Source organism: Chaetodon trifascialis, chromosome 19, assembly GCF_039877785.1.
Source record: "Chaetodon trifascialis isolate fChaTrf1 chromosome 19, fChaTrf1.hap1, whole genome shotgun sequence".
In the NCBI taxonomy this organism is placed as follows: domain Eukaryota; kingdom Metazoa; phylum Chordata; class Actinopteri; order Chaetodontiformes; family Chaetodontidae; genus Chaetodon; species Chaetodon trifascialis.
This window is the reverse complement of record NC_092074.1, coordinates 17,029,994-17,173,068: the sequence shown is the minus strand read 5'-3', so window position 1 is coordinate 17,173,068 and position 143,075 is coordinate 17,029,994. Positions and strand designations below refer to the sequence as shown.

Below are 143,075 nucleotides of genomic sequence, written 5' to 3'. Positions count from 1 at the left end.
GAAGGCAGTCTTCAAAGTCTGCTGTGGTCTTCGCTGTGGCAGCCGACAACTGCAGGATTAAGTCAGTTATCAGCTTTTAACAATGTGCTCTCACCCAAAAACACTCAGGAAAAGGAGTCATTTACTCTTTATAATAGTTCAGTAGCTCCCAGACTAAGACTCAGGCTAAAAAGACTCAACATAAAATCCGGACATGCATCCGAGCGGATGGAGGCTCGACATTCTGTCTTCAGCCTCCATGTTTTAGAGCCACAGCAGCAGTTGAAGGTGCGGCTCAATACTGGTGAAACTGTTATTTGTTTTATTTAGAAGATGTTTGTTGAGCACCTGAACGGGCTTTGTACCACTACACTGGCTCACATCTGGAAGCTTACAGGGTCGGCAGCAGTTCACAGCTGGCTGTCAGGTTCGGTCTGCTTGGGGTTAAAGGATTTGCTCGAATATTAAAATCAAATAAGAGCGTCACACAGGATATCAGTGCATCAAGATGCAGATCAGCGCTGTTCAGGAAATGCGTAAAAGAAAATATCGCCGTGTTTGCTGTTTTATTTCCATGACTGTAAAGTGACTAAAACACAAAAATCCTGCGACGCGCTAAAACTCTACTCGAATACAGTAATTACACGTGTTGTGAGAGGTCGCTCTCCACCTACACATCCGCTGGACTGAGTTTGTTTTCGTCTGCCACCTTCATGTTAGCGTCACAATACGTCTGTGTTTGTTTTCCAGACGTGGTTTACACTGGAATTTAACTTGGTATAATTAGCCTACAAGGCTGCTGACCTCTCTAAAAACAAACAAAAAAAAAAAAACAGGCCTGTGAGTCAAGAGAAGTAAAGTATTCCACAAATGGCCTTCAGCAGGAAAAGAGGGCAAAGTGTGCTGGAAATAGACCGTTTACTCACCTGCAAATGTCTCCAAATCCAACCCAACCAGCCGCTTTCGTAGAAATCCCTCATTTGCACTTCAGGGTATGAGTGGTTGTTTTAGCGCATTTCACATATTTCCAAGCGGCCTAATCATGGCACCGAGTGTTTGACGTCTTATTATTGGCAGAAGAAGTTTGAATAAAGGTCTGTTTTTTGAATGGTTCCCTGCACATCTTATTTGTATCCAGGAATGTCTCCAAATACATTAATGAATGTCAGTCTGCGGTTGTAAACTGGTTTAAAGGGAAATGACAGCGAGCACCAAAGACTGGTTGACTGATACCAGCCTGTCGATGTGCATCTACTCTGTCCAGGCGATCTTCATTGGCTACGGTCCAGGATTCAAAGATAACACTGTTGTGCCTCCGTTTGAGAACATTGAGCTGTACAACCTCATGTGTGGTAAGTGGTGCTCTCTTCTGTCCTGCCGCTGGAACTGCTTCTTTTTCTTTCACTATTTAAAAGAATGGTTCAGCATGTTGGGAGATGAGCTTGCTGACTTTCGTAGATGAGAAGGACCGCTCTCATGCGGTCTGCAAAGAAACAGTTCTGCACATATCGACTGTGTTATACATGGTGGACGCAGCCATCATGAGGTCACCCTTTGGTTTGTGGAGTATTGTTTTGAAGAATTTAGTTTGGCATTATGACCATCACCATCTGGGTTTCTTGGAGCCAGAAGTGACCAGATTTAGTTGAGAGGGAGGACTGGGGGAGTATACGCATCGCTGTGCCTCCATCCTGATTGGATACCCTGGTTTATCATCTATGTTGCTGTAAATGGGACCATAATTTACAAAATGCTGTAGTGAAGAAGACTTGAAACTGGTGATTAAGACCGTAAATTCATTAGGAAACTGTTTATTGAAGTTGACTCAGTTTCTCATGAGCTTACATACAATCTGACTTCTATCTGCAACCAGTGGAGCCATTAGAAAGAATACAGGTGTAACTCACTTCTGCTTTGGCTTCACTTTTCAGACCCTGAAGCTCCGTCCACTGTTTATTGAACAGCCTGTGCCTTCACATAAACCCTTTGTACACCTGTTTACACTTTAACCAAACAAGTGTGAGTGATGATTAATGAGTTTTACGAGGTGTTGGTGGGCAGACTTTTGTACCTATGCTAGCTGTTTCCCTGTTTTCAGTCTTTATGCTTTTAAATGTTAAATATTGTCATATTGTTGTGAGTAAGCTCATCACCAAATCATGTCACAACGACAAGTGTAAAAGATAACAGTTAACACAGTTCAGAGGAGGAAACAGGTGCACTTCTGTGTTTAGTTTCAGCTTGCTGCCTGGTGTCCAAAAACAGAACCACAGGAAATAAAAGGCGGCCACATCAACCAGATTACATAAAAAAAAGAGCAACCAACACAAGTAATCAGATGAACACACACGTCGTGAAAAAGTCCCCAGTTTAAGCCGTCCATGTAATCCAAAGCATTTGGAAGTGAGAACAAAGAGAAACGCAAAGTATGGAGAGCATGAACCTCTTCATCTGCTCACAGACAGCAGTGAGTGCCGCTACTCATTTTCTCCTGGCTGGTAGCAAACGAAAGGATTTGAAGGAACCTAATATGAAGGTGAAGTTGTCTGTGTCCTCTTTAAATATAGCAGATTGAAACCTGTGTGATCCCTTATTATGCTTGCCCCAGCTACAACACTGTAGTCCTTGTGTCTGCACTGTGTGATTACCCCAGTGAGTAAGATGTTATTATAACTGTCAGCGATGATGGCCAAATTCACAAAATAAAGGTTGTTAGAAACCAGGATTTTATTCTCGAATCAAATGTGCTGACATGCTGTGTGATGTTCAGTGTGTGTGATACAAATTCACTCTTCTCTGGAGTGCTGAAATATGCTTCCTGCCCTCTGTTTTTCTTTCCTCCTCCTCCAGATCTCCTCGGGATTCGACCCGCTCCGAACAACGGGACTCACGGCAGCCTGAACCACCTCCTGAAGAGTCCCGTACACCTGCCCGTTCACCCAGCGCAGCTCTCACACGACAGCCCCTGCGAGGCCAGTGGCCCCGTCCCCGCCGACGATCTGCAGTGCACATGTGGATCCCAAACCAAAGCAATGGTAGGTGCTGATAGGTTGCTGAGGTCATGTATTTGTTTTTAGCCATGCCAGCAGTATGACTCAAGTGATTGCAGTGTTTGTCTGTCAGTCCAGCTCGGTTCAGTGGGCGGATTCAAAGATCTAGACCCAGACAAGGTTGGTCCACCACTTTGGTCTGGACTGAAGTACCTCAACAATTTTATGCAAACATTCATGTTCCCAGAGGATGGATCCCCTGACTTTTCATCTATCTCCGCCATGAGGTTGATGTTTTTGTTTTAGTGAAATGGCTTTACAGCTCTTTGGTGTATTTCCATGGTCACTGCCATCCTACTCACTCTCACACTGATCCGGTGACTTTTATTGCGCTGCTTCCAGCAAGTCAAAGTGTTCACTAGTCCAGTGTAAATATCTCAAGACATTCATGGTTCCCAGACTTTTGCTTTAGCGTCTCAACAACTTTTGAATGGATTGCCGTATAATTTGGTAAAAACATTCAGGTTCCTTTGAGGATGACCTTTAAAAATGTTGGTGATCCTTTAACTTTTCATCTAGTGCCATCATAACATAAAATCTGATTCAGTTTAGAACAAATACCTGCAAAGCTAACGACTTTCCCATCAGCCTCAGCTATGCTTTGCGATTAGCAAATGTTAGCATGCTAACATGCTACACAAAGATGGCAAGCTTTCTCAACATCAGCATGTGAGCGTTGTCATTTTGAGTATGTTAGCATGCTGATATTAGCATTTAGCTCAAAGCCCCTCCTGTGAAGAGGTGCAGCCTCACAGCCTGCTAAAAACGCTGTGCACTCTTAGTTTTGTTGCATATCCAGCTGAGCATGTTGAGCTAAGCTGCTTGACAGTTAGCCATTTTCTGATGCAGATAAAATACTTAAAGTTAGTACAGTTGCATATCCTCAAATTGACAGAAATCTGATCTTTTCTGTACAATAAGTGCAAAACTCTTTCGCACCAGTGCAAATTCTTTGAAACTTCACAGGCTTCTTATACTGTCATGCATGGTAAAGATACACGGCAGATTTTAACATCTTTAAGCAAACTAAGAAGAAGTGTGAATTTCCTTTCAGGAGACAGACCTGAACAGACGAGTCATGGCAACTAATTCCAGTGAGTATCGTTTCGTTTTTCTTTGCATGTTTAATGTTTTTTAGACAAAAGCTTTGTGTGACATTTCTACATTTCCCCTCTAGCTGTCAAAGACAGGTTACGTCGCCTCCATCATCCCTTCGGCACCCCTCGAGTGGTCCAACCAGACGCCACCTTTTGTCTTCTCCACCACTCCAGCTACCTCAACGGGTACAGCAAAGACCGCCTCATGCCCCTCTGGGTGTCGTACACTGTCCAGCCTCTGGTGAGTCCGTTTGGAGCTGTCTTTTATCTCTAAACATAGCCTGTACAGTGGAGTTGTCCCAGCTATATTTCTTCTGTGGTTAGGGTTTGGCAGGCGATTGTAAGAGGTTGTTTAGTATCTGAATCCCTTCTCTACACAGCTGTTACTCATCTTCTCTGCTCATGTTGGCTCAAACAGTTCTTGTCTTTCTCATTATGTGGTTGAGTTTAGTGTAAATCATGACCTCAGGCAGAGTGTTGCATTCCCCAGAGAGTTTGCACTGTTGTGCTATACTGTCTGAATGATGGAGCAAGTGAGAATGTATTTATTCGAGCTTCATTCAAATACATTACAAGCTACACATGGTTTGCTCTGTACTCTGTGTGGTTTTGATTTTTTTTTATCTGTATCATAGCAGAACATACAGTGTTATGATCAACCCACTTGGAAACCCACACAAAACTTCAATTTCACGGCCTGTCAAAGTTAACAGCTATATCTAAAGCTAGCTGCAAGCTAGTTTGCGCGCTAGAAAATTGATTAATTGATGAAAAGCTGAGATGCTGATGAGCAAAATTACATTTCTGTTCTTGTACACACAAAATGTTTAAAAGTATGCTTTTGATGCTTCATGTTTCTGCCTGTAATCAGGGACGGAAAATTCAGTTCATTTTACCGGTCTGTACTTTCCTAAAAATATAATGATTTTTTTTACCAAGAACCAAGAACTATGGAATGGATTGCCATGAAATGTGGTGCAGATGTTAACTGCCCTCTTAGCATAAAGTCTTAGAACTGTGGTGAGACCCTGAATTTTCATTTCTCTCCACCAGCTCGTCACAATCTTTTAGTTTGTCCAGTACTTTGGATTCAGGACAAATATCTGCAAAAGTAATGACATGTCCTTCAGCCGTAGCTGTACTTCATGTTTCCTGCTGTCTAGCACGTGTTAGCATGTTAGCATTCTAGATTAAGATGTGAAACACATGTACAGCTGATCAGCATTTTAGCATTTTAATAGCAAGCATGCTAGCATGCTGATGTTAGCATTTAGCTACTATTTAGTCCAGCCTCACAAGCCACGAGTATGACTGTGAAGTTAATAGTTTTTGGCAGGCAGTTATTTGGAAATGACTAATTAAAAATTTGAATGTTATATTCAAAAATCTATTTTGAAAATCTGTAGTTTTCTTTTATGACAGGGCAGGAGAGTGAGGTAAGATTATTGTTTTAAGAGAGCTCTGCAAACGGAAACAGTGCAGCGCCCTCACTGACCCACACACGCAAAACCAAGCCAGAGATCTTACACAACACTCAGAGTCCTGGCCTGGAGTCCACGCTGTCCACCACTGACCGATCCTCTCTCTCAGACCAGAGTCCAGCCCCTGAGCCCGGAGTCGGAGGCGTGCGTTCGTGCGGACGTCCGCATCCCACCGGCCGCCAGCCAGCTGTGTCTGCGCTACAGAGACGACCCCGCTCTGTCCTACGGCCTGCTGCATCCCCCCAGTGAGTGTGTGTGTTAGTGAGTGTGTATGTATGCGGTGGAGGGGGTCACAACAGGCCGTCCCCAGCCGAGTGTTGAATTCAAGTTGACGTGTTTCAGAGCCACATTCTCATGTAAAAATGCACCCATGCTCGCGGTGTGCAACAGGGAAGCGTGTCCCCCCCTCACTGTATTTTTAATGAAATTCAGGTTTCAGGTAGTCCCACAAAAGGAAGCGACAGACTGAAAGAGTGAAGTAACAAATCCACAGCAGGTGGAAGTCAGACTCACCAAAATTTATTTTTCTCATTTCTCTGGTAGAAAGTGATCCCAGACTGTGATTTGTGGAGTTTAATGACTTAATAGCAGCAATGGTTAGTTGATTAATCAATCAGCATTAATCATTTAGTGGTTTTTCACTTTTCAACTTTTTGTTTAGCTCCTCCAACGTGTGAAGATTAGTGTCAGCCAGTCAGTTTTAATCAGACTTTTTACAACATGCAGATTGTGTTTCCCAAATTGCAAACGCATTCAATCATTCCTCGTGTCTCTTTTCCTCTCTATAGATCTGGATGCCAACGGACCTGAAACAGACTCTCTAATCACAAGCAACATGGCACCAATGTTCCCCATGTTTAAAGGTGAGTCAGGCCTGCAAATATTTATTGGTTTCTGGTTTTCTAGCTGCACCCATAGACAGAACTAAGAAGAGATGTCAGCAGGGTTCATTTGTTGACTGAATGTGCTTCTGAGCTGAATGCGAGCTGAACAATTTATTTAGTGTACTGAAGAGATGCTACATCCGAACAAGACATTATGTCACGTTTTGTTAAGTCGTTCCACACTCAGGTTTTCCGAGTGCAGCCATTGTGGTTTGCCAGTTCTCTTCGCCCATTTTTATTCAGTATTCTACTTTTCAAAGCTGATTTTCTGAAAACAGGCTATACTTTTTGTTCTTAAATATACATAATAGGAGAACAAAGATCCAACCGCTGTGATTATACGGGTATAGTGCACTTTAATTTAGCGAAGTTCTTTTGTAAAGCACAATTAAAGGTTTAGGCAGAGGAACTTTTCCAGACTTAATCCTGCTGCCATCCTACTGTAGTCACCGCATGTCTTCACAATAAGATTCACTTTTAAGGTGGTTTGTAATGACTGATTCACCAGACGGTCCTGACAGACACAGTGGATGATCAAAGTCAAACATGAATTGGAATGAATGTTCGTTCACTCCCTTCATTTTTGCTCCTTTGCTCATGCAGACGAGTTGCTTAATTCTGTTGTAAATCCCATGATGCATTACGTATGAACCTGCAATCGCAGCATTACGCGGCATTACACAATCATGTGTGAGAGCATGTGGGTGTATGATTTGGTGAGTTATTGCAGGGCTTTTGTTGAAACTTGTTATGTGTCGGGAGCTTAATGTATTGAAAAGTTGATTGTTTCAGACAACACCGCGCTGGTTGGGCTTCCTCTTGGACCACCCGTACTGTAAATGGAAACTCTCACTCTACTATGTGGTCCCACTGGAAGAAAAACCCTCTTTGAAACACTGCTGCTTGTGTACCCTGGAAGCCTCCAAACTAACCGGCTGACAGATGCTGCTCCCTGGTGGCACCGCACTGTGCTTACACTGTGTGAGCCTCTGAGAGAGGAGGCAGGAACTGCATGAACATTACTGAATATCACACTACAAACATGTCAGATAACAAACTATATTCCACATGTAATACAATTCAATCACCACACAAATAACACATGGAAACGTTGTTGAGCGTTTGCTCACAAACCACATAAAATAACAGAATAATACATTTTGGGGAAGGTCTCTTTCTTGTGCTGAGTTACCACTCCCATGTTTGTATGTTAAAGTTCCTCTACAGGTACTGATTAAACCCCTAAAACCTAATCTCTGCTCATTAAAATGACACATTTACCAAAAAAATCCCATCATGCCTCACATTGACTTAGAGGTAACTCTGTACCTTATAATGTGTTAATCAGTGAGTTTTAATGGTCTATCAGGAAGATTTTGTTACCTTCAGACAGAGCCAGGCTAGCTGTTTCCCCCTGTTTCCAGTCTTTGTGCTAAGCTAAGCTAGCCATCTCCTGGCTGTAGCTTCACATGGACACACATGAGAGCTGTATCTCCCATAAAGTCAAATGATTCCTTCCAGGTTTAACTTGTAATCACTGCCTCCTTCCTACAGACCACATCATCAGTTGATGTATTGTTGGAGAACTGAGAGGTTTTTGTGTCTGTTCCCTGCAGATGTCTGGACTCATGTCCACAATGTGCTGCTTCCAAAATATTCACAACAGCTGAACGGAGTCAACGTCATGAGCGGGCCGATATTCGACAGAGACTATGATGGAAGCGTTGATGCGCTCAAAGCGAACTCAGGGTAACTCAGCGACACACACTCCAGACAGCCGATCAGGGCTGCACTCAACTTTGATTTACATGATCCGTTAATCTGCCTGTTATTTTCTACAATATATCAGGGAATCTGAAAAAAATGCCTTTTAATATCTCCCCTGACATATTGAGATGACTTGATTTGTCCAAATTTATGACCAAAACCCAAAGATTTTCAGTTAACTGTCATGTGGCAGAGAAAAGCTGCAAATCCTCACATTTGAGGACCTTGAAATGGTGAGTTTTGGGCATTTTTTGCTTGAAAAGCACGTTATATTTAAATCTGCACACCCCACACTGACTGATTTCACACTCCTGTGATACCGCAGAGACCCTTAAAATGTATTTTCTCAGTCAGCTTCTTATTGTGGATGATGAGTCTCTACATGAACACACTGTAGTTTTTGTTCTTCTCTGGGTTTTTCTCAGCTTGTTGACAGCTTCTATTAATATGCATCTTGGGTGAAATGATGTGGACAGCTGTCAATACAGGTGTGAATACACCCAAGACACATGGAGGACGCATTGAGATCTTATCTCACAGACCACATTCGGAGGTGGTGTGGGACTCATATGGCCACATTTAGTTGTTTTTTCTGCACAGATCATGAGTTAAAGTGAGAGCTTTCTAGAAAGGAGGCAGCAGTTTGTTGACCCCTGCGATCCCGTCCTTCTCCAGGAATGAGGCGCCCATCCCGACGCACTTCTTCATGATCCTGACCAGCTGTGGGAACTCAACCTTCAGCCCTGTTAACTGCAGAGGTCCCCTGCAGGCCACGTCCTTCATCCTGCCCCACAGACCTGACTTCTCAGAGACCTGTGCTGTGAGTAACACCACCGACTCCTCTCCTACTCGTTTCATCACATCAGCCTGCTTCTGTGGAAACCTGCTGACAGATGCCACAGTGGAAAAAATGACCACAGCTCAGAGTTTTAAACAGAAACGTTTTCATTCGCTCTCTATTTTTCTTCAGGACGGCTCGGACTTGATGTGGGTGGAGGATTGGCTGCAGTTTCACAAGGCGCGAGTCCGAGACGTCGAGCTCCTGGCCGGACTCAGCTTCTACCACGACAGGTTATCGGTGGAGGAGACGCTACAGCTCAAGACGCTGCTACAGACTGCTTAAAATCAGAGACATCATCGAGTGAAGCTTTAATGTCCAAAGGAAGCCATACTGGTCTGCACAACAGGCCTCTGTCCACGTGGACCCAGTTAACTGCCTATCAGTGGGCGTAACAGGCGCCTCACTAATAAAAGTTTCCTGTGGTCAAACCAAATTGATCCCAGTTCCATCCAGGTTTTAGTGATGCGTCTGATTCACATTTTTTTTTACTAATGATTCAATGTGTGAAAAGCTTATAAAGATATATATATATATATTTGTTTTGGATCAAGTTTTTATAAATGATTTTATAGAGAAGAGTCAGAGGGCATTTTTCATAATGAGGCTCCGGATCTCTGAACCAAAGATGCCGTCACATCTGCTGAGTGGCTCCAAAGCATTTCCTGAAATGGGCAAGTTTGGCAGGAACAAAATAAAAGGGAAAAGAAACATTTATTGATGGAAGGAGAATCTTATTTATACTGCAATTGTTTTTATTGGCGGGGCGCTTCAAGAAACACATAATCTGGAAACAGTCTGCTGCCACACATCTGGAGAGCTGGCTGCAGCAGCCGGAAAAACACCCAACAACAGGCGGATGGAAAAGTTTTATCTGCCAGATGTTCTCACTGTATGTTCATGGTTTTTATTTTTGTGTTTTAACTACAGCACCAATGTTGTTTTTAGTATTTTGTAAATTTTTGTTTTGGTTCATGAGATAATTATTCAGTTCTTGTGTGTGTGTGTGTGTGTGTGTGTGCGTGCGTGCGTGCGTGCGTGCGTGCGTGCGTGTGTGTGTGTGTGTGCGCGACTGCGGGTGACAAAACAGGCAAAATGAGCACAAACAACACAATATGTGTGTGTGTGTCTTTGTGGTCATTGTGCATGTTTTTATGATTGTTTTGTGACTCTTTATAGTCATTTTTCATCCAGTTGTGCTTGTCTTTGAACTTCTTTCGCACCTCCTTGCATCTCTCGACACTCATTTCTAGGTCTATTGTGTCTCTTTGTGGTTTGATTTTTGCTTCTTTGTGGTCGTATTGTGTATCGTGTCTTTTACATCTTTTGCATCTTTATGCATCACTTTGCATCTGTCATCTTTGTCATTTTGTGTCTGTCTTTGATGTAATTTCCTGTCTGTTTGTGTTCGTTTTGTGTCTTTTTATAGTCATTCTGTGTCTCTTTGTTGTCATTTTGTCTATTTGTGGTTATTTTGTGTCTCTGTTATCATTTTGTGCTATTTGTGGTCAATTTCTGTCTCTTCATAGCCATTTTGTTTCTCCTTGTCGTCATTTTGTGCCTCTTTGTAGTTGTTTTGCGTCTGTTTGTAGTCATTTTGCATCTCTAGTCAGCTTGTGTCTCTTCCAGTGGCATCGTGCAGGTGAATCTGAACTCTGTGCTGCTGCTGCTGTGCGTGCTGGAGATGAAAATGGCCTGTTCAGCACTCCATCCATGACTCTTTGTGTAAATGTGAGTGTGAGTGTGTGTCTCTGTTCAGTGTTTTTATCTTTGCTCTTCACAGCGACTGTCTGGACGCTGAGGCCATTTGTTGGAAAACAAGAAAAGTTCAGTACAGATTTATCCATTTCCATTATGTGTTGTGACTTTTTTCAGTTTTGTCAGAAATGACAGCCAGGGTCAAATACACAGTTTCATAAAAAAAAAACTCTTCTACACTGACCTTGTGACTTGTTTTCTTTATTCCTTACATATAACACCTAGATTACGGCTGCACAGAAACACTTTCTGCACTCAGTATTACGCCCATTACAAAGCAAAGCAAACCCAACCAGCAGTTGCTCTGTTGGCTGTCTCCAGATTGCAACAACATGTGTGACTGCAAAAAGGAAGGAAACTGAGTGCTGCTCTGTACATTTCCCTCTGTCGTATAAAATCTGCCACTTCCTCAGGCTGACCACTCCGGCTGTGCAGTGAGCCTGAAGGTAAGAACTTGCAGCTCTGCAGTGACACAGTTCTCATGTCACAAACCCGAGCTTGCTTTCCTTTTGATGTTCTTGATGTCTCATTACTTTCTCTGCGGGGTCAAAGTGAGCAGCTCGGTTGAGATCTAGCAGCGAAGTGTGCTGAGTAAATGTTTTGCAATCACAGTGCACATTTTACTCATCATCGAAGAGAAAAACCACAGTATCGCTGCTGCAAGGCATCCACTAGGTCTGCGAATGCTCTGTTTAAGTGGGGCTTTCCTTCTCTCTGTGCACTTCAGCATTGTCTGCACGGTTCTCCTGGTGTTGTGATGGCTGCATGAGGTGTGCTGACATTCTGTACATTCACAAGAAGACTTGTTTCATAACTTCACTTTTGGTTCATCTGTTTCAGGTGTAACACGCTTGAATCATTATTTCCCTTTTCACTCAAGTCTTGCATGAACGTTTGCAAAAGCTGGTGCAACTCCGGAGCACTGCATGTACCTCTCAGAGCGGTACAGTGAAAATGAAATCCAGAAAGTGGGCTTCCTGTTTATTTTTAACATGAAAGTCATCACTGTAAATAACTGCATGAAGACGAGCTGCTGAAAACCGCTCGAAAACCCACTGCGTGGTTTTAAAAATACACGGATGTCAACACCATGCAGATAAATTCCTGCAAAGTATTTTGAGATTCTTTCAGCTCATAGCAGGGTTTGCGTGACCTCGTCATGTTTCGGAAGAGCAGGTCATTCTTTCTGAAATGAAAGGCCCACAGTTTGTGTGTCAGAGCTTGTGGTTCGCGACAGTCGAAGGGCTTTTATTTGGAATTTACTTGTGGTGATCAGTCCGGCCGTAAGCGCAGACATGCTGCCAGCTAGGCGGGCTTGAGTTATGCAGTCGCTCACACGGGTCTTCCAGGAAACTCTGCTCTGGGTGGGAAACATGTCAGAGGCCATGTGATCAGTCTTTCTCACGGCATTCAGACTCCATATTGGGTTCTGGTCGGTCAGGTGTCGTTGACTGTGACTGCTGTGGTGGGCTGATATGGGCTCCCACCATCACTTCTCGGATGTTAAGTCACCGCTAAACCACAGACAGCCTGAATCATCATGAGCCTTTACATAGTAGTGTGAGATGAGTGTATCAGAGGTGATGAGGATTGTGTAGACGTTTCCTCAGGTTTGACATGCAGCATTTTGACCACTGGTAAGCAAGCTTTGACTCTGCTCGCGTGATCTCGTGTGATCTCGTGTGATCTTGTGAATCCAGCTGTTCAATGTGCAGACTGAATGAATGGAGCCCGTGTACACGTTGACCCTTAATGGTGTCACACTCAAATTTGTCCCAACAGCTTTACTTTGCTGACCAGCGCTGTCTGGAAATATACCAAAGGACGGCATGCTTGCACTGTGAAAATACACTAAGCAGCAGAATAAGTGCTCTATTCTAGAAGCGTTTCATGTAAGTCGTTACTCCAACACTGCAAACGTTTATGAAGAAATGTCCGCTGCATCACAACCTTCCTCAGTAACATACTTCACATCTTGCCTCACTGATATTTACAACTCCAGAGAATACCTTCAGGCGGTGCACGTCAGCAGTGGACAGATAACAGCGTGTCCCTCTGTGAGGCACAAGGCCTAATTACAGCTGACAGTGATTGTTTTCTCCGGCCTCCTGGCAGCTCTGGGCAATAACAAGGACAGGCTCTTATCTACCAACACAGGCTGACATCCAGCTATTCAGCAGGCCGCTTCCTCTCCTCTCCCCATGCTTCACTAGTCTCCTACTGAAGAGGAAAATGCTCTTATTCCACACTGAGATGTGCACTGTTTGATAATGAGACCCTTTAATGAGATGAATGAGAGCTTGAAGGAGTAGTTTACTCACTTACCTGCCAAGAGTGAGATGAGAGTATTCATAACGCTCTCATGTCTGTATGGTAAATATGAAGCTTAGCATAGCTTAGCACAAAGACTGGAAACAAGGGGAAACGGCTAGCCTGGCTCTGTCTGAAGGTAACACATCTGTTAGCACCTCTCAGTCAGTTCAGTCAAAGTCAATGGAAAGACATGCAAGCTCACCTGAGGATGCTGCAAGCTGAGGCAAATTCCATCTGTTTTCACTTATCGAATCAATGTACAAAAGCAAGGAGAGAGACTGGAGGGGAATAACAGACAGAACAAGCACGAGCGGTCCGCCATGGACGTCAGCTAACATCTGAACTGTTGACACAATGACTGCTTGGAGTCAACATGGAATCACGTGGTCAAAACTTTGTAAGTGTCACAAAGTGAAAATTTGCTTTACATTCTGTCTGAACACATCCTAAAAATTTTTGTAGAGATTAGACAAACCAGAAGTTTTTAGAGAACTTTAGAGGTGCTGGAAGTCAGATTTTGTTCAGGCTTATAGAACTAGGCTCGCTCTATCTTCTTCTTCTCTGGATTGGTGGTATAGACGCAGCCATTCCGTACTGTCGCCCCCCTCAGTCATTGAAATCAAAACATACGCTGTTCCAAACCAGGTATTGTAGTCTCTGTAAGGTCAGATCTGCCAGGTCTCGGTTCAGTTTCTTCCTTTGCGTAGGTTAAATTGTGCTCTGCAGAAGAACATGTCTCTCTCTCATGACACTTCTCATCAGGATGGTTTTTCATCAGGTCCACTCTTCAGCCCACTAACCCGAGTCTCACTACTTCAACTCGACTCTTCCTCCCCCAGAGGTTGTGACGATGACTTGCTCCATAAGACCTGGCCATTTCTGGGTTTGATGACAGAATACATTTCCAGTGTATCTTATGCAAGAGATATTTCTAGCTGTTTCCTTCCTGCTTCTTTATGCTACGCTAAGCTAATCAGCTGTTGACTCTCATTGTATATTTACCAAACAGACGTAAGAGTGGCTTCATCTCACTTTGGGCCATAAAAGAAAATGACCCAATTTCCCAAAAACTGTACTCTACAATAAAGCCTTTAAGTCTGTCGTTACAGATTTCTAATGTTTATCCAGCTTCCAGTGATGGCTTTCTTTTTGGAAGTGCATGTTTTGCTTGTCGAATAAGATATGATTAAACCCACTGACCTGAATAAAACAGAAAAAAGACATGAGAGCGCAGATGCAACGTCAGCCATCAATAATGCAGAGGTTGGCATTTGGTTTGTTTTGCAGCCCTGCCATCAGTGAGGCTTCACTGCTCTTCCTGCAGCTGAGGAAGCGGTGGCGCTTTGCCCGCAGAGTGGCTGAATGCTGGGGGGGTGGGGGCCTTGAGATACTGATATAGGAGGGGAAGATGAGGACGTGAGCAGTCTGAGAAAAGCTGAGGGGGGGCGAGGATGTGCTGCTTAAAATATTGCTCAAATCTAATCGTGGGTTTCAGTTTCAGATCGCATCAGATCCTGTATCGCTCGGAGGTCACTCCAGCTGAGTAGTAATCTGCGTCATCGCTTGCCTTCAGAGTAAAGAATATTAAAAGAGGGTTTCCCCACAGTTGTTGGGTTCACAGCGAAGTTTAATCATCCAAGTGGAAACGCTACAACTAGCTGTATCTGCCTCTGACGTGGATGGAGACACAGAGGAGATGAAAATCAGGAGAAGGGGGATCTGAGCAGAATAACCTTTACTATGTCACAGTTTTCTTTTTTTAAACTCTCTCAGCTGCTCCAGGAGACTAAAGAGGAGGTCTGAGTCCTGTAAAGGGGAGGGTTAAAGAGGAGGGGAGGAGGAAACAGGAAGATAAAGAAGAAGCGCAGAGGAGGACAGGCAGAGAGAAGAGGACCAGTGAGAGAGACAGATGATCAGAGACTCTTCTTTAAAGATGGATTTAAGTTTGCTTCAAGCTCTGGAGAGAGACAGAGTCCTGGAGGTCCTTCGGAGAGACAAACAGCTGCGTATCATTGAAGAGGACAGGATACGGTGAGTCATTTTGACCACTTTCACAGATATATTTATTACTGATCCTGAAAGGTACCAGCAACAAACAAGACTAGCAGAGAGTAAATAATGTTTTCTATTCTGTTACCAACAGCTAGTTCATTCTGGTTCCTACAGTGCTGTTCAGGATCATTTATAATCTGGAGAAATCAAATTATAAAGAAAATTATTTTATCATCCAGTTTAACACTGACAGGAGAGAAGTATTCTTTGTGGGGAAGGGTGCAAAGATGTTTGTCATTCCCTCCATCTTCCCCTCAGGAGGATGAAGTATGAGCTCCAGGAGCTTCGCAGGAGAGGTGCAAAGAGTTACACCCGGCAGTACGGCGAGCGGACCTGCGCCCGCTGCCAGAGGCCGCTGGGAAAGTTCTGGAACTCGGGCGCCGTCTGCCACGGCTGCAGCCACCGGATCTGCAGAAGGTGCCGTGTGGGCGTGGGAGCGGTGGACTGGAAGTGCACGGTCTGTCACGCCTACAGGTGCGGTGCAGAGATAACGCAGCGAACAGCGAGATATTTGACTCAGTGCTGCACAAGTCAAAGCAGAAAATGACTGTACATGTGATCAATTAACTCACTGCCTGGCTGATGAGGCCTTCAGTGACAACTCATGTCTTGCCCCTTTAAAGTTTCTTTAAAGCAGCTATAATAACTCTCAGAGAGTGATATCACCTGAACCCGCAGCTCTCTTCAGCTTTACGGAGCTTTATAAAGAGTTTCAGCTCAGCCTTTAGCTGTCTCGCCCTGACTTTCATGTTTTGTTTCAGTCTAACCGCTCTCATAGTGTCACTTTCGGTCACTGCAGACAGCTGAGCTAAAAAAAACAGAGTAAAAAGAGGGTGAATATTTAGTTAAATGTGATCAGACTGAGCTCCAAATGAATGATAATGTTGTTTTGTGTCTTCTTGATGTGTAAATAAGCAGCTGTTTGCCAGCACTTTCGCTGTAGCAACTTAAAAGGAGATGATATATCAATTTTGTGCTTACAGCTTGTTTCTGCTGCCCTCAAGTGGCCAAAATAAACAAAACAAATGTTATTGCAGGTTTAATTTATAGAATATACTAGTCATTGAAATATCTATAATCAAAACTGAATCTCAAGCTAAAGTAACATAAAAACAATGATGCGGCTTTTTCAGTATGAATGCTCAAATGTAATTTCTGCTCATTCCGGTGTTTTTCTTCCTCACAGGGAGGTGAAGATCAGGTCTGGAGAGTGGTTCTTTGAGGAGAGGGCACACAAATTTTCAGTCATCACAGGTTTGTTTCCAACACTCATACTGCACAAAGTCACTGTGATGTCTTTTAAATTTATTGTTGTTGGTATTAATTATTGATACTCCCTGGATATCATCCAGTTTGACTACGCTGAGTAATAAAACATGGATGATCTGAGTTCAGCTGTTTATATGGGCTTTAAAAGTTACTGTATTATTCAGTATTGTGGTAAAGTGTTGTCTTAAGAGGTTGAATGGTGATATTCAAGCGTGTGTGTGTTTTGAAAAGCTGTTAGCGTTTCATGCTTGTGCTGTGTCACTCATAATATTTATGTATTTACAGATAAATATGAGACAGTTGGGGAGAAACTGTTGAAGACGTATAATGTGCTGAGGTACGAGGAATATTAACATCTTATCATTTTGAACATTTGCAGCTGCATTAATGCATTAAATGAAATAACTGGAATATAAAACACAAAGTAAAGTCTTATTTTCTCATATTTTCTCACAGCCATATATCAGTTGTACCTCCAACTCCTCCACCCCACTTGGATTACCAGTTTCTGAGCAGATCAGGGGTAAAATACTGGCACATTTCCAGCCTTATTTCACAGTAAAAGTGTAATCTATGAACTGAGCACCAATTACTGTTGTGTTTTCACCTGTAGGATTTAAAACACTCAAAGCCTTTCACCAAATCTATGGAAGATCTGATGGTTTCCTTCACCAGTCACATAAGAAGTAAGTTCATTTATCATTAAAACATGTTCTCTTATCAGTTTTATGGTCCACATTCACTCAACAACACACAATTTAACACATCATCAAATGTCTTATTGATACAACCTGACTTTCATTCATTCCCTCGTGGAGGCTTCTGTGGATCCATACAGAGTGAAAATTGTCAGCGAGCATCTGATCAGAATCAGAAGCGTCACTTCCTCAGGACATAATCTGATGAGCAGAATACGTGCAGTAATAACCACACAGGAAACGTGCCTGGAATGATACGAAGCAGCAAACTCCCCTCTTACCTCAGCATCCTAACTGCATCAACAGATGTTGCACAAGATGATGAGCACAGATAGCAGCAATGTGTTGCATGCATTGTAAAGAAAAACATTCTGATATCACACAACGTCTTCAGATGATTAGAAAGTGGACATTCTCCTCTTACTCTAAGTAAACGTGGACTTACTTCTTTTTTCTGAGATTTGAAGCGTCTGACTTCTCTTTTCTCAACGCAGAGATTTCCAGCTCTCAGAATGACGTGCAAGGAGACCTGCTGCGAGTCGACAACAGCCCGAGAGGGCCGTGCTTCATATACAGCACCCAGAAGAGCCTGTCTGACACCGAAATCAACAAATCTGGCAAAGTAAGTCAGCTGCTTCAGTGCAGCGACAACTGCCATTGAGATCATGATACAAAACTAAAAAACTAGACCTACTGGCCAACTAGTCTTGCCAAGGTTGAGCTGTTGCAACAAATGCTGCCCAAATCAATTTTCACAGTCCAAATTGGCTCCTGAGACCTCTGAGCAAGGGGCTTCAAGTAAGACCTTTACTGGTCCCTACTGGTGACAAGAAGGAACAACAATCAGTCTGTAAAAGCACTAATCTGCTTTCTTCCTGCAGCTCTTTAAAGGGCCCAGTCTTCCAAACCTGTTCAAGAAGAGCAAAGACAGCGATCAGGACGGCTCCTCCACGGGGGCGGAAGAGGAAACGTCCTTCGGTTCTGAGTACTCTGGAGGAAAGAGAGTAAGTCTGATAATCAGAGAAAAAAAGTGACATCCTGTGACGGTTGAAATAGCGCACATGATTGTTATCATTTCAGCCTCCCAGCACATTCTGGGTTCCTGTTAAAATCACCGAAAATGCTCTAGAGTCTTTCTCTCCTTTTACTCCCTTTTTACCTGTATTTTACCCACCAGGGCAGTAACAGCAGCATCAGCACAGAGTGTGGCCTCTTCGAGAGCGTCAGCGCGTCAGGAGAGCTGGAGCTGGCTCTGGCCTACAACACCGACGCCTCCTGTCTGGAGATCACAGTGGGCGCCTGCAGGAATCTCGCCTATGGAGACACCAAGAAGAAGAAGTGTCACCCGTGAGGATCTAACACTTTGCATCACGCACAGTACGACCTCATTTTGTTGGTTGATTCTCCTTCACAACCCTCCGTGTGTCTCTTCTTTGTGTAGATACGTCAAACTCTACGTGCTGCCGGAGAAGAACAGTAAAATGAAGACGGCGGTCAAGAAAAACACGACTGATCCGGTTTATAATGAAGTTTTAAAGGTAAAGAGAAAACTGGTTTTACTTCAGCAGTTGCTGCTGTCAGTTTGGTGTCCCAGCAGCTAATTAAGTGAGGTTCTCTGTCTTGTCAGTATCACATAGAGCGCCACCTGCTGTTTGGAAAGAGGCTGCAGGCCTCCGTGTGGCATTCAGGAACCCTGACAAGGAAGGTGTTTCTGGGCGAGGTCCTCATCCCGCTGGATGGCTGGAGGTTTGAGGACAAGACCTCCAAGAGCTTCAACTGGTACCCACTTTGTCCAAAGGTAAACCAGAGCAGAGGAGCTTCAGACATCCAGATCTCCCAAAGTGTTCTGTATTAAACCAGTTTTTAGACTTGCTGGCCAGCACAAACATATTCGAGCATGTAACCCCTCATAAAACCACAAATTGTAGTTCTGTAGATTTTTATGAATGAAGCAAAGAAGACTTGATGTGTTGATTAGATTATGAGGTTTAGTAGTTTCAGAGGTGTTGGTGGTATTTTGTTATCTTTGGACAAAGCCAGGCTAGCTGTTTCCCCCTGTTTCCAGTCTTTATGCTAAGCTAAGCTAACTGGTTGCTGGCTGTGTTGGGTTGAAGCATGAAAGCAGATCTTCACTGTTCATTCAGAAAAATTTTAAAAATTTAAATAATAAAGAGCAAACTGTAATTAACTGAAAAGAAGCAAAATGAAATAGCATTTAATCACACTGAAGCAGTTTTGAAAAAAAAAAAAGGATTTCTTTGTAATTCCATTGGTTGTTGTGTATGTATGTATGTATGTATGTATGTATGTATTTATGTATGAACTTATTTCCACTCTCCTTTCTTGTATTTCCGTGTGAACCAGGCTGAGTGTCCAGAGGGGGGCGCTGTTGAACTGGACTGAAGAGAACTGCTGCTCAGAGTCAAGTTCAGCTCCTATAACCAAGGTGAGTTCCTGCAGATAAGCTCCCTGCAAGGAAAAGGCACAAGACTGTCTGTTCGCCACATAATTCAATATTAACAAATCGTTTTAATAGTTTAATGAAAGCATTTTCACCCCATCATCCTTAAATCTGAGTCTTGAATAGGATGATATTGCAGTTGTCAGTATGCACAAAAACATAAGGTCAGATTTTTTGGAAAGAAATGAAAGCAGCCTTGTCTTTAACCTGCTTCTTTATTTATTTATTTATTTATTAATTAATTATTTATTTATTTATTGATTTATTTCTAATTAGTGTTCAAACTGAATTAAACACACTACATTCCTCGGCCAGCAGGTCTGGGTTCTGGTTTTACAGCACTAGGGGTCAGAAGAGCGTCTCTTTTGGACACTTCCATGACGCTCACAAGGTTAATGTTGTGCCACATGGCAAGGATCGACTAACCGTCCTTATCAAAGGTGCCAAACACCTTCCCATTAATGCAAACACTGGTCTGAACACCTGCGTCAGAGTGTAAATACGCCTCATTGTGGCCTTGCGTGTCTCTTTGTATGTGCATTTCAGTGTGTGCAGGCCTGCGAGGTGTGTTATGTGTGTTCTGGTGTGTGTTTATGAATGCATTAAAGAGTGTAAGTGTTTAATAGGTTGAAGGGTGTGTTTTTATAGCTATTTGTGTGTGTGTGTGTTGTGTTTAGGTGTCTGACTCTGGGAGCAGGCAGACAGCTCATCCAGACAACGTCATTTCTGAGATTGAGACCGGGTTGTTTGACAGAGCCTCCAGGACACCTCTCAACCCCCCACCCCCCAAGAGGTGTTCAAATACACCCACCTATGTCACATTAATAAGTATGGAAACAATTAAGAAATGGTTTATAACATGCTATAACTCAGTTGTCAGCAAATGTAAAGACATTTTTTAAATGATTATCAATATATTTGTCAACAACAACCCCTCCTGTGAAGCACTTGTATCAAACACAGTTGTAATCATAACATTATTATTTTACTATGAGCATGACAAGTAATGTATTTATTTATTTAATTTTCATTGTAATCATTATTTATTAATAAAGTATTTATTTATACCTCCTTGCCTCTCCCTGATGACTCCATCTGCTAATGAAGGTTATGACACGCTGCCGAAAGCTCTGGGAAAGATCTAGTTAGCCAATCTGTGAGTTAAGAATTAGTTTAATAATATCTACGAACTTTTCTGGCCACTTGGGGGCAGCAGAAATGACGGCAAACACTGATATCACAAGCTAACACAGCGGACGGGTCAGCTAACAGTCACCTATTTACCAATCCTTAAAGGAATAGTTTTTCACTTTGACAAATACACCCATTCGCCTTCTTTCATCTTTATGCTAAACCAAATTTAAAAATTGAGTCAAGTAAAACTACAAGAGAATCAAAATATACTTAAAGTTCTAAAAGCAGAGATACTAATTTTGCAGTATTAATTTTAAAATAATAAATAATATATATATTACTATATATTATTGGATTATGATTATTCATGCTTTCATGTGTACATGGCTAATTTTAATTTATTTCTATATATTTTAGATATATTTCTTTATGTACTGCTGGATAGCTTGTGAAGTACCCACTGAGAATCAATAGACTTATTAATAATATCTTCTTTTTTTTTTGGCTCATATTTTGTGTCATTAATCTGAATCTGGGAAGTAACTGGTAACTAAGTCATTAAATAAATGTAGCAGAGTAAAAGTACAATATGTCCCTCTGAACTGTACTGAAGCAGAAACGTGGAGTAGCAAAAAAAACAAACAACTCAAAGTACAAGTACCTTGAAATTATAGCCTACTTAAACAATAAACAATAAACAAATTATTAAGCGTCGAAGTCAAGTGGGGTTTAAGTGTGACACTAAAGCTACTCTTCAGCATTCAGGGCATCTTTCTAATTGAATTTCCTCCTGAAAGCGATGATCTGTCAGGGGAATCAAGCAGCTGAACATCCGTGCAAATTAAATCAGTGGAAAAGACACAGGGACGATACTTGTGGATCTGGAGCCGTCCAGCAGTCACCGCACAGGAAGCGGTCCGCTCTCCTCAGTGTTTCCTGCAGTACAATGACGCCTTTCTAGTCTGAGCAGCGTGTCAAAGACCTGCTCAGTCTCTGCGCCACGAAGAAGAAAAGAAAAAAAAAAAACACCGGGCCTGGGGACGGAGGGCTGACGTCACCGACCTGGAATCCTCTGTTAACCCCGTCCCCGTGTTCTCCACGGTCACCAGGACAACCGGCGTTCCATGCCCAACTACAAGCGGCGTGACGTCACCGTGCCCCTTCCCGCCAACGTCCGACATGACGCCCACTGACAGACAGAGCGCTGTGACCACAAGGTGCTGTGTTTGCAAAGCAGTGTTTGTATTGTAGTCACTGGAGGCTCGTCGTTAACACAGATTCACCACGCGGCCAAAAGTATGTGGACACCCAAAAATTACCCTAATTTGTGGACTATTCCATTCCACAAGTTTATAGCCGCTAGCAGCTCTGTAAGGCTTTACTTTGACGATTAGAGCTAAATGCTAACATCAATAGGCTAACATGCTCACAGTGACTATACTAACAGTAACATGCTTATGATTAGCAGGTATGGTTTACCATGCTGGCCATCTTAGCTTAGCATGCAAACACTGGCTAATTAGTGCTAAATTCAAAGTACAGCTGAGGCTTAGTTTATCAGGTTATGTTGTCGTAAAAGTTTTGAACAAATCCAAAATTTGGTCTTGGATGAAAACTTTAAGCATCATCAAGGATCTTACAATTCATCCAGATGTCAACATGAATATGTGCACCAAATTTCAGAATTTGTCAAGACATTTCACTCAAAAAACCACAAATGTCAGCAGGTCATACAGAGTACAAAGTAAAACACGCCGATTTGTAATCATAGATTTTTCTTTATTGCCAATAAGTTGAACACCTCATTATAAAATCCTGCTCATATACAAAGGCCAGCAGAGCTGTGTTTCCATTATAATGTCAGTAGATGCTACTCTAGTCCACGTCCAGAGAGAGGAGAGTGAGATGTTGGTGTTACATTGTCTGGGTCAGTCCACAGTGACCAAGCTGCAAAATGAAAACAAAGTTCACCTCAACCCTCGTTTTAACCTCAGTGGAGGTCTAACACTAAAAGAAGTAAATGTTTTCAAAGTAATGTCCATTTTTTTTGTTTTTGTTTTTTTGCACTATGCACCTTGGCTAAGAAGTGAGGACCAACCATCTTGGCCTGAACCCTGCAGAGGGACAGCCAGAGAGAAAGGCCACATAGGAGGGTAAAAGCACACAAACACATGCTCATCTCTCACCCAACAGCGACATGACACAGAACAGAGAAATAAAATATATTAAACCTAAGTGTCCCAGTCAACACAGTGCTCTGAGGGTGAAGACATTCCTCAGCATGCTGTGAACTGCACAGCAAAAAAAAAAAAAAACTAATCAAAAGTACCAAGAACGAGAGCAATCTCCTTCACTGATTTAATGGTATGCAGCTGGATATTTCCTACAGTAAAAAATAATAATAATTTACAATTAAATCTCTTTAATTTAGTGATCTAAAGGAAAACGTATTGGAACATAAGACTGCTATTATTTTGGTCAATATATAAAACCTTTGAAACATATTAAATGTTTTCGTTATCATTAGTAGATAGCAAAATAGCAAAAATATACAAACCAAGATGAAATACCCTTTTTAATGTCCCATATACAGTATAAATATCAAACTAGGCATGATTTTAAACTACTGTATAGCAGTATTAAACATAAATGGAAGTGTTCAAATATAATGTAAAACAAAAACAAAACATACACTTTCCTGCTTACACTGTTTCCCCCTTTCTGAGTGGTCGCTATAAACGACAAACTGTCCTTTTCTTCCAACACAACAAATGACAGACATCAAAAAGAAGCGAGGCTTTGATTACGTATTGTATGTGCGCATCATGAAATAATAATAAAACTTCTGCTAGTCCCACTACTTCATCACACCTCTGGATAAAAACAATAATGATTTGGTCTGAATTGATCAAATTACACACATTCAAAAACACAAATAAGATCTGAGACACTAAGAAGAGAAAGGTTTTGGCACTAAGTTTTCTTCAAAGTATTTGCAAAGCCCTGCATACCGTCAGTCTCTCTGTGAGTGATGCTTCTGCTGTGCTTATACTGCTCCAGTTTAGTCTGCAAACTGCTGTGTGTTAAACATGAGTTTGTGTGTGTCGATGTGTGTCAGCCGAGGAGCGAGATGTAGTGACCATTCAGAAAGGGCGAGTGGCTGAGAGCCAGAGGATTTTTTATAAGGCCTCGAACTCGTCGATCCTCTGCTTGGTGTTGCCCTGCCTGATCTGTCGCAGGGTCTTGTATTTGTCTCGGCCGGCCCGGACGTTCTCGCTGTGAAGAATGTCGTTCTGGGTGTTCTTGGATTCATCACGCGCCTGAGCCAGCTCTGAGGTCAAGGCCTGAGGGCAGAGGAGGAGAGGAGGCGTGAGACACAGGTCTAGCATAGAATCAGTGGAACAGCAAGAATGGCCGACTGCTGGTTTGTATGTGCTTGGTTAGCGCTGCTAGGTCTAAAACAAGTTAACAACTTCAGGTTGTTAACAAGGTGAACAAATTGGTGTTCACTAGCTGTAAATAATCAGCTGTTATTGTTTGTGTTTTTAAAGGAAATTAAGCTACACATGCTCAGGATGTTCTCTTCTGGTGTTTGACTTGATCGCCACCTGCTGGCCCGACACACTTGTTTGAATGTTTGTAATCGTTTTCGTCTTCTCGTCTGTCAGGAGATATTTTGCAGAACAAAGGTCATGTGGACAGAATTTGATACACAGATATGATGAGGGGATCATTTCATGGGAAACTTAACGGTTAAAATGAAGCATTTCCCAAAGTTTCAAGACTTTTTCCAAACCCTGAGTGAGGCTCAGTAACGTAACCAAACTAGAGGCGGGAAAAGGCTTGTATTAAGCTAAACCGTCGTAGATATTTGTCATATTACATGAGATCAATGTAATAAAGCATCTGTGTGTTGGGCATGATTGACTGTCGAGGTTTTTCCGTCCTCACCTTCAGCTGCTTCTGGACGCGCTCGTTCTTCTCGGCCTCGGTGAGACGGTCCTCCTCGTTGCGGTGGTCGTTGATGCCTTCAGTCTGCAGGTCAGCGCTGTGCGTGCTGGTGTTCTCCTCGCTGTCGCTGTTGTCGTCCAGGTGGTCGTACACTGGTGGAGGGGGAGGGGGCGGGGGCGCCGTCATCACCATGTGCAGCTCCTCCTTGGTCTTCATCAGATCATCCTGGGCCTCTTTGGCCTGGTGACAGCAGAAGGATCAGGAACACAGCAGGCCAGTGAGTTTTCTGTTTATCTCTGGACTGTGATTCGCTCCTCTCTGTCCTGCACATTTCTTTCCTTTTTTCGTTTGTTTTAGGTTCAAAATTACAAGCAACCAGACATCTTTAACAAAAACAGACTTTAACAGAAACAACTATCTTGTTTACTGGACAGTTTTGGCAGGTTGGAGGATTTGTAATAGCAGAGAGAGTCTAAACTAATCTGATTCCGGTCTTTGTAAGTATACTGCGGTATATACTGTACACTGCAGTTCGGCCTCAGTTAAAGCTCTCACCCTGAGCTGCCATTGGTTGGCCTCCTCCTCCTTGCGTCTCTTGGCCTCCTCCAGCAGGCAGATCTTGCTTGTGTGCTCGGCCAGCTCTGCAGCCTGATACAAAACAACAGGAGAGACACTAAAGAGTCCAGGTTTGTCTAGCCCAGATGAAGATATTGCTCTCATAAATCACACAAGCGGAAATGATGACATTGCACGAGACAGATTGATTTTCATTCTTTGCGGAACAGCTGTCTGTATTGTTTGTTTGTTTAAAGCATATTACATCTGCAGCAGATTTTCAGTCTCAAACGCCTCCGTCAGCAGCTGAGTGACATCTGAATTATGCAGAAACAGGACTGATAGCATGTGAGAGTTAATTCAATTAGCAAATAGTTTATAACTCATCTAATAGAGAGTATCAGGAAGACTTTGACAGGTCAAGTCGAAGAAACAAATGTAAATTACACTTTTCTCTGTGCAAATTTTTAAAAAATGTATTGAAAATGCTGTTGTGTATTAAACAGTACACCTGCTTTAGCTGTTTGGTGTGCGAGCTGAAGGCGCTGAACACACTCCGGTCCACAGTGGACCGCTTGGCAATAAATTATTATGTTAAAGGTGTTCAACTGGAAAACTGGTCACTTAGTGAAAACACAGGGACACAGTGTACTATCATCAATGAGTTACGTGCTTTCAAACATTTAAAATATGTTGGTAAATGACTCCCACTGTCTTTTTCTGTCAGTCAGAGGAAGCTGCTCGGAGACTTAAGCGTCTTAATAGGGTTTAAGTATAAAAGGGTGTCACAGCAGGTGTCTGTCCGATAAAACTGTGCTGGTGTATCTGGCTGAATGTGGAACCATGGCTTTACTGTCCAGGCTGTTAAAGTGAAGGAGGGAGCAGTCCGCAGTCCTGTGGGTGGTCCACAGCCCAGCGGCTCGGGGTGAGGGGGCGGGTAGTCTGAAGTAACGGGGTGTGGTCCAGCTGGATGCTACAAAGTGGTTCTGTTGGGAGCTATAGTGGCCAGGCACTACTGAAAAACACCACCCTGCACTGTGCCTGGTACAGACCAGGACAAGTAACAGCTGAGTGTAGTGAGATCCTGGAGAAAAGGTCTGAATTTATCAAACAAGGTGCAAACTTTTGAGAGTTCATTGATGGTCCTGCTGGACTTTTCTTCTCGTTTAAAGAGCGAGTGATCAGATGTTGCTGTGCCACTGCTGAAGACTCTTTTATGTTGCTTTAAATTAATATGTACAGTCACAGCAGTTGGTAAATTTGTGGATGTTGGAAACCTGGTTTAAACAACTGCACACTAACCAGCTGCTCCTGACCCTTCTTCTGGTCCTCAGCCTGGCGGGCCAGCTCCTCTTTAGCCAGCAGGGCAGCCTGGCGTTCGGCCTCCAGGCGAGCTGCCTCCTCCTCGGCTCTCCTCCGCTCCTGCTCCAGTGTCATGGCTCTCTGGAGTTGGTCCTGCAGATCTAAAATAAAGACAGGAGGGAGAGGACAGGAGATATGAGACAAATGCTGTGCGACTGAAAAACACAAAAATATATCCCACTTTTTTTATCCTCACAAGTAAAGGAACTAAAATTATAATATGCAAAAAGTTAATTAAAAAAATGCTAAATATGTCCAATGTCATGCTTCTATCAATGAGTATTTCCAGTGATAAGAGAGATACTGGAGTGAGACAGAGGAGAGAGACAAAGATCTAATTAGATGTAAGTACTGAAAGTCCTGGGCAAAGAAATTCGTTCCATGACACTGGCCAAATAACACTGCAGATCATTTGGCACTAATTTATGAGCAGGGAACATGATAATGATTGCTAGAGAGGAAGCCCCAGAGTCCCTTAATGATCAGTCTTATCAACCTAATAGCTCACTGTATGTTCTGTCAGCAATAAGAGCTTCCTGAGGTTGAGAAAAATACACTGCTGGTTTCTCTTTTTCTTTCACTGCTGCTTGTAGATTTTACAGGTGAAACTGGACGTAAAGAGTCACAGATGTGCTTTAGATTTGGGCACTGAAGCAAACAGAATCAACTTTTAGAAAATTACTAATCATAAGGCGTCACGGATGAATACACAGATCACATCACTGCTCAAGTGGACGCTTAACTGCTCTGGCTTACTTTCAAAACCACCGCAGTATTTATCATCCATGTTGTTTACAAAACAAGAAACCTGCACGCATAACCCGTGTTCATCTACCCACATAATCACATGTACACACACCCGCCAACTATTTGAACACACTCACACTTTCATTCTCATGGTTAGTATGAGCCACTTAAAGGCCCCGAGGGCCCTCAGCACAGTGCCCCCTGCCCCCCGCCTCACCTTTCTCTGCCTTCTTGGTCTTCTCCTCAAACTGGTAGAGCCTCATCATCAGATCCTGCTTCTCTCGCTCCATCTGCTCCTTCTCTTTCTCAATGGCCTCCCTCTTCTTCTTCTCGTTCTCCAGCTGGGCCCTGCAGATAAGACACAGCTGTCGTGAGCCAACAAAGAGAGACGGCGTGCTTGATGAAGAGTCATGGCTGTCAAACAACAGTCGGTGAGCCCCCGCACACACACGCACACACACACAAGTCTGGATTGAGCACATGGATGTACAAACTACTCGATTAGCACTGTTCAAAATCTTAAAGCATCTCCGTATCTGTCATGAACACACAGTTTACTAACTCTGATGGAAATCTCACATGATGACTATCTACAGGCGAGGCCTCGCAGCTAACATTTACAAGCATTTGGCAACAAAAGTCCCTTAAAGTGTTTGAATAAAAGTCAAACGAGGCATAAAAAGATTTTTAACCTACTGTACATTAGGGCTGCATCTGTCAATTATGTTTCCAATGAACTGTTTAGTATTTAAATTGATTAGAGCTGCAATGATCGATTATTCATGTGCTGTTCAATTAGCCTTGTATTTATAGCTTGGGTATAAGTTAGAGTGTCTGTGGCTCAGGGGGCCATAGTCCATAGACCTTTGTCAGGGGCAGGTTGTACATTTCCTTACATTATTCTATTACTTTAGCTGCACCGACAGCCTGATGTCTCCCTCAGGGTTTAATTAAGTCTAAATTAACCACCTTAAGTGACTCATCATAAATCACCTTGTGACTGTTTTGGACACCAGCCAGCCCTCTCTCACGGATGCCGACCGCTCTGAGCTACTGTGTGTGAACCCTAACTGTGCCTGCTGGGGCCTGGTGATCTACCGCCTCTCCCACTGGTATTTACTGTGTTGTCTGCTCGGCGTTACATCACCGTGTTTGAACAGCTGTACGGAGCAGACAGCGGGCCGACAGCTGTAGCTGAGACCGGGGTCAACATCCATTCGCTTTCAGTTCAGCCAATTCAGGAAGCAGATTTCCCGTACTTCAGAAGGAATGCTGCATTATTACCCAGTGAATGGTTTCACTTTACATGCATGAACTGAAGGTGGCAGAGATCAGTATCTGCCATTAGGAAAGCTGGTTCACACAGCAGAGGCAGAGGTGGAACTATTCACAAATACTCTGCTGGGCTAAATCCACTTAATGGAGAACTGTCTCCTTCAAATAAATGTGAGGATTGCAACGATTAGTCGATTAACTGATTAGTCAAACGATGGCTGCAAACATCTGTAGCTTCTCAAATGTCAGGATTGGTTTTTTTTGTTTTAGATGACTTTAAACTGAATATCTTCCAGTTCTGGACTGTTTGCTGGCCAAGACGAGACATTTGGAGACAGCAAATTGGGGGATACTGACAGGCTTCACTGACTCTTTACAGACCGAACGGTGAATCGATTTATCAAGAAACAATATCACCAAATGAATCGATAACCACCATAGTCACAGCGTACCTCTCCATCTGTTTCTGCTGCTTCTCCTCTCGGGCCTGGGCCTTCATCTGCTGCACCTCAATCGTGTCTGGCTTGCGGCGACGCATGTACAGCTCGTGGTTGCCCATGCACAGCTGCAGGATGCGCTTGTTTATGCGCAGTCTCGGTGCATAAAACACAAAGTCCTGAAAAGTGGAGAGGAAACAGATAGGAGGAGTGAGAAAGGGGAGGAAAAGTGCACAAACACCGGGCTCAATTAAGTGCTTGGCTGCCTGTTCATTGTGCTTTGCTGATAAAGGACAAAGACTCCAGTAATGGCTGTGAGCAGCTGCAGGGAAACTTTTAATACAGATTACCGCTTCAAACGGAGCCTGCTCCACTTACAGTGAAAGGTAAAGAAGCCTGGCCTACACTGATACAGTATATGCTTGAGTGAGTGTTTGGGGTCCACCGCTAACAGCATTGCCTGTAAAGCAGCCCTGTCTGTTCTGCACGCCCGTCCACACAGAGGATATGTCTAATGGTTTTCTCTCCACTACAGAGAAACATGATGCCACAGGTAAAACGGAAGCAGACAGCTGAAGTATGGACACACGCTGCAACTTAATGCTCTGAGAACTTTCATTAAGGAAAGGAAAGGGAGGCTTTGTTTTAGAGGAGTGAGTATTTTCAGGTTTAGGAACGTCACTGCTGATGCTGCTGAGGTATTACTCACCGGAGACTTTTTGTCGATGGGCTTGATGATGAACTTCTTATCGTTGAAGGAAATGTTTCTGATCTCACTCCAGGGGAAACCAATCTTTGGGGTCAATCTGAGGAAGTGAGCACACGAACATGTTACACTGTGATACTAAACTATAACAAATTGCAAATTGTCACCTTTTGATGCATTTTGACCCCCCAAAAAACCCTGGACATTGTTTGCAGTGGCTATGCAATCAGCCAAATGATACGGCATAATTTAAATGGTCATAGTTATGTAGATGACTCAAAACAGCACATATCACTTGTGCCAGTTTAAATCATTTAACAGACTGCCCCAGAAATATTAGAGTTTGGATGTGCAACAACTATTTGAAATTACACGATGAGGACAAACCAAAATTATGGCTGCTGGTGCCGATTCGCAGCAAAACAGATTAAATCTGAGGCAAAACGCTTGCCTCATCGATAAGTGTTGGATCACATCTCTCTCAAATGGTTTTTATCTCTATGCACTTCTGCGTTGCTTTGAATTATCCAAAAATCAGTTAACAGACTTCAGCTTGAACAAAATGCAGCTCAAGTCAAAGAGAGCCATGACATCCATTTTCTCATCTCTGCATTGGCTTCCTGTCTCTTTCAGAATTGATTTTGAAATTGTGTTATGACTTAACAAGCCTCTAAATGGTTTAACACCTTCACACTGTCTCTCCCTCTGTACTCTGTAACATGTCAGGAGTGAAGAACCAGCAGTTAACAGTTAAGATTGCTTGAGGAGAAACTAAAGATTTACCTTTTGAGTCTTGCTATTGAGGCAATCTGTATCCTTGCTTTTAGTAATCTTACTGACGCCACCATTTAATTTTAATGTTTTTAATACACTTTGATTTAAAGCACGTTGGTCTGCATGGTATGTTGGAAATATGCTATACTAATAAAGTTTATTATTACTTATTATTAGAGCTGCAATGACTAGTTGGCTAATCTCACACCAGAAAAATAATCTGCATCTATTCTGATAATCGATTAAACTTTTCAGTTATTTTTCATGCAAAAATGCCAAATATTCTCTGGTTTCAGCTTGTCAAATCAAAGGATTTGCTGCTGTTCTTTTACATATATGACAGTAAATTCAATATCTTTGGCTTTTTGACCAACAGATTGAAGACATCACCATGGGCTGAGAAATTATGAATGGCACTTTTTAAACATTTTATTAACTAAACGAGTCGATTCATTACAAAAATACTCATCAGACCAGTTGCTAATGAAAATAATCATTACTTGCAGCTCTATTCTATTATAGTAATACAGATGACAAGTCATTCCTTTCAGTCAATCGAGGAGAGTTAGAATAAAGCTGTCTCAGGCTGACTGAACATGGATTTCTGTATCCACTGTACGAGGGATGAATCCGGGGTGTGGCTCGCTATTCTATTGTGCCAGACAAACTGAACGGATGCCAGTCTCATTCAGCACAATACAAAGTAGCACTGTAAACATTGACAAGCTGATAGTGTTATAATCTAGAAAGGCAGCCATCCACCTCACAGCGAAACTCTGCTGTGACACCATACTGACTGAACTGGAATTTCACTCAATTACTGACCCTGACACATGCTTGAGGAATTGGGAAAACAATGTGGAAGTTATCTCAGCCATTGAACATTTCTATCAGAGCCTTGTGGTTTATTGAGCTGTGCTTTATCAATGGATTCATGTTTGTACAAACGACAGACCCGGGTTGTAAAACTCTGCTGACAGCTTGCAGTGATTTAGAAAAGGAAAGACACCGTGGCTGCTGAAAATGTAGCTGGACTTCATTAGTAAGTCGGACTCTCAGTGACAAATATTACTAATGTATGAGAATAAACTTATGAACGTTGGGAATATTAGCATTTGGTAGCAATGGCTAGTGGAACCAGTGAGTCAAAAACATGTTATTTTTCAGGTTACTGTTGCAGTCAACACAAATAAGTGTAATTCTGAAAAACAAAATATTTATTGCTGATATTTCAAATACGGGTTAATATACTGATTGTTTTCTAAATGAACCAATTAATTGTTTGGTCCACAAAATGTCAAAATATTGACGTACTTAAGCCCAACATGAAGTCTTCAAATTGTTTTGTTTGACTAACTGTTAAAAACCCAAATACATTCAGTTAACTACCACAGAAGACAAATAAAAACTGTCTATGCTCACATTTGACAAGCTGACAGCTGTGAATGTTTGGCATTTCTGCTAGAACAAACCGACTTAAACAATTAATCAATAGCTGCCTGTGTGTCAAAAGACATGAGTCAAACATGTTCTGGGGTTCAGAGACTGTTGCAGCCTAGATGCCAAAGTTTAAACTAAGCTGGTGTTCAGTATTTTTTTGTTTGGTAAGAAAAAGTAAGACACATGCTGATATGTTGCATCTTAACAACAGAATGTTACTGTTGCAGATTTTGGTAATTTGCAAATTTTTTAAGAGGCTCTAACTGGTTCTACTGCATGTCAGTGTTTGACTGGGATGGTCGCTGAGACAAAACCTTGGCTGAAGACTCACTAAAACGAGCAGTGCTGTGGTTGAACAGAGCAGCAGAGCGTAAGGAGTTAAACCAGCACCACAATCGGTGAAGCCTCGGCTGCACTGCTGCATTGTGGGCCGGCTGCCCTCATTGGAGAAGCAGTGTTGTAGGTTCGCCTTGCATTCTTAAGTGCCGCGCAGCTTGAAAAACCAGTCAGCGTAGCCATGGTTACAGCAGAGGGCACCGCGGAGGAGAGGCATTTCTTTGCTGATCCCAGTAAGCACAATGAGAGACGGACTCACACATTCACCCGGTATATCCTTTAACAGTGTGTTTCTCCCTCTTGTTGGAGGTGTAACACCACAGTTAAGAGACAATGAGGGTAATGAGAGCCTGGGTCAACTTTAACACAATAGCAGTTACAGTAATTAAACAACTTATACTTGAGAAGGCACTCTTGAGATGATACAAGACGAGGAATTAGCCAGTAAAGGTTCAATTAGAGGCCTCGAGGGCCAGCTGACTTGCTAAACTGTCATTACCCCATCACCGACTTTGCTGTATTCATTTCTTCCACTGAGGCAGACAAAGAAGACCGCGCTGCTTTCAATAGACGCTGGCATTAAAGCTGACACGCTGCAGCCAAGAGCTACAATCTGGCAGTGAAAAACAAAACCCAGCCGGAGGAGTGTACGGCTGGAGGGTCAGTGACTGAAAGGCAAGTCACCTGGGATGAAATGCTCCTTTAGCACCGTGCACTTCACTCCAGTGACCCCGCAGACGAGGCCACCAGCCACAGGAGCTCTCAGAGCTCATTTCACCGAGCAGAGGGTGATTACCTCCCAAAGTGTCCTGCCCTAGAAACAAAGTGGCAATCACAAGCAAGGCGAGGCTGCATTCTGGCAGCAGCCTTCCACAGACCTCAAAAAGGAGGTTTCCTTTGAAGCACAATGCCAAATAGATGAAAAAGATAATAATCAAAACAACCTACAGCAGGGATTTTATGTAAACCATCTTTAGTATAAATGTCACACAAATGAGCTTCGTGCTTCAGGGGGTAGCTCTCATCATGCAGCAGTATGCAGAGTAGTAATTGTATCTCGAAGGTGTGAACAAAAGCAGTCCTGTGTGTCCTATATATCCATGACAGACTCACTCAAAGCAGGTACAAGTATGTGCAACACAGACACAAATTCTAAGTCATATTATGCGATAAACTAATGTTAATGCACAAAGTCCTGGGTCTATCTTTGAGGACATTCCTGCAAAAGACTGCATCCATTTGGCCTTCATTGTTATTCCTGTCATACTGTCTGCACAGGAACAGGAGCAGTGATTAAGCATTGACATGGACCCGGCCCAGCCAGTTTAGCTCTGTGTCACAGCGCTGTAGGAGCAGGGACAAGTGCAGAGCCAGAACAGACACTAACAGCAGGGCTGTTTGCATCAATGCTTACTTGTCGTCCTTCTCATAAATGTTGAGTCCCAGGGCGTCCACTCCCAGCCACAGCTCTGTTCCCTTCTTATTCTTGATGTCAAAGTAGTTGACTCCGTACATTTCCAGGTCCTGGGCGATCTTCAGGTACTCTAGCATAGCATCCTCCCTGCAAAAACGGACAGAGGACAGCAAGAAGTTATGATTTAACAGTGTTCTTAAGGCACATTGACTTAATGAGTGACACGTTAAATAAAACTCACTCACTTTAACATCCCACGGTGCTCCTCGTGCCACACCTGAATCCTCTCCTCCCATTGTTCTCTGGATAACTTGTGCTGCTCCAGGACTCTACAGAAAGAGAGAAGAAAGTAGGCAAGATCAGCTTCATGCGGACCAGGTCATCTGACGTGTGGCTTTGCTTTGATAAATAACACCATGGGCTCCATTTTCATACAAGCACTGCATTGTGCACCCCTTCCTAAAGACATGTGAATTAGCGTGAAGAGTCTTCCTCGTGTCTTTGGGAGCATGATTGAGCTGCTAGTCTTTCGCACATAGAAATCAATGCATTGCTCCTGACTTATTCAGGGGGTGAGAGCAGCCGGTACAATTGTACGTGATTGTCTCCAGTCCCTGGCACACCCACATAAATTGTACCTCATTATTAGCTTAGCTAAAGGTGCGCCGCCTGTTTTCAAACGTGAAAATACCAAAAGCATGCCGCCACTTTCTTGGCACACTGTTCTTGGTGACTTTACTCCAAGGCATGCGCCATGATTAATGATGTAATAAGGCTTTGATCTTCCTCTTGAATGCTCAGGTGAAACTGAAGGCCCGCTCCGTTATCTTTATTTTCAGCCTTTTTAAATTACAACACGTGTTTGTACTGTATGTATGAATACCTTGAAAGCCGAAATGTCAACTTTATACACAGACAAAGACAGCACACAAACACCCACACAAATGATTCAAATGTTTTTGAGACATCATTATCCAGCCGGCGTGATTGTTAACACAAATCATCCCTGTCTTTTGTTTCTTTGGATTCCAGGGTGGAGAAGATTTTCTTTGCGGCAGGTTCAACCAGTGCTGACGAGTGCAGCTGTTGCTCGCTGCTTGAAGTGAGCATGATGTCCTGCACCGCCCCCAGCGTTTTCACGTGAGCTTTCTTTGCTGATTTGGTTGCAACTGTGAGATTTTCATGGTACAATAACCATCTCAGAAAATATCACAGTATGTAGTATTAAACAATTATTGCATGGTACAAGGTGAAACTGGAATACTGCTGCAACCGTAGAGCCTAGCGACCTAGCGACACGTTAACACAACGAAGCTTGATTCTGATGTTCTGAGTCTACTGGCTCATCTCACCTGTGTGGCAGCAGGCGTTCAGACACAAGGTATCCAGGCCGGTGGACTTCTTTGTTGTAGTCTCCAAACTTGGCCTGAACAGAGTAGGAGGCCAGCAGCACGGCCGTCTCTGGTGGACAGTAAACCTCGTCGCTCAGGATTCCCTCCTTCACCTGCAGGAAGAAGAGCTTCTGGGTGATGTCCTGGATCAGCTCCTCCGAAACATCCTCCGGGAAGAACTTGGCCCGAAATTTGAACTGCAGCGGGTTCTCCTTCTTCACTTCCTGGGACGACACCTGAAGAGGAATTACAGCGTAGTTAAGGAACACTAGTAGTTAAGGTGAGAAGACTGATGCAGATTTAGTTGTTCAATGTCCACTGTGTTACAGAAAATAAAAGTGTGTGTCCTCATAGTTCAGTACTAAAAACCCAGCGCACCAGGCTCTCTCCTGTCTGCTAACAGCGCTGTCAGACGAACCGTCCATCACATTGGACGTCAGACGAGGAGGTTGTACCGCCGTCTGCTTCAAAAGCTGCTTGGCTGACTTCACTGACAGTCAGCAGAGAGCGTCGAAGCGGCCAACAGACTGGAGTCACGCTGCCCTCCATTTTTATCACCCTTCTCTGCTTCCATCACTGTTAGTTTTATGGTTTGTGGTCATTTTGAGACTCGCTTTGTAAAGTTTACAGCCTGCTATGCTGTTGCGCCTGCAGTGCTCTGTTTTTAATGATGCAGATTAAAGAAACAACGGTACATTGATTCGACTGACAAAATGTGAGTTGACTCGGGGTCTTCTTGACTGATGACTTGAACTATCGACTTAGGGGACAGCCCTAGTTGTATACAGTATGGGGTATAAATCATTACTTTGTTCATGTCAAATCTTAGATGAAAAGATCATCTGGGAATGTTTAATATCAGCATATAGTTTTTCAGTGAAAGGTATAAATCATCTCTAAATCTCTAAACTGTTATTTGCTGCAAAAGAATCAACACCAGTAACATTCATAAATACTCTGTCAGTGTATTGTTAGAAAACGGCTTACAGTTCCGCTGTTTCATGGGGGCATTGCCCTTACCCAAAAGGGGATCTACCGCTGCCATTTTGTGGAAACACACTTTAATAACTCCGAGCTACAGTGTGTGTTTGCACAGCATGCCTCTTCCTCTAATTTCAAAACAGGAACCGAGCGGTCTTGATGGAGAGAATGGGGCTGGGAATATTCCAGTTTGAGCGAGGCATTGTGCTGATGAGCTGCAGCGCAGCGTCAGCACACTGTGTACAGTTTACTGCTGCTGACTGAGGCAAGCATAACCCTTTCTCTCTCTGTGACCTCTGTTTATGACTATAAAGTGCAAAGAGGCAACTTTCTCTGGACAGATTAGCTCGGTTTCCTATATTTGTTTCAGTCAGGAAGGCATTCATCAGAAAAAAGCTCTTTAATCCCATTCAAAGGAAACAAACAGTCTTAATCTCTCCACTATATGTTTTACAGTTTATGCTTAATGCTGCAGTATTAAGCAGGAAAGAGTCCTTCACAAATTTAACTTTGCACTTCCATAACATTTTCAGACTCAGGATGCACAGTTAAAAACATATATATCAAAACTGATGCCACGGAACCAGAGAAATCACGTTTTATTTCATGCATTCGTCTTTGTTGTCAAAACCAGGATCCTGCATTAACCACAATGCAATTCTACAACATTTCTTGGTAGTAGGAGTGCATTGTGGCTAACACAGGCTAATGTAGCCACAAGCAGAGATGAGGAGTGGGTTGCAGAGGTCTGGTAAGCTCACTTCTTTCTAACGTCATTTTCAAACTTGTAGTCTTTAGATCCAAACAACACTGACTCAAGTGACATCATTTGGGGCAATTTATCAGACTTACGTCGTGCAGCTCCCTCTGAAGCCGCAACATGTGTTATGCAGCTTTTTTTCCACATGTGAAGTAGCACTTCTGGAGACTTGTAAATGGAGATTTTTAATGCAGAACCACCTGGTCTAAAGAGCTGCGGAGGTTGGTATCATATGGAAACAATCTTGAACATCTGGATGTCTGTCGATACGGACTTCATTCCTCTGGCTGATTGGCTTTTCGCATGACAGATTAGACCAGTTATACTGTGAGCAGCTAGTTAGTGAAGGTAAAGGAACCTGTGTTTACTCGGGGACAACAGAGAAGGACTGAGGAAACTCTGGTTCACAAAGAGTTCACGCTCAAATAATCCATGTCCAGATGATTACATCCCCTCCAGCACACAGAGAAACCAGATAAAATTAGCTGCCATGTCGGAAGTATATACATAGTATACATACTGTAATATAAATACAGTGGCTACTGATTGACTGAAAGGCAAACACTGGAGCTCTGATTGTATCACCCCTCCAAAGAATGCATTCTTTCTCCATTGTTTATAGAATTTCACTCCATAGGGGGAGGTGGGCAGTTGGGACATACTTGAGAAACAGAGTGAAATCACCATGTAGGTATGTAGGTGATAGGTATCGTGATATGTAACAATAGAGGAATTTCAGTCTATTGAAAGGAAAATGACATCATGACCTTCACCATGACCGTATAAGACCATATCAGTATAGGATTAGGCCAAATCAAATGACCTAATAATTTAAATAATCTGAGCATTTAAACGATATGAGGATTATTATGAGACAAAATCAAACATAAATATGTATTTTCGAAGCTGGATCTTACCTTTTTGTCCAGTTTTAGCCAAGTGTAGTAACCTTTGCCATCCATATATTGAAGTCCGAAGTACCAGACCTCACGTAAACCGATGGTTTTCACCACCTGTGCAGAGAAAAGGATTTACTGAGTCTTAAAACACAATAGGGGCACATTCGACAAGATTATTTTCGTTGTCAGTTTAAATTCTGCTGTTTCTACGATTTATCCATCAGTCGTTTGGTCTACGAAATTTAAAAAATAGTGAAGAAATGCTAATCACATACAGAAGCAGCAACTCTTGAAAATTTGAGAAGCTGGAACTTGACAAGTTTAAGGATTTTCTCTTCTATTGTAATTATCTTTGCTTGATAAATGACTGAAATGATTCATCGAAGCCTCAGTTTCCACATTATCTGGATGCAAAGATGACTCAGTCACCATTCTCCAGGTAATATTACCATTAACATGTTCACTGATTGAAGGCAAGAGCCTTGTAATGGGAAAACAGTCCCACTTTGTGACGGCAGACACATGACTTGGTTTATGTGACAGTGATATAATCAATTTAAAAACCAAAAGCTGGAATTTCACTAAATTTGACAGCATTACTGTAAAGAATTCACCACCTGCTCTTCAATTAACAGATGATGACATAAATACAGTAGTGAATAGAAAGAGATCATGCCTTTACACTTCAAAAATCAATAATTTTTCCAACAAAGGTAAATGAATCACGGATGGTTTGCAAGGAGTGGTGAAAAGGCCTTTGAAGGCTCTAAAGATGCTGGCAAGGCCTGAAGAATCTAATCTTAAGGTGACATACTCAGGTACCACACTAATCTGAAGAACAACCCTCACAGTGTTACACAATCCCAGGCCTGAGTATGGACTTGGCTCAGGTAATGATACACACCACAATCGACTACTGTCAGGACAAATAAACGCACAATCTGAAACACGACGTTTGTTATGTGAAGAACAGGAAGATGATAGCATTGATGTTCTGAGACCTTTTTCTGGGACTTGGGCAACTCATGATTATTTTCTTTATCAATTTTCATTGTCAATAACACAAATAAAGAGTGTTTTCTCTGCTTGCGTTTCAAGTAACACACATCTCTCAGTAGTAAACGTTTGCAATGTGCCACAGCACACAAGAGCATGATGGGGGCTGATCTTTAACAAAGTGGTCCGATTGTTTGACCAGAGAGGAGTGACGCTGTATAATGAGGGCGTGCTGCATGACCAGTATCCTGTCTCCCACTCCAAGAACAGACTGTGAAGCCTGGAGCGAGGAGGCGGGCGGGGGAGGAGGGTCTGCTCCAACTTACAAGGCAGTTGCTTTCTGGCAAAACTGCAGCAGCCCAAAACTCCTCATTATTAACGTCCAAAAGGCAGATTATGAAGCCAGTTTTAATTTCAACCACACTGGAAACACTTTTTCAGATCAGCAGTTCGTTTTTTTCTGACTGCGCAGCTGAGGCAGAAAGTGAAAACCCAGTTATAGATCTGGAATAATCACTTGTGCTGCAGGAGGAGCTACCACTTTCCACTGGCTTCTGAGCAAAAACCTCAACGACCAGAAGCTCTTTATGGCCTTCGGAGAGGCAGAGCAATTTTCCAACAGCACCGTGCAGGAATTCATGTTTTTGTGTGTGTGTTTTTTGCTGTTAACTGGGGCAACCTCTGCGCCGGGCCCTTTTTGTGTGCATCGCTGCCAAATTCCCCACCCAGTCACCAGGTGAGGTGTTAAGTTGCCTGGGTGAAGTCTGAATCAACATGCTGGCACTCCAGCCAAGCCCGTTCTGAATGATAAACTCAAGCCAAGGTTAAAATTAAAATCAAACTTCCCTTTTTACCGGATGACACAAAATACAGGGCAGGCCGACCGGTGGGAGTAAAAATGAATGGCTTTGATTCAGGGACCTCTGATGGATTGCATTTAGTGAGACAACAACAAGCGCTAGAAGGGGCCTGAAATGAGAGAGTACTAAACCGTAACCCTGCGTCTCACCTGTAATGAAACTCACAAGGCCTCACAAAACAAGCAGCCCTTTCATGGTGCTTTGGAGTCCACAGAGCGAGAGACAGAAACAGAGTGGGCTGCAGATACCTGAGCAATTTTCTCAGGAGATAAGCTGCGGTGGAGAGGCTTGGTGCAACCTCTGCGCAGTCAGGGAGGAAACAACTCTCCTGAACAAGCCTATCAACCTTTAACAACATTGTATTCACTTGACAAATGGATAATAAACTACCTTCAATAACATGCTGTACATGTTATGAAAACCTGCTGCCAAAGAATACTGGAAATAACGCTGTTCATTAGAGGAGGATTAATCTGAATCCGGGGACACAGGTTTGTTAAACTGACATCACAGCAGGTTCGTTTGGCGGGCTGCCTTGACTTTAATGGGTTGCTAGGTCACTCCAGTGAACGTCAAGAGCTCCTTACACCTCAGATATTCGTTCTAAGTAAGATTACTGAAGACGGAACAGTCCAATGCAAGACTCTGGGTTTCTGCAGGGTTCACCAAGTTAAATCTAAGCCTTTTTAACATCCTTTCAAACATCATATAGAATGCAATTTATTACCGTAGATTCATAATCATGTAAGAGTATGTTGGAAAACCGGTAGGGAACCTTGTGGTCTGTATTATTCATTATTATATCACTCTTTTCAGTACCTTCCTAATGACAAAATTAATTACATTTACAGACCTGGACCCAGATAAGCATCAGAAAATGGATGAATGGATTAACTGATTGAAAATGGTTAAATTCATTTACATTTATTTGGTTTTTGTTATAATTGACCCATTATGAGCCCATGAGTCCAAGCTACCGCAGCTCAGTGCAGAGATGGTTATTGCTGCAAACCTAATGGTGCTCACTGCGACCACACAAAGAAGGATTTCAGAGCCTCCTGTGTGCACTGTCAAAACAATGGCACCTTTAGTTTATAGTTTTATAACATCTCCTGACAGCCAGCAACCACATAAAAACAGTTCTAACTTATCTTTCTGTTTACAGCAGGCAAGAGAGAATATCTAAGATTCTTTGTGATTTCAATTTAAGACCTTCTAAGCCCTTTTTCAAGACCTGCTGATACCCTGCATAGGTATGAATAAATTCTAGGGTCCAAACTCCTTTTTGCAAGCTCTTATAAGCAGAAGAAGTCTACTTCATTCTGACAATGATTAAAAAACTGGAAAGTCAGTGAAGCATTTGCAGTCAGGTCAAAGAGGCTCAAACTTTCTGTCAAATTCAGTGCGACCAGCGACGCCACCCACTTCAAACTCGCATTAGGTTGAAGGAGCAAAAGCTGCAGTGCCACATCGGAACAGTGAGCATGACTTCCGTCTGCAGCCTCGTCTTACAGCCATCTGACAGAGAGCGAAAGTTTCTCTGGCTGGTTTATGGGAGCTCGGGCCCTGTGGTGAGAGAGAGGAATGCCACTGGGCTGAAACAGCATTACGCATTGCATCTCCTGGGCTGAATAACGAGGCTGAAGTCCTCCAGCGACTGAGGAGGGAAAGGGAGGGGTCCACCCAGTCGGGCCCCAAACAGGGACCAGCACAAAGACTGTGATTCGTGCTGGGGAGTGGCGGGGCAGGGGCAGCGGGTACTACTGGCCCACAGGAAATGGGTCTGCTACTATCAGACCACATTAATTTTAACAAACGAGCAAGGGAAGTTTTACAAAGCCAGTGTATTTAAGTTTGATATCTATGAATAGTTGGTAGAAAACTACAGCAAAGAAGAACAGCCATCATGCAACACATTCCCTCTCTCAACAGCTTTGCAGTAAATTCTGCTTTGACATGTGGTTTGGGTGTGTAAGTGAACTAGTTTCATATTTTGACACCTGTCAGACAGATTATTCAGACTTGGAACCAGTTCAAAACACTGATGAATTGTTTAAAATGTTGCCATGTTTTCAGGTCCTTCACATCAATCTCCCCTCTGCTTTCAACCGATCCAAGCCAGTTCTCAAGGGCTGAAGCTGCAGCTGAAAGCCCTTTGAGACCACATTAATACTGGGGAGAGCATTTGGAGATGGAGGTGACGGGGTCTGAACGTGGCAAACACACTGAGGACAGACATCTAACTAACCACTACACCTATTGTAAACTGCGATAAATTACAGCTCGAGGCAAAATGAAAGAAGCAGCCGTGTGCAGTCATATGGAAGTGAAACTGTACATGGGCGTGTAGGGGAGTGGCAGAAGTTTCTAAGAGCAGCATGACAGGGACGAAGGCTATGATCAGCGCTGACCACACGGGCCACACCAGGCCTCACACTCACCCTGGAAATGAGCTCACTGGTGTTACTCAGCATTTCCACCGAACCTATTTAACACTCTGCAACCGTACTTGTGTGTCTTTACAGCGAATCATTGCCAAAGCACCCGCTTAAAACTAAATCAGGCTGCTGACAGACTTCAGGGACACGACCACTGAAGCTAAATGTCAGCCAAACTCTGAGAACGGCTGCTCAGGCTTCAAACAAGGTGTGAATTTCTGTAGGCCGTTTCCCATGCTCAAATTAGTCAATTGTATCTTTGCACTAAAATAGAGCACTGAACTGTCTCTGACACTATCATGGGGAGAGAGTGATTATCTGTGGCACACCCCACTGAGAGCCATTTCACCAACACTTATAAATAGAGAGATGTCAAAGGCGAACAGGCTCTACTTTAACAAAACCACATGTTGAGAGCTTTGCAGCAGTAGCCACGCTGCTGTAATAAGTGCTGACTCGGTCAAAAGGCACCCATACACAAGCAGTGACTTCAACATCACACAAAATATACCAGTTTCTGGATATGGCAGTTATTCTACTTGATTTTTAGTGATAATGTGCTTAAAATGACGATGTTTCTGGACTAAAACACTCCCCACAGTGCTGCTGACATGAAGGGTGAATCCCCTGACACACAGTTGGCTACACTTGCTATTGAAAAACGAGTTATACAGGAAGTGGCTAAAACAATGCCCTTCCTCCCTCGTTTGCTGTCACAGAGCCTCAGAGGAGCTCACGCTAATGACATGTCATCCACATTTGGATTTTAGGTACCGGGCTTCACAATGGCATTTTACAGCGACAGGAAAAGTGCAGTTTCAAAGAAAAGTCCCCGCTTAACAACACTGCAAACGACCAGTGATAGGAACCACAAAGGTCACAAACAAAACCCCATGCCACACAGTACCACTTCTAGTCATTACATAACCACATCCGCTGTATTCAGCAAACATGAATACATTCACAAGACAAATCAATGAGGTCAAATGATAGTGGCATTCATTTATTTGCTGTTTAATTATTTCTTTATTTAAAGTGTGAAGCTTTGTTCTGCAACTTTTCAACACACGAAATCATTTCTAATAATCCCTGAACCTCACCGGGAAGACAAACACTCATGAGGACACTTGAAAGTCAAAAGCTCCTGTAATCTCGTCTCGTAGGAGTTAACTTTCAGACCTGATGTAATGAATGGAAAGAGCTTTGGAGAGATGATAATGAGGGCAGACACTTTCTCCTAACAGGGACGTCAATCCAGTTAGCTGACATGACGACGAAGGTTGTGGCGGTTTGTAATAAGTTTCAGAAACACGTTATTTGACAAAGGTCTTGCAGAAAATCTTACAGACAGCTACAGTAAGTCGTACAGTAAGCATTAAATAGTCAGCTGGAGCCAGCAGTTGGTTTAGCTTAGCTTAGTATAAAGACTGGAAACAGTGGGAAACAGCTAGCCTGGCTCTGTCCAAAGGTATCAACATCCACTGACCAGCACCTGTTAAACTCACTCATTAACATTTTAATGTATCTTGCTTGTTTAATCTGTAGAAAAAGCAATGTATTCAACTTTTATTTTATGGAAAATTATGTGCCAGACTATTTCTTGGCAGGGAGAAGAAGAGGACTCTCCACTGATTAGCAAATGGTTTTGGGTGAGAAATACTCCAGCACATTACTCTCATAAAACCACAACATGCCATTGTTCCACTTAGGTTTTTATACGGATTAAACAAAGATGATGTATTAGTTTGCAAGTTTTAGAGGCGCTGGTAAACAGATATATTTACCTTTGGATGGAGCCATGCTAGCTATTCTCCCCCAGTTTCCAGTCTTTGAGCTAAGCTAAAGCTAAAAGGCCTCTGTACTCTGCAGACATGAGAGCATCTACCGTCTCATTTGAATGTCGTGCTGTTCCTTTAATTCTACAAATGACTCATTGCGTATGTATTGTATATCAATATATGTTTTAATCAATACCACAGACTACGATTGGCTGGCTTGTATTTATCTTTTCTATAAAAAAGACCATTTAAAAACAATTATCTAATTGTTCTGCTTCCAAAAACTGTTAAAAGTGATATCGATGACACATTTCTAGGTCGTAACACTGATGCTACGGGTCAATACAGAACTGATATGCACTGTACCTGGTCAAAGAGCTGCTTGCCGGTGGTGCTGGGCTGGATGGCAAACTCCAGCTCAGCGTCCATGGTGGTGACGCGAACATTGACCTGCGGGAAAACATGAGAAAACAGGAGTTCAAAGGCTGACCCGGAGCGACAGAGAGGTTCTCACAAGTAAGGACCAATATGCAGCAAAGCATGCTAAACTGCAGAGCACTGTTGTGTGTGTGTGTGAGAGAGTGTGTGTGTTTGGTAAAGGGGTGTATTTGCAGAGTAAACACATGGGGCTCTGTGTTTATCTCTGCTTTCTCAGAGCCAGACAGACTGATTGAAGGGAACTCTGCTGCAAAGCCTGGCTTGTTTTCGGTAAGAAGAGTCAGTGACAGCTCTGACTTTTGATAGAGTGTCAAGGCGTGCAATATCTAAAGCTAATTCCACTAATTCCCCAAGGTAAACAGAGGCGCCTTGGATGTTATTCTGAACTGACAGACTGAAGAGAGGAGCACTCAAATATGACAGCGTCTTCAGTCATTCACTCCCATTCACAGAAAAAAGGCATGTCCTTCAGATCTCTGGTTAATGATTGATCAGAATGGCCTGCTCACACAAAAAGAGGTGGTCCATCTAACTGAAGCCTGCTTCAGTTCACAAGCAGCAAATTTAATGTCCACTTAGGAGGATCCACCCCAGTGATTAATGTGCGATTTCAAAACCATTAGAAATAGCATGACTGGTGAGCTGCAGAGCATAATGAGAGCTGACGTCAGCCATGTCCCATAATGGACAGACACAATATTCTGTATTGTACGTTTGGTTAGTAATCAGCAAACGGCATCTGAATTTCACACAAAGGCCATGCAACAAAGCACAAATATTTACAATAGCTGCTTTGAGTTAATGCATAGACTGACTCTCTTTCCTGGTGATTTAATGTCAAGTCTCTCTGGTATTTGCGGGGGTTATGAAAAGACCCTCAAAGTATTGACTGAACTTATTAATACTCAGTGAAAGCGACACAAAGAGCTTAGTGGACACAGAGTCAGGACAGAGAATGCCTGCTAACAGAGTCCTTCAGTGACATCTTTCATCTCCAGACCATTGTGAGCCTCAGCAGTGAGCAAATTCAATGACGCCCACTGGAAAAGGGACGTCTGGGCTGCAGCAGTGACTATCTGGTGACTCAGAGCTTCATTGATTCTGATGAAGCTACACAGACTGAGCAACTCACTGACAGGCTTAAATCCCGACAGAGGAGGCAAATCCAATCACAGCGCTGGATGGAAAGCACCTCTGCGCTGTGCTGTCCAGGATATCGTAAGAACACATTAGTCTAGACAGAGGATATTCAAGGATGACCCACTTTATTCATCCATGCGTCTGCTGCTTTCAAGGGAGTTGACTCAGGATGTGCAGCAAGGCAAAACTTCGCTTTACCAAAAGAACTGAGAGGAGCCTGTAGCTCTGTCCCATAACGCCACATGTGCAAACAATTTGAAACTTTCGGAGTCAACCGTCCAACAGGGCAACTTCTACCAGCATCAAGTCGCAGCTGTAAAGCAGGGGAAGGAGGGAGACCCTGCATTTACTCTGCAAAGCAAAACAAAGCTCCCCTTTCAGCTGCAGTGCCCCAGCAGCCCCTCGCTATCATCATCTACACTCTACTGCAGCCAGATTCCCAAAAACAAGCACAAAAAACTGCAGCAGAAGTGATCAGAAACTGCTCTAACAAGGGATATTTTGAGACTTCCCTTGTTTAAAAGTGATTGTATGATTTGGTAGTGGCAGTTCTGACAGACACGAGATGCTTCTACAGCAGTTACAGATGAGACACCTAGAAAAACGCCCAAACCAGCAGTGAACGGAATATCTGAATGCGTGTGGAGCAGACGAGCCAACAGAAACCACTGAGTGAGTGATATCTGATCTCCAAGTAAGTCCTCCAACGGTAACTCACAATAAACTGAGACCATTCAGAGCGGTAAAGAAAACATGACACATATGCTAAAAATATACCGGGCAAAGACCCAGAGTTCCACAATGAGCAACTTCAGTCAGAGGAAAGTACAGGCGTTCACATTAACCATATAAAGGCCTGCATCACAAGTCATAAACGTAATGACTGACTAGGTCACACGGCTGCAGGAGCACTGGTTCCCAAATCCTGCCATAATGACACAGAGCACATACACATTTTCACACTTGGTGGAAGGTGCAAAATGTTGGTAACCAAGAAACAATAACAACAAGTAACATGAGCCGTATGGTTACGCAGCCATGTAGTAGAAACGGCTGATTACAGTACTGAGATCTGAAACACTGAGTGAAGCACTGAATGAAGTACTTTTTGTTACAGTCATCAGTTTTGTTGAAAATAAACATTTCAAGGTATCGTCTGACATTTTGATCTTATTCACTTTCTCGCCAGGAGTCAGATGAGAAGATTGAAACCACACATTGACACCACAGCTACAGCCAGCAACCAATTAGCTTAGCATATAGACTGGATAAAGCTAGCTGGCTCTGGTAAAAGGTAACAAGCATCTACATACTTACACCTCTAACGCTCACTGGTTATATCTCAATTGCTTGATCTGTACAAGAAGATGACAATTTGTTGTTTTACATGGGATTTTATATCATGATTTATATTAATGATCTTTGGAAGTGTGAGCTAATTTCAGACAGAGCTAGGCTGCTTCCCCATTTCCAGCCTTTACGCTAAAGCTAAGCTAACAGTCTTCCTGCTCTAGCTACATATTTTCCGACCAGATGTGAGCATGTTATCGAAAGACCATATCACAGTATTCCAGGCAAAAGACATAAACTTTATCACGTTAACCCTTTTTTTCCATAATCATAAGGGTCCCAAATATAAATGGACAACTATGAGGAAAAAGAGATAAAGCCACAAGAAAGAAACAAGTTAAGCAAAGACTAGTAACCTCTGGCAATCACTCTAATATATCCAACGCCTACTGCCCTGAGATAATAATCCACAGAGGTTACTGGTTACTTTATAGCTTGAGCTCAGGTGATTGATAGATTCAACAATTAGTCACTTGGCAGAAAGGCTGCTATTCAGAAAATCAATCAATCAAGCCATTCTTCAAGAATGCCAAATATTTCCTCGCCCCAACCCCTAAAGTATAACGACACACCGCCCGTCCCTGTGTGATATAATCACGGACCGGATATCTTTCCTTTAATGGTGAGGTTAAGGAGCTGCTCCGGGTCAAGTTAAAGAAGTGAGGTGGTCATCACCTCAGTAGTTAAACTGTGAATAGGCTGCGCTGCATTCTTCAGTGAGGACCATTCAATATTTAACCCTCGGCACTGTTTGCGTGGCTTTACAAGAGTCTTTTGCAATGGGAGTCGCCATGGGGATTCCACTGAAATGGGCTGAGAGTAATACGGCCATAAACGACCGGCACTATTTGAGTGTATTTTCTCAGGCTCTAACACGCGTAATACACGTAACTGAAGAATGAGACCTGAATGACCTGTAAACATTTTTGATTTGTGAATCAGGCCTCTGGGGTGTTCCACGCACGATTGAGATATCAATTATTTAAAGGAACTAACAATGGCGCTGGACATGTAAAGGAAACACCCATCCATGTCGATCGTGGCCACGCCTTGCATGGTTTGTGCCACGGCGCTGAGGAGGAAACAGGATTCTGGGAGAGCTGAGGAGGACTATCGTTTACTTCTGACAATGTCTCATTCAGATAAATGAAACATGAGTCACGCAAGAGCCAATACAGGAGCCTTGACTGCTCCTCAAATCTGGTCCAACGATCCGCCGCTGGGCGTCTCTGTCCTCTGTAAAGAAAAAATGAGTTTCTCCTTTCCAAACTCACGATGCTGGAATGTTTGACGTGATGCCAAGTATCTGAGCTGAAATAATTCAGGCTGTCTGTAGGTTTCTGTGCCAGTTAGCATCCGCTTTGATCTGTGCTTTTCAGGGACCAGACTTACTTTATGAATAAAATTCATGAATTAATTTCTAAATGTGTCCATAACTCTAAGTAAGGTTTTCATGAATGCTCAACCTCATCTGATGTCAGACAGCCTTTAAATGTGTTATTATGATTCTGTTTTAAGGAGGCCATTTTTGATTTGTAGTGCATAACAACAGTGAAGAAAGGGGTCAGGAGAAAGAGGGGCCAGACCTGGGGTCACATCATTCGCTTTGCAGATACAGTACATTCATTTTTGAGGTGTTTATCCACATTACTCTTGCATGTTGTGCAAGTTCTCTTTTTGCTTTTTTTGGCATTATTTATGGCTCAGTTAACTAAAAGGTGTCTGGTCTCAGGTGCCATCAATACTGAACATTACCATTGTGAGTGCAGGCAAACTGAGACTGCTGAGGGAGTTCTGGGTAATTTCTGCAGAGAAACAAGCTGAGAATAACTGGTTTGCAAGGTAAAACTTGAATTCATGTATTTAATAACTACTCCAACTTATATATCAAGCTTTAACATGACGCTACGCTAATATGTAAAAATGCCAAATAATTAGTCTGGTTTTGGCATCTTGGATGCGAGAATTTTCAACATCTTTGGGTTTTGGATAGTAGGTTGGACAAAAAAGTAAAGTGAAGGCTCCACAGTGTGTTTTAACACTGTATAGACTAAACAATTAATGGATTGAAGAAGTCATCAGGTACAAAATTCAAGAAAATAATCTGCAGATTCATTGATAATGAAAATAATCTTTACTGTGCTTGTATGTAACACAAGGCTTCTTTTTAACTGTAGCTTTGGGTGTTGTTCCTTTCATCTCACCAACCCCTGCCTCCCCCACTTGTAATGTATTTCTGACACTCTTCAAACCAGTAATCTAATTACACACTTTTCAGGGAACTCAAAATATAAACCCTTATTTACACATCTGACCAATGCTAAAAGTACATTCAGCATTTGCAGGATTAATATGAGAGTACGAAACTCTCTGGAGGAAGCAGCATCAAAGGGAAAACTTCATTAAAACAGACTTAGTGTCCTTTTGACACGTTTCCTGCTGTGTTGCAGATGCCGGGTCAATCATGAGGCCATGTATTAAACAGTCAGCAAATCAGAGGATAAAATTAAAATCAACGTTTGCGTTCTTTTCTAGATAACATGGAAAAGAAAACATTCTGACGTCATCCTCCAAAAAGGCCGTTTTGTGGCAGCTGCCTTCTGCTATCAGACAGGCGTGATGTCATTTCCACCGCGATGCTCATGACAACCATGAGGCCGCTCGAAACAAACCGACAACACACTTTATGACACCGCCTTTAGTCACCCTCATCACAATGTGCTGACTGTTCAGCCTCAACCTGTCTCTGTGGTGATCTGAGCAGCGTTTCTGCAGGCCTTTCTGTGTCAGTTTGTCCTTTTTTTTTACTAAAATCTTCCCACTTTTGACCCTTTTTTACATGCTATTCATTACAATCTCGTCACTGTGAGTTTTAGGCATCTCTGAACATTTTATTCTACTTTTTAAATAAAGAACAGAGAATAGAGGAACGTTTTATTCAAAGGACATGTGTTTTACTCATATGCATGCCTACCGATTTTCCATTTTTCTTAAAACTGTAAAACACACAGAGGCTGTTGTACTAGAAATTTCCAAACAGTGCGCTGAGGGAGGGACATGCGCCATGTGCGACTGTACAATATGTAATAGCTGGGGTGGGGCAAAGCCAGCGAAGACAAATTGAAGGCAAAAACCTGTTCAAATATTTAGGACAGCTTCATCAAATAATGCCCCTTTTTTGTCTTTTGTTTGGTTTTTCCGCTGATGAAAAGTCACTGATACTGTAACTACTGCAAGTCATCGTTTCACATTACCAAACTCCAAAATGACTACGGGAACCAAACATTAAGAGGGGAGCAACCCCCAAATTTCAGCCTAGAAAACAGCCTTCAAAAGCCGAGGACAGAAGCATGTATTCATCACAAACTCCTGAGGAAATAAACAAGGACATTTTCCACCCCCCATTGTTTACGATGCTGCACAAGTGTACAGCATTACAGAGAGTGAGTTCAAAGATTCTGCGACTGTGTACACCCATTGACACATATGGGACACCCCCAGGACATGGACAAGAGCATGTGATTTGAGTGGCACTCCCCTTTAACACAGACCCTACTGGTATTTTAAAGCCCTATGACATAATTACATATAGTCCAGTGAAAATCAGTACTGCTGTGATTGTGATCCAGTCTACAAATGCACCTCTGTTTAGTGTAAATCCTCATATCCTGTTTCTGATTCATTCAGTCAGATTTCAACATAAAATGTCATTCAATGGAAATGTCAGATGTGTCAGTGATCACTCAGCTTGGAGGGTGAGGAAACTCTGATTAGCATCTGGCAATCTGTCACTCCCATGAAGTGATTTTAAGATTATTTTTTTCTTCTTCAAATTAGCAACACAAAAGTCACATCATTCACAGCCAAACAGTAACTATCACCTCTCAAATCTAAACAAATCAAATTTGAATTAAATAGTCGAAGTAGATATAATATTCTTATAAAGTGCTAGCGTTAGCATCAGTGTCGGTGTGCTAACATTCACTGTACCGCACATTTAACACTTTACCTAAATCTGAATGCTGTTAATTAAAGTTAGCGAGATAACTGTCCAAAAAAAGATGAAAAACACACTGAATTTAGGAAGCTTAGTCCTCCATTAACGTAACCTGTCCTGTTTGAGTGAAGTCTGACAACCTATAAAGCAGAGACACAACAAACAGTGACTGAAAATATCAATAAACCGACGGGCTACTCACCGCTTTCGGCATTTTTTTGTCCTTTTCCTTGCTCTGCGCGAGGAGCCGTTAGATTAAATTAAAAAAAAAAGTCTTTCCAAAGAAGATACGTGGGTTCCGTGTGGCTGTATCTCTCACTGTGCCTTCCTGGAAAGAAAGAAAGAGGAGAAACGAGTTTCAGCCACTTCGGCGTTACTTAAACCCGGGTGAGGGCAGCTCGACACTCCTGCAGGCGACAGTCATCACGATGAATCACCGCGACGACGACAAGCTCACTGCAGCGAGCAAGCACAGCGCAGGAAGTTAAGGCGAGCTGAACTTCAAAATAAGAGTACGGTGAGCTTTTGTATTTCTGACATTTTACAATCTTGAACACAGCACTGCATTTTAACCAGAACGTAAGCATTTTCAAATGTATACGTAAACTTGGACACTTTATTTCTATATTTTTTTTATCATACACTTTACACCTTTAAATAACTGATAACTCAATTATACAAACCAATTACTGTAACTACAGGGCTGAAACAACTGTAATTACAGATTAATCTCTCAATTTTCTTTTCAGTTAATAATGCTGACTATGAACTGTCCACCAATGGTGAAAAGGGTCAATCACAATTTCTCAGAGCCCAAAGTAACACCTTTACATTTCTTCAAAACAGCACAAAATCCAAAAATGTAAGAGTTACACTAATGAGAAACAGGATAGCAGCAAATTCTGACATTTGAGATTTGAGTTTTGGCCTTTTTTCTTTGAATTTATGTCTTCAGGGCTGCAACAAATGAAAAAGTAAATTTCTGATCAACTGAACACTCATTAAGTCTTTAAAACATATTAATGTAAAATGTTTGAAAATACTCCTTTTCCAGTAATAATTGACAGAAAAAAAGCAAAGAAGCTAAAACACATACATCTTTGAAATTTTTACTTGATATAAGACTTACACGATTATTATGAAAGACTCTTAAATCTTTATGAAGCAATTAATTCATTAATTGGTCTGCATAAACCAACAAAAAGTTTGATGATTGTACTTGTGAGTATAACCCTGATGAAATTTATAGTTTTGCAGTAATTAAAGACCTACTGTGTATGTCTCAGACAAAACTGATTCTATAAAACCATCAAGTACCATGAGGTCTTTGGACATTGTTCATTCCAGTCTAACCCTTGTGTAGTTGCTACTTTAAATGATTTTATTCTGAAATTTACTGCCGGAATTATATTCTGCATCTTCATCTCTACTCTGCCTTGACACCGTTGAATCATACATAGAGCAGGCAGGTTAAATATGGTACTCAATGTGCCTCACCCACTAGCAGCGACAAAGTTATAGTCCCCACCCTGCCCTGTTTCAGCCTTTTATTTTGGCGATTTCATGTGCTACCAAACTCACACCCCAATTCAGATCAACGGCTGCCATTTAGACCAATACTGCTCAGTATCATGAAGTCGCTTTAAGAGGCAGGGAAACAATGAAGCATCACACTACAGATCAATGGTCAGACCCAGTCAAACATGGGATTATGCAGCTGTTAGAGTCGGAAAATGTGACAAAGCGACGAGTTTTAGGGTATCTTTCCACGGGAGGGCTGCGTCTATGCTCTGCGTGAAGTGGGTACACACCCACGGTGACAGAAGCCCAGCAAACGAGAAATTCCACATCCTCATACTGAAACAGACCGAGAAACTGCTGAGCGTGATTAAAGGAGAGCTTTTATAATAATGTAAAATTATGCCTTTTGTGCAACAGCTTCCTCTGCGCTGCAGCCACATCCTCACTGTAATCCCACTGACACCTGTTGCGAGATTTGCCTCCTTTGTGCAGAGCGGCAGAAAGTGCGCGGAAAAAGTGCGAAAAGTGGGGGGTTTGGCGCTGGCTGCACCGCAGGCGTCAGTCAGCACAGCAGGCAGGTCGTCCATTTATTCGGAGGCTTACCGGAGCTGATGAGGTTTGGAGAAGTGAGGTGAGGATTGCTCAGCGGTCCGGAGCTCACAGCCGCAGATTTCCCCTCCCTCTGTTCACCCAGGCGCAATATGGCGCTCATCCATCCCACCGCGGCGTACGGCCGATCCTGTTCCTGCTGTGAGCTGTGGCGGCGCTGCTTCACAACACAGGGTCCGGGGACCGTGGGGGGATTCTGAGGGGTCTTCCAAGCAAATCACGGTTTAATTCATCATTCACAGGTTGAGGGGCTTTTTAGCTGAAGGTGGGATTCCCCAACGTACAGAAAGGTAGTTTTGAATGTGGAGCCACAGTGAGAGAATTATGGTGGATGGCATGGAAACTGAAAAACTTGCATCAGCGTTAGAAAATCGGTTGAGGTCTATAAAAACCCCAAACTTAAAGAGGTCAAGGTTGCAACCCAAATTATGAAGCTTTATATGGTTGCTGTTATGAAAACATGCTGTATGGTTATTACTTTAAGTTGGAAAAGGCTATGGCTAATCTCTGGTAACAAAGTAGGGATAACATAAATGTGCTAATTATGTACTTTTACTGCGTAAAATGTCATTCCCTATACTCATAATCACTAACAGTTGCTTTACATTACCCAAGCTCAAAAGCTTAGTATAGTATTACTACCTAAAACATACCAGCCTCATTATTTCATTTCATTATAGCACCACCGTTTTATTACTGGTGTGTTCTTTGTTGTTTTGGAGTTAATCTAAGTTTTAGTGTTTGAATCACACACTTATTTTTATATATGATCACAATAGACAAGAAATGATAGACTTGACATGACAAACACACAGTGCATATACAGTAGCATTAATATAGAGGTGTTGGGGGCAGTACAATGTATGTCTGTGAGCACCTTTATATTTAATTATATTTAATCCTGCTCAGTGTTTTACATCACTCCGTTTTGTTTGCTGGTGAAGATAATTTGTTCTAAAAAAGAAGACTTTTATCTGTGTAAGTCAGTTTAGCTGAGATAACCACATTAATGAGATTACAATTATTTGAACAATGGCTGCTGATACGGTCTATGACAAGTAGATTTAAAGCTCATCCGTCACCTGCGTGTCACCTGTGTCACCTGTCCTGAGCGCCGATGCATCACGGCAGAAACAGGGGAAGCGCGCGTCATCCGCCCCGCGGCCAACCCAGGAAGCGCAGCCATGAGGGAGGGGAGGCGTCATGGGCGAGCCGACCAATCAGACGACGGGATTAAAATAGAGCCGTATATATCGGAGGTCAGACTCACTTCTCACCATAATACGAAACCGAAGAGTGATGTGAGAGCCCTGCTTACGACTTTGTAGCACTTTGGCTTTACCCTTCACCATCATGGCCACTGTCACTTCCTCATAGCTGCAAGTTTACAAGAATAAAGTATGTGAATCAGGTGGTTCTATGGACTTTGGATATACACTGAACTTTGAGACCAAACAAACACCACGTTTTTGCTTAGGTGAGGAGATAAATTTAGCGGAGTCAGCCTGAGCAATCAATGCAAAACCCTCTTTAATTTGCCTGAATGAACTGTTTGCAGCAGCAGGCCAGATGCAAATAAAGTCAGAGGAAGGCACTTTGAACGGTCCTCTAAATATCTGCAGTATCTTTAAACCTGTTGTTCGCCTTTTCTGTGACCCATATTTCCTTCTTGATTCATTCTTTTTAAGGTAAAACTTCTTTTTTTCTGATTTGCTGTGGTTGGTGTTTCCAAACTCCTGTTAACAGGCAGGAACTTTGCTCTGATAAGTGGAACACGGACAAATACAGAGAGAAAAGGGTTGTTGTCTTGGTTATCACAAGGTAAATGATAAGCTGCCACAGAAAACATTAAAGAACAGCTAATATTTTGTGTTCAGGAAGTTCAGGTCTTTCATTGGCAGCGAAATGGGAGGTTAATAATTTGGGAAATTGTAGGTTTACAGCTAATCCTTGCATGTGTTGCCAACCAAGCGTTTTCATGGCAGTTTCATTGGTTTTGCAATGGTTGAAACTTCACTAGAGCTCAATATTTAGCAGAAGAAAATAAAAAGTGACTCTGTTTTAATAAGAATGGCTCACGACCTATAACATGATCACATCTGATATTATGACTGGACTGTTTTGGGGTTTACAGTATTAGACTAAACCAGCCACGAAATCCACTTATACATGAATTTATTTTACTTTTTTGTCAAACGACTTTCCAAGGTCGGGAATGAATGAAACCTCACACTCAATGAAACATCTCATAATGCTTCACTCATAAACAGAAGTAAAACTCTGATATACAGAAACAATCTTAGGATAACAAAATGATCAAAAAGGCAGCGTGACTGACTTTGTACCAATTAGATCCTCAAAATTCTTTTAAAAAACTAAATAAAATCAAGTGCTTCAAATATGAGGAAACTGCTAAAGTCAACATCTAAAAGGACAAAACTGCACTTGAGTGTTCAGCTATCTCACAAATTCACAACTAATCATTAGAATCATAATAGTGATTTTTAAGATTTGTCAAGACAGAATAATCTTAATTACGCTGGTTTGAATGAGGTTTTGAGACATATCGGTGTCTTTAAGTTCTTTTTGAAAGAAGTAACACACATGCACCTGTATCACGTTCTCAAAGAGACAACACATTGCAGTTTAGTGAGTGAAAAAAACATATTTTTGAGGATACATTCATGCCCTTAACCTTCTCTGTGAACCATCCCCACTGAGTCTATATGTCAGGTTTAGCTGGCTGCGTCTCCAGCTCTTTGAAGTCCTCCAGTCTCTTCTGGGCAACATCAAGGATGATATCTGAAAGTGAGGACAAAGACGTTTCATTTAATGACCTTTGTAATGTTTAAAAACAACCACTAGATGGCGATCTGGCAATGTCTATGACCTGATGACCCTATGACACTGTCAGGGATAATATCACCAGAACATGTTGACATGTTGACTCCATCAACTTAGAAAAAATACTAAACAACCACGAAGCAGAAATCAAATGATTGATGCGTTCCCTTACTGTCCAGCAGCTGTCTTGCTACGTATCTCTTATCCAAGCTGTTGTTAACCTCAGTCATCAGCCATGGGAAGAAATTAGTTTCAATATCTAGAAAACAGAACCACAAACACGATAAAAGGTTGAACACGCATATGCAGATCTGTAATGGAGTGCAGTGATGCCCTCATGTGTCAGAAAGGAGAACTTCTGAATGGGAGCTGAGGCCGGAGAGCAATGCAGCAAACAAGGGCTGACCTTTCGCCACGGGGTCATAAAAGTAGCCGTGGCTCCTCAGCGAGGTAAACACTGCTGGCAAGAGGTCAGCCAAGTACTGCTGGGTGTACGCCCGGGCAGCGATCTTCTCTGCTGTCTCTCTTTCTTTCTGCAGCACCTCCCTCTGCTGGGCGATTCTGCGTGCCTGAGGTCAGAAGAAAGTTTTTTTTGTTTTGTTTTTTTAAAACAAACACAGACTTTCTGTGTGTTGATTTGATTTAATCGTGAGTCAGAGAAAAAAATCCTTGAGACCACAGATTGAGATGCTTTTTAAGGACTGTGGCATGTTTGTCTGAAATAATTACAAGAACTGAGCAGTTAATCGGGGCAGTGGTTGTCATCCATTTCTGAACAGACAAAGAAAAGACCACAACCAATCTCATACTAAAGTGTGGTGAACACACTGTTACACTGACAAGTGGTCTCGAGGAAATACAGAGCACCACAGCAGTGAGCGCTTAACAACACAGATAGGAACGGAAGAAAAGAACAGATGCCGTCAGAGATAACATGACCAGATTAAATGCTGTTTCTATAATTTGCATACTTTCTCCTCTCTGCGGCGTCGCTCCTGCTCCTGAAGCCGAAGCACCTCTGCCAGCTCGTTATTTCGCAGCTCTTCGAAGGCCCTCTGCTGGGCCCGGAGACAAGCCAGCTCCTCCTCCTCCATCACCTCCTCCAGGGACTGTTCTATTGTCTTACCCACCAGGACCTCCAACAATGGCTGCACCTCCCTGTCAAAGTCAAACAACTGGAGAGGATACGAGCAGTCAGCGGTGTTACATAGTACATTTTAAAACGTTATCAAGCCTTCAAACACTGAACGTGTTCTTTGTCCTTAACATCCCACATGATGATAATAATTTCAAAGAGGAATCCAGCAATTTAGCATTGCATTTCTATAAAGTTGCGGGACTCATAAGAGATGGAATAATAGCAGAGACCTGCTAACTCAGGTTAGCAGTAGTAATAGTAGCTTGTCAATACAACACCACAACGTCTCAAATGTATGTTTTGCACATTCCTGTTGTGGCCGTGGTTTAGCGATCTGCTCTGATTGGTTCTGTGTATTCTTTCAGGGCTGGAGCGAGGCAGGGGCGGGGCTGATCGTTGCTGGGGTTTGAGCTTCTACCTGACACACCTGTCACTAATTGCCGCTAATCAGGACTCCCCTTCTTAAGCAGGCTTCTCCCACACTCTGGTGCCAGATGATACCTGTGCTTACGCTCGTGTCCACATCTCAGTGCTGATTGCCTGACCCCTGCCTTGTGTTCTCCAGCTGTTTGCCTTTGTGCACGCTGAGTGACTTTTGTGAGTTTTTGTTCCTGCTTGAGTGCTATCCCCTTGTGGAGATTTCTGTTAAAGTGTCTGTCGAGTTGTTCTCCAGCGCTGGTTGTTTCTTTTGTGTACCGTGTGCTCTTTTTCCCAGCGGAGTTTTTTTCCCGTCCTCCCTGAGTTCGTACCTGAGGCTGTCGAGTTTCTCCAGCACCTGAGTTCTTCTTACCAGTGAGTTTTTTTCCCCGAGTGGTGATTTTGAGTTTTTTGTAGTGGCTGTTGAGTTTTCCCTTCAGCGTTTGTTTTTGGACCTTTTGCCCGTGTGCATTTCTTTAACAGAGTTTTGTGTTTTTTCATTAGAAGCTGTCGAGTGTCCTCCAGCAGAGACTGTCATCTCCGCTCCCGTTTATCGGCGCCCTCAGTTGTTTCCTTCTTTTGTTGTTACTTTGAAATAAACTGTGATTTCTGCCGCTCTGCATCTGAGTCCTGTTTCAGAGTCCGTCACAATTCCATTATTTATGCTAACATTTGCTCCTCCCCATTAAATCTGCTCAAATATCTTGGACAATATTATATTTTTTGCTACCATGTTATATATTTTTCATGTATTATCCATTAAATTTTTTTCCACTGAGAAATAGTTATAGTTGATTTTAATTCATATCTCTTTTAATTGCTTGTTTTTTTTCTCTGTCTCCTTGTTACTCGTGCTGCTTGTAACACCTTAATTTCCCCGGTGTGGGATCAATAAAGTTTTATCTCATCTTATGTGTAAAATCAGTGGCATCTCCCCTCAAATACTGTTTGATGCAGGTCTAAATTTTTTGATTAGAACTATGTTGAGGCTATTAAGTGTACAAAGTGTGTCCAGACATCCCATTTGGATCACCTACCTCTCCCTCCTCTATTTGGGTTTCAGCATCTTTGCCAGATTTGGCAGGTATGAAGAGCGGTGTTGCAGGTTTGTCCAAGAAAGCATCAGTCTGGCACTCAGTATCTGTAGCATCTATAACATCACTCAATTCTTCGAGATAAAGTTCTGAAAATAAAGGTCAAACCTGCTTTGGTTTCCCAAGAACACATGCGATAAATTTATAATGAACTGAATAAACTACAGATAAATTCTGACCTGTTTGGACATCAATGTGCTTTCTGCCCTGCAGGGCCTTGGGAGTCGTGGGTCTGAACTGCTCCCTGGCTCGTTTTCGAGCAATAGCTCTCCTCCTGGCCTCCTGCTGTCTGTGTATTTCAGCAGGGTCTGGCTGAGTCATCTGTCAAAGGTGGATGATAATACATGTTTTAAAGATGAAGTGGTTAAAAGAAATGCAGACCTTGCAGGGGTCAAGCATCGTGATGTTATGTTTCATACTTACAGCTGGTATGATGTGCTGGGCGTAAGTGTTTCCTCTTACAACACGCCGGTCATACATAATGTTTCCATAATTGCTGTGTGTCCTACATTGTCAAGGAAAAACACAGTGCAGTCATGCAGGCAGCACGTTAGCTGCTGAGCTTAACACTTGTGAGCCTCAGAGGTGAAAGGCTGACCCGTGTTGTGCTGGTCTTTGACAGTTTAATAAGGTGGCATTTTAACTGCCATTTATTTTTTTCATCCATTTTCTTTCCATCTGGCAACACAGTGTTCGAGAAAGTATTGAGAATATTTACTCTTAAGTAAAAGTTGTGAGACTACGGAGTAAAAGTGCTCAATTACAAGTAAAAGTACAGATTTTTACATTATTTCAACCCTGATGTCAACAAAGTTGGGATGCTGTGTAAAACATAAATAAGACAGAATGTCAAAATTGGCTAATCCTTGTTAACATGTGTTGACATCAACTCATATCTACTCAACTTCGTGCTAGCATTTCCTGCTAAGTATTATGATGTGTATTAGCTACGGCAGCTAGGTCTGTCTAGCTCGTTAGCGCTTTGCTAAAGCATAAGACACGTACTGTTCAGACGGGGGCTCTCTGTACTTGGAGCGGGTCTCTACAGGTCTGGGGCGACTTGAGAAGGTGTAACTTCCGTTTGGATCTCTTTGGCTGTGTGAAACAAAAGCCATTTTCAGAAACTGTCACACACCGCAGTTCTAACAGTCAGCTAACGTTAATGTTAGCCGTCAAACTACGAACACGACCAAGACAAGAGGAGGCTAACGAGAACGGTTGTAGCAACCGTTTCCAGGAAGTGTAACTTAGCAACGGGTGCGCCACTTCCTGTAAAAACAAACAGTTCAAAAACTTTGTGTTTCTTACAACCGCCATTACAACTTACAGTACTACGTCTACACTTACTACACCTATTACTACTAATACTACTACTACAAATACTATGAGGCCTATAGGTTTTTGCGACTGTTATTATTACTCCTATACTGTTAGCATACAACTACTGATGCTATTATCTACGACTGACATTCGTAATACTATGACAATTAGAAAAGTTATTTCTACCAATATTAGCACCATTATTACCACTATCATTACTGCTCCTTCTCATACTAATACTACTACTAGTACTGTTGCTACTGCTATACTCATACTACTCCTGTTGCTACTGCTACCACTCCTTTCTACTACTACCACCAACAATACTGATATGTCTAATTATATGTGTATTTTAGCTCTTACTGTATAGGAAAATTGAATGTCAGCACATTCAGTAGTTCTTCTGGAGCCTTCTGTAATTGATCTTCCTCATCAGATGGGATTTGCCCAGTTGTGGAAGTGTAGATGTACAAATTTCCACTTCTTCTGAGCACTTTAAGGACTTCTCATTGACACTGGTTTAAGGATTAAGAAGTTAATTCCTGACCTTGAATTCACTGCACAATCTAAAGCTAAATGTATCTTGACATGAGATTGTTTTGTCAATGTGTTTCAACACATTTCAAAGACCACTGTCAGAGACCACATCCTGGACAGTCAAGTCATAGGTGACAAAGTCAGCCTTAGTGCACGTCAAGCGCTCATTCCTGAATATCTCAAAAAGAACTTCAAAGTTAGAAAAGTTTTTTTTGTGTGTGTTATTCTATTTGCTCTTTTTCTACTGATGTTACAGTGGTGAGAAGTCAGGACGAAATGTTATTGTGAGTTGCAGTGCAGGCTTGACACTTGCTGCCACCTCGACCTGCTTTGCATACTTAAATGGTGTACAAGCAAAACAAAACAGTGCCCTTGAAAACAGATTTTGTTTTGCTCACATGCGGAATTGAAATGTGGGCGGCATGAGGCATTTTGAGAAAGAAAGCACTCACGTTAACCACAGGGAGCGTTTTCAGCTCGACGAAAGGTCTGAAAGTGTCAGAGATAATAGGTGCACCAAAATTTACACCAAGCCGTGAGAGGAAAGGTGAGAGCTCTGCGGTCAGAGGGACGATGGAACTGGCACTTCTGTGCTTCTTTATGTTTCCAGATCAGAGATTTGATGGCAAAGATGATGCATGTTTGACTGTGAAACAATTAAATAACCAAACGAACCATCATGAAACAACAAATCTTTATTCACAACACAAGCAGAACAATATGCTGCTAGTACAACCAACACTACTACTCCTACAAATACTACTCCTACTATTACAGTATTGCCACTGCTGCTACCACTACTACTGGCAACACCACTACTACTTCTATTGATACCACTTCCATGACCACCACTACTACTACTAGTACTACAAGTACTACAGGTACTGCAGTATCAATACTATGAGCTCCTCTGCTACTACAGCACCACTACTACTTCATATATTTATACTATGTCCATAACTACGACTATTATCATTACTATTGTGCTACCATTTCATGAAAACTTAATTCACAACACAAATGGCCACTGCGACTATGACTGGTACCAGTACAACTATCACTTCCACTGATACTATTACTACTATTCAAACTGTTACTAGTACTACTCTTACTGCTACCACCACTACTACTATTCTTATCATATATTATTGCCACTACTTGCACAAATATTATTACTACTGCTTCTAGTACTCAGATGATTCTGCCGTCATTTTGCATATTGGCTTTGTTTTAGAACAGGGGACTTCTTAAATACAGAGAATCTTATATAATATTTCCATGAAAACTACACTTTGTTCACAACAGAAACAGCCAAATTTAGCCACGGCTGGAGGAACTACGTCATGTGTTTTTGATCTTTTTTCAAAGGAACAATGAATGTCTATTCAGATGAGTGGGGAGGTTTCTGTTTCGTGAAGGGCTGGGATCTGCTCTCCTGTGTGCATCTTATATTGTGTATGTTTCAACTGTCACAAATCATTACGGATTATTAAAGGGTAACCCGTTCAGCACGCCACTGTGATAGCATTCTCTCATTAGTGTTGACTGTCAGCCACAAGATTACGTAACTAGGAGGGCATACTTCCACAGATTCATCTTTTCTTCAGTGCAGTAATGTTTGGGATAATTCATTTTCTTAGGTTTATTCCAGCCTTGAATCCTATTTACAAATCCACAAAGTGAATTACTATATTCATAACATCTTTGATTAAACACACTGCAGGGGAGGAACAAGCACCCACAGTTTAATCAAAAGCTTTTCCCAGTGTGTCAACATGCCACCTACTGTCTTTAAAACAGTAGGCGGCCACTCAAACAACGAGGAAATTAGATGGTAATTAAAGTAAATAGGCACCCAAGTGGAAAAATGAGCCATTAGTAATGTACATGTGCAGTAAGTAATAAGAGGCTAACAGGTGGTAATGGAAGCAGTGAGGCTGAAACAGAGGGGAAAGGCAGCATGCAATAGACCATACACACTGAAACTGACAAATTCACTCATGCGTAATATCAGTGCAAGCTGAACTGGACCATATTTCCAGTAATGTGAACTCAACCACTGGCTTTTATATCAGCACTGATAACAGTAGAGCAAAACAAAAGTGGGTTTATGATGCAGAACTGGGAAAAAACAGTGCATGATGCTGGAGTTAAACTCTCTGACAGCTGTTGAGATGAAGGACCTGCAGTAACATTCTGTCTCACACAATGGATGCAGGAGTCTGTTACTGAAGGAGCTGCTCAAAGCAAAGCCCCCCACTGTGTCAAGCAGGGGGTGGGATGGGTTGTCCATGATCGATGTCAGCCTGGCTAACATCCTCCTCTCACTCACCTCCTCCGTGGTGTCCAGAGGGCAGTCCAGGAGAGAGCCAGCTCTCCTGACCACTTTGTTCAGTCTCCATTGTACTTTAGAATGTATGTTTACATTAAATGAGGACTGTGAAATTTGTCCCTCACGGCCTCCACTAGAAGCAGTTTGTGGCGCTCTTGTTCCGGACTTCATTGGAGGACAACAAAAATACCACAGGGCGCCATCACTTCCTCAAGATTGTGATTCGGTTCTTGTGTAACACTGTTTTAATAAAAAAAGGAGAAAATTTTAAGCTTCAAGTGACAATATTATAGTACCTTTCGCTAAACAGGCATCATGGACACATTATCCCCCTGTGTGACGTCCTACAATCATGATTTACACTGATTTACAGATTCACACTAATTACTGAAGAGCTCATCGCAATTAAAAGACCGGCATGCTATGAACGGCTCTGCCTTTCAATCAGCTCGGCAGCAACAATGTACACTGATGAGGACATGTAGTTAAAAAAAAAAATAAAAAAATCAGATAACCAGCACTTGTGTGTTGTTGTTGTTGTTGTGTGTTTGTTGATGCTCTGTAACCACATGGATGTCAGTTCACAAGTGGTCTTTGGAGATGTGTCTGATGCATGAAATAGAATAAACGTGCCGTTAGATATACAGTATGATTGAAATAATCAAAAGAAGAGATCAAACAGCTGTGAAGTGAAAGCCTGACACAGTTCAGAAAATAATCATCAGGTGATGACAAAATGATGAAAGCCATAGTTATTAGTTCTCAGTCTTAAAGCTGTTCTCACCAAATATTCATTATTAGTCAAAGTAACTTACTTAAGGGTTCATTAAGAAGCCCTTTGGGGCCTCATAACTCATTGAAAATATAATTAAACTGCTTTCAACAGTGTTTAAGTTGAGGTTTGGAAATTACCTGTGACACAATCACCATGTTGGGCAAAGGTCTTTTAACAGATGTGTAACAGATTGATATCAGATATGAGCTGATGACTCAAGTTCCTTCACCTTTAAAATGTCACCGTTGGCTCGGCAGAGGTATCAAAACAGATCAAAATCAATGCTGCTGCACTGATATTTCTTTATAGTACTTCAACACATGAGGTTGAAGATAACACAGTTTAACACAACATCCCTGCAATAAATAGTAATTCTATGAAGCTCATACTGTTTTCTGGCTGACACTGTGTCATATATGTGCTAATTAAGCTCTCTGGTTGATTCTGAGGCTTGTGAGGGTGTTCTGTTCCCTTATTTTGCAAGATCTTCCTGTTTTTTGTTCCCCTCTACACAAACAGGATGAGTATACAGATAACAAAGCCTTCTTTGACCTTCTTTTAATATACATTATAAGATTCACAGATGCAGTCATCCATGCAGGACCACGGTGTCTCAATGCAGCTTTTTGGTTGAATTGAATCGACTTGTTGAGGAAAGACACAACGCGTTAAACAGCTTTAGAAAGGAAGGAAGAGGTGGCATCAGCTCGTTGTGCACGCAGAGACGAGAGGAACAGCAATTCAGAGAAAAACCAAATCCGCCCATGTGACCATGTCTGGTTTCCTTCTGTTTTAGCATATGTGCCAGAACATGCTGTTCTCTCAATGAAGTCTATTTGCCTCTGTTATGCAACACATCTAGCAAAGAGAAGTTGAGCCAAACTAATCACTCTCCTCCATTTTCTCATTAATGCTGCCACTAATGATTTGATTGGAGCGATTCAGGACCACAGGACCCCTTTGCAACAAAGCCCTTTTTAAATGGTCTTAAAGAAACAGAGAACAAACACACTTTTTTACTTTGTTATTTCTTTTTATTGTGTAACTTTCTTACATGTTGTTACCTAAAACCCCCTGACAAAGATTGCTCATCTATATCTATTGCATCCTCATTTTATATACAGCTTAGCTTACAAATAAACAAAGCATAGATTATGATCAGAAAAGTGCTTTAATGTAGTGGAAGAAAGATCAAGGATTCACAAAAAGCCAAAAAAAAAAAAAAAAAACATTGCTCAGCTTGCTATACTGTACATATGCCAACAAACTGTTCAAACAAAACTTATAGCATATTTTATTCACAGCTAGCTGTGTTTTCATAGCTTCATTGTGATATGCTAGATATCCATCGTGACATATCTTAGAAATGTTGTACTCTAAATAGTACTACTGAGAAAGTGCAACCATAGAGGCAGCACACATGACATTCATTCAAAGTGAAACAGTGATACATTGACAGACTGGACATACGTGTACAAGCATTTCTGTGACACAGAGCTGCTCACAAAAAAACTGTTTCTCTGTCTAACAGAAAAAACACTGGAAGGAGCAGGAGAGGAAGCAGCTCCTGCTATGAAGAAAAGATCAAATCCAGCCATATTAAGTTCTGTATGTTAGAAAGACGCTTGCCAGGCTGCTAACTTGCAGTTTATACACAGGTTCTTCGGCTCTGCCCACTGATGGTTAAGTCCAATAAATGTTAGTACATCCATGCGAAACAGTTCCAAAGTCAATCAAACGTAAGACTCCTTGGCGTAAGAAAATTCCTCGAACACAGGCTGGCTACATCTCCGTGACACGACCTCGTGATGACCTGCAGACACAGACTCAGACATCGCTCTCTGGCGGAAAGGCCGCCGTTCAACAGTGTTGGCTTTATCCTGTGCTGCGTGAGCAAAACAGTCTATGTACTGATTGACGGAACAGGTAGGTGGGAAATCATAATTTACAGAGGACGGGCGGGAACTTCTCTCCAACGTGGCATCGTGCACAGTCATTGATCCGTACTGTGGAGGAGGGCCCATGTTCTGCACAGCGTACTCGTACGACGGAGGCCGGCAGGGCTGCCTGCTGTCCACAAGCTTAAACACTTCAATGGCCGACAGAGGGCGCGGTTTGTGCAGGAGCTCGGCTGGTGGATCTGCTTCGCTCTGAGAGTCCTCCTGAAGAGTTTCGCAAGGGAAGGAGTTTTCCTTCTGAGAGTCTTTCTTCAGGCTGCTCCTGCTGAAGGCCACCAAGCTCCCGGTCCTCAGCAGGGATTTACTGGTAGCTCTCATGGACTGCGAACGCCTCTTCACATCTGAAATCGGTCTGGCAATGTCCTGCTGAGCCTTTGGAGCCACCAAAGGCTGGTTGTTGGTGCTTGCTCTCCGGGGGCAGGCTGGCGACCCTACAGGTGAGCTGGTGAAAACGGAGCCCTCTGACTGATTAGAGGCAGCGCTCTCTAAGGAAGAGCATGAGCAGTCCCTGATGCGAGTGTAGGGCAGTGCATCCATGGTGGAGCTGCTGGTCAGTTTTGGAAAAGACAGCACCGGCCTCGCTCCACCTCGTCTTCTGAGCAAGAAGGAGTCATCTGAGATCTGCTTTTTCAGAGGCTGCTCCTCAAAGTCCCTCCTCTCCACTGAGCAGTCATCGTGGCTCCTGGCGTGGCTGCACAGGCTCTCAAGATGAGGTGAGAGGAGGATGATGGGCTCAGAGCAGCGACGGTCGAATGCCGGCTTTGTGTTGAAGATTGCATCAGCTGGCCAAGAGGAGGAGGCGTTGAAGCTGTGACTGAGGGAGGAAGATGACCCACGCTCTCCATGCGTGGAGCTGGCGCTCTCTCCCGCCTCCCCATCTCCATCTGGGTCGGTGCTGTCATAGGCAGAGTCATGGTGCTGAGAGGACACTGAGTCTGCAGTGGGAAAAGGAAGACATGATCAGGATCTCAACATTTATACAATAATTAATCTAATTTACTCAATTTGTGCAAACACCAAGGACTGTATGAAAATTACTACGGAGAAGTCGGGGTCAGAGGGTTGAAAATGTTTGAAAAGCAAACTTAAAGAACCCGACTTTTTAGATGTTTTTGACTCCGCTGATCTATTGGAATTGGGATACCAGATACTGTGACCCTGTGGAGGAACCTTGGTCTTGCTTGCTTTCATACAGCCCCTTGAGGGAGATGAACAGCAGAGACGTGAGTGATGTGTCAACGTACCGTCATCAGTGTCCAGCAGATTTGGGATGTTCTCCCCGAGTATCTCAGAATGCTGAATCAGGAACTGAGTTAGCTCTGTGACCTGCAGCAAATCAGAGAAAGAAAGAGGATGAGCAAAATTAACCATATCACCTTTCAGTACTGATTGAAAATTAGATAAAGAATTCAGAAATCAAAGCTGAGCGGATGCAGTCCTGACAGTGCAGTGCTTCTTCTGGTCAAGATAGGTTTTTTTTCTTTGCATTTAACTAAAGAAAGAGCGAACAAGTATGTGCAAGTGTAACCTTACTTATGAAACCCTTTGAGGTTTTCTGCACTGTGAACCACAAAGCTTCAAAGCACCAAAAGTGAGACAGTATATTCATAACGAGACTTTCTACCTTTTCAATCTTCTCCTTCTGCTCATCCAGCGGGGTGCCGTCCAGCTGCAGCAGCGTGGGGGCGATGCACACCGCCAGGTTGTGGGCGTCCATCTTGTTTTTGTCAGCATTCTCCAGGATGTGATGGAGGACGCAAACTAGATGCTGCAGGAGGAGTTTGTTGGCCCCTGGGAGCTCGTCTACCACCCTGGAGGGCGAAAGGGGGAAGGAAGAAAAAAAAGAGAACAGGAAGGAGACGTTACGTTGGCGCTTTTTTTTTCTTTTTTGGCTTAAAGTTTCTTCCTTCTTTTAAACACAAGACAGACTAAAAAAGAGAAGTGGGTTGTGTTCAGCCTACAGATGGAGGACACTGGTAATGCTGTGCCAAACTCCATTCAAAATATCCATCTATTTACATCTGACCGCATTAGCAACGAAAATACCAACAGATCCCCGCTCATGTACAAATGACATTTATAAAGAGGATGTGAAGGTCACAGTTGCAGGTCAATGGCACTTTCTAGATTCATTAGCAGGTATCGATTGCTTACTTTCTGATTTCTAGAGCTCTCTGTTGGGTGTCTTCCTTGTCCAGAGCTGTCATCCAGTTGTCATAAAGTTCAGACACCAGCAGGCTGCCAGGAAGTTCCTTCAGGAAGCTCTGCAAGAGACGAGAGAGAGACGGTAATGAGACACAGCACTTATAATTAGAAATGATCCGGTGTGATCATTAAAGGTGCTATCAAGCTAAACTGGTGCTTGTCGTTAGGATATGAGTAAAAAATGTGTGAAGTTGCAGGTATCAAAAAGGGAGCTTGCGTTGTTATAGCAGATTGAATATTAGTAGTGCAGTGGCAGAATGTAATGAAGTACAGCTAATTCAGACGCTGAACCTAAGTACAACCTAAGTATAATTCTATTTATACTTGTATTCCACCACATTTCACAGGCAAATGCAACATTAAAGTGAGGCTTAGTTTATATAATGGCTGTTGTTACTTTTGGTACTTATACACTGTGGTATTCCTACTTTTACTCTAGTAAACTATCGGACTTCTTCCATTACTGTAGCAGTAAGAGTGGCAGTGGCAGTACAGCAGGTGTAGCAGCAGCTGCAGCAGCAGTAGTTGTGGTAGCCGCAGTAATGGTTGAATTAACATAAGCAGTGGTCATAACAGTAGTTAGCAAATTAGCCAGTACTTTTATGTAATACATAAGGGGTCATACCTTGAGCAGCCCGACGAGCAGAAAGACTGGCTGACCGTCCATGTCCACCTCCATGCCGCTGTTGAGCTGATCCCTGATGTCCCTCATGTTCTTGCTGTTGCATGGCTTCCGAAACACTCCCTCTGTGGACGGGCCTTTCTTCCTCAGCAACACCAGCATCTCCTGGAGAGAAGATGGAGGGGGGGAGGTGAGATTATCACACGAAAAACAAAAAAAGAAGCTGCTGAGTGCATTTTGAGCCGATACTTATCAACGCGCAGCTCGTGCACTCACACAGTTTCCTGTCCTCGTTAACAAATTCTAAGAACTACTGTCAAAGGTCAGGTGCTTGTTTATTACTCATGCTCATAGAGGAGATCTCTTGTAACAAGCTGCCTTACATTGATTAAAACAAGAGAAGAAAGTCTAGGACCACACAAACACATGAGAGCAGACAAAAGAATAAAAACAGTTTATTATGGAGTTTAGCGCTTGAGAAACTTGACTGGCAAGTGGGAGTGATGAGACATCTGACATTTAAGACAGAAAGTCAACTCACTGTGACGGGTTTGGGAAGTGAGCTGTCATCTGGGCATATCTTGCAGAGGGGCTGTCCAAACAGCTGTGTCTTGGTGTCTGTATCAGATCGGCGTGCTTTGCTGATGAAACTGGAGCCTTTTCTGAGCTTCCTCACCAGTTTCCACCTGGTTTCTGATGAGAGCAGAAATGTCACATCCATCAGCTTATTCGAAGTTTTAGACCATATTTGCGGATGTAAGCATTTATCTAACGCCTCAGCTGTTTAGAAATTAGTACAACACAGCAACAAAACCAGCTGTGCAAGAGTTGACGGCAGAGTGCCAATGTGTCAAAAACTGCAGTTAGATTTCCTTCATCAGTTTCTGTGGTTGTTCTCTTTGGTCTCATTTTGACACATAGCAGCATTAATGAGCCCCTCCCTCTACCAAAAACTGCCACTTTCAAACTCACCAATGGGCGGCAGCAGCTTGTCCTCCTGGTTACTCAACTGCTTTGGCAGAGCACAGGTCTTCGCATCACCCTGGCAACAAAATAAAAGTGATGTGGCGATGAGCACGCAAGAGGAACAAGGGGAAGGCTTGTGTTTTCTCAATCACCAAGCAACGCGAAGCCTCGCCTGTCATGCCTCCTGACACGTGAATGAGTTAGAGTGAAGTACCGCGAACCACACCAGCAGAAGCCAACAATCAATCTGTTTTTTTATCAAGCACAAAATCTTTCTCATTCGCTTCTGAATTGTGATCCAACTGTATTTTTTTTTTTTCCAGCTTTGGTGTAAGAATTTCAGAAGTTGCACATATGCAGCTAATGTAGCCTCCTTTCAGCATGAGAGGAGAGGCGCAGGTGTCTTTCAAAAGCAGCTGTTTTGCATGAACGTCTTTGATCTGAAGAAACCAGCGAAAATGGGGGAGTTTACTTACATCAAGTGGCAACTCAATGAATCCTTCCATGCTACCTCCTGTTAGAGTTTTAGTCTGAAAGATAGACAGAGAGAGATTATTTAGTAAAGGCTCTTTGTTTTTTAACGTATTGCTTTCAGTCAGGCATGGCAGAGTGAGCAGCGAGAGACTTACTGTGACGCTGCCACTCAACACCTTCATGAGGACGTCTGGAGGGGAAGAAGCACAACCAACCCTCGCTTTTGCGTCTTTAATTTTTCTGTGACGAGACAAAGTGACATTTACTCGTGAATCCAAAGCCTTTGCACCCTCTGCACTCTTTGCACAGTCTGCATTTTAAAGCATAAAACGTCTTTTATTTGAAGTTTTGTGAATCAGCCCTAACAACGAACCAATTTAATGCTATGGAGTACATTTTCAGAGCAGCGGTGACACTGTTAACGCTGTTCTTCATGATTTCAATGCGCTATCTTGCTCCTCTCATCACCACAATATCCAAACCATTCATTAAAGCATGATTTTTCAAAATTCAACTGAAACTGATTATTGATTTAGCTGATGATTGTGCACTCCAGCAACACGATGTTGTCAGCAATGATCAAAATGGCTTTGCGATCTAACTCTCTTGGTCCAACTCTTCATCAGTCATGATTAGACATGAATGGATATTTAAGGCCATTTGTCAATAACATGCAGATTTTAAATGTTTAATATGAGAATAATGCTGTTTTCTTACCTGTGAAGTGTATCTAACCAGCGTTCTTTCACCTCAGGCGAGCTGTCGGCAAAATAACAGCATGGTACGAGTTACTAATCCACAGAAAGAATCAAACAGGCCAGCAGATAGAGTGGGAGGAATGAGGCCAAGTGTGCACCCACAGTCCCTTTTAACAGCTCTGGTGGAAACTGTAGCTCAGTCATGGGAACAGGAAGCAGCGTCACGGCGGCCCCCAACCAGACACCTTCCACTTCCTCCTTCGCTATGTTTGCTGTGGTTTAGCGTCCATCAGTGGAAATATGACGACAAAACACATACATGTGCCTACCTGTCCACCTGACAGGCTTCACCTTTGATAACCTGCAATACGCCGCGGCCTCCTTAATGCCGGGCAGCTTGCAGTGCCATATGGCCGTAATGTCAACATGTGAGCACATGGTTTCTCAAATATAGGTGTGAGTGAGAAGCAATGAAACTTTCCCACACTGAATCATCGCCAGAGCCAAAACGTTCAATCAGAAATCTCGTTTTCAAACAAAACAACTCAAAACCCTCCAGGGGATTCATCATCTTGGAAGACCACAGCGAGCCAAAAGCAGTTTTGTGTTGTTTTTTTATTATTACTTTGCAAGAAAGCGTGGGAGTCCATGAATAACACAAATGACTGCATTTCTCAGTTTGTGCCATTTAGTGCTTCTGATGAAACAGATATACCACTTACTGAGGGGAAAAGTATACTTGCATTGCTTTTAGTTGATAACATTGTCTCGACATGAAGTGTGAGACAAGCGCGCCTCATCTTTATTGTAAAGGCCAGTATTTCTAGATCAAGTCAGCTGATGTTAATCCCGTCACATGAAGATTGGTTTGGTGGCCAGCTCAGCACTTCCCATTTCGCAGCCTCTTGCGATGCTGCAGAGAGGACTTTCTCTTTGCTACTTCCCGATTTCATGAAGGTCACAAATCATATGACCATTTACTACAAGTGTGAATATTCCAGCAACAGCCTCAGATTTCATGACTGACAAAAAGAGACCGTCAAATAGTAAAGAGAAAGCATGTGTTTGTGAGTGTGTGTGCTTCGCTTTCAACACCTTTAAAGGAAGAGTTCAACATTTTGGGAAATACACTTACTAGAGTCCTTGCTGAGACTGAGTTTTATGATTTGATAATAATCTCTCATCTGTAAGGTTAATAGAAAAAAATATGGAAATATGAAGGCTACAGCCAGCAGCCAGTTAGCTTAGCTTAGCACGAAGACTGGAAACAGGTGGACTGAGTATAGCACAGTCCAGTCTGTTTCCAGTCTTTGTCCTATGAAAAGTACTGTAAACTCTGACATGAAAGATACTGATCACGGGTGGGTAGCTGGATCTCACAATGACAGCCACTTCCATAACGAGGACAGACTCAGAAACAGACTAAACACTCATCTCATCTCCCTCTGCGTTTCTTGATGAGATTTCATCTGCGGTTATGAAACGTGAAGGCAGAGTCGACTGAACAGTACGCAGATTCTACCGTTCCAACACGTAGCCGGATGGCTAATTGTAGCTCGCAGATATCAGAGTGACTACACACAAACAGTTTGTGTGCTGGGAGATTCCCCAACAGTCTGAGTGTGCAATCCAAAAACACAAACAACAGGAACTGAATGATTCCTTTAAAAAGCAGGTTGTGAGAGGAAGGATAACAATCAACTGAAGATCGTCACAGCCACACACAGAGTATACATGATCATGCTTGAGAAAGTGTATTCAGCCACAGGAGCCCATGCCAATCCAAACATTTAACGCTGTTTGTGTGCGAGTCATCACGTATGAGTCATGCTCACCGAAAACACACCAAACAAAAAGTGAGAGCCCAGGCCAGGACGAGGGTCACCCTGAGGTCGACATCCTCCGTCGTTCGCTCCTCATCCTCCGGTTCATCTTCAAAACCGTAAAGCCAGATGTCCTTGAGGCTCACTCTGTGCTTCAGGCGGTAGCTGCTGTTCGACCTGTGGAAACACGAGCAGAAAGGAAGGCAAAACCCATCGACTGCTTCCATTTCACCCAGCTTTTTTTTTTTTTTTAAAGATTGAAATGCAGGTTTCAGTTCCATAAATTTCTGTCTCAGTAATTGATTTTTTTTTAGCTTTGCTGATTCCCCATTCACTGTCGATTCCTGTACATGAAAACATGGAACAACAGTCTGTGATGCAAATGTTGACTGTCCAAGGGAAAATGTCTAAATTGCTCTTTGACCTGTCTTCAGTGCATCACACGTCTGAATAATCCAGCTTTAACCTCTCTTGGACACACATGGAGCTAAAATTTAACATTGGGACGTGCTTCACACACCACAGGAATATAAAGGAGGATTAAATGAAGCTTGCTGTCGAGGTGGATTGTGAATAATACCGCACTCTTTCTGTCAGTCAAGTCTTACAAAAAGCAAAAACAGTGACACAGAAGGGTCAAGAAACAGAATAGAAAAACAACTATGTGTCTGTACAGTATGTACAGATTAGAAAAATACTAAATTATAAGAGAGGAATCATCCTTTCCCCAGAACACCATCATACAGCCACACCTCTGAATTAAACAGCATCTTGACCCTCTTGACCTCTACGTCTTTACAATAATACAGGCTGGCTGACTGAAATGATAATGGAGTGGAGGGGGGGTTCCAAAAGGGTAATTCGGTAATTCAAGAGGTGTTTGATATATAGATAGAAAGAGGGAACTGACATGCAACTGACCAGAGGGGGGGGTGTAAGTGTGTGTGTGAAAGTCTGTCTGTGTGGCCCAAAATAATAATAAATAAAACAAAATAATAATAATTTAGATCTACCTTGGTCGGTCACATGATCCACAAGGTGCCCTCACTTTGCCATCGCTGCCCTAACGTGCCCTGTGCACGGTGTATTCTTGCAAGATGACTGACGAAGTGAAGTGAGCAATGAGCATCCTCTGTGTCATCCAACTCTGCACATACACCTCTCACAAGTTATAGCCGCAACTTAAGCACACACAGCGTGTGAGAGGCTTTTTTGTTTGTTTGTTTGTTTGTTTGTTTGTTTGTTTCTGTATATTTCTCCTGTCATGGGCAAAGTGCATTAGCGAGATATCGTGTTATTTTACTGTCAAGCTGTTTTTTCCTATGTTTCTAGAGGCAATGAGGCACAGACATGTTATTTTACTAAAACTATGCAATTTGCATATTCATATAATTTTGGACTATTACAGTATAAATACAACAATAATAGAAGAATTTGGAACCTTGCTGTCAAAGTTGATAGTCAGACTGAATAAAAGCACAAAAATAAATCATCAATCATTTAATTATTTTTTACTTTATTAATTTAGCACTAGGAATAATAAAGGGCAGATTATGAATGGATTAAATTCGTGGCTATACAGTACAATTTTTGAAAAGGTATGAAATGTCATATCAGCAGCAGCAGCAGCAGCAGCAGCCTCCTCACCAACCCCCTCAACAGAAGCTGTTTAATGTACCCCATCAGGTAAAACAGAGACTAGATTTGCTTTGCACTGGCCTCTAACAGATATATGAGGTGTGGACAATGATATGGTATGTTGTGATTCCATGTTACATTCTTTATGAATATGGGTTGCTACCATTCAACTGGTTATATTGCAAGGTATGTTTCTGTATGGTGTTTCAAATTCGTGCTCCATGTGCCCCCTTTTAACTTTGAGCACCTTCCCCTCCAAAGGTCTCTGCACGGCCCTGCTGTGAGGAATAAACATGGATGGATTAACACACTGGGGGAGCCGGGAGGAATTAATGGACTGAGGGCCTCCACTGATCTACCATATGCATATTATACTTTCCCTGATTCCGATGAATACTGGAAAACTAGTCTTGCAATACATTAATTTCTATGTGGTAATTAGATTGAACATACAATAACCTGAACACTGTGAGTGCCATTTACCAATACCAGCAGTATAATGATGTCAAATACATAACTCTTACATCTATGTTTTGGACCAGTCTGCAAGACAAAGACAAAAGATTATAGCTCACATTTTGGAGTGTTAAACTTATTTGGGTTCTTCTTGAGAGGAGGTGTATGTCAAGTTGGACTCGCCAAACTTAGTATACATACTGGAAACTGCTAGCCAGACTAGTTCAAAAACACACCTGCCAACACCTCTAAAACATACCTTTTTTATTAATTTACCACAGATATGTTCAAACCACCTATATGTTGAAACCTTACATTTCCTCACATTCAAACGTTAGGTATTTGGCGCAAAAAACACTTGGTTATGGTTAGGAAAGGACTGTGTTTTGTCCTAAAATACCCGGGTTTGTCACCGCAAAACACGGCTGGAAAATGTCCCAACGTGTCATTGAAAATACAAAGTATTGTCACCACAAACATGGCTGGAAAATATTCAGATGTTTCATTAAAAGTACTCGGTTTTGTTGTCCCGACACCTCGTTAAAAGCACCTGGTTTTGTGACAAGAAACACGGCTCGAATGGCGTCTGCCATATGAGAAAATCAGCTCGTACACATGTACCGGTAATCTGAGTGACATCACTTTGATACCTATTGTAGAAACATTGAGAGGATACGTATGAAACAAGCAAATGTAACGAATCTGTGGTTTGCAGAAACATACTATTCCAAAATGTATTATCTTCAAAGGAAGAAGTAGGCCTGCTCACAGTGACTGGAAAACTGAACTGGATTAGTAAAATCTGTGACCACTGAATAGTACCATTTCTCGAAGTAATGAATATATATATATAGACTCAAAAGACTCCAGAGTCTGTTTGTTGTATCCCAGCTGTGCGTACATACTGGAACAGTGGGCAGGTTGTGGTACAGAGATGAGTGTTATGGTCCTCCCACTCAAGAGGTATAAAACTTCCACCGGCTCTAATCTGACTAAGAGGAGCAACCAGTAAATACAACTTAAAGACTGTTTATAGTAATTTGTTCTGTTTGATTGTGTTACCTTAGTCTGGAAAAGCAAGGAAATCCTACATGAACAAATTAATAATAATATTAAAATTGGCAAAGTGATTTTAGATTGTTTTAGTTTTAAGATGAGGCCACTAATGAACCAGCACTCAGAAATGAATCACTGACGTATTTAGTCTGTTTTAAACGCAGCTTCGGCTGAATATGTGTTGAAATGAATACATTTTCTTCAGCGAGCGCCGTTGAGTTTCTCCTCATGTGACTTCGCTCAAAGGGAACCACCAAGCTTTCTTCTTCTAGTCAGTGGCTACACACAAACAGTCTGCGCGCTGGGAGATTCCCCAACAGTCCGAGTGTGCGGTCCAAAAATACACAGTTTGTTTTTACTTCCTCTTTCACTCTCCTGCTCCAACTGTAGGCAAACACATATGTGAACTTTTCAGCAGAAAGTTGCTGAAATACCACTTCAGCATCACAGCTGTATTTCCCATGCATTTAATTTTCTGCCAGTTGACTTAGTCGTTTCCAAGTAATTGTTGTTTTTTGTTCTCCGTGGACGCTTATTTGATTTTCTGCACATTTCATGACAAAAATAACTGATCATCACCGTCTATATTATGGGGTGTATATTAGAGACTTCTTACTTGAGTTTAGCGAAGACAATGACATCGCTGAAGAGGAACAGGTGTCTCTCCTTGGTCTTGGAGCTCTCTGTGACCTGAACGCACTCGTCCAGCAGCAGCTCTCCGTTCTCACTGGTGAGGCCGAGGACGAATGGACTCTGCTCCACAGAGACCCAGCAGGAAGCCTCCTCCCTGAGTGTGAGGACACACATAAATATGGGTGGGTGACAGGGACAGCCCACAGCCAGACCAGTCCAACTTTGGTATTTATGTACGTGAAAGTGAAAGACTGCATGCTTTTCAGGAGGTTTACAACATTTTCCATCCTCTTAGAGCCATAACACTGTGTAGGAGGCCATTGGAGTGTCTGAAATATATATTCTCACCTACGCCAAACAAGTGGACATTTTTGAGGGACAGGAAATGACTGATATACAGCATTTCATCCAGCTAAACAAGAATCAGTATGTTCGATTGACTGAAGATTAATTTGAAGACCAGAGGACTAAATAATAGTTATCTGACTTTGAAAACACATTGTGGATGAAGTTTTGGAAAATGTGTTACTTTTTTATAAACTAACAAGCATCCAGAGTAAAAACTTAAAAGGAAATAAAGTTTTACAGGAGCAAAGCCACACATGAACCCCTAACTCATGTTGTTTTCACACTGCACTGGTGTGGTTCTTCTTCATCTTTGGCTGGTCTGTGGATTAGTCGCTCAAGCAGGTGGCTGAAAATGTCACAGCTGACACATGTTGTCTGAAGAGAGAACGGCTTCATAACACAGTTCCACAGTAAACCACTTCTGGCTTTTTCACATGAATATGAAGAGTAACGATTTCCTGAAATGAAAATTTCATTCAGTACGTACTGTAGCACATTGCATAAGTTTTATATATTATTTTACATATATTTAAGAACTGAATTAGCATTCATGAAACTGCCTGCGGGCTGCACGGTGGCGCAGCAGGTAGTGCATGTGCCTCACAGCAAGAAGGTCGCCGGTTCAATTCCCAGGTCAGGCCTTTCTGTATGAAGTTTGCATGTTCTTCCTGTGCATGCGTGGGTTCTCCCCGGGTACTCCGGCTTCCTCCCACAGACCAAAAACATGCTCATTAGGTTAATTGGTGACTGTAAAATTGCCCCTAGGTGTGAGTGTGAATGGTTGTATGTCTGTATATGTTGCCCTGTGATTGACTGGCGACCGGTCCAGGGTGTACCCTGCCTCCTGCCCGTTGACAGCCGAGATAGGCTCCAGCCCCCCCGCGACCTCGAAAGGGATAAGCGGCATAGAAAATGGATGGATGGATGGAAACTGCCTGCCAGCTGCCATAAAGGATTCATCCCACCTTTTCGACTCTAAAGCTCAGATTGTCTCTTGAGTAAATGTAGGACTGATTCAGTATTTCACAACTATTACAGAGAGAAGAATTTATATTTGTGTATCTGAACATTGTTTTTCTTCTTTCTTTTTTTGCCTTCATCGTCTCAAGAACCACTCAGTACACGCCCATGGCACCGGCTCACATGTGGACACTGCTCTGCTTTAAAAAGCTTGTGAGCCACTCGTCAAGTTCACCCACAACTTTATCAGTCCCCATCAATCCAAACAGATCTCAAATCTGCATCTGTGCGGTTGACACCTCTTGTGTGTTTTGTCCTCCAGCAGGTGTGAAACTAGCAAACATCAGCAATGATGATCCCCTAAAGGAGGAACAATCACAACAGACTGATGAAGAGCCGCCACTTGTTTTGGAATATAAGCATTCACCGACTATAATACTACTGTGATCCTTCCCCAAATATCACAGTGAGCTTAGAATCATGTTTTAATTAAAAGAAAAATGTCAGATCCGTGTGAAGGCATCATCTACCCCAATGGATCTATACCTTGTCAATATCCTGATATGATTTTATTGTTGTCATCGCAAAGGAACACACGAGGATTAACAGATTTAAGCTTGTTTATTTGTTCGGTTGAAGTGGATGCAACTTTTGACTTTTTAAGGAGCGGTGACTTTAGACTCCTCCATTTTATGAGGGTGTTACCTCTCATCTCACTTGATATTTCACACTACAAAGCCTGATCTAATGATAAAATAATGTGGAATTAAAAAAGACTGCCGTGTCGTCTACAGAAGGTTCAGTGTGCATCAAATCAACACACATGACAAGATGAAGACAAGAAGTAAGAGTTGTTTGTTCTAAATGATTATGAAACCAGTTTTTGGTCATTGTTCTTCCCACTGACTCTGTGTTCAGGGCAGAAATTCAAATAGGTGCAGCACGGGTACTTTCCCTGTTACCCTCCAGGCCCACTGCAGATGACACGTACAAGGAGAACTTCAAACTCCAGCTGGGGGTTATTGCTGTGTTTAGACACAAACGGCAGAAAACAACCACAATGTAAGATTTAGCAGTGGCTGAAGAAGCACTCAGGCCATTTCAGCAAAAGTAGCAGTACTGTAATGTTACAGTACAAGTAAAAGTTCTGCATACAAACATATTAAACCTATGAGCCTGAAAATATGCTTGAAGTCCCAAAAAAGTACTCATTAGGCAGAACAGCCCATTTCAGAGTAATATATAGGCTACTGTATTATGTATCAGCGAAAAATGTTTCCCTCTGCAGTGGAGTATAAAGTGTAAAGTAGCACAAAATGGAAATACTTAAGCACAAGTAACTCAGAATTGTACTTAAGTGCAGTACTTGATCACTGATTTTAAGTAGTCATAAAAGCTTATAAATGCACTATTAACACAAAGCACTGCTAAGCTACTTAGCAACCCAATACTTTATAATAGTTAGTAATAGTTCAAGTAATAGTTGAACATTTTGAGAAATACACTTACTGGTATTCACTTTTCTTCAAACATTACATATGAAGTTAAAGCCAGGAGACAGTCAATGTTAGCTTAGCTTACAAGCTAGCCTCGCTCTCACTGGTAAACTAGAGTGAGGCAAGCCCAAGCTAGAGTGAGGCTAGCCCTAGCTTACTAGCTAAAGCGAGTTCTGTCCAAAGATGACAAAAAAAAAATTTTTTTAATTAAAAATGACAATGTTTAGCATTAAAGGTGTAAGTGTCTGGAACAGAACCAGCCGTGAATCCTCAGCTTGTTGTTTTTACACTTCTGTTTCTGTTAAAGTTCGGACAGAGCGAGTCTACCTGGTAAGCTAACTAGCCTTGTTAGCTTCATAGCTAATGGACAGATATTAGAGTGGTATTGACTTTACCTAACTCTCTGCAAGAAAATGAACAAGAGAAATGTCAGACTATTCTTTCAGTTTAACTAATAGTCATATTCTGATTAGTATGAGGAGTACTATTAATCAAGACTATGTCATAAACATTCAGAACGAGAGAAGAGGTGAGTGCTAGCATCAGCGCTCCATCCTTCATTTGAACATCCTCATTATGATAAAGCAGTTATTTGTGTGGAATTGTTATTTAACTGAATAAGTCACATATCGTTAATTATGTAGACCCTTTTTTTTTTTGGCGCGGTACGCTCTACGTCAAAGGCAGCCCACTACAGTGAAACTAACACCCACAGAGCCCCCCTCCTCATGGAAATGCACAGTGTGTGTGTGTGTGTGTGTGTGTGTGTGTTTGAGCGCTGAGTGATGGTGCGAGTGTGGGATGTGTCTGACTCTTTGTCGTCTTCTTCTTCTTTGCTTTGATGGAGTCGCCCACTGGATGCTCTGGTGGTCTGTGTGACTGCTGTGTGACAACAACTCTGAAAGGTTAACGAGCTGAAGGTCAGATACAGGAGGAGGTGATGAGGAGGTGATGAGGAGCCTACACACTAAGAGTCTGACAAGGCACACAGCAGACTGTAGGTGGATCAAACCAAAAGTTTGATTGAGTAACAATTGATTTTTTTTTTCTATTTATTTATTCTGTTCTCTACAAGTGTGGTTATAAATAACATTTAACAGTCTAAGTCCACAACTACCTACAAGCCAACAACATAAATATCAGAGACCATATTTAGTTATTTCGACTTTCTGTTGTTATCTAACTAAACTCTACACAGTTTGCAAACAGAGATCAGTAAATGTTCATCTTAAGTTTTGGTGTTCTCTTGCGCAATACTGGAGATTTTCATGCCTTTGGGCTTCTAAAAATCCCTCAAATTATACAATCTGCAAAGGAAAAATTATGCTTTGGTTTAACTTTTCATAACCAATGTCAACATTAAGGCCATAAGGGGTCAGAGTCAAGAGTTTGGGAACTTCCTGGCATACTGTATGCAGCCTGATGCCATACTGCTTTTGAGTTTATTACTGAATGTAGACAGCTGTGTTTCCATTGTGTCATATTGAGGGTAATCAGACAACTTCCTGTAAATTAATCTAATAATCAATTACAGAAAGCCTGAGTGTGAAAAAGTCAGCTTTCCCACAGTATGGAGGGCTGAAGGTGACAAGTTTAAATAGAAGACAGATCAATATCAGACAACCAGTCTTGTCCTTAGAGCCAGGGTGGTGTGAGGTTCAAGGGTTTGCGCTATGTGCAGGTCACTGTGTGAAAACCCACTCTGTGAATCCCCTGCAGGGACATCTGCGTCTGCGGCCTGAGCAGAGAGGGCTGTACTGCACACAGCAGCGGGGTGACATCAAGGCGACATCAGGACACCGTTCGACATGTGCTGACATCATGGGGAGGGGAAATACACTTTTCTTTATATGGTGTGCTGAGTGCTCCTCTGTGACAGCAGCGGAGGTGATTTGAGATTGTGTTCATATGTGCTGCCACCTGTAGGCCGGAGGGTGAAGTAAAGAGAGCGACAGACTGGATCAGTCTGAACACAACCAGCATGTCCTCCGTTAAGGCTGCACGCGAAACAGAAAGTTGCTAATAGTAAAATTAGAGACTTTACGTCTATGTAACTCACTCTGAAATGTGGTCTAGACGGGCAACAATTTCTTTGAATCAGACGAATGACTTCATTCTCAATTATTTTCTTGATTCATGGATTAATTGTTTGGTCAATAAAATGTCAGGAAATAAGCCTGAGGTGACATCTTCGAATGTCTCATTTTCTCAAGATATTCAAGAAACACAAAGAAAGGCAGCAAAACATCACAACTCAGAAACTGGTGGTGTTTCTGCTTGAAAAAATACTTCAGTGATAAATCAGATATCAGAATAGTTGCTGATTAATTTTGTGTTTCAGCTTTAGTTTGAATGATTTTCAGTAAACAAGAAAGTTCACTCCGTCTGGGCTCACGTCCAACTCTGGATCCTGAAGCAAGAATGCATGAATAAGCAACTAAAGTACAAATAAACACTGATATTTTTCTATAACTGATCATTAACTAAGAATTATGAGGAAATAATATTAAAACTTAACTCTGCAACTTTCCAAAATGATTCATCAATGGAATTATTCCAACTAAAAATATGTGATTGGTCACAGTGAACACACAAAGTAAACATATAATTAAGATAAATAGATATGAAATTAAGATATAATGTGAGGTAAAATAATGTACCTGACATGTACCCCCTGTAAGGTTTAAGCAAAGCCCTGACAAGACCATATATCATATTATGCTATTATATTCCATATCATACTCATCATTGCACCTGATCTGAGCAGCTTCAGGGAAAACAAAACACCGTGAAAGAAAATAATTCCTCAAAAATTCACCATAACAGACAAAACCTGCTGTGAGCACCTGTTTTATTACTTTTCAGATGACCCACATTTACGAACTGCGTCACCACCTCCTGTGGGTTTGAAGCCGTCACGTAGTCGGGCTGCAGGTTAGAGGCAGTCGAAGGTTTGGTGACAGCTGCATACAAAAGGTGAAACTACCTTGGAAAGTGGTGTTTATGTAACATCACTGACTTCATCTTGGAGAAAGTGTCCTTGTCTGTATGACACAGGTTTGACCTTCGACCTTTTGCTTTCACTTGAAAAAATCACTTCCCCTCCTCATCCCTTATGTCATGTGTCGATTATGCCGACTGTCACGTTGTTTTAGCTGCTGTAACCTGATCAGAATTGGTTCAGTTTGAACAAAATTCTGAAAATAAATTGTGAGATACCAGCTTTATGTCAAAATCCCTTAAGTGCCAGTAAATGGCACTTCTTTGTGTCTCCAGACTGCTTCAGGAAAATATGACGTGCATCAAGTGAAAAAAACAACCTTCCCCGGAAAAACAACTACTGACAGGATGCCCAAGCAACTCCTGCTAAACCATTCAATTGTCCACAGCAGACAGTCGACAAAGACTGTGATTGTGCTCGCTGCTCTCTGTTGGGACAGTATGAACAAGAGGCACGCATTGCACAAAACTGACGTATGTCCAGCAAATGTTGCAATGGATGGAAAAAGGTTTAAAACAATGAAACACACACACACCTGATAGGAGACCATGGCATCCCCAACGCCTTCCCAAAGACCAGTGACGGGGCTGAGCGTCGTCTGTGAGCCAAGTGCCTGAGGTGCTGTGAGAAAACAGAAAACTTTCATTTATCTGTTTGTCAATATGATAACAATGTGTTTTACATTTTAAACCACAAACACACACCATGCTGCATTTTCACACTTGCTTTCACATTTGAACTGGCTGTAAATCAGCAGCTGTGGGGGGTTTGACACAGTTCTCTTCAACCTTTTCGTCAGTCCATCTACAATATAAATGAAATATTTTGTCTCCATATGGTCACACAGAAAGTCTAATATCTCTGAAGTGAAGAAACTAGAATCATAAAAAACACTGACATTGTTCTTTTAAAGGTATAATTTCACAGTACACATAAGGCTCCATTCAGCCTTGCACAGCCAGACTATGAACATAGTGCAGGCTTAATTTTCACACTGATAATTGCTTTGGTATTTTCACCCTCCCCATGTTTTTGTGTCTGACTAATGGGGGCAATCATTTTTGAAATTGGTGACTGCTGAGACATGAAAAAAATGACAGAAGATGATTATTACTACTGTCGTTGCTTTGTTCTTCAGCTCCTTAGAACATTTCCAGAGCCAGACCTCAATGACGTGTTCATTTACTTTGATACTCAGGCAGTTAAAGGGCTTTGTCACCTGCTGTGCTACACTGGAGTGTGCATGCGTGTGTCTCTTATGCACATACAAAGACCCTTCCTTGTGTAGTTTGTGTGACCAATGGAAGCAGCAAAACAGGCAGGATTTCAATCAGGGAGAGAAACCAACAACAACAGAACAGGTGGTTTACTGCGACTGGAGACTCTGCGCAGAAAGGCACTTAGAGCATTACGTGCGTGACCATTCTGAAGCCTGTTTGGGTTATTTTTAACGGCAAAGATGAGGAAACATTTTAAAATAGAAGAAACCATGAATGCAGCTAAATACGCGTAAGAAACTCACAAGAAACTGGCCTCAAAATACCAAACCATTCAGACAGAAATTAGTCAGTGTCGTGTCTTCAAAAGCAAAATTTCCCCTCTAAAAATAGACACATAGGAAGCACATTAAATCGGGACACAAGCACAATTTTTTCAGCTACAGATATAGAGTCTGAGAACTGCACAGAGAAAGAAGATCCAAGCATCAGCTCACTCCATTTACCAAAACAGATTGAAATTGTTTCTGTTGAGAGGACAGATGGCATGGACACATTTGAATCCACCCGCCCGTGACAGTAACATATGGAGTCCTAGCAGCGTGTGATTTTGACTGTCTGCTTCTGATCGCTTGTGTGTTAGCTCGCCACTGCAGACAGGATTGACAGCAGATAATGTGTTGCCAAGAAACAGCGAGACCTTCACACTGCAAAAATAAGAAGCTTGACTTGGATCACAGCTTTAGATTAAGCCGCAGTATAAAAGTATATATTTAAAAAAGCTCACGTTAGTGTCGGCCTGTCCTCGGGTTACTTTAGGTGTACATCATGTGAGAGCTAAAAATGGTGGGTTTTTGCAATATCTTGTGGTTTGAAACATTTTGCAATGTCTGGGTTTGTAAAAACACTAATAAATCAAAATATATATATCAAAGGTATACATATCCACGGATGAATACTGTAAATGGGAAATGGAATAATCAGTGAATAATCTGGACACAAACTAGAGTAGATCACGAAAGCTAAATGCTAACATTTGACCAAATTAGAAAGAAATTAAACAAAAATGAACAAGACCACAGCCTGTGCTTTGACATAGCGCTGCTTTGAGCTACAGGCTAACATCAGCATGCTAACATGTTCACTTTGACACTGATGCTGATGTTTAGCTGGTATGACATGAATGTCGGTGACAAAATTTATGGCAGTCAGTCCAGTAGTTGTCAAATAGTTGTTGTTTCCATTTTTCCGGCATCCTTCTTCTTCTTCTCTGTTTATTATAGCTATGTGTAGTGTAGCTTATACTGCCAGCTTCTGACAAATCTACTCTTTGTGTGGCCTGATTTAATCATTTTTTTGTTTTTTCTCTTTGCGACATTCAAAATTTTGCTTAAAATATGCTTGACAATAGATGGAAACATGGGTAATGAGACACCTCAGTCTGGAGCACACGTCCAGCAAGGCTAACACCCAATCTGTTCTTTAATCAATCCTAACCATTAACTTATCTTATCTTTATCTTTAGCAGGAACAGCTCTCTCTCTCTCTCTCTCTCTCTCTCATACACACACACACACATGGACTGTTAATGTGGGTGAAAGAAAACAAACAGATTTTCCATCCCACCGGCTGCTCTTGTGCTCTAATTGCTGGACAAACTGGGTTAAGCAGAATTGAAGAAAGAGAAAAAGAGCCACATCAAACAAAAGCAGGAGCTCTTGACAAAGCATCGTTTCTTCTGCCCTCTGGCTCTGACGTCGGTTTCTACCCCACCAACAGCAGACGCTGATTGCTCTGGGTTGACGTGTTATCACACACCAACACCTCCAGATACTTCTCATCAGGAGTAACTGAACTGAATTCGATCCACCGCTCGGCCTGTTTCCTGTCACCTAATTACTGTAAAGTAGCACTAGAAGAACACAAAGATGCAGTTTATGCAGTTTCCTATTGTATCTTTACTCATTTGGCTGTCGATTCAGGGTACCGGTGGCCAGCTGGAACATATACAACAAGTCTTTTATTCCTCTCGTCATACAGGCATTGAACAGAGAGTTACAACGGGGAACATAAATGACAATCCTGTGGCCCTTTTTCACAACATGTCCTCATACCTGAAGGACTGAATAGGTTTTCCTGGATCTTCCTTTTTTTTTTTTTCCTTTTTAGCCTCTACAGTACATGCAACCACCTGTGAGAGAGAGAGCATGTGTCATCGGTCCTCATCCCAAGGACCAGTTCAAACCGCTTGTCATAATGTATTCTGACCTCAGTTTTGAAGCTCACGTTAGAAATTGCCATGGTAAGACTCTTTCTCTATCAGACCGACACAGGAAGAAATCTGCATGTTGCCTACAACACTGCATTGGTTGCATCCCTTTTAGAACAGATTCTAGGATTGTCTTTCATTCTTTGTTTCTAACTCGCTAAATTGCTGCTTTAATCTTGCTCGGCGAAGGACTTTGAGCTGCATGTTTGTATGTAAGGTGCTATATGAATACAGTTGGGTTGAGTTGAGTTGTCCTTATGTAACACAGCTTTCAAAACTCTCTCTTATATGCAGCAGCTGGTGAACATGATGCTGCAGTCCAGGTGGCAGATCCATGAGTCTGGAACAATTACAAAGCAGCATCTCATTGTCACCAACAGGATGTTTTCCACCTTCGGCTGTGGATGGCAGATCAATACTCACAGGGCGAAGAGAAGCTGCAGCATCATCATAGCTTCCTCTCCTCATTGCTGCAATTCCATAATCTGGAGAGTCCATGCTGGTGTCTCCGAGTATGTCCTCAGCCCCCTGTTATCCTGTCCTGTAGTTTGTGTAGTCAGTCGTCAGTTTATGCTCTGTAAGTAGAGGAGAAGTAGTTTGCGTCCCACTTTCAGGGCTCTGCTGTGGACGAGCCAGGGTGCGGCTGCAGAATGACGCCTTCTGTCCTGCAGGACAGCCTCTTCAAACTGCTGCTAATGAGGTTTACAACAATGGAGGCCCGGCTGGCACACAAAACAGGAGGGGGGGTTGTGCCCGACCTGGACCTGCAGTGCCAGGCTGATCCGAGCCCCTCGACTCCCCCCCCCCAAAAAAACATCCATCCCTCTCTCCATCCATCACAGCCTGTCCTGTTCCGCTCCAGTAGGGCAGCTTCCTCCCATAATGAGATCGCCGTGCGTCCCATCAGGGCCTGCCGCCTCGTCCCCATTTCCAGGCTAACGAGGGTGAGATGCCGTGACATTCAGTGCCCCCGAAAAACAGGGTCTCACAGATTCTCCCCATCCCCCCCGTGCATACATGAATAGGTGCACACACAGAGATATCCTTTTAGAGTTTAGCTTTTACAGCGCGCAGTCTACTTTCATGTTCAAGGTGATACAACACATGATGTACTGTGGCGGAGGAAGTATTCACATCCTGTACGTAAGCGAAAGTACTAATAAAACTATGTGAAAATACTTCATTACAAGTAAGAAAAGAAGGGTGTTACCATTCAAATGGGACTTGTTATGTCATTAAGGATCCAGTGTCTTAAAAACACAGAGGGGTCCCGACCAAGTGTCCATTTGTTACGAGTTGGGAGTGAAAATGTTGTTTCAAGGGTGCTGCTTTGTTGGTGGAGACCAAAAACAGAGCTAAAAGGAAAGTAAATATTAGACTTTCATTCATCAGGTTGCCAATAACAAGACTTGCTCCATATACACTATATATGCAGGTATATGTACGGACAACATATGTCAATCAAGTGTTGTGTTTCCAGTCAGTTCAAAAGCTCCCAAGCCCAAAAAGATCAGTTAATGCTGCTGTAACTCAAAATTTAGCTTTACATAAAAACATTTATGGTTCACTTTGTGAACCAAGAAATGCTCTACAGACACTCAAGGTCCCACAGAAATGCCATCAGCAGGTCAAAGTTTGTAACTTGACCAGTGAACAATGTCGACATCATCCTGATAGACTGGCACAAACTTTAATAAGCATTCATAATCCGGGGATGAGCTGTGATAACTTTGGTGATGATACCATGAAATTTCACAAGCGACTTGACCTTTCTGCTTGCATCATTCTCCCACATAACAAATCAATAATGTCACACTCATCTCTTAACACTTTTATGCTCCCAACACAGTGAAGCCCTTTTGATCTAAGAGGCTTTGACCTTACTGTGACGCCAACGTCTTCCTAGTTTTTCCACTCACTTCAACTGCTAAGTACCACAAACACACTTTGGACCTCAACTAATATAACAATGTATAGACCCAACTTAACCTACAGTTCCTTCACATTTGTGTAGCTAATCTTGCTGGTGCAAAAACATGACAACAGCCGGAGCCGTTGTCCTCAGTTACAAATCATATTACTTCATTTCCAATGCTTGCATCACAGAAAAACATGACATACTCATGCTCAGATTTGCGTCTCGGTTTCGCCTGACCTGCATCTATTTGGACTAAACTCCAGAGTTAACTTGTCAGCAGGGGACAGTCAAACAAACAAACAGAACTTTAGGCCTTTTGTTGGGAGCATTTTGAGTTGGTCCTGGCTCTGGAGGACTCCATTTAGTCTTGTTCAGAAAAAGTTAATGGTTTCCATCTTGTTGTCAAAAGCTCAGCATGGAGGCAATTCTGAGTATGTCGTTGTTTTCATCACTGGTTTGATCCCGGCCGTCTGCTGGACGGGCAGTGATGGGCGGCATTCTGCGGGTGCGTTCAGTTATTTGTCACTGCTGCAATTTATGCCATTTCACACATGTGCTCTTTGACAGATCTAGATTTCAGGCAGGTTTCCATTTTCTAGAAGTGTGTGTATGTCTGTGTGTTGTGATTGGCACTGAGAAGTAATTAACTACAGACTGATTGGCCTCTTTGTAAAGCTTTCCCACGCCCAATCGCATCCTCTTCCTGTCAAAGTTGAATGTTTGAACACACTAACCAGAGCACCTAAAACCTAGCTGAGTGTATGTAAAGTTCCTCATACATATACAGGATGGCCTGTGGCGAGCCGATACAGTTGAGGCGATGTAGTTAAGGCTTGCTGCTGGACAGTTGGACAATGGAGGAAACACATTGCAGCTTTTCTCATCAATGCAGCCTATTGTCAAGAGGTTACATAATGTGTCGCTCACACACAAAGCCTCGCTAAACATTGCACTGCTCATCTTTGGCGACCTTTCACAGGAGCAGTCTGAAACAGTATCTGTAATCAGGGCTTTAATCTCGGGCTTTGGTCTGATAAAAAGCATCTCACACCGTTCTCTTAGCTTTATTTAGACCTGCGGTAAAAATAGCCATAAACACAGCCTTACCGCACTATCATCTCGTAAGATTGTTAGGCGATTGTGTTATCAAGCAGTTGCTTTTTTACACATCGAGCAGGCACAGAGCTGCATTATGATTCATTTGGCTTCGTGTTTCTGGCCACCCGATGAATCAGTCTACACAGGAGGTGCAGTGTGAGCAGGAGCAGCATCTTCAGTCTGCGTCTACACAGGAAGCGCTCGGGCAAAGTGTTGGTGGCTTTGGCAGCTCGACGACTGCAGCACACATTCAGTGTTGTTACGCACACAAAACGGAGAAAGTATCGAGTGCTGCCAAAACGTGAGCGACCTACACTCATTACTGTGCCTGAACGCATCCCGTCTAGACACACTGAACACACTGAACCTGCTGCTGCTCTACTAACATGCATGCAATGTAAACCTAGCGTTCGCTCATTAGCTCTGCTTTGGTCTCCACCGACATCTGAAGGAAATCTGACTCTTTAGCAGTTAAATACTCCAGTGTGTTCACGAGCAAGCTTCCTGTCGCTGCAGCCAAAAACAATGAGAGCGTGAAAGTGCATCCAAACCGTAAAGATGAGCTGAAGCTCGATGATGATGATGATTCTCTGGGGGTTCATTACGATGCCACACATACATCAGTCCATTGACATTAATGAAATATTGATAGAGCTGCTTTAAATAAACTAAATCATCAAGCTTACAGGACAGTTACCATTAATCATCCTTTTTCATCCACTCGCATAAACATACTCTGTAAAGCTGTAATTGCTGCCACAATGGAATACAAGGAGCTCTTTAAGCAGAAAGAGCGGCAGACGAATCTTCTCATTAACATGAATGAAGCTGTTAAATCACTCAGAGTGTGAAGACATGAGATGAGGCTGATTCTGTTCTGTGGGGGAATTTTATTTAATTCCACGTATCACAAGATAATTATGCTGTGGACTGAATAGAAAAATGACAATATATGTGCATTTTGAAGCTTGAAAAAATATATATTTACATATCAGAGATCAGAGGAGTGATGTCCAACATTTCTTCCTTTTTAACAGTTTATTATCGTCAGTTAAACTGGGTTTAATGTTGTACTTCAGTCAGTGTTTTTAGCAGTTTTCTATGTACATTTTTCTGACGATTTGTCGTGTCTGTACATTGCAGAAACACGCTGGAAATATTTCAATATCACAAGAGACATCTGAGTGTTAGAAAAGTCTTTCAAGCTGCTTCAATAGAGCACAAAGCAGAGAAAAAACACTGCATGGACAAACTCACCGTTCAACCTTCTGTCAATATCCAACAGCTAGAAACAGTCAGCTCACATCAGTACAAGTAAAATCTTTAAAAAAAACAAAAACAAAAAGCTAAATTTGTGAAAGAGAGACACATTAAAGGGACGAAGAAACATTCAAATATCATGGAAATGTGGATCAGTGAGTTCAGGTTAAAATCAAAACATCAGACAGAACATTACATGTCTTCCTTTGCTAATTCAGCGTACTCTCATTATTATTGATATTATTATCGGCAGAGCAACCACAGAGCGTACAAAATATGCCGTGTACAGATATAACAAAGCTCACACACACACATAAACACACAATGAACCAGGACAGTTAAAGTGGAGTTAATGCCATCATAGCATTACAGGGAAAACCGCCGGCACCCTCTTTGTGCTCAGTAGCTGACCAGTGGATGTACTACACGTAAAAAAGACAACTGCAGGCTACAATCATGACAATAAAGAGCAAAAACCATCGAGTGAAAAGGAATTCACAAAAACATGATGAATGTTTTAGAGATGCAGAGAAAAATATCAACAGGATTCATTGTTGAAATTCTCTTTATATCCCACCAGTGATCAATAAATTGAATGCTCAGAAAATGAAAGCAGTAACTGTGGCTGTCGCAGGCCTGTAATCAGGTAATCATCCAATCGTTTAATTCGGCCCGCGCTCACGCTGCCCGTGCACTCGTCTTCCAAAGCTTCGCAGGTGTATTGCTGAAGCTATAGCAAGCTAAGAATGTCGATGAAAGTGCAGGCAATTTTCCCAATGCTAACATGCAGCCTGACTGCTGTGAGCACGAACAAAAGCCATGTTCAGTGTTTACATTGGTTACGATAATGTGTCGGACACGGTCAGTGATCATAACCATGCGCAGACAGCAGCAGCAGGCAGGTGGTGCACGTTCAGGCGTTTTAGCTTTTGAGAGGACGGGATGTTTTTTGGTTGGATGCTTTCAAAGTCTAGCTCAGTCTTGCTGGTTTCTCCAGCGTTACCAACCCCAGCTTTAAAACTGATCTTAGTACTCTCACACACTGTGCCCAGTGAAACCAGGGAATGGTGAGTACTTCAGTGAGTGAAGTAACTGTTTACAATGACAGATAATTCAGGTGTATGAGAAAGGAGATTATGAGTGAGCCGGTGTAAGAGGAGTGAGTGCAGGATGGGTGAATGGAACGGTGAAGGACCAGGCTTTTTGGTTGCTCTCTGTCCTCGGTTTAACCATTTAAATCATAGCTCTTACCTGCCTTAACAGTGACAGACATATAGGTTCATATAGAGACAGACGGGGAGTCTTTGGTAGGTTTATTGTTCAAGATGGGGGGGGTGTTCTTCGACCCCCAGCAGACGTACACCTGCCTGCTGAGGACGCGGTTGCTGCTGGTGTGCGTTGCTTTGCCTTTGCCCTTGCTGAAAGTTCTGTCCTGAGACAAACCAAAGCTCTTCTTTTGAACGCAGCCTCTTTCCTGGAGCTGAATGTGGATGGGATGGGATGGGGCTTGGTGACCCATGCTGATGTGGACCCCCACTCGGTTCCCTCCCAGCTTGGGCCAGAAAGAGAGGAGCAGGCGGCGGAACTCCTGCTGGAAAGTCTTGTTGAAGTAGAAGTAGATGAAGGGGTTGTAGATGTGGGAGCTTTTGGCGAAGAGTGCGGGGAACACAAAGCCCTCAGGGGCCATGTACCAGTTCTCCTTGTGGAAAATGAAGAGGAAGGACACAACGGCGTACGGGGCCCAGGCAATCACAAAACCCAGGCTGATGCAGAAAAACATCTGGAAGAGGAAGATTTGAGAGTGTCACACTGGAAAAACCTCAGTGCTGAACACTCTGTTCTCTTATGATGAAGACACACTACTAACAGAGAGGCGCGGTCACACGGAGCATGTTTCCTGGGAGACTGTCCTCTTTAGAAAAACACAAGAATAAGAAAGTCAATATTTACCTGGAATAATGGCTGTTCTCTCAGAACATCAGTCACATATTCAAAGCACTTAAAATGACATTTATTTTCAGCAGCAAAGCAGGAAATGTGCTGTTTCACAGCTCTAAATAACCTTTTAAGCAGAAGCACGAAGCTGCCTGACTTCACATCTCAGATGTGTTTTTTGTCATGTGATTTCTAAGCATATTTATAGATGTTTACACACAATATACATCCATGATACTTCTATCAATGGAAAGATTGTGTTGCATTGATTCCAGATAGGTGTATATAATGCCTGTACGGTCAGATTTGACTTAATTACGAGCACAAGGCAAAGTTGTGTGACAGCTGAAAGGCTTCTGATGTGACTCAGACTTGACCTTGAGGTTTAGAAATGAACCAAAACTGTTGTCGCACTGACACTAGAGCTCTGTTTAAGTCATCTGGGGAAAGTCCAAGCCGTCAGAACAAGTCTCTAACCCAGTCTCACAAATCTTTGTATTAAGATTTTACCAAGTCTTTATGAAGAAATATCTCAAGTAGGTATGTTTTAGAGCCGTTAAATCTGAGGTCCTCATCGATGTGGCTTAACATAAAGATTTCAGAGGTACTCCCACAGGTGTTCGACAAAAACCCACAACGTACTGTATGGTTTTTAAGGTCTGTTCACTCACCACAGACAGTCGCTTTTCAGCGTATCGCAGGTTGTTGGGGATGCCTCTCGCAGACAGCGAGTAGGAGAAGCGGGACACCTTGTAGAGGATCCGACACTGGGACACCACAATGAGGAGGACGGGAACCAGCGTGAAGCAGGCGAAGGAGCAGATGACGTAGAAGGCATCCTTGGCTGAGGTATGATAACCCCTCCAGGCGATGGTGCAGGACAGTCCATAAGGCTCAGGGACGTACTCGCCCCAGCCAAACAGAGGGAAGCTAGACCACACCGTGGCCACGAGCCAGATGCCGCCGCACACTATCCGGCTGTTTGCTCCCTCCAACCACACAGCTGTAAAGAGGAGCAACACCTGTTTTTAGCTCTGTTATAACCTCTGTTAGGTGCAGGACTACTTCTTGAAGGGCAACAGTACCGGAAATTGATGTGACAGCCCTCATCAACATATTTAACACATTTTGAAGGAGAAAATGTTGATGAAACAGCAAATTGAGAAAAAGTTTCACAATTTTTTTTTTTAGCATCTCTTCAAGTGCCATCAAAGTCCTCAAAAAGTCAACAACCAATCCACAACAGCTGCCCTCACCATAAACCAAGCTGTAGCAGGTCTTCAGGTAGCGGATGATGCTGATGGCGGCGATGGTGAACATGCCGCACAGGCCAAAGATGTAGCAGCCGAGGCCGTAGTACACACACGTGATGTCTTCTCCCAGCCACGCGTGGTGAAAGGAGGACAGGATGGAGAGCGGGTAGAAGCAGATGCAGCAGAGGAAGTCGACCACGGCCAGGTTGACGCACAGCAGCTCAGAGCCCGCCATCTTCTTCCTCCTGCGGTAGCAAATCACCAGAACCAGCCCATTGCCCAGAACGGAGAGCAGAACTGGACAACGGGACAGAGGAGAACCACAAAACATTGTTTTTGTCTCAAATGATGCTGCGTTTTAGCATCGTTCAGCCCTTTGTTTTGGTTCTGTTTCACTCTTACCAATTTATTTTATGAAACACTATAAACCTGCTGTACACGACCTGATCAGGACCAAACAGCAAGCAGTCACTGCTAGCGACTAGCTAGTGAACGTAGTGGAGGATTTAGCTGCTGGAGAGTCAGATATTTACCTCAGGAGTTAAGGAAGACCGAAAACAGAGCTGAAAAGAAACTGAACACTGGACTTAAATTCATCACATGGCCAGAAACACAACTGCAAATGAATGACAGTGTTGCTTCGTATCTGCTGGAATTTGTCTGCGAACAAGCTCGCCTAAAAGCTGATGCCGTGTCAGCGTTCACAGCTTGTTTCTACCTCCCTCAGGCGGCTACAGATCCAGTTATTACAGGTCCAAGCTCCATGAAGAAATACAGTTTCTGAGTTAGCTGTTGACATATTTGACACACAGTCAGTGACGCATGATGGATGAGAACACCTGCAGTGCATTTGACGCTCCCAATCCGACCTTGCTCAGCATCTCTCTGATGATCACTTTCAAGCTTCCATCGCAGAAAGGACGCACAAAGTTTGGCTGTCAGGTTTGACCACAGCCAAGAAGACTACAATGCATCTCCAGACCTTGATATCAATCATGCAAAGCAGCAATGTTCATGTATCACTGCAGAAATACAGACGGATTCGGCTTCCTTTCACCATTATTACATCAAGATAAGCCGTTATTGATGCTAATTCTCACGTGAGGACACGGTGAGATGATTTCATTAAAGGAGCTCCAGTCAAAGCTCATATGAATGAAAAAAATACATAAAACATGATGTAAATAATTGTTTATCTCATGTTTTAACTTGAGGAAGGTTACAGTCTCCTCCACACAGAGCTGAGGTTTCTGTGTGCTGCGATTCCATTGCACTTGGTCACATTTTGCTTTTATTGATATGCATCAGCTCAACATTTAAAAACAGGTGGATGGAGCTAAAAGTGCGGAGAGATTTAGAAAAAGATTTGGCCTGGCGAGTACTTGTTTCAATATGAGCAAACTTTAAATGAATAGCCTGAGAAGACAAAGATTTAAAAATATACTGGCTGTTCAAGGAGTCACAGACAAGAGAGGCAACAGGCACAATCACTGGTAAATTAACTTAAATTAGGTACATCACAGACACACAGACTGCAATGTAAGCGCCGCAAAACAGACACTCAAGGCTCCGTCTGATTACTCCTACTCCTGGGTGTTTGATTGCCAGACACTGAGCAGGATGTCTCTGAAGCCAAATGAAGCCGATTAGTTAAAAAGTCAAAAAAGTGACCTATAATTAGTAGTCACCTATAATTGAAAGAAAAAATAACTCCCTAGCTACATGTTGCACATCAACATCATTAAAAATATTAAATTAGCAGCTTTAAAGGGACATTCAGCCTCTCTGTTCTCTTACTTTTTCTTAAAATAAGTGATAAAACCTGCCAGCTGTGAAAGTGTTTTGATATTTAGTTTTGGCAGAAAACAACATCTAATATTTTTCTCATCGAGGACAGTCTTAGGACGTCTTCAGGTGAGACAGAAACGCACAGATGGTCACACATACCGACGCAGAGGATGGTGAGTCCCACACATGTGTCAGCAGCAGGGGTCAGTTTGGAGGTGAACACAGAGGCGGTCTGGTTGTCGTGAGAGGAGTTCAGAGGCATTGGTGGAGCTTGTTCCTGATGTTGTTGCAGGAAAAATCCTTGACTTGTCTCTCCTTGCAAGATGTGTGCATGGAGGCTCACTTTTATGCAGGCGGATGTGTCACCATGGTAACTTAAAGCACGGGCTAACAAGCTCCTTTAAAAGCTCGGAGGCGCCCGCAGTCTGGTGCAGAAGGTTCAGCTGAAGTGTCGGAAGGAAAGGTGTGATTCCGGCTCCTCCGGCGTCTGTAGGGAGTCCCAGAGGTGACAAACCTCCCACCCGATGAGTGACACTGAAACGAATGCTGAATGCTCCAATAACGAGTCGAGCCAGTCAAATTAACTGTGAAACACTTACTGTCTCTTACCTCCAGGGGGTTGAATTACATTTACTTTTTTTTAAATTTCATAATTTTTAAAAAAAATTTTGTATAATAATATATGTATCTATTTTCAGTTTTGCACTGAAAAAAATGGTAATAAATCTCCTTTTTACAGAAAGAAACAAAAGACAAAATGCACTATAGTAAATTTAATACTTATACTGCATCTCATGTACACAGTATGGAGTAACACTCAATGCTTGAATGATGAGTTCAACCAATCACATAAATTGTGAAAGAATTAGAATTTTTTTTTTTCAATCTTATATACATTTCATTTAATATTCTATATGTATTCTTTTTCTTCTTCTTCTTCTTCTTCTTCTTCTTTTTTACACAGCTATGACCAAACTGCCTCCCTCATCCTTTGGGAGTTGAAACACAATTTCACTTCACATTATCCTTAACATTCCCTCATGAATTAGATCCATAGACCTTTTCCCCATTGAGTTGAAAAGCACAGGTGGAACAGGTGGAGTAGACAACATGAATGGTTGCTATGTTGCAGCTATTACTGCGAGGCAACACAACAACTGATTATGTTAACAGTGCTTGACAAGCCACATGTCTGCTGTGAAGAAGGTCTTTTCAGATTTAGCTTTGTTGATTGAGTGGTTAAAATGGTTTATTGGACATGTTGAAACATGTGACAAATCCCATTTAAATTACACATACTACAAAGCAAATAATCAGTGAACGCCAGTGGTCCCGTCCTAAGAAACAATGGGCTTTAATGACAGTTCTGTCACTAAATAAGCTTTAATTAGTAATCATTATTATCAATCATTAGGAGAGCTTTCATTACTGCTCTGTCATTCGTATTTTTAAATCACTCTGCAGTATAATTTGTCTGCTGCCTCTTCAGATCAGCTCACGGCTGATTGTTCTGAAGAGCACTGCTTATTCTGTTTCCGGTTGACGTGATTACATGATGCTGCAATTCTGCATTTGGGTAAACAAGTGACCATATCCATACAATACATCCTACTGTATGATACTGTCCTGTACCACACTGTACTATATTATACAGTACCATACAATTCTATATGATACTGTGCTTTAATGTTTAATGTAATGTTTTAATGTAACATCTAAGCTTTTTCCACCGTGACGAGTCAAAATGTCTGCTGTACTAAACTATACTGTACTGTACTCCACTCTACTACACAGCCATAATGTGCTGCACTGTACTACGCTACATTATACTTGTGTTCCTCCTTTCTTACCTCATTACTCATCTCATGACCCTCAGGTGGGCCTGACCCGCATGTTGAGAACCACTGGAGTGAAATACCAACAGTGACAGAATGTAGTTAAAAATCGCTCCGCCTCCACCAGCTACAACAGCAAGATGCTGCTCATACACTGATTAACTCACGATGTCATGAAGTATATGATCATATACAGCATCAGCCAGAGGGAGTACTCTTGTTACTTAAAGTACATTCAGCTGACAATTCTTCTGTTCTTTTATTTAAGTAGGATTTTGAAAGCAGGACTTTTACCTGTAATGGTGTATTTTTTACACTTTCTTTTTTCTCTCTTGCAGAAGAGATCTTGATCTAAAGCAGACCTGAGCAAATAAAGATCATACACGCACATTATTAAACGGTAACAATTCAAAGAAATGTTACAGCTCTCCTATGAAGCCAGCAGCAATGCGGAGCTCGATGCCGGTGACGAAAGAAAAATCACCTTGCACCATCTGTTGACCTCCACACTGTACTACAACTCAACACACATTAGTGAGAGAGAAAAGGGAAAGAAGACACTGGTGTTTAGGCCTTGAGTAGAAAGATAAAGTCAACTTTATTTGACGGTGAAACCTAAATAAGATCTGCGATTACAAAACAGGTTCCCCACAGTTTTTTATTCACAGAGGTTGGAATGCAGTACTGACAGAAAGGCATCAGAAGAGACTGGACTGAAAAAAAAAATGAACTCAGAAGTAAAAGAGCAGACAGTCAGGTTCAGAGGGAACGCCATTCAATGTGAAGCAGTCATTCCTGTGATCTGTGGCAGTCAGACGTTCGTTCATCTATCAACTCCCAGTGTCGGAGCGTGGAAAAAAAAAAACCTTGTGAGCTTATAATAAAGTCTGGAGATGCAGGGAGTGAACAGGCATTGATGCGAACAATCACCTGTGAAAACAATTTTCTGGTGCTTTCCTTTTCTTGATATCACTACTTCATAATGAGCCTTGTTTGGATATAGAGATATATATAAAAAACTCACAATACACAAAACCAGCCTCTTGTGCATTGTAAAATACCAGACAAGTGGTAAGACAAGTCTGAGTCTCTGCTTTTCAGCTCCGACAGAAAACCACTTGCGTTCCTATGCGGCGACTGCACGTTCCTCGACCACAGAAACAAAGTACTGTACACAAAATCTTAAACGGAGTGGCATTTCCCTTTAAGTAGCCTCCAAACTAACATATACACACATACGCACTCAGCAAATGTACACACTCAAGTGCATCCTGCATCCCATCATAATCCATCTGCACAATGAAACACTCAAAAATATTTGCTTCCTCAATACTCTGGAAAAAAAAAAAAAAAAAAGTACTGTCGGTCTCATATGTTTTTATCTCTGAAATCGGCTTCTTTTAAAAGAACAGTTCAACATTTTGGGAAATGGAACTTTTATTTGTTTTCTTACTGAGAGTTTAATGAGATCGATACCACTCATGTCTGTATGCCAAGTATGAAGCTACAACAAGCAGTCAGTTAGCTTAGCTTAGCATAAAGACTGGAAAGGGAGGGAAACAGCTAGCCTGGCTGTGTACAAACAAAGCAAAATCTGCCTACAAACACCTGTTAAGCGGACTGACATGTTTTTCGTAATCAGTATCAGCATTGCAGTGTAAAAACAAAAGTTCAGAAATAGTCCAGAGTGCAACCTCCCCAAAAGTGATGATTCAGACAGAAAAGGGCCTTACAAACAACGCTATGGGCGACTGGTGGTGAGGCTGTGTTGTTAAAGGTGCCAGTGAGACAATGAAGCACGATCCAGGATGTTGAAATAACAGATTAATGCATTTAAAAGCTTAGCAGACGCCAAAACACTGCACAACCGTTTGTAGCACTCACATACAGGATTTTACAACTTCTACAATGGTTTTATCTTTGGTCACGGCGGTCGTGAGGTAAACAGAAGAAATACAGCGCCCACATTACAAAGAGATCACCAGGAATGTGAGCTCGCGTGTGTGATTGGCCAAGGCAGCGCCGTGGTGGGCGGGCTCTAATGTTGCCGCAGGGCTCAAATCGACCTGAACGTGGCTTTAAACAGAGCCAGGCGAGCGCAGTTTTTAAGTTAACTTAAGCTAACAGCTAGCTGGCTGTAGCTTCATATTCACTGTGCAGACATGAGTGGCATCAATCTTCTCATCTAACTCTCAGCAACAAAGCTGATGAGTCAACTTCCCAAAGTATGAAACCATGCGTTTAATTCCAGTCAGGCTGAAAAACGGTTCATTCTTTGAAAGCCCTCTTCTCAATACTTTAGTGTAATTAATCTTAGAAACGCAGGTGTGTTACAACTATTAGCTTCACGTTTTCACCCGGATAAGAAAATATTTACCAACACCTGAAACACAAAAATAATCTCACAAACATGACACTTACTCTTAATTGTGAACCAGATTTAACTTCATAGTCCAAAGCAGAGTCACTTCCAGAGATATCAGTCCACATCTGGGATTATTACTCTTTAGATTTACCTTTTTTGGCCACGCGCCTCCCATTCTGTCTCCAATGGGAAGTAACTGTCCTCTTGAGTCTTCTGCTCCTGATAACAGCCCTTTTTCTTTACAACAATGGACACTGAATGTCTAGCTATGGATCTGGTCCCATCTGCCCCAAATACTCCCAAAGTCCGCAGTTCCCTTCTTCCTTAAGTGTTGGCAGCAACAAGGAAAAGCACATTAAAAAATAGACATCTTTAAATAGCTATTCAGCTCGTCTAAGTGCAGCACAATCGGAAACATTAAATTCAAGTCATAATTATTTTCTCCCCTCCCATGTATCATACAATCATTTTCAGTTAAGAAACTAAATGTGAAAGGATACATCTTTGATCAGACAAATAAACAATATACTGCAGCCACACTGTAACATCCAAAAATAGTCTTAAGTTGAAATATAGATTTTTTTTCTGCCAAAGAAATGCTGGCGTTCTAAGTCACTCTAACTAGATTTAATATACTGTTGAGGTGTAATTTGTGTTTTTCTCTCTCTGTTAATCCTCTCCTGACAGTCCTGAACGTCACGTCAAACCATCACGGAATAAAAAACTCGACGTCCGCTGTCATTTGGCACATGAGGCGCTCTCACTGGCTGCCGCGCTGACATCAGGCTCGCTGTTGTCTGCGTCTACGCTCTTGTCCTGGGTGTCGTTACTATTACTGTTGTTGTTGTTGTTGTTATTCTGGACACTCGGGAGCCTGTGGCTGTTGTTCTGGACCAGAGTGGAGCTGCTGAGCTTCAACTCCTCCAGCTTCTTCCACAGCTCGTCCCTCTCCTGCTCCTTCTTCTTCTCCCTGTGAAGGCCACGTTTTAACAACGTAAGTATAAAGTGGTGCATAAAACTTTTACAAAACCAGCCTGTGGGGGCCACCTGACTTCAGCTGTACCTTTATAGTAAAGGCCAGAGGGATCAAATTGAATATTACTCAATTCACTCTTAAAAGAGAAAAATTCCATCCTAGAGCAAAATAACGCTGATTAAAAACTCATAGCTTGCATTCTGATAGTTAAAAGCACCTTTCCCTTAAATCTTTTAAGGAGGTATCAGACTCCTTCACTTGTTGGAAAAGTGTTAATGATTTAATTTAAATGGACTTAATCAGATGTGAGACAGACCTTGACTGGTGTCAGTCTGTGCTAAATTGCTAAATGCTAAAATTGCCTGCATGTATGTAGCATTTTTCTAGTCTTGCCGACCACTCAAAGCACGCACACACACACACACACACACACACACACACACACACACACACACACACACACACACACACACACACACACACACACACACACACACACACACACACACACACACACACACACACACACACACACACACACACACACACACACACACGCCGTGGTGCCACTAGGAGCTCATCGTGCGCATCATGAGCATTCACAGTCACTGTGGACATTTGCTTAACTACAGTAGAGTTTTCACTGAAAACAATTTGTGTTATAAAAATATAGAATAAAGCATTACATATTCATCTGTTTTCACTCCTTTCAGGGTCATTGTAAGTGACACTAGTAACCTCATTAACATCTGGATTGCAAGGTGAAATTGAAATGACATGTCTGAACGGTAGAAAACCAGCAGCACTTCGTACCCTGAGGGGCAGGATTGAGAGATTGCACTGATTCATTCTTTCAGGGAGACGCTAATGAAGTGAAGAGGACAAACTGGTTCTGTGGCCTCAGGGTCAGAGACTGAAACTGGCCCAGCAGATGATGACTATGATTTACGGCCCATGTTTCATACTCTGGAAGTGTCTGTTACTGACCGCTGCCTGTCTGCTTTATAGGAGGAGGTCAGCTCATCGAACAGAGTGCAGTTCATCTCCATCAGCGTCTTCAGGACGTTGTAGACCAGAGCGACGATTGTCCTGCAACACAGCAGAGATACTCCAGCATCAGTAACACAGCTGGTCAGACTTTTTTAAGAAATCAGAGTTACGAGCTGACAAGCAAACGTCTTAATGTCTCTCTGTATGCAGCGATTAAATGAATGACACTGTGTTCAGAGGTTTGTCTCACTTTTCTGTCCAAGGAAACGGTAAATGATGAGGCGCTGTGTCATCACGGTGGCGTCTGTATGTCTGTCTGTAATGTGTGTGTGTAAACACAGTGTGAAGAGCAGCACATGACGGCGGCTTCAAACACACACAGCTGGATGTTTAGGAACCGTACACAGAGTTCACGCTCAACATGTCCACTGGCTAAGGATTCACATGTGGTTGAAAGTGTGAATCAATAAGTGGACTTTGAGCTCAGTTTCTATTCATCAAACAGTTTCTTTATAACGCTGAAGATCAGAGTACCTCTGGAGTTACCATGGCAACTTAGCTAAGCATGTGTAACTGTATGTGAATGATATTAAGTTCGCTGGACAGCTTGGCTGAAACCGCCCTCTCTGGACTCGAGTACTTACGGATTCCAGTGCTCTTTGGAGATTCTGTACAGGCTACCGAACACGATGGGAAGGATCTTGTCGATGTTCTCCTCGATGAGGCTAAGGATGTACTCGTTATTCCAGAAGTACAGCGCTCGCTCTGCTACCTGCGAAGACAGAGACGGAAAACAGTGACACAGTCTCCCCATGAGGCTGACTGAGAGGGGTTGAGCTGCTTAATGACGAACGCCTCTTTGATTTTCTTCAGTCATGAAAAGGTTCGGATGAGGAGAACAAAAGCCCCTTTCAGACGTGCGTCATGTAGCGTGAATGTGATGGAATTTCACTTCAGACGTCATGTCTGGGTAAATGAACGTGGAAGTGATGACAGCAAAATCCAAGGAAACACACTCATTTGCCAGTTTATTGGCAACAATGTGTGGAAACATATGTAGTTTTTTTAGTTCATGAAGATTATGATGTTCAGTTTTCATTCAGACTGTGTTGATTCAACAGTACTGGATTACACATATGGCTGAACAATTACTCAAATTATTATTACAGCACACAGGAGGAGTTACAGCTGTTGTCATACACATACGTGCTTATAACTATGTTATAGTACTAAATGTTTCTGTGCTAAACAGAGAACTTAAAGTGTTACCGTATACATATACATATTCATGAAGGGAGTACTGGCAGACGACAGAAACAAAGGTCTGTATGCTTCTGTATGTTTGTGTACCTGAAAGTGTGGATTGGCCACACATTTAGAGATCTGTTTGAACAACGGCTCCTGGATTTTTTTGAATTGCGTTGGCTCAATGACATCCAGAATCTCCTCAATCTCCCCGAGGAACATCACCTAATTAGAGGAGAGGTGCAGAGCATGAAGCGACATTCAGATCTGGTAGACGACTGTGATGAGTGGGATGTGTGCTTACAGACAGAATACCTCTTTCTGGCTGCAAGTTTTAGGCCAAAACTTCAGCAGCCCGCGGATCACCTGCACAGACAACGAGAGAATTTCATGAGAATTTCGGTCTAATTTCTGCCAAAAAAAGCAACAGTCTGTTTGAGTGGGTGGCTGCTGGCACCCAAAACAAGTCTCTCCACAGTGTATGTTGAATTTAGTGCTCGAGGCTTTTTTTGCTTTAAGTGGGAAGAATGATAAAAAAAAAAAAAAAGTACCGGTTCAGTGAGTGTAGGATCCTTCTCCAGGAACTGGACCACACAGTAGGCCAGCTGAGGGACACAAAAGGAAAACAGTAAATGTACCCAAAGACCGCACAAGACCAAACATCCTCTGAAAAGATATCTCTTGTTAAATGTGTATTTGGGGTGAAATCATTAATTATTCTTATTGATTTCTTCTGTGGAAAATTTAAGAAATTTAAGATGCACTGAGAGACAGTAATAATCACTGAGCCAGTGCATTTCCACATCCATACCACCAGGAGATGCTGCAGTGCACAGATTACATCAGGACAGTGCTTCAACCTGTTTTTTTTTTTTTTTATTACAGCTGTATGATTCAGCTACACACTCTGTCAAATCTTTTCTGTGCAGTTTTGAATGACATACAGCACACATTAATGCATATTAGAACAAAATAATAGAATTAACAGTAAAGACAGTTTCTCCTACCTGCGCATGGAAAAGGGACAACGCTTTAGCTGTGTGTAACGGGATGAGCACCTTCATGAGGAACTGCTTGTGCTCTGCCTTCAGAGGCAACGCAAACCCGTTGATGATACTGCAAACAGAAACCCAACAGGACAACGTTAAGACAGATTACTGCACAGAAAGACAAAACAGCAGCACAGACTGAACGCCACAAAATCAGAGCGGAGCGCTGTGGTGAATACATTCAGCTCCTGAGGCCGAAAAAAGACAGAGAGAATTCACTGCAAGATGACGGAAGAGAGGACGCCTGAGGGGCCTTTTAGTTCAGGACTGCAAGAGAGCACAAGTCCTCCACGTCCAAGCCTGTTTACAACCCGGACTGTGTGCAGTAAAGCTAAGGCTGAATAAGGAACAGGTTCCTCTTTTACTGATGATCTTTCTTTGAGAGTGTACAAACAAGACCGTTTCAAAAAAACAAGTTATCGTACTTGTTAAAAGGACAGAAAGAAGCCAAAATTTCAAATGTGTTCCAGCTGAACGTATTATGAAGAAGTTTACTCTTTTACACGCATTCAGCACTCAAAGCCAAAGCACATCAATGGTGATTCACGGTTACATGATGACCAAACTTCATTACTCACCTTCCCAGGATTTCCAGCAGCTCAGCAACTCCGTTGAAGTGCTCAGTTTCATAGATGAACCTGCAACAGCCACAAAAATTGTGAAGCACACAGACACAAAAAGCGCAGAAAACAGGACACACAAGTGATTCAGCTGCTCACAACACTGTGCTCCTTTGAAATATCGCCACTCTCATTTGGGAGTTGGGTTTTATGAACAAAATGTTCCTGCTGTTCCCTTGATTCTCAGACATACAGACCACAAAACTCTGATATTGCTTCCTCTGTATTTAGTTAGTTGTTTTTTTTTTTTTTTTTTTGCCCGAATTAGCCGTCAGAGTGCATTTGATCTGGGGTCACTTGTATGTTCTAGGCCTGAAATCTCAAATCTCCAAGCCTTACGTAAGGTGATGATCCATACCATCATTCACCTCCTCTGCTTGGTAACCCGCTTCCATCTAGCCCTGCACCCATGGTATGTACAGACAGAGCCTGACAACTGTGGCACTATTTTTATTCCCAGCGACAGATGGTCAAAGTGGGTGCACCCGTTTTGCCACCTTGCCTGTTGGAAACGACATCAAGTGCCCCCCTGTTTCAATCATCTGAAGCCCATTGTCACGCAGCAACAGGAGGCAGAAGAATCAACACCCTGCTGCTGACGATATCTGATGCCTCCATGTGAACATTTTTCCTCTTCCTCTCTGTTTTAAGGGGCTGGGATGAATCTGTTTTTGCCTACACAGATGAAATGTCTTTTCCAAATGAAGTTTCTGACTTGTGGGAATCCTCAGTGAAAGTCGATCGTGATCAAATAGTTGCAGAAAATATACAGACAAAGGAAGTAAAGTGGAAACCAAAAAGCCCCGTCTAAAGACCCGCGAGGATCAGTCCCATTCATCTGATGACAGGTCATTTTCATAGGAGGAAACAACAGCGCAGAATCATCATGTTGTTTGTTTGAACCTTTGGAAACTACTACCCCAGAAGAAAGGACACCTGCAGCAGCACTGGAACAAGATTTAGTTTGTCTTTCCTCTGGTTGAAATGCAGGTGTAGTTTCTGATTTCCTCAAAAGGCTTTCAGTCCTTAGGAACATTTCCTGTGGTGCAGAGGCCTGACAGAACTCCTCGTGCCTTCCTTATGAAACTTTATTCTCAGATATGGAGGTACTTCACAGTGCAAGGCACTGTTCCAAAACATTTTGCCAGAGATTCGGTGGTGACTTTCAGCTTCTCATTTCAACTGGCTGATGTAAAAAGAAAACACAGGGAACAGGTGTTGGGATCAGGAGACACCGACTTTGCTCCAAGCAGGAAGTGACGCAACACCGACCGGTTTGTGATTTTTCTCACATCCCTGAACATTACACAGACCTACTCGTCTGTGGCAGTTGTCTCAGCCTGTTTGTCATCTACATGACACTTTGCTTTGATGCTGCCTTCCTGGCCAAGTCTCTCTCGACATTTTAATCTCAGTGAGACTTTTTACCTGGTTTAAATAAAGAAAGGCAAGAAAACAGGAACACATGATGGGACAGCAAACAAGTTCACGTTTTGAACATTTCACTCACCGCAAGAAAATGTTGTTGATCTGCTTCCTGATGAAAGCCCTCAACCCCAGGAACTTTCCATAAATCCGATGCAGGATGGTCTTCAGGAAGTCCCTCTCCCTCGGGTCCTCGCTGTCGAACAGCTCCAGCAGCTGAAAGGACGGACAGAGAAGAAGACAAACACACACTGCTTCAGTTCTCAGCTCTGGAAAGGGTTTTTCAGTGAAATGATAATACCTTCTTCTATCGTGTCTCCAGACTGGAGATGTAACTGTATTGTCATGACAAGATTCTTGTACCTGTACTGGGATTATTTTTGACCAATAGAGCATTTGACTGAATGGGAATTACATTTGTATATCTTTAAATGCTTGCTACACAGTCCGGGTTTGGGCGGTAGATGCTGGTTGTGATTGATTGGGCCGTTTGTCTCAAATTTTCCCTGGTTAATTACAGCAAAGTGAACAGATGACGTAATTGATCGATCGATCGCCCGCTGAGCTGGAGACAGACTCCACATCTTGTCTCATTATCAATGCAGTTGCCAGACGACTCACTGAATATGTGGCCTTTGTTATGTGATGTCCTGGACAATCTCCCCTGAGGCATAATAAGCCATCACTGCAGGTTCGCCTGATACTGTTCCTGAAATGCTGCTGGCTGCTGTGATTACTCATTGTGAAATGAGCTTTCTCCATATCTCACACATCTAAGCTAACTAGCAACCTAGGGACGTCTTTTCAAACACGCTTAACAACTTAATTGTGCTTGCTGTAAGGCTGTAAATTATCAGGTCATATCCTACCAGCTACCAGCATCTTACATAACAAATATACAGTATGTACGGTATGCCTGGATGCTATGTATTGTAAATGGATTTGAAATCTCTGGCATCTAACACCTATTTCCAGCAACGTATGATAAGTCATTATTACAATAATGTTGAGGGCAGCAGGGCCGATGCCATCGAGATGAGACACAACGTTTTCAGGCTCAAATCAGCTTCAGGGTTTTTATCTTCCACTAGCGAGCCGACAGCACCTCAGTGACAGGTGCCTATTTTTAAACCTGCGTCTATCCAGGAAAGGGTTTCATCGTGGACATATGTTTTCTTCTGCACTGCGCTGAATCACATTCATTCAGCCACACATATCAAACGCTGGGAGTTAAACAGTGCAACCGGTCCTTATTTGCTGTAACTGAGCAGCGCTCATGTAGCAACTGGAGATCTGCTCGGGCACATCACACGGCTTTCAAGATCTCACGTGTGGCTTGTTTTGGTGCCCAAACATATTTTCCCAGGCTTCTAGTTAGGCCTTACTACTCACCATCACCTTCCATACTGGACCAAGCAGCACACCAAATAACAGCTCTGAGGGCGATCAGGCCTTTTCTTGCAATGCTTTAAATGAATGTTCAGTACTTCTTTGTGGTGTGGCGGTGTTGGATTTACAGGATTTTACCCTGAAGTATTTGAATCTGCACATATGCATTTCCATCTATTAAAACGGTCTACTAATCAAATGTACAATATCATGATACACGTACAGTATATTGATTGAATTGTGTAAACTGATGCAACGGTGACAGATATCGAGAACTTAAGTTGAAATTATTTACCAAACATAACTGCCAAATATTTTCTGAGGATTATCCGCTTGTGTCTGTTTTCTGTTATTGTAAATTAAATATCTGTGCGTTATAGACTTATTGTGACACAGAGTGTAATTTGAAGACATCGCCTCGGGCTCTGGGAACATTTCTTAGGCCCAGCCTGAACAGCAAGACACTGATTGTCTCATGAATCTGATGAATGTACACAGAGGAAGGGAGGAAAAATAAAAGAGGTTTCTGTTAATATATTCATGAAAACCCTTTTTTTCTGCAAACTTTACATTCTTGAGAAACTTTTGACCACTCAGCTGAGCTGCTGTTGATTGATGGGGACAAAATGGGACACAGACATTGGCTTTATTATGAAACAAAAGCTGCACAGAGTATAATTCAGACATGCAGTGTGTGCCTGAGGAAATGTCAATATTCAATCACAATAGGCCGCACCAGGATTGGAGTTTTCTCAGGAGCCTGATCAGAACATGTCCCTGAATAACCGAGGCAGCCACAGTGTGATTTATACCTAAAGTCCAGAAACAAAATATTGCTAGGCTACATGTTATTTGTAGTTACACACAAGGCCCAATCATAAAGGCAATCAGCTTAAAAAAACATTTCTATATTTACTTATAAAACCTCAGGCTCCATCTGGCTGGACTATGTCAGTTCATCTGTTCTCATCTGTACCTTGATATGATTTTGTTTTGTGATTAAATGTCTTACCAGTTGTGTGTGAGGAGTTGCTAACAGGGATATCAGATTTTCACACCCTGCTACAGCGTGTGTTCTCGGTTATATGACCCCAAGAGGATGGAGGTACATACAGGCGAGAAAGCAACCTACAACACGCCGAGGACACGCTGGAAACTGATCATTTAATGTCAACACATACTGAGTTAGTTGTATGCAAATATGTGTTCCTGACTGCTCTGAAAGAGTGCTTTATCAGCTCTGCTGTATGGATTTAGCAGGACAAAGCGGCCACACACAGTCTGCAGCTGAAACAGGGAGCTGTCTCACTGCCTCGCACTTTGCAACTGCATAAACTCAACATTGTGTGCAAAAGCAAATGTGTTTTACAGTCGAATAGTTTAGTTACAACTAGACTGAGCAAACAAACCAGTATTCAGCATGCCGGGCTTGGAAATGATTTAAGCTCCCACAATGTTCAATTCATTTCTAACAGGAGCATTTTTCATAGGAATATTAACTGAGGAAATCAATAGCACATTGACTAATGAAACTTTCTGAAACAGGTTTGGATCTAAATGCGTCAAGCTTTTCAAAACCCAAACACTTGATAATAAACCAGAAACTGAGCAAAAGCAGATCCTTCACACCAACAAAGACACAGTCCAAAACATTTCAGCAGTGATCCCTTACTAAAAAAGGCCTAAAATACACCCTGACCACGTGTCTGACCACATGTTCTGCTCTTAACTCCACATATGGTTGTTTTCCCATGTCGGAGGCTGTTTTCAGCAGCAGCTGTTTTCTGCACTAGTTGATCACACGTGGATCATCTTTCTGGCACTGGGATATGCCACCAACACAGTCATGCACAGCATAATGACTTCTGTCACTTCAGGACGTCGTGGGACAGGTACGATTGGAAAACATGTAACAGCTACAAAGCTTCACAAAGTGCTGACTAAATCAAAGTTGACATCAAAACATGTTTCCCACACTGAGATGCTATGCTGCATGTTTGTATTACTCCACACCCATTTCTAAGAAGGGGGGGGGGGGTGCTGCTGCATGACAATAATGTAATAGGAAACACCTTAAAGACATGGACAAATATCAAACATTGGCAACAAGCAATGTCAGTCAGGGGCATCCAGACACACCTAACAGGGACTCTCTGAGGCTTTGAATGGATGCCGTGGAACCTTATCTTTTTGATCACTGCAACACAAAAATGCCTGCTCCCATGTCAAAATGCCCTTGAGCAAACCACTGAACCTCTACCTCCTCCAGGGAAGCGCCGCCTGGCTGCCTTCATGCTTTGACCTCTATGTTGAATATGCATGTGAACACCTCCTGTGCTGCGTGTCTTATGAAAACTGAAATTTAACAAACCACGGGCCTTCCTTCACGGCCTGTATTGCCTCTCAAACCTCCACCGCATTCTCTCTGCTCCAACCACAGTCTTTTTCTCTCAACCTGAAGAGTAAACAACATGCGGCTATTTAAAGCTCCCCCACGACACACTCACATCATGGAAAGTCGGTCCAGGCACCTCGGATGTGGCCCAGCCAACATTCCAGGCCCTGTGGTCCCCCGGTTATCTGCTGCTTCGCTCTGCGGCTTCATGAAAGCGGCGAAGCATTCCTGCAGTACGCTGGTACTGAGCCAGGGCAGATGTAGCTTAGCTACAGCGTACTAATGGTTTGACTCATCCAGCTAATTGCACCGTAGCGTTGCTGAATTCCCAAACACATTGCAGTGTGCTTGTAATTACTGTTATTATGTGCTCACTGTCTTAAAAACTCTAAGCATTTGTCCAGCCATCTGTAACAGCCAGTAGGAGCTGCAGCGATTAATCAATTAATAGTTGAAGCAATAAGCTTCTTAAATGTGAATATCGTCCTTCTATGATAGTAGACTAATTATTTTGCGGTTTTAGGAATGTTGATCAAGTAAAACAAGGCATTTGAGGACACCATGCTGGACTCTACTCTTAGTGTGCTGGCCACTTTTCTTTTTGCAATTTGCTGACCTTTTTTATTCAGAACAATTAATGACAATAGCCCCTAGTTACAAAACTGTCACAACAGCCACCAGTAGTCTGCTCTAACATACAATTATGACACCAATCAATCATGCTAAAAAAAAGTCTCTTACCTGCAGAACAAATTTCTGATCGATGTAGCGCTTTGCAATGCTGGGCTGGAAGTCTGGATTCTCTAGAAACCGCAGGAGAAACTCATACACCAGCTGGAAGAAAAACGAAAATACAGAAAAGAAAATAAAGAAATACACCACTACAGCACACAATGATGGCATCTAAAGGTTGGTAAAGACAGACAGATCAGATCCGTACTTGAATGTGAGGCCAGGAAGCCTCTAGAGTGGGTTCATCCTCCTCCGGGTCAAAATCAGGGTTGTCACTTGGTGGAAGAGTCCGGAAAATATTGGTGCAGATCTGGAGGGGGAGGAGGAAGAGTCTCAATCAGAAAAAAAAAAAAAAAGATGAATGAAATAACGTGGTATTTGCTTTAAAAGGGGGTCATTTTCTGCTTTCTGTGGCATTGCTATGACTGCCGAAGCCCCATGACACACATTACAGTTTTCTGTTTTTCCACCAAATGTTGTTCAATTTCACTAAATTGTATTTGGTTTCCTGAGCTCCACACTCAGGTCTAATAAAACAAGATTATTCAACAACTGCTCCTGTAATTGGTAGAGCCCCTCCTACATCTAACACATGCAGTTTGTTCTGTATTATGAATGAGTGGGAGTAGTGTGCTTAAAGCATGATAAACCTTCCAATGGATTTGGTTAAAGTCAATTTGTATATATGCCAAGCAACTCAGACACGGTAACTGCGTTTGTATCTGAAGCAAGGTACCAAACAGACACTGTATGGCCAGGTGTGATAAGCAGCTGTTCCCAGAGATTAAATAGATGGGAAATAAAAATAGGCTGGGAAAGCAAACTTTGATTACAAGTGGTTACAAGTGGACTTTTAATCCATTAGAACTGGATCTGCACACTATCTGGACACCAAATTAAGTCAGTGTTCTGGTTTGTCCAGAACTGCTAGAACAACACAAAAGGAATCGAAGACACACACACATGTATGAACATCACGGCCAGCTTGTTAATCGGAGTGGAAAGCCACCATTTCGGTGCATGTTTAATTTAACTGATGATATCTAATAGCACCACCAAACCATGGAGGGGCTGGATAAAACCATTAGAGAGCCTGCATCTGTCGCAACCCCCGATGTAAATTCTGTACTGAAGACAATCACTGTAGACAGGTCACCGCCACCTCTATCCCACCTTGTTATTTTTAGCAAGGGTAAATTTGAGAGTGACACGCATAACAGTGGGAGCTGGAAAAGCTGGCATTATGTGGCTGGGTGCACACTCTCATGCTGAAGTGATAAAGACAACATCAAATTATTTTATTGGCAGCTGGAAAATCCAAATGACACTAATGGGAGAGGAAGGCAGCGAAGGAATTCAAACCTGGCAGTGGCCTATAGTCTGACGAGCTGCAAAACTCACGGAAAAACTTTGCAAGGGAGAATTATTTGTGAATGGGTGAGCAGAAACTCCACAGATGGAAATGGTAAAAACACAGCATGGACACTATTCTCCAAGCATCAGTTCACACCAAATGTGCCGAGCAAAAACACATGAAGAGCAGCACAAAATTCCACGACACGGTTAAAAAGGTTGCTTCATTGCAATGTACATGATGTCTATATTAATATTCTAACCTCATACTCTCTGTTATTTCCAGTCATGCTTGAGATTTTTTTTATTATTGTCCCAGTAGGGTCAGACAGTGGAGTTACAACAGTAGTTCCCAACAATTTTTGGCTTGTGACCCCTTAAAACAAAGCCATGTCTATCTGTGAACTCCTCTTCACAGGTCAAACATGTTTGTTCCTTCTCAGACTGTTTTAGTTAAATACTTATAGAAGACTGGGGTCTTTGAAGGATCCAGTGATTCAGAGAAACTACAATTACTTCCCTGTGGCTGAATGTCCCCATTAACCAGTCAAATTACATTTACATCCATGTCTGTCCACACTCATATATGTAGTGAAGTAATTTAATAAACAGGCATTAACTGTATTTCTTGGTGAAACGGATGTTGTCACTATATTTACGTGTATGATTCCAGTGAGTAACTTGAAGTGAGAAACATGCTGTCTTCACTTAGAGACTATTTTTACAGAGAGCTTCATCACATGGTGCAACAATAATCATCTGAAGCTCAATATCGGCAGAGCCACTCAGCTCATGGTTGACTACAACGACGCAAATATGGATGTTGCTGCAAAGAAGCTACATAGTGTAAAACATGGATGCTTTCCACACATCTTCAACCGTGCAGCACAGAAGATCTACACAATCAGCACAGTTTAAAGGTGGAGGCCCAAGATTAGAGTCGCCAATTCAGCATCTGACCAAATGTGAAATGTGAGGGACTTAGTGTAAAATTTTGTTATGATTTGCACATGAATTCTTGAGTTATGGCCAAAAGTGTGTTGTGTGAGGTCACAGTGACTTGCACCCATTGGACATGCGTTGTGCAGGTCAGCATACGTGGTGTCAAAGTTTAAAGTATCTCCTCAGTCCCTAAGCGGTCTGAACGGTTCAAGAACTTCTGATTTGGAATTGCTGGATATGTCCCTTTCGAGTGCAGAGTTTCACAGGACTTGTTTTGGCTGCAAAGTCACAATAATATTCATGGAAGCACCCAGAGACGATGCGGGCTTTGTGACATTATACATCACCCTGCTAGCATGGTCAGCAACAATGCTTCTGTGCTGCGTCATTCAGATCTGGTTTTGATCCTCACATGACCATGTCAGCCTGATCGTGTTATAAGCTGAAAGGAATGGCACCCAGCATGGTCTTGTGCTGCCGTAGCCCATCCCCTTCAAGGTTGAATGAGCTGCGCATTCAGAGATGCCCTTCAGCTCACCGCTGTGGCACTGAGCTGTTATTTGCCTGCTTGTGTTCTTCCTGTTATTTTAGAGAAGTCTGAAAGTGGAGTGCAGCTGTTTCTGAGCTGCTGAAAACACCATCTGGAAACAACCATCCTACAATGTTCAAACTCACTTACATCCAGCATCTCATCCATTCTTGAGCCAAACAGTGACAGAACCTCTTGACTCGCTGCATGATTTGGAGTTTCTGGCCGTTTGCTTTAAGTAGCACTTTTTGACAACACTGCAGGAAAGTTGCACATACTGCACATACTACGCATTTACCACACCCCCACAAATACATCTGAAAGTCATTACACTCAGCTTAACTATGCCTATGACTGGCAATAAACTTCAGTACTTCACTGCTGATGCAGTTAGAGGTTTCAAAACAAAAGACAAATGAACAATTATTATCACCATTCATTCATTCATTAGTGTTTAAAATGACAGAATACAGTGGAAAATCCAGCCCATCACATTTTTAAAGCCCAAGGTGATGCCCTCAGTTTGCACATCTAACCTGCCTCTAACCTGCCCCAATCCTCTGACTCACCTGTTGGCTCCGGTTGTTTCATACCTGTGTGACAAGTCTGTATCTACTGAACTTGACTGAGGAAGTCAAGTTTTAACCTGACTCTGGTAGCAACTAATGAAACAAGCATGTCTCTTATGATATAACAACCAAGCAATTACATAGCAACGATTAAAGCAACAATGTTCCTCTGATTCTTCCTCTGATTCCTTCTAGATGACAGTAATGGCTTTTACATCCTCATCATCATCTGCAGAGAATGCAGATGTATGCAGATGCTGATAATGAGGCAGATGAATAATAATCAGTGTGCCACCTCTGTGAGCTCTCTGTGGCGTATTGCTTTGCTTTCCCTGGTGTGAGGCGCATCATTGGCTGTACCGCAATCAGCTGACTCACGGAGCGAGTTGCCAGGCGAGACCACTGCATCTCAATGTGATGTCCATTTTTCCAGAGGCGTGCTCTGAGGCCAAACGCTCACACAGTCAAGACAAATGATGGGGTTGATGGCAGTGGGGAACACACAGGAACAGAATCTGAACCACATCTAGCCTGACAATGCATGTTTAACATCACAGCAGCCTGTCATCACTGAGGGGATTAATCTGCCTATTCTTCAGCACAACCAGGGCGAGAAACACGAGGCACAGACACTGCGTGAGATGAAGGGGACGGGTACACCCTGGTGTTCTTAAAACACTGGAAAGTTACTTGTGGTTTGACACCGATTTGGTTCACTTAACACGATCAGCACACGGAGCAGCAGCAGAAGCTGTGACACGCAACTAATGAAAGCAATTAAGGTTCTTAAAGCACTTAGCCTCTGATTGCCACACTTCACGTCAAACAACGTAGGCCTTCTGACTCATACTGTCACTCAGTCATATTTGAAAACATACTGTAGACATAATGCACATATTTTTAGATTCTGTGTGACTTATTTCGCCCAAGGATATCGTTATCTTTGACGTCCATAAACAAATTATCATCCAGAAATCTGCTTTGAAATCACAGAAAAAAGGCGCTCCTTCTAACTTCGGAACATTTTAAAGTTTTCTTCAGTATCAAAGTAATCCCATGACTTTCTGTACATCCATCCATATTACATGCAGGAACTGTGACTAGCTAGTTCAGCATGCTTCAACGTTGCCGGTTTACCCAAATGTAGACAGATAGAGAAAAACAGGGCCCAAGCTGTAGCCCACAGCTAACTCAGTGGCTCCATGGCAGCATTATACTTCATGTTTGAATCCCTAAATTATGGGAACTGTCATTAAACAAACTGTGAGCCCCCAAACAAAAGTAAGACAATATTGTGAGTGGACAGCAAACAGGGGAAGCGTGTGAGAAATTCTCACGCAGGGAAAAAGGAAACTGATTTGTGTACGAGTGTGAGTCAAAGTAATGCACGAAGATCCTTAAACGGTTGTTCCTAAAAGACGGTAAGTGAAACCTGAATACGCTTGCTGATGACAAGGGAGGCTGCAGCTCTGTATGGGGTCAAACTGAGGGTGACACTCGTAGCAACCAACACCTAGCAACACACAAGATGAGAGAGACAGAGGGGGAGAAGGGGAGTGAGATAGAGGAAAATGTGCAAGAGTTGAGTGCAGCATTAGCAGAAAGGATGAAAAAGGTGGGAATTAAAGCGAATAAAAGGGGAATTACAGCTCATAGATGCACTTTTTCTCAAACCCTGCTGGCTTTTCACCCATCTCTGGCACTGAAAAGGAAGAATTCAATCAAATCTGTCTGAGAGAAGTGATTTTCTATCATATAACTGTATCACTAATTACAGAGATGGCAAAAGAGGCAAAACCTCCTTTTACATTGATGAGAAACCTTGCTGTTTGTACTCCTAACAACCTCAGTGATCAAAGCAGCCCTCACTGCAGCAGAATAATAGGCAGCACTTTGAACACTCACCTCTTCATTACCATGTGATGCCAAGCATGGAGTATCTGGGAGAGCTATTATCAAGCCAGCTTTCTGAAAGTGCAGCTGCTATTTGTCTAACCTCATTCAGAAGTCTGTCTGTAGCACAGACACTGTGCAATGAACTGGATTTTCTCTTGAGCTCGACCCATGTCCCTCCGTTCTGCCCTGAATATATAAATGAGATTACTGGGAAAAACCGCTGACAATACCAGCTGGAGTCATGCATTTAAACTACTCCATCCTTACACCCCTCAGAGATCACTGATGTGCAATGTGCATGCAAGCTACTACATGTTAAGTAGCTCACTATCGAGTGGATGACCTGTTGCTCATGCTTTCATTTGTGCACTTTTCTGGCTGCCAGTTTTCGGCCACATCATGATTGAAAAAGCATAAAACAGAATTTCAAATGCTTCAGATCAAAACATACTTCACTCACACCCACATCAAAACAAAGGGAGGCAGAGCGGGTCATACACCAATCAGAGGGTTGCCGGTTTGATGCTGGCTCTTCCGGTCCGCATGTCAAAGAGCTCCTGTGCAACATGCTGAACCCCAAATTGGTCCGGGTGTGTGTGAATGGGTGAACGTGGTATGTGTTGAGTGGTTGGTAGACAAGAAGAGTGATACATGAATGCACTTAATCTACCATTTTAATTGCAAATGAACTATTTCTTTCTTCTGGTTAGTTTAATATATTAATACAATGGTACGATGGTAACAAGTAAAATTTAAAAAAGAACCTATATTTTGTGTTTCTCTTAATATGACCCATATTTGATTGCTATGTTTGTTTGCTGAGCTTGTTGATAGAGCTTTAACAACTCCTGACAAAGTAAAGGTAGAGGTAGGTAGAGTTAGAGGTAGGTAGAGGTAGAGTTTCATTTATATTCTGGTGGCATCAGCAGCTCCAACTCACAACAGCCACAACTCTGCGAGCAGACTCTCCATTTGAAGTCAAAATGATGTCCTCGCTGTGTTTTTCTGGTTGCTTTAAGGGTGGAACCAGCACAATAACAGGGTGCAGGATGTTGCTAACACATACTGTATCTTAAACACAGATGTTGTACCTGTTTAAACATTGACATTAAATGTAAGTTGATGACACTCTTAGCTGTCAACTTTGTATTTACCCTCCTCTTCTATGTTTACATTGCCCTGCTGCTGCCAACATTCAAACTGTGGCAGCAGTGCCCAGAGCTGGCTTAAGACTGCCAGAGAAAACTTTTATACAGGAGCAATTATTTGTTTTTTTGGCATTTGATTACAAGCATTGTCACTGTTTACGACTTTTATCTTCTTATCTGGAAATGGCCTATTTCTTGATCACTGTAATCAGACCAGCTGCGCCGCACAGCATTCAACACGTGCAGTTAGAGACAAATGGATCCAGAAAAAAACTCAACAGGCTTTTGTGTCAGTTTTCTTTTTAGCAAAAGTGGCGTTTCGTGTTTTTTCGTGACACCAAAATGAAACGATGTGATGCAATCATTTATGATGTGAGATGCTACAGAACTGAAAATGAAATTCTATTGGTGTGATGCAATCACGCAAACTGCTTCATCAACATTTTCTGTGCATTCATTTCACTCATTGTACATATTAAAAACCACCGGACACCATCTGCCTTTGGCTGTTAATGTGTTCATATTGTGCCACTCTGCCTCATCCAGCAACAATATGATCTGTTAGAGATGTCACGTCATTGCACTTGTTTGATGAAAATAGGACCTTCAGTCTCCTAAACTCTGGAAATTTATGCATCAAACATTTCTGCAGAAATTCAGTGCAAGAGCATACTTTCAACAACTGCCAAGACTGCCAGGTGCATATCATCTGCTTAAACAAAGTCATTATCTTCACCTGTAAAACACCTTAGAAGACAAACTGAATCCTAAATCAATGGTTGCAATGTATGACATGGATTAGTGCCTACAGTCCATTAATAATCTGAAGACTCCTTGACTCAGCTGTGGATGTGCTCACTCGTATCCATCATGATAATCTGCTGTATGGAGTGAATCACGGCAGCACTGACTACAGTACTGACTGCTGTGTTCTAAATGTTGCGCATGAGTCATTATTGTACTGTAGGAGGAAACTAGGCTGCTCAGGGCACCTGCTCCATCAACACAAATCTATACCATGTTGGCTAAAGATGCTGTGCAGAGGGTTGGGTTGGTTTTCAAACAGACCATTTTGTTCCTGTCAGTGTGTTTATCACGGAACCCTGACCTTCATTAATCTCTACGCTCTGGCTTTTACTGTGTATCTCAAAATAACCTGAGATATACATAACTTGAGATAAGGTACTAAAGTTTCATTTTCACATGCAACTAGGTGACTTTCTCATTAGTTGCTATTCTGAATATTTCCCACGTGTGATGAGTGCAAAACATGTGCAAAACATGTTTCCAGACTTCTAAAAATACATCTGATTCATGACGACAGAACCCTGATTACAATCACACCAGACACTGATGACAACCACAAGAAGCACAGATACGCATCGCTTGCAAATTCGCAGTAACACACGCTGTCATGTAAATAATGACTGACAGAGACATGATGTGTGGCTTTTAAATGGACCTAATGGCTCAAATTCTAGTTCAACAAGGAACATTTGAGTAAAATTCAAGCAATGTTTTAAGTATTTCAAAGTTGTTTCTTTAATAACGCAAGTACTTTTTTACAATAAGCTTTGATGTGTGGATGAGGATGTCACGTGTCACCGCCACAGAAGAACACCGCTTCTTGGAGTTTGGAAAATGCACAAAAGCTCAAAAGAGCAAGCAAAATCTTTTCAACACAGAGAAGTGTGTGTTGAGTTTGTTGTGAAACAGCTACAGGAAGTCTTGCGTGACAGACACTGGCTTTAGCTTAGTGAGGGATGCTTAGGTTTTAACTGAGGTTAAAAGTTCATTTTACACAGTGAATAAGATGGGTCATGAGCTGCAGTACAAGCAATTAAGGTTAGCAGTACTTTTCCCTCTGCAGTGGCTAGGATTCCAAAAAAAAAATATTTAAAAAAAATGGTTAGATGTCATCATATAAGCTTTCAACTGCAGCTACCACTAGTAGAGAACACAAGTAATGGTGACACACGGCACCTCTCGAAATCAAACTTGTTTTGGAAGGAAACTGGAAAAAAAAAGAGCAACAAAAACAGCATCAAGACCCAAATCAAAATGTTGTTTTGTTACTTTGTTATTATTATCGATAGGTGTTAGTGACATAGTTTATGTAAAGCACTTTGCAATTAACGACAGCTGCATTCACTGTTCTTTATTTTGAACTTAATTTTACTATTATTACCAAGCGGGTTTCATTTCCCTACTTGTTTTATACAAATGATTCTATCCCTGTTTTTCCGTCCATTCTATTTCTTTTTTACCTGAAGCATTTGGTTCATGTCATTTCTTCATTGTAAAGCACTGTGAGCTGCATTTCTTGTATTATTATTATTATTATTATGATCACACTCTGCTGACATGACACACCCTGTCTAGACACACATTCAGCCTCCATTTTTTAATCCTGCTCAAGTGCACAGACTGTTGCACAGTGACACAGAGAGGAGCCTTCTTTTCTGTTTAATAATAAACACTGGTAATGGTGATTAATTGCTGCTGTTGTTGCCTTGGGCAGTGTGTGCAGAATTTATTTGCAAAATCTAAAATGGCTGCATAAAGTGAAGGAGGCACCAAAGAAATTAAAGCCCTTTATATCTGTTTTCTCACCATATCCGTGATCTCTGGGTACGCAGATTCCACCAGCACCCCCCTGTTGGTGGAAACGTAGTCCACAAGCTCATTAAGTGCGGCCCTCTTGACCTCCTTACTCTTCAGGTCTGTCACCAAGTCGAAGAAGTCGAAGAGCATGCAGCACTGCTGGAGTTTCTTGATGAACAGTTCCTGCTGCTCTGTGGGGGTGGCATCTGGAATTATACAAAAGAAAGGAAATACACTGATTCACTACTTATACACACTAGAATGCACAATCTATTTCTCTGTGGAAACAGATGAGACAAGAGGGGATGACAGCTGCAACTGTTCCCCTAGGTGGTGAGATTTGCTTGTGCAGAACAGTAGGAAATGTGTGTTTTTTAGTGCGTTTTAATGGGGCTCATCTTAAGATTAATTGTTGTTTTTAACATCCTCAACTACTCAAATCATCAATGAAAGGAATTAAAGACACATGGACACAAAATAAATAAATGTCCTAAACTGTTCATATTATGCATCTAAACTGGACAAAAAGGCCGACAGACACAATACACCGATGTATTTTGCCACACAGAGGCAGCGCAGTCATTCCCAGCTTTGATTGTAAAGCCTTTTATGGATTAGACGGTGAGTGCATTCAGGGTTATTAGAGCTGTCAAACTTGACCTGAGCTAAGCTATAAACAGCATTTGGCAGCCGTCCAAAAATGCAGTGACACACTGTACAGTGATGTTCTGTTCCAACACAGCAGCAGCTCATCGCCGCAGACACAGGACTCTGTCTGTATTGGTAGCAGAGGGACACAGTTAAGGGAACCAGCACTGCAGGTCTGATTTACTACACCTCCAGAACCAGATACCCCAAAGGTTTGAGGGTTACACAAATACAGGTGCCATCTATGACACTTGTTGACATCGAGGTGCTAATAAATGTCTTCATTAAAACGATGCACATTTTTCTGTGTAAACTGAAAGTAAAACATTTGGATCGCTTATTAGCTCATTAACATGAGCATCAGGGCGGTTTCCCATCTCTACCAGACCTTGAGTCACATGCATGTGAGGTGAAGTAGTTCTCAATATAGCTACATTGACATTCAATTACAAGAATACTGACACGCAATACTACCTTAAAATACAACAGAACTAAAACAATTACTTCACTAATTGATTTGCCGATCGACAATAAAATTAACTGGCAATTAATCGTTTGAGTAATTTCTTCAAGCAAAACTGCCAAGCATCTGTGGTTCCAGCTTCTCAAATGTGCAGATATGCACATATTGAGCTTTGAACTGTTGGTGTGAAAACAAACAAGCAATCGGAATCACTTTTGGCCCTTATGATGGCCTCTTTTCACTATTTTCTGACATTTTATGGACAAAACAATGAACAGATTAATTGATTGTGAAAAGTCATTTGTTGCAGGCCTAGAAGACACAAACACACTTTTGCATTCACACTCCAGTGCTACAGGGAGTGTATTTTAACAGCAAAAGAAGAGGAGCCAGGATAAGAAGTATCAGTTTCTTACTGAGCGGTATTATGCTACTGGAAAGGCATTACCCATTAAATAGTGTGGCATAGGGGCAACACACCGTCAGACAACCAAAAAAATTCACAATGGGTTTCACACCCACTGAAAATGTTCCAGTGGTGTTGACAGCTGACGGAGTACTTACGCAACTGAACTCTGCAGGTCAGACCACTGGCTGCTGCTGCTCTGACTGAACTCAGCATCTGAGTTTAAGTACACCAAGCTGACTTGTTAATGCACTTCTTTGCCTTAATGCCAATTTTCCAAAGTATCGAATCTCAAAGGATCCACATTCAAAGGGCAGACTGAATACCAGGCAGGAACCAGAGATGAAAATGGACTGTGATGCCTGATTGTGCTGTTACAACATGAAACATGGATAGCTCACATTTCCTTCCTGCAAGTTCAGAAACTGACATATGGTATACACGCACCACATTTAATGATAAGTCATGGTCACGTATAAGAGGTCAGACTTGGCCTCCGTTGCTGTTTCATGCAAACAACATATTCACAGATTCAGAATGTGTTTTCAGTACGCTTTTGGAGTAATGTTAAAAAACAATTTTATTTTTCTTCACAGGGAATTGTCTTTATCCCCCCGAGAGGATGAATGGCAGGGCCTGTTAAGAGTCTGACATGTAGATGCTTTCCCAATGTGAAGCTATTTTTGCCTTTCAGATACAGATGCATGAGTGCACAAACTCCTCAGGGTTCTCAGCAAGGAAGGGAAATATTTCCATTATAACTGTGAAACTAAATACGAAAAAACAAAGAAGAAAACATTTGAGACATCAGACAGAAATTCCAAATAAATTAAGCTGTCAAAGATCTACATGGATTTTGCTTCGGAGAAATAAATGGTCATGTAAATCTGACGGCCATAGTAGGAGTCCTTCACTCCCACATGAAACGTTCTATCTTGGCATCACAGTGCAGCAGACACTGGATGTAAGATGAGGACATGCATTTCATGTACTTAACAAAAGCAATCTCCCTGCGTTGCATATTCTGACTGTTGTATCGTACACATAACTCCAGGAATCACTTAAACAATTACCTAGATGCAATAACATGCAATTCCATAACCACACATGGACATGAGTACGAAAGTGGCAGCGTTAAAAGGAGAGACAGATACAGCACAAGATGTGTAATTATGCTCAGAGTGAGTTTGTGCAAATGCACAAATGGTCTTCATTGTGTCTCAGTTGATCTCTGCTGGTACTGGTGCCTTAAGAGTTGAACTGTATCTTTTGAGTAGAAGCATCTCTACTGAGAGGGGCTCTATGACTAGAGGAGCCCTGAATTACAGCTTTTACCATTCATTACTGACCGCTAGAATGTCTTAGAGATGATAGCATGACCTCAAATGACAGACACAAGAAGCATCACTTCGCCAAAACGGCAATTAAGCCCGAAGCCATTAGATAACGTTACAAGCCAAATGTAGTAAAACAGATTAACAGGGAACTTGAACGGTTTCTGCACAATTCTGTGAGCAGTCATCACCCACAAATTTCAACCACGTTACCGTTAGTGGAATAAGATCCAAGAACAAACACAAACTGCATCCACTAAGGCCTAAAACATGCTGCAGCTTTGTCTGTTGTGATAAACTTTAAAACGGAGAGAAACGCATGAGCTCATCTGCTCTGCACTTAGCAACACAAATTTGAGATGTTTCCAACCGCTGTCACGTGGAACCAAATGTTGCACAAGCTATTCAGTCGTAATGTTTTCTGGGTTTGATTTCATGTTGGTCATATTTTCAGTGTACTGCACATGGGTGAATACCACATTGATGTGTCATTATGAGTCAAATACTATGTTGGGGTTTGTTAAGCACCATACTTGCAGAACAAAGCATGCTTGGCAGGCTGCACATTGTACAATGCTGTTATTTCCAAATCCTATAATTGCATATCGAGATGATTTGCCGAAATGAAGTTTTTTTCATGTGCTGACATTGAAATCTGGGGAGGGTCATCACTCATCATAGCACTGATGAAGAGCGGTGGTGAGAGCTAGCTTCTCTGAACCGATTTGCTTGACTTTTAGCTCATCCATCTGCTCAAAGTGTTTTTCAACGCGTTCAATCACTGTAGCTCTTACTGGCATAATGTACTCAGGCTCAAGGTACCTAACTAGCTCTTTGAATCCCTCGCCCTCTACCACATTGATTGGCAACATGTCATCTCAGCACACCAACTGTGTGATGGCATCAGACCAGCGCACATCATTCTTGCAGCAGTGATAGCAGTGATGTAATCTTTGGCTGCGAGCCATCCTTGGACATGGTAGCCAGGTGCTTATCATAACGTTAGTATTACTCTTAAACTGACGAGAGGCATCACACAATTTATATTTGACTCTGTTGCCTTTCTGGAGGAAATGTTCCCACACTGAGCTTCGACTAGTGAGAACGGTAACCGTTAGCTCCAGGCTAAGTAAAGCCATTAGCTGAGAGTGCATGTGTGAGTGTATGCAAATTAACCAATTAACCGTTTTAATCTCTATTTCTAATACAATTCAGACACCTGAGTCTGGGTACTGATCTGATATCTGTGTTTACTGAAGCTGTAAAACGAGACTGGGTTTATTCTTTTATGTGTAAGGCAATAATAAATGGTGAATACCTCCAAAAAGCTGACACGTTTGTTGTTAGCTACCCCCCAATCTCAGTACCTATCGGCTATTATCTAACCTCTGCAGGCAACAGTCAAAGTTTTGGGGGCTCTGGTGTGGCCAGCAGATAGCCAAATAATGCATATGCAGGCCAAGACTTTAAGCCAACATGTTAGACAGCACCCTGCTTTCATATATCTTTGAAAAAGAAGAGTGGTCATCCCTCCAGTAAAGTCCTCAGGCACAATAACTCACAGTGACAAAGCAAATTTTCAATAAAGTTTGCAACTAAGTTCAAATTTGAGTAATGTGCTGTGTAAACGCACTACATGTTCAGACTCCGGAAATTCTGCTTTGGTGTACCTTGTTTCTGTTGATCACTGTTGGAAACCCAGTGAAGCCATTTTGACGTGTGTGCAGGCAGGGATTGAAAACATTAACAGTAATGCAGAGGGCTATGGTGAGCGGGACTAAAGATGAAGTATTGTGCATTAAACTGCGCACATTTCATTGAGTGATGAGCTGAAGTATTTCAATATTTCACGAGACAAACATCCCTTCCAGCACTAAGTACAAAATTACGTGCATCCACTGATTTATAACCATGACAACTCTCGTTAGTGTACACAGTGAGATTTTCTGTCGAATGTTTAGGATGTTTGGACTGTCTTGTACTTGTACAAGATTCTAAGAACGTCCACATACCATGTGACAACATACCACGTCCTTTGAGACCCAGGGCTGCATGCACACGCACACACAACAGCAAACAGCAGGCATCTATGTGGCATATTCTGGAACAAATGTATTTTACCGGAGATTATTTAGAAAGACTAAACCTGTCCAAATAAGGCTCCACAGGTTGCAAAACAGGAGCTTTCTGAGCATAACGTTGAAACAATATCTGCATCGTCATAGATGACTGTAGTTATGCAACCCTTTTCCATTTAAGCATCCCTTGTTTAAATGGCTGAATGACCGATGTGTTGTGGCATCACTGGATAAACAGTGCTCTGCTGCTTTCTCCTACAGCAGAGGGCAAACAGCCATGGAAAACAGAAGCATCACTGACAAGGTGCATTTGTGGCAATAATGCACTCTCAGTTTTTTTTTTCCAAGTCAGATTTGCAAGAGTAAAGTTTAAAGAGAAACTTGCCATAATAAACTTTTTGTATTGCTAAGATAGTGCAGTGTTACAAGCAGACAAAAGCGAAGTGCAGAAAAGATATTTTTCAGAGCTATGGCTTATTGATACTGCGCAGCTAGAGTTAAGTGTCTGACCCCCATTTGCATTTTGATTACATTCTTCAGTAGCGCTTCGCATCTCTTTTCAGTTCAAAATGTGGTTAAACAGAAGGAAAGTATTTTCTCAATGTATAATCATCTTTCAAGCTGTAAGTGAATATATCAAATCTCCACATCAAGGCTGAATGCTTATGTAGGTTCGTCTGAGTGTTTCAGCCAATGCTTGGGCACAACTGTCAGGACAGATTTGTAGTGTGATGTGAACACAAAAAATTAATCACAATGATGGTAGAAACACTGGGGTCTTGACCGAGTCACAGTTAAATGTACAACAAACATATTTATATTTTACCTCAGAAATCCGAAGGTTACCGCGTCAAAACTGCTTTACGCTAATCCCTGATCCATCAACATTTCATAGAACTATAGCCAAGCGGAAAGTGACCAAAACAAACTGAAGGAAGTATGCAGGTCAGGTGACCTCCGAACAGTGACAGATTAGTCCTGCACAGTCTCGGACGCCACTGTTCAGTGTTAAGCATGATTTGCCTGTACCAGCACAAATGGGCTTAAAATGCTTCTACAGCCAGGTTGATGTACTTTTTACAAACAAATCTCACTCTCAAGCCACAGATGAGTACAATGAGTTGAATAATATCTCAATATAAACTCATGATACACAAATGTTCCAGTGGATTGAGAGGGTTGAAAACAGCTTGACCGGTCAGAAAAAAAAGTCTAATTTAAAGAATGGTTTCTTTAACTGTAGCCTGCTTTAAAGGAGCACGGAGAAACTTTTCCTCAAAAAGCTCAACCAGTGTTTTAAATTATTGATCATCAAGGCAAAGACCATGGCTTAGGGTACAGTCTGCCAATCTAGCCAAAGAGACATCCATACCATATGCAGCCTTGGAGCAAGACTTGCCTGAGAGGCTCAACCCAGAGGAAACAGATGATAATTTACACTTATGCATATTTTACATAGATCTGAGGGAGGTGAAAAGTCCAGAAACTAATGGATAAACTAATCAGATGACTTTCGGAGCACCAGCAATCAACTCACAGTAGGAGACGACAGCCCTAGAGTACTACATCTGCAGGTGCTCTTATTAAGGCTCCAGTATTGTCTACACTGGTTGGGATTTAATTCCTGCCTGTTTGACAGACATACGGTCTTTACAACCAAGATATGAGAAATAAATGAATGAATTAGCATTCCTGGTGTCACAACATTGAAAGAAATCTTCTTAAACACATTGAAGGACATATGAAGGGCCTCAGCATGTGCAGAATGACTGCTGAATTGTGAAAAAACAGGAGTGACACTCTACTGTAGGCCAAATGTGACCACTAATGCATGACAGGCGTGATGGCACGCGGGTCATACTGCAGCTGCTGAACTGGTTGGGTAAGATGGTGCCACATGTATACTATAGACTTGTCTGCCCATTTGTTTGGAGTGTACATTAAAATAATGCTGGCACAGTATGTCACAACAGCAACCGACAAGCAGCTTAAAGGGTCTTTCATGTAAGTTACAAACAGACAGACAAAGACAGAAAATTTAAGTAAATATTACGGTCAAAGTAAATTTACTCCACTGAGAAAAGACCTAAGGACTAAAAATGATAAATACATTTGCATTTTATTATAACAGTGAATAAAGACCAAATGCAATAAAAAAAAACTGAGTCACAGCAGCTCTGCAATGATCTCAAGCTTAATACTGATACCAGTATCTCTCCAAGCGTGTAGCTCCAGATAATAAACGTTCTGTTAGCTTTCACCTTTAGGTTTGTTAGAAGGGTGTATTTGTGTGCTGTGTGTATAAGAGGTCATGTGGTTAACACATTAAGTTTTAGCCCATGTTCAACCATTACTTTGCCTCACACATAAAAGAGTATTGATTCAGAGCTAAAACTGTATGCGTATGTATGAAAACTTGCTTTCAGAAGTCCAACTGAAAAAGTAACCTGTATTGTAGTCAATAGAGAGGTCAAGAGGTCAACACCCTCTGCTGGACCACAAGGCAAACTACTTCAAACTGGACGATGTGCTCACAGACTGCAAATTTTGAATTTGAACAAGTCTTTATAGTTTGACTATTTCATCTTTCCCACATCCAAACCAAAGGTCAAATTTCAAAATAAAAATTAAAGGAATGCCATCTTTTGCCGTTATGCGCCCCTGGCTGTCTGTAACCATCAGGCCTGGGCTGAACAGCTGCATGAATGGTAACAAGCAAACAAGTCCAATCAAAAACATACCATAGGACATAAGAAAGGCAGGAAAACAGGGCAGTAAACTGAAAGCTGTTGTCAGCCAATCAGCCAACAGAAGAACGCTAATAAGTAACAGCTGTGGTTAATAAGTTTGTTTACCCAACTGGGAGCCTCAGTAGCGAACCAGCCATCATTCAGAGGTGTTTAAGATCATCTTTAAGGAGACAGTGACAAGATTCTGGACTCAAATAGACTGGTCAGAGGCTAATTAAAGTTATTGGTAATTAAGAATCAAATACAAACCAATGAAAACAAGTGGCTTCACTGTATGCTAGTTAATAATTACAGCCCATTCAACACTCAAGGTACCACTGCTCATTTTAAAATGAACACAAAAAACATAAGCACAAAGGCAGAAAGCTACAACTCTTTGCTCAGTTCAAGGATGATCAAAACATGAGAGAAATCCTTGGAAAGGAATCAAACTCGAGATGTTCTATACTGTACTGTGAACAGTAATCCAGCCTGTCTCAGAGAAACTACTCGTGCCGTCTAACTCACATCCCCTTTACAGGTCACTCTGAAACTTGAGCATGTGTTACAGTTGCTGAGGAAGATGTATGTCAAGTGATCTGGCCAAGGAGGTCGGAGCTGTGCATGGAAAAAGGGTGAACAAACCTGGCAGGCCGGCTGCCTGGCACATTCCTAGTCCTTCCTCAAATGGTATATTTCAACATGTCAAGGTCCGCTTTCACGTCACTGGCTCATCAATTATAAATGGTCCCATAAGACACGTTCACACTTTTCCTCTTTCCAAGCTGCCAGCACTTACTTTTCCATTCAAGTCAACGGACAAGTGCTTGTAATTAGCGACACAAAGATTAGTTGATTACTGGGTAGATGTCGTCCTGTTGTCTGACACATCAGCTTTCCACATTAAAAAGCACAGCAAACATGCTCAATTCATTTTGTTTAGTTTTCATGTCCTCACCAAATGCCTGAAGGAGTTTTGCACCTTCTCCTGCATATTCAAATGTCATCACAGGCTTTTGTCCTTGCAGAGTAGCAAAATGCAGTGTTAACCCTTTCCACCTGCTTTCATTGACTTAAAGGTTGCTTTGCAATTCACCAACAAACACAGAGCAAGCTGTTGTTGTGCTCATGACGTCAAATAGCTGCACCTGGACAGACTAGGGAGCCAAACGTATTGTCACCTGTGTGGGTGTTTTTATTTATTTATTTATTTTTACAATTTCAGAGGAAGACAACACCATTACAATTTGTAATACATGTTCCACCAGAAAGAAAAAGTCTATGAGTTTTAACACAACAAATCTTGTACAGTGATACCAATCTTTGCTCACTATATCTTAGCCTTTTTTTACTCTCAGGTGTGCAGAAGCTACAGGTTATGACTCCATGCTGTGTGTCCCCATCAATGCTGAAGATGACACAAACATACCATTATATGGATTTCATCATTTATTCTGGTAGAGCACGTGCCACACAAAGTGCAGCGTCACTGCAACTAAACTAACCCTAATAAGTGAGCATACAGTCCCTTTGTTAAGATAAAACACATAATTTGTATGCTCATAGACGATTGGTGAGAAGATAAAGACAGACAGGCCCAAACGATGAGGAAACATTTCTGCAAGTTCGAGAAATGTTTGAGAATGTGCTCTGCTTTCAACACGAGTAGCTTCAGCTGCGGTGGGAAACGAAAAACCACAACTAAGACATTCTTGCTTGAGTTACTAATTAGTTGCTGTCCTTTTAAGAAAGCCAGTGGTGGAAGGACACGACATAACTGTACATCTATGTCAAAATGTGGTTTCCATAAAAACAGCTAAAAGAGATGGCTTCCCAGCAATGGTGGAAAAACTGCATTTGCTACAAGTTGCATCAAGCTGCAAACATTTCACCTTAAAATCTGAAAGTTGTAAAGCAGTTCTCTCTCTCTCTCTCTCACACACACTCACACACACACACACGCACACACGCACACAAGCACACAAGCACACAAGCACACGCACACACACACACAGCTGTACACTATAAGGAGCTCTTAAGTTTCATGATGTATGAAATTTTGCATCCACAATCACTGTGAAGTACATAAGCTAAACAGAATGAATGAGCCCTATACGCAAATCTCTGCACCCCATTCAACATGACACACTGAATTTATGTGGGGAAAATTATATACTGTGGTATACATCTTTACCACCCATTCCATGATAAAAATGTATTATGCAATGGCGCCCAGCCCTAGTTGCAGCTGGTCATTATCAGAGCACAGCCCATGTCTTCAGACAGCAGACTGCCAGCACAAAATAAAGCAGAGGCAGCAGTTTCGTACAAAAAGGTGGAGGCAGACCTGAACCTGCTGGAGGCGACAATTATGACACTGACAGCCACAGACACAAGGACACAAACGGCATCACAGTGCATCACAAAAGCTTTGTCCCTTTTTTTCCTGGAAAATTATTTATCGATCTACCATCTGCTGGCAGACATGATGGAAACAGATTGTGTGGCACACACACTTGTCAATCAATAGGCCAATATAGTGGACACGTTTTCCATGAACAGACACTGACGAACCATTGCTTAAGGTTGCAGTAGTCAAAACTGACAAGAACTCACGTCCTTAGGCTGCAACCAGCTTTCAGTGAATGCATTGATTCTATTTTGGAGTTATCATTTGGGCTATAAAATGTCAGAAAACAGTGAACACATCCTTCACAATTTCCAAGACTTCATGGTGAAGCCTGGTCAAATCAATGGCCCAAAAATCCAAAGGTTCTCAAAAACGGACAAAAGCAAAACCTCACATCTGAGGAGACAGAATCACAAATTCTGTGTTTTTGCTTCTAAAAATGACATGCCAAATATCTTTTATTTATTTTCTGCCCATTGACTTGCAAATTAATTAACTGTTTCAGAACTATCAGGTGCAAAATGAACACACAGTCAATGCTAGGACTAAGTGATGCCAGGGTAACAGTAATATGAGCACAACTGAAATGAAATTAAAAAACAGTATGCACAATATCATTCAGGGCTTAAGATATAGTTCAATCATAAGATGAATTTTCTGTGTGGGAACAAGTTATGGAAATGAGGATCAATGCACTTTCCTGTTTCTGAACTGTATTTAGGCTACTGACCACCACACCACCCAAACGTAAGCTCAGGCCTCGTTAGGAATGGCTCAGCTCAAAAAAATCCACTGCAGTGACAGAAATATCAACCTAAATGAAGCAGTCTGTATTTGGAAAGTAAAACATTTCCCTGGCTTGCTCTCAAGGCTTCTGGCTGCCATGACAACAATGTTGGTCTCTGAGTGACTCATCTTTTCAGTGTCTATCACACAACAGGAGCTATAAGCACTCCAACCTCTCCACTGCAGGAGGGAAGAAGCATCTTTGCAGTCTCCAGTCTTTTAGGACCTACTGGCTGCAGAGATAACCATTACGGCTACTATAAGAACCAAGAATAATGCTGATAAATTGATCATGGTATCTCAGTTAAAGTTGGCCAAATAAGCATGAGCTCTAATTTGAGAAACCATGTCAGGATGCTTGGTGTACACTCCTGAAAGGGGCTATTGTTGCATGTTAACATTTCACTCCTATCACTTTGGCTTTTAGGCAATTGTGTAACTGACTCAAACACTGCGATCAGCACCACCATTGTTCTGTTTCTACATACCCCAAATACAACAACTGCACACCCGCTCAGTTAGAAATGGTACAAGTTGCCAGCAGGTGACAAGGATAGTCTACCAATTCTTCTGACTGCAGTAATATGGATGTTTACATCGAAAGCCTTTCAACAAATTCACACCTTAACATACAGCAAGTATGGACAGCCATGTCTGTGGATGTAGCCTGTTTGTAACTACACATCCAGGTACTCAATATGAATCATACTGAGTCATACGATCGTGTGCTACTAAACAACAAAAGGTGAATCGATGACTACAAACAGGCTTGAACAAATGTGACTGGTCCTGCAAACATCCTCGAGAGAAAGCACTGAAGTGGGTCTTATAGTAAGCAGAAATACAAATACTTGTGAATATAGTGAAAAATACACTTCTTTAAATATGCAGTCCTGAAAGTGCTCAGAATAATGGAAAGTTTGAACAGCCACAGTTCCGAGACAACTGAGAAAACCCCCGCTGATGAACGCCTTGTGATAAAAAGTCCCAGAACAAGCACGCAAGAGGACCTTAAAATAAGACTGTTTTGTCAACTTCACGACATCAAAATATTTGCGGACATCGGTGATGTAGAGCTGGATTACAAGAGAACACTGTAATCTTGTATCACAGAGCAAACACCACACCCAGGCTGTAACACACAAATTCATCCCAAACGCAAAGTCAGAACTGCAACGTCTACTGCATTTCTTTGCTCTGTCAGTCATATCCTGATTCTAGTATAATGACTCCACTTGTGTCTGATTTCTACTACAAGGCATAAAGGAGCTGATGCTATCTTCACAAAGTACATATAAGTGAGCATTTTATGCCGCATCCCCCAAGCTGCAGATGCACATCGGGTGCATGACATTTGGCATAGCGTGCACTTATCATGAAAACCGAACTCAATTTTGAAGGTGTTTCTTCACAGATGTGTTCAATTGCCACAAGAGAAAGCTGTAATTCCATGCATCAATCTGCGGTGAGACACAAGGCTCCAGAGAAATCCCCAGAAACAGTACAAGTTTTCATTTTACATTCACATTTGGTGTTCTGTGCATTGACAGTCCAGGCTCTGCAATATCACAGTTAACTGTGACTCATTACTGCTAATGTATTGATGGAGCTACCTACAATTTGAGCCAAGGGTTTGTTGGCTGCATTGGAGCACTGCTGGCAAACTGTTATGAGCATTTTAGTGAGCATGCTGAGCAACTACTTTTTTTTTTAAACGCTCAAGTTTCTCAGTCTTGTATTACGTGATGCCGCTGTAACATTTGCTTATTATTAAACTTCCATCTGATTACCATAGTTCTGATTCAATGTACCTCACCATTCATAGGGAACTCATGGGGGACTTTCCTTCTCGTCTCCCCTTTGCTGTGATTCATAGAAGCTCTCTTGCAATGTTTCAAACTGATTCACTGACACAAAAATCCCTAAAGCTGTACAAGTCTAACTTTCAGTGTGTGGACAGGCCTCTGGTGCTTCCATGTACATCACATGCCAATAGCTCCTCCACAGTAAACACTTTCCAGCTCTGCCAGTAACCAATTACAACACTTAATCACATCCCCTAGACATGAAAAGAGTGGCTGTATAAGCTCTTCAAAAGCCTTTTTCCTACATAACATAAATTTAAATAACATTCAGCATGAATAATGGTCAAATACTCAAACCACTGACTTAAGAATGCGCTCTGATTTGTACACTATCAAGGAAAAATAAAATAATAACAATAAAGACAATACACAAGAGATGACAGACAAGTCGAGGTGGGACAGAATCATACACTGAATAATTTGCATACCTTATTCAATCAAGAAAAAAAAAAGGAAGAAATACATTTTTTCTTGATTCTATACCAGCAGTAGTCACCATGACAAGTCACAACTCACCCTCAAGCTTTTAGTAGAAGAAAGTTGAATAATTTGCCCGTCACTTTCACACTTGTCAACAAGACAGTTGCTGCCACGCTGTTTCAAGTCAGTTTTGGGTGTTGCTGTGGTAAAATGCTCGAGTTCAGAAAATCATCTGAAGTATTTCAAACTGCCAGAAAACATCTTTTAACCATCTGCTCTCTGTGTGCATCACACAAGATTCGAAATGAAATATTAGACACTACATTTTCTACGATCCTCGGAAATTGTGTGAGAGTTTTTGTTGATGCCGACTCATTGGTGATATGTTTTGTTTTCTGCCTCTTGAGAAGTTGCATCATGTTGAAAAGTTCCAACTACTTGACCAGGCAAGTCTTTATAACTTCAACTCTGCTCTTTCCCCCAGTAACATAAACACTGGTAATAAGCTGTTGAGGCTTGTCTGCATAAGAGTGAGAAAATTAGTCATTAGATTTTACGGTGACATTTTGAATGTTCAAGCAATGAAGAAAAAAATAATGTAACTTGTTAATACAAGCCAGGGCTACACAGTGTCAATACATCAAATTCATTTTTTTAGTGTGGGTTATATCTGATTTGATATTATGCATAGCAATGTCTCTGCATGATAAATGAAAAATAAGCAGTAAATAGTTATTAGTGTCACATATAGTGTTACAGGTTAGGTTCTATCTCTAATGTACAGCAGTAGTAGGCAAGGTTCAATCAAAACCCCAATGTAATATTTTTATTCCTCTGTATTGTGCTAGGTTCATGTAATGTTAGATGTATGCTGTACTACAGTGAAATAAGTAGTGAAGCATGTTTAAGTGCACAGTGGAAGTGCACAGGTTGTTGTAAATGGAATTTACACATGCACACATGGTTGTAAGTCGGCGCAGCTCTGTTAGATTTAACTGCAGGGTACAGGAAAGCAACAGACAGGTATCTAGTCAGGTGCATGCATACTCCAGTTTTTGGAAGAAAAATCTGGGTGAAATACGTGAAAGAGCTGAGGATTATTTTATGGATGACAAGTTTAATTTGGCCCAAGTGGGTCCGATTTTGTGTTGGATTCATTCCAGGAGCACAAAGCTGTAAGTTCTTGCCAATGCACTTTTCAAACACACATTTAACTGCTGCCAAGCACCGTGTAAATCAACTACAATGAACACAGATCTTGGGTGAGTTTGAAACAGGCTGGCATTAAACATTCAAGTATAAATTATAAAGAAACAACCTGCCAGCATGCAGAAAACACTGCAAGCGTTACCAGTGTGTACAGACTTTATATTAACTGTTTAATTTACAGAAATATTAAAATGTTTATATGTATCATTTGTGGTTAACATAAGGAAAGGGGAAATCTCCTTTTAGGAGGAGTAGCACTACACCTGACAGGTGGGGAAGAGTCCATGATCAGGTCACATGCCAAACCTTACTCAACATCCACCCCACATGTCCACCTTCACCTACAACAAAGCACTGCATCAACTAACAACAGACCTTCCAGTTTGATAATGGCCACCCATATTATCCCTCAGTGGCACAGTGTTCCACTTAATGCATTTTTGCTCTCCTATATTCTCCACTGCACTGTTCTTCAACTTAGTACTTGCTAGCTGCCACTACCATGCATTCATTGTAAGATGGTTATGGCATAAACATCACTTCAGGGTACAGACAAGCCCCTAAAGGACACTGCAAAAACAGACTATCTGGTGTTCAACAAGTAGTTGTAGTTCAGGTAGTAGCATTGTGACACCTCTTACCAGGTACCTTTCAGTCTTTCATTGTTGGAATACAACTGGAGCATTGTGAGTAAGCTTTAGCATCAGGCTTGGATCAAGTGGCTTGTGACCAGCAGCTTATAAGTTCAAATTCTTAGACTTGCTGGGATGACTTGGACTGTACATAAGGATGAATGGGACTAAGTTAAGCCAGCTGTGGGCTTCTTAGTTGAGGTGTTCCAGCAATCCTTCCTCTGGCACAGCAGCTGAGCTGTAACTCATCATGTGTGCAGTGGAAAACGGCTTTGCAACATCACAAAATGTAAACTTGTCAAGCTGCAGAGAAATGACTACTGTGCCTTTCTTGAACTTTTCCAGTGTTGTATTCACTATCAACAGTCTCTACCAGCATCGGCCTACTCGGGGAAAACACAAGCAACACATTCTTACCAATCACATGTCTTGTGTTCTACATATTGTTTCTTCATAGTCCTAAACTGTAGTCACTTTTGTGACAAGGTCTTGACCCCTTCTTCAACATCTCTGTGAATGAGCCTCTGCATGTAAACTCGGGCCTAACTGCTCCAGTCAGGTTACCTCTGGGTCCCAGTAAAAAACGCTTTGTAACTTAAAGGAAAGTGCAAAGCAACTGTGAAGCAAGCAAAGTAAACAAACTGAGCGGACAATATTATGCACTAAAAAACAGACAAATGACGTGATGCACGTTGGCAGTGAGGGGCATGTATTTGTTTTCAAATGCCCCGTGGTCAAAGCAGCAAGTAACTAAGAAGGAAATATCTGCAGATGTGTCCACAACTATTTGTTAAATGTGTTTCCCTATCCAGCAGGTTTAAACATATTGCTCCATGCATGTTAAATGTGTGCACAAACTGCTTTCACTTTATGTATGTTTACTGAAATTCTTCTATCGTGCACGCTAAATGTAATTGTTGCGCATCTATCAGCGCACGGCACGGTCGTCTATTTTAAGCGGCGGACCCTTCATCCTCTTACCGTACCTTTGAGCTGCGTCAGCGGGGAAAGCTCCACCCGACCGCTCGGAGTGCGGTACTGAGAGGAGCCTTGGGATTTCCTCTGTTTCTGCGCTTTCCTCATGGACTTTCTCGTAAACCCGTCCACTTTCTCGGATGCGGAGATGGCCGACATTTTGATGCATAAACCGACGAAGACTTCCGACAATCTACTGTATCCCTAGGTCAAATGAAAGGTTTCCTCTTCGGTTCCTACCGCTCGCATCAGCACTAAAATATGGAGCCAACTGCGCGACTTGAAGCTCGTCTCCCGTCCAAGTCTTGCGTTAGTCTGTATGATCCAACATGGTCGCTCGGTGGTGGGGTTAGACTGTGTCCAAAAACTGCATCATTAGGGCGACGCGTTTGTTTGAAACACGGGAACAATCTTCAAAACTCGAGCCAGAAAACAAAACTGCAACTCATGACATTGCCCACAGTGTAACAGAAAGTTACCAACACAAGTCAATTAGCAATTAGCTTTCTAAATTTGGGATGTTTTTACTGCCTCGTCGTGTTTGCAAACGATCTACCTGTTGCAAAACGCGTAACAGACATTGTCATAAAAAAGTAAGTCGTCCTGCTCCGCTGCTATTGTGCCGAGCTAGCTTGCTAAAATTAGCTGACGTTAACGGATGCCACTACGGCAAGTTTGCACCGCTGTTGAGGGGAAAAAGTTTCTGAAGATAGTCGTCCCATGTACTTCTCCGTATTCACACAAAGTCCAAGTCTTCAAGCACCGCTTTTAATCAGAGTTAGACTTCCGCTGAGTGTGTTTTCACACGAACTATCGATGAAAGTTCAATTTCGCTCGACGGCTGAGCCTCATTTAGCACTTAAAACTTGGCTTTGTCCACAATGGAGTGACTGTCTTGTGTCCATTCCCCGGTGAAAGCAGAGCAGTAGTTTCGTTGTCACGGCCTCTAAAAACACCGACTGTTCTCAAATAAAACAAATTCCGTCGTGCTAAGTAGACAGCCGTGAAGAACGCTGCCAGTGCGGCCGTTCAGTCGTTGTCTAACCGACTTGACTGTTTCGGTGGACTGCGGAGCTTGACAGCCGTACGTCACAGAGTGACAGATCTAACGGCCAATCGCAAATTTGGAATTAAAAAACTTGAAACTTTTTAAACCAATGAAGTCGCACAGAACGCGGGCCCTGAACATGTGACATGTGAAAACAAATACATGACGTTAAACGTTGAATGAGGAGTGGCAGAAGAAGTGGGCATTACTGGTGAGCCAAAGTAACTGCAGGGAGTCTGAAACACTGTTTACATCAGTTACACATGGTTTACGATAGATGAATCACAACTTTGCAATTATTAAAATAAAAATAGACTAAAAAAACATTCATTTAATGCTTATTCTGTAAATTTATGTCGTTCTTATCAGGGAAAGCAATCATTCAAAGTAAAAACAAATCATAGGACTGGGGATGATTGTAAAATAATACATATTTTAACATTGAATCAGCTGAAAATAGAAGATGTATGTTTCCCAACCCCAGGCCCCCCCTCGAAGGGCCATTATACAAATCTTTTTAAGCATCTGTGAGAGATTTCGAGGTCTTTAACAGGATAGAAAAAGCAGGGAAGATGCATTTCACTTTATTTGTAATTGTTTCTTTTCCCTTTGAGTTACTGTATTATTTCAACTCTCCATACCCCTTAAAGAATTTGAGTAAAACCATCAGAGAAGAAAAAGATGTGTGTAATCTGCGAAGAGGGTTCACAGGAGACTTGGTCACCATTTCAGTCTCACCTGTGTCTCACTGCCTAGCACTCTTTATCACGCAAACACATGGATCACAATGATAATATGCAACCAAAAGCATGCCACGCCCTTTGAAAACTATTTTCAATTTAATAACATCTGACCACAGCAAAATTGTGTCAATTAAATACAAAGGAACCAAGAAACAATCTGTGGTTATTTTGTACATATAAACAACTTAAGCATTTGCTTAAGAAAAAAAATACATTTTGCAGAACTTTATACGTGTATCACTGAAAGACAGACGGCAAAACCCATACATGAAAAAACCCACAAAGAGACGAAATGATGCATCTTAGTGAAGTTCATAAAAGAGCTCCAAGATGTGAATCAAATTAATGGCAATGTTTTTTAGCAGAATTTAAAACGTCCACACCTGCAGACAAATCACTTTCTCTGTACTTGAGGCTCAGCACGTGTTGGACCTCCAAAACAACTTTATTTGATAAAGTGGGTTCTTGTATCAAACACTAATGCATCTCTTAGAGCTGTCAGCTTTGTGTAAAACAAAAAATGTACTCTGCAACGTGCAACTTGATTTTTTTTTTAAACAGAGATTCTGCACAGCACCAGAAAAATGTGTAGGAGGCAACTGTAAAACCTATGACCCAATTAAAATGAAGCAGCCTCTCAGGATCTGAACACATCAAATATTCAGACTGATGGTTCTGTCAGTGTCTCTGCAGCCAAGGTTCATGCGCTCGTGTCATCCGGACACAGATCAGTGTTCTTAGAGGCTTATTGTCTGTGGGTTAAGGTTAAAAATACTCAAAATAAAAAAATGTAAACAGTACAGAGCGTCCGACTGGCACAAGAGGTTACTCCAGAGGCCTTCTTGTGAAATATGCAGAGATTTTCTTCATAATTTGTGGTGAGCGGACGGTCTGAAAAACAAGAAACAAAAAAGGGTAAATGCAATATTCACCTTTAATGACTAGAAAGCATCCCCATGCATGTAAGCAATAGCCCTGATAAGGAGGGATAGACCTCAAATACCAGTCACCCCTCTGTGTATTTTTACTGTAGGGCAGTTATTCTTGCTCAGGGACTTCCAGTGAAGAGCCCGAGCTTGAACTTCTGGACTCACAACATTCCAAAGAAGTGGAAGCGAAAAAGGCATTGAAGGCATACAGCCAAAAGAAACTATTTCCATTTCCCTAAAGCAATTCTATATGACTTCCAATAGTCTCAAATGAAAACAGCGCCTCAAGGGAATACATTCAACATTTTGGAAAGACGTGCGTTTACTTTCTTGAGACTCTAATGAGAAGATCAGTACCACTCGTGTCTGTACAGTTAACACAAAGCTACTGCCAGCAGACGATTAGCTTAGCTTCATACAAAGACCAGAAACATGAGGGAAAGCTATCTGGTTCTGTCCAGTGGGGATATAATGAGATGTGATGTTCAGGCAAGGGCTGGTAACCTTTGGACAGAGCCAGACTAGCTGTTTTCATCTTTCCAGTCTTTGTGCTAAGCTATGCTAACTGACTGCTAGCTATTTTTGTATGTTTTTTTCCTCCCTTTTTGACATTGTGGACGGAGGCAGACAGGAAACGTGGGGAGAGAAAGCGACAGAGGTATGACTGGAAGAGAAGCGCAGACGTTGCAGTTATGTGGTATCTGTCTTAACCATCCGGTTCTCAGGATAGCACGAACCAGCTGCTAGCTGTAGCTTCGTGTTTACCTTACAGATACGAGAGCTGCATTCATCTTACACTGAATGCTCAGCAGAGACAGAAAATAAGCCCATTTCCCAAAATGTCAAACGTGCTTTCAGAAAGTGCCGCTGCTAACAGGACTTAGTTATTTCAGCCTTCCACAATCTCACAGCCGGATCAAAGACATTTTTGATGCTTGAAAGAGAAAAAAGCTCTAACACGGCATAATAGGACATAAAAGAGAAGCACTCATTTGACTGATTGAAGCAGGGAGCAGTCTGTGCTTACCGGTGAAGCTGGTGTCTTGCCTTCTTGTTTCTTAGAGGCACTGGGGCTTCTGGGTGTACTGGGGCTTTCTTGACCTTTCCTCATCTTTTGGCCCATCATGGACAACCAGTCAACTGCTCTGGGGGAGCAGTTCTCCTTGCCAGTCTGTCTCAATGAGGCTTGCTTGTCGTCCTCTGCGTGACAGTCTGTTTGTGCCCGGCTCTCTTGAGCGGGGCAGCAGACTCCAGAAAGGGTCCGGCTTCTCTTGGCTGCGGGGTAGAGTTCAGTAACGCAGTCACACGGTTGTGCACCCTCGCAGCGTGCGGGTGCACCATCGCTGGTCTCCAGCCTGCGTTTGGCGCGTCGTTCTGAGGGAGAGGTGCTGCCAGCGGGGCTCTGGGGACGCGGGCTCAGCACCGAGCGGAGCGGAAGGCTGACCTGAGCGGGAGACCCACGGCTCGGGGATAACCACTGTTTGATAGAGGGCGGCGTTCTCTGGCGAACAACAGCAGCCTTAGCGTCCTGAGAAGGGACGGGTGAGGTGGTGCTGGAGGGCAGAGGCAGGGCGGCTCCGCTGGGAGCACAGGCAGCAAGCTGGGGTGACGCCAGGCCACCAAGACTCTCTGTCCTCTTGGTCTTGGCAGGGGTGGTTTCGGCTCTGATAGAAGGCCCTTAACAAAAGCAGAGGTCCTTGTTCATTCGGATGTGAATTGAACAGAAATCAAAGGAAATTGTATATATTGTTACATGGCAGTTAATAGTAGATGTAACACTTACTTGAGGGAGACTTCGGACACGCCCAGCCCACAAGGTTGGCCTGTCCCACTGAAGACTGCACTCCATCCATTTCCCGGCGAAGCCTCCAGATCCGCACAGTGTGGTCATCAGAACAGGAAGCAATCTGCCAACAGAGCAGTGGGGATTATACAGAGCCTAAATCCATCTTCCGAGCCTATTAAAACAGATCAGTGTCCCAGCAGGGAAACACAAAAACCTCTGAATGCAACAAAGGTTTTGCAAAAAGGAAACAGGATGGAGATTACCATAGCTGCGACTGGTTATTTGGCTGGAGGTTACTCAGAAAGTCTTTGAAAGACTCAAACTACCCAAAGAAACATGAAAGTTTGTGTCTCACCTTAGTGAAATCTGTTGGGCACCATGCGACAGATGTCACTTCCTCACTGTGACCCTGGAGCGTCATGGGAGGACGTTCAGGGTGAGAGATCTGAAACATAAAACTAGGTTTAAAAACGCTAAAACGTGCATCGTAAAACATTACAAACACTAAACTAATTCCCGTTTTTAACGCAGTGAAATCAAATAGAGGCCGTACCTTCCAGATGTATGTGTGGTTGTCACTTGAGCCACTGGCCAGGAACTGATCATCTGGGCTAATGGTGGACTTTATATAAAAGGAGGAGTTCTGGTGGCCACTGAAAACTGCCACTGTGGAGGAAAATAAACAGCAATATTACAATCACAAAACAGATGACATGAACCTGAATGAGCTAAGAAGTGTTAAGGACCTTGTGTGCATTTAGTCCTATCAATACCCCAGTGACTCAAAATGGCTACCTGGCTTGCAGTGTGTGAGTATTAACCAACTGATTTGATGCTGATATGGGCTCCACATCCCTCAGAAGTTCACACATTCAAAGCTCTGACTTAAAGATATGAGAAAATGTTTGCACAAGCACACAAAGTTCCTGCTTCTCCACAGTTCCTCAAACAAACCCCCTGCTTTACTCTGCCCTGTTTAAGCAAAGCATATTAGTTTACAGCCCCATCTAGTGCTGTGCAATGGCAATGTATTAGTGATGAAATGCAAAATGTCTATTTTGGCACAGACACACATATATATAAGTACGTATGTATGGCGGAGCTCTTGTTTACCTGGAGTCGTTTTTACTCCGCTGACATTGAACATGTAGATACTGTCGTCAGTGCAGTTACAGATGACGTTGGATCTCGTGGAGTCCAGCACAAGGCCGGAATAACCTGCAACACATGCAAAACAACAGTCAGCTCATTCTGGTCGTTTGCATGTTTAGGTTAACGTGATGTCCAGCGGCGAGTAAAACAAACCCAGTCGCGTGCGCATGCAGGACCCCGGGTACGGGTACGTCTGCAGGGGAACAGGATCGTGGCGGTGTGCGGTGTAGTTCTTCCTCAGATCCCACGTCTTGATTACTCTGGTCGAGACGAATGAAATAGAAAAATTAATATGACCGTGCGAGTTTTCTCCTTTGTCATTCACAGCGGCTTGCTGGATTTCTTACCCATCAACAGCCCCGGAAGAGATGAGGGTGTGCTGATCCTGAAACAAAACCACTGTGACGCTCTGCTGGGTATCCTGCAAGACAGACAAGACAAAGATAAGCCTTCCTTCTGCACAGTGATACTTTCATTAAAAGAGTCGAGTTGTCGAAGAAACCCACCACGCTGGGAGCCATGCCACGGGTGCTGCTCCGCCTCTTCTTTGTTTTGGTGAGGGGGGCCGGCTCTGCTTTGTTGTGAGCGCCGCTGATCTGTTTCACCTGTCTGTAGAAACCATCTGGGAGGAAGACACAAATATGATCACACAGCCTGCACAGATATAAGATGATCTTTCCACATTTGCCCCCTCTTTTTGGAATCAAGTCTCTGGAATTGAAATCTTTAAGCGATACCTTTTTTGCTGCACCTGGTGTCCCAGACCATAATATTTCCATCTCTGGCCCCAGTGCAGAACACAGCTGTTTAACAGAGTACAATGCATCAATAATGTGATACAACAAATAATCATTAATGCACAAGAAAATAAATTAAAACCAAAAATTCTGTTTCTCGTGTCAGAACAGAGAACAGAGAACAGAAGAGAGATCAGGGAATGTAATAAGGCAACCCGTCAACATATAGCATACCTTTCTCCTGCGGTGTGAACGCGACAGACTTGAGGCTGCAGAGGTGACCCTTGAAGCTGCCTAACAGCTCGCCTGACTTCACATCCCACAGCCTGGCGGTCTGATCACCAGAAGCAGTCACCTAAGGATGAATAATGACAAAAATCACTTAAACAAGGCTTTCTTTGTATGAAAGGAGCTTTCCAAGGTGCTTTACGTGTAGCGATAAAGTTACAAGGAGCCGGTAACCGGACAATCCAAGAAATACCTAAATGTTTTAATGTCCGTGCAAAAACATAGAAATCAAGTCTATAACTAAAGTATTTAAAAGTTGTGACTGACTGATACAGAGTGGACTGATGGCAGAATTCATCTGAATTGTACTTACTAAGTGAGGCTCTCCTGGGACCCAGGCTATGTCAAACACTGCGTTCTCATGAGCCAGCCATTCTGCAGACACACACACACCATTAGCCACTGACATTTCCTGTTTAATTACTGTGATATAAGTCTGTCTGTCCACATACCTTTAAGAAGCGGCTTTTCTCGGCTCTCTGTGTTGTAGATCCGAACGATGCCTTCTTCATTGGCTGCTGCAAGGACGTTCTGCAGGTCCCCGGCTGAAGAGAGATGTGAGAGGAGGGCACACCAGTCAGACCGATAAATGGCAACAGTGCATCATCTGATGATAAGGCGGGTTATGCTGCACAGGTGGGTTACCTGAGGGGAACGCCAGTCCAAACGGTGGCACGGTGTCCCCCAGGTTGCCATAGGAGATGTGTTCGTCATGCCGGACGCACTGGTAGCCTTCCAGCAGAGAGCTCAGAGGGTACCTTGGCCAGGGGTCCGCAGTGAAGGCTGGGAAGATCAAAGAGACTATTTTCAGATACTGTCACTGGAATATGTCAATTCTGTGAGTTTACTCCACCATGTACGGATGTCAAAATGTAGTATCTATGCTGCTATGCTGTAGTTACTGTAATAATAACTCAATATTATCATCTTTAAACCACATTCCAGCAATTGTTACTCACAAAAATTATGATTTATAACTAACAAAATTAGTCAGCGATGGGTTTGACACTGCAAAAACATTACTACTGTTGTGGTGTGCCTGGTTTCAGCGGTAAGTGATCACCCAGGCCTAACCTGCTCTTTACTGTGAGTGTCCTAGATAAGTTTTACCATTTATAGACGTTTACACACCTAAACTTTTTAATGTTCTTGTGATTCCGGGTTGACTGCCAAAAAGAAAACGTACAACGCTACGTTACATGACGGGTTAAAAACGTGAGATAACGTTCATTTTAGCTCATCTGGAAAGTTACATTTAAGGTAATTTCCACGGCAACAGAAATAACTCGCGACCAACGGTCCAACCGTGAACTGTAACACAGTGGTTTTAGCCACAACTACAAATACAAGATAAAATTGTGCCGTTAGATCAGCCTTGATGTTAAACTAACTTATCCAGTAGCTGTGTAGATAGCACAGTTAAGCACAGGGTACACCCCGTAATCGAAAAGCCGCCCCGATATTCCCAAACATACAAATTATCTCACCATTGTGCCTTCGTCTGCCCAGTCCTCTGTCAACAACTGAGCGGAAAAGCATGCCTACACTGAGGTAGAAGACGATCTGGAATATTTTAATGCAATACTGAGAAGTTTGTCAGATCGTTAGCTGGCGATCTTCTTTCTGCTGCTCTTCTTTCCCGCGAACAGATCTTCTGAACACAAGGACTGAATTCCCCGCTAAACTTGCGTTCCGCCTTCCCATTGGCTGAAACGGCCATTTCCCCCACAGTATCGACTCCACATCCGCTTCCGTTGTGCCAGAGTAACACCCACAGACATAATATACGTAGACGCCTCATTACGTGCTGGAGCGTAATCCAGCGTCGCCGCCGTATTGGGTGGGTCTCCGCGAGCACCAGAGCCAACCGAAGTCAACGTAAAGAGAGCAACTATGCCCCTATTTTATTT

At 42.3% G+C, this 143,075-nt stretch overlaps 8 protein-coding genes across 8 annotated transcripts in view; 2 read left to right on the top strand and 6 right to left on the bottom strand.

The window, feature by feature from the left end:
* enpp1 (ectonucleotide pyrophosphatase/phosphodiesterase 1) overlaps positions 1-10,107 on the top strand; it is a 28,316-nt gene extending 18,209 nt beyond the window's left edge. Inside the window, exons 15-23 of the mRNA XM_070987323.1 lie at positions 1,244-1,331; positions 2,830-3,014; positions 4,084-4,123; positions 4,207-4,367; positions 5,717-5,852; positions 6,396-6,470; positions 8,108-8,240; positions 8,934-9,078; positions 9,229-10,107. Of these exons, the coding sequence (XP_070843424.1) occupies positions 1,244-1,331; positions 2,830-3,014; positions 4,084-4,123; positions 4,207-4,367; positions 5,717-5,852; positions 6,396-6,470; positions 8,108-8,240; positions 8,934-9,078; positions 9,229-9,381 (1,116 nt within the window). The 3' untranslated portion in view covers positions 9,382-10,107. The remainder of the gene's footprint in view (positions 1-1,243; positions 1,332-2,829; positions 3,015-4,083; positions 4,124-4,206; positions 4,368-5,716; positions 5,853-6,395; positions 6,471-8,107; positions 8,241-8,933; positions 9,079-9,228) is intronic.
* A 4,940-nt stretch (positions 10,108-15,047) lies between these two features.
* sytl3 (synaptotagmin-like 3) lies at positions 15,048-20,711 on the top strand. Its single transcript, XM_070987688.1, has 13 exons — positions 15,048-15,198; positions 15,478-15,693; positions 16,406-16,473; positions 16,774-16,825; positions 16,945-17,011; positions 17,102-17,174; positions 17,681-17,808; positions 18,068-18,190; positions 18,364-18,533; positions 18,628-18,724; positions 18,814-18,984; positions 19,551-19,632; positions 20,325-20,711. The coding sequence occupies exons 1-12, from the start codon at positions 15,077-15,079 to the stop codon at positions 19,587-19,589; spliced, it is 1,326 nt and encodes a 441-aa protein (XP_070843789.1). The 5' UTR covers positions 15,048-15,076; the 3' UTR covers positions 19,590-19,632; positions 20,325-20,711.
* A 1,830-nt stretch (positions 20,712-22,541) lies between these two features.
* Positions 22,542-53,066, bottom strand: ezrb (ezrin b). Its single transcript, XM_070987332.1, has 14 exons — positions 52,931-53,066; positions 51,009-51,134; positions 44,248-44,331; positions 37,828-37,923; positions 35,131-35,405; positions 34,024-34,107; positions 33,779-33,925; positions 29,818-29,914; positions 29,124-29,287; positions 27,614-27,744; positions 26,590-26,750; positions 25,288-25,380; positions 24,733-24,972; positions 22,542-24,125 (listed from the first exon to the last, which is right to left on the bottom strand). Exons 2-14 carry the CDS (start codon positions 51,018-51,020, stop codon positions 23,961-23,963), a joined length of 1,749 nt encoding a protein of 582 aa, XP_070843433.1. The 5' UTR covers positions 51,021-51,134; positions 52,931-53,066; the 3' UTR covers positions 22,542-23,960.
* A 2,029-nt stretch (positions 53,067-55,095) lies between these two features.
* Positions 55,096-59,642, bottom strand: rsph3 (radial spoke head 3). Its single transcript, XM_070987618.1, has 8 exons — positions 59,435-59,642; positions 58,853-58,934; positions 58,609-58,750; positions 58,373-58,518; positions 56,752-56,955; positions 56,187-56,349; positions 55,953-56,039; positions 55,096-55,738 (listed from the first exon to the last, which is right to left on the bottom strand). Exons 1-8 carry the CDS (start codon positions 59,542-59,544, stop codon positions 55,659-55,661), a joined length of 1,014 nt encoding a protein of 337 aa, XP_070843719.1. The 5' UTR covers positions 59,545-59,642; the 3' UTR covers positions 55,096-55,658.
* Positions 59,643-64,432: 4,790 nt separating this feature from the next.
* On the bottom strand, positions 64,433-85,868 carry tagapb (T cell activation RhoGTPase activating protein b). Its single transcript, XM_070987867.1, has 14 exons — positions 85,637-85,868; positions 82,263-82,348; positions 75,906-76,076; positions 72,152-72,316; positions 70,336-70,377; positions 69,774-69,858; positions 69,621-69,674; positions 69,151-69,220; positions 68,720-68,871; positions 68,182-68,343; positions 67,506-67,615; positions 66,976-67,162; positions 66,596-66,677; positions 64,433-66,286 (listed from the first exon to the last, which is right to left on the bottom strand). Exons 1-14 carry the CDS (start codon positions 85,709-85,711, stop codon positions 65,127-65,129), a joined length of 2,601 nt encoding a protein of 866 aa, XP_070843968.1. The 5' UTR covers positions 85,712-85,868; the 3' UTR covers positions 64,433-65,126.
* Positions 85,869-90,768: 4,900 nt separating this feature from the next.
* opn8c (opsin 8, group member c) lies at positions 90,769-94,727 on the bottom strand. The gene is made up of 4 exons (XM_070988086.1): positions 94,625-94,727; positions 92,681-92,974; positions 92,096-92,427; positions 90,769-91,269 (listed from the first exon to the last, which is right to left on the bottom strand). The coding sequence occupies exons 1-4, from the start codon at positions 94,725-94,727 to the stop codon at positions 90,769-90,771; spliced, it is 1,230 nt and encodes a 409-aa protein (XP_070844187.1).
* A 2,139-nt stretch (positions 94,728-96,866) lies between these two features.
* ppp2r5a (protein phosphatase 2, regulatory subunit B', alpha isoform) lies at positions 96,867-135,559 on the bottom strand. Its single transcript, XM_070987156.1, has 13 exons — positions 134,494-135,559; positions 118,537-118,733; positions 109,695-109,796; positions 109,496-109,588; positions 105,056-105,186; positions 103,504-103,563; positions 102,884-102,992; positions 102,428-102,481; positions 102,192-102,242; positions 101,982-102,101; positions 101,276-101,403; positions 100,629-100,730; positions 96,867-99,635 (listed from the first exon to the last, which is right to left on the bottom strand). The coding sequence occupies exons 1-13, from the start codon at positions 134,639-134,641 to the stop codon at positions 99,404-99,406; spliced, it is 1,527 nt and encodes a 508-aa protein (XP_070843257.1). The 5' UTR covers positions 134,642-135,559; the 3' UTR covers positions 96,867-99,403.
* A 794-nt stretch (positions 135,560-136,353) lies between these two features.
* On the bottom strand, positions 136,354-142,704 carry dtl (denticleless E3 ubiquitin protein ligase homolog (Drosophila)). Its single transcript, XM_070987722.1, has 15 exons — positions 142,653-142,704; positions 141,811-141,948; positions 141,618-141,710; positions 141,479-141,540; positions 141,112-141,232; positions 140,878-140,943; positions 140,647-140,762; positions 140,488-140,561; positions 140,294-140,400; positions 140,102-140,206; positions 139,542-139,654; positions 139,344-139,433; positions 138,986-139,109; positions 138,230-138,879; positions 136,354-137,164 (listed from the first exon to the last, which is right to left on the bottom strand). The coding sequence occupies exons 1-15, from the start codon at positions 142,702-142,704 to the stop codon at positions 137,099-137,101; spliced, it is 1,977 nt and encodes a 658-aa protein (XP_070843823.1). The 3' UTR covers positions 136,354-137,098.
* Positions 142,705-143,075: the final 371 nt, after the last annotated feature.

What these genes read in the sequence shown, in the direction of transcription:
- sytl3 (XM_070987688.1), top strand. Translation starts at nt 15,077, where the DNA reads ATGATCAGAGACTCTTCTTTAAAGATGGATTTAAGTTTGCTTCAAGCT. An exon ending in CAAATTTTCAGTCATCACAG is followed by an intron (nt 16,474 to 16,773) that starts GTTTGTTTCCAA and finishes ATGTATTTACAG; the next exon opens with ATAAATATGAGACAGTTGGG. An exon ending in AAATCAACAAATCTGGCAAA is followed by an intron (nt 17,809 to 18,067) that starts GTAAGTCAGCTG and finishes TTCTTCCTGCAG; the next exon opens with CTCTTTAAAGGGCCCAGTCT.
- ezrb (XM_070987332.1), bottom strand. An exon ending in GAGCACCGTGGGATGTTAAA is followed by an intron (nt 33,926 to 34,023) that starts GTGAGTGAGTTT and finishes CCGTTTTTGCAG; the next exon opens with GGAGGATGCTATGCTAGAGT. An exon ending in CAGCAGAAACAGATGGAGAG is followed by an intron (nt 27,745 to 29,123) that starts GTACGCTGTGAC and finishes TCTTATCTGCAG; the next exon opens with GGCCCAGCTGGAGAACGAGA.
- rsph3 (XM_070987618.1), bottom strand. Translation starts at nt 59,544, where the DNA reads ATGGCTTTTGTTTCACACAGCCAAAGAGATCCAAACGGAAGTTACACC. An exon ending in GCACATTGATGTCCAAACAG is followed by an intron (nt 58,519 to 58,608) that starts GTCAGAATTTAT and finishes CTTTATTTTCAG; the next exon opens with AACTTTATCTCGAAGAATTG. An exon ending in CCCAAATAGAGGAGGGAGAG is followed by an intron (nt 56,956 to 58,372) that starts GTAGGTGATCCA and finishes TATCCTCTCCAG; the next exon opens with TTGTTTGACTTTGACAGGGA.
- tagapb (XM_070987867.1), bottom strand. Translation starts at nt 85,711, where the DNA reads ATGGACTCTCCAGATTATGGAATTGCAGCAATGAGGAGAGGAAGCTAT. An exon ending in ATTGTCTTCGCTAAACTCAA is followed by an intron (nt 72,317 to 75,905) that starts GTAAGAAGTCTC and finishes GTGTTTCCACAG; the next exon opens with GTCGAACAGCAGCTACCGCC. An exon ending in AGAGCTCTAGAAATCAGAAA is followed by an intron (nt 67,163 to 67,505) that starts GTAAGCAATCGA and finishes TTCGCCCTCCAG; the next exon opens with GGTGGTAGACGAGCTCCCAG.
- opn8c (XM_070988086.1), bottom strand. Translation starts at nt 94,727, where the DNA reads ATGCCTCTGAACTCCTCTCACGACAACCAGACCGCCTCTGTGTTCACC. An exon ending in ACTCACCATCCTCTGCGTCG is followed by an intron (nt 92,975 to 94,624) that starts GTATGTGTGACC and finishes CCCGTTGTCCAG; the next exon opens with TTCTGCTCTCCGTTCTGGGC. An exon ending in CTGAAAAGCGACTGTCTGTG is followed by an intron (nt 91,270 to 92,095) that starts GTGAGTGAACAG and finishes TTCCTCTTCCAG; the next exon opens with ATGTTTTTCTGCATCAGCCT.
- ppp2r5a (XM_070987156.1), bottom strand. Translation starts at nt 134,641, where the DNA reads ATGTCGGCCATCTCCGCATCCGAGAAAGTGGACGGGTTTACGAGAAAG. An exon ending in TGGCCAATCCACACTTTCAG is followed by an intron (nt 101,404 to 101,981) that starts GTACACAAACAT and finishes CTGTCTTCGCAG; the next exon opens with GTAGCAGAGCGAGCGCTGTA. An exon ending in TATAAAGCAGACAGGCAGCG is followed by an intron (nt 99,636 to 100,628) that starts GTCAGTAACAGA and finishes TGGCCTTCACAG; the next exon opens with GGAGAAGAAGAAGGAGCAGG.
- dtl (XM_070987722.1), bottom strand. Translation starts at nt 142,704, where the DNA reads ATGCTTTTCCGCTCAGTTGTTGACAGAGGACTGGGCAGACGAAGGCAC. An exon ending in CTGCATGCGCACGCGACTGG is followed by an intron (nt 140,207 to 140,293) that starts GTTTGTTTTACT and finishes CATGTGTTGCAG; the next exon opens with GTTATTCCGGCCTTGTGCTG. An exon ending in GCCCAACAGATTTCACTAAG is followed by an intron (nt 139,110 to 139,343) that starts GTGAGACACAAA and finishes CTCTGTTGGCAG; the next exon opens with ATTGCTTCCTGTTCTGATGA.